Source organism: Quercus suber, unplaced genomic scaffold, assembly GCF_002906115.3.
Source record: "Quercus suber isolate HL8 unplaced genomic scaffold, Cork oak 2.0 scaffold_23, whole genome shotgun sequence".
Lineage (NCBI taxonomy): Eukaryota > Viridiplantae > Streptophyta > Magnoliopsida > Fagales > Fagaceae > Quercus > Quercus suber.
Window position 1 is genome coordinate 788,417 of NW_027069488.1, and position 144,179 is coordinate 932,595.

Consider the following 144,179-nt stretch of genomic DNA (forward strand, 5'->3'; position numbering starts at 1 on the left):
TGTAAAATGGAAAAATTTTTCCACAGACTGATGTGGATGCTCTTACTATTCATTTGCAAGACCATCATGGAAATTTAGACATTGTACAAAGACTAATGCGGAAGGTTTTTGGGATAAAATGTGTAAATTGGAGCACTTTTTGTATTTTAGAAGAGTTTCCACGAGTTGGTGTAGATGCTCTTAGTCAGCCATTAACCAATGTTAATGGCGCCTAAATGTTATGGGTAGTCTTGATAAACCAATAGCCAACGCCCTATAACCCAAACCAATAGCCAATGCCCTATAATCAAACTACCATGTACAAGGATAACTCTAGAATTAGGGAAAATAATCACTAAACCAAAGGAAAGAGATTGGGTGAGATCAAAATCAAATCCCAATCTCAAAGTAATTTGACCTCCAATCACCTTATAAATAACAACGTCACCAAACCTAAAGTGTACAAAAAATTATAAACTATTAAGAGATTTGTTTCCATCATATTTGCTACTAATTTAAGCATCAAAGAATCTCCCTCGCCGGCACTCCAACAAGTCTCTCTATTCTTTTGCAAATGTTTTTCGCAAATCAAGTTGAGCCCTTGATCAAACCATTTCATCATTTGTTGTTTTCGTTGTGTTTTTTTTTTTATAAATAAAAACACACAAAGGCATCCTCCCAAAGCATTCCAACAAATATTTTCTTTGTGCGTTACATCAAGCAATATAGAATTGTCTTATTGGCGTCGTGCTTCTATTGAAGATCAGTTTGGTCCAGAAAAGCCAATAGACTTTTGGCCTTCTACACGTATTGAATTCCTAAAGGTTGCTTTGGGAATTTGGATTTGGATTTTAAATTAATAGATTTGAAATCAAGGGAATCCATTAATTTTTTTGAGTTATTTCAAATTCAAGCATTTTAAAGGTTTAAAATCCTTGGTGAATTTGTCAAATCTAAATCCTTGACCTTTTCAAACTTCTCAGACAAGTTATTTGAATTTTAATCATCCAAATCCAAATCCAAATGCTCAAATCATACCATCCAAATACACCAAAAGTGTATTATTCAGCGACAATAATATTCTCTAGATAAATGCAACGACAAAAAAACCAGATTATATATAATCATTAGAAAAAAAATTTTTGTTTTTCTGATCCATTGTTTTTTGATCAAAGAAACTTGAAATTATGTTATGCCTTTTGTTCTTTTTTTGAATTTCTTCTACCTATCCATGTTACCATGTGTCATGAAGTAGTTCATAGTTTTTTTATCAAAGAAACTTGAAATTATGTTATGTCGTTTGTTCTTTTTTTGAATTTCTTCTACCTATCCACGTTACCATGTATCATGAAGTAGTTCATAAGATCAGACATTTGAGTGCTTCCTTAAATAATTATCAGAACCCATTATTAATATCACTTTATTATTTATCATTTCTTTTTTTGTTGAGAAAATATTATCTATTATTTACAACATGTCATATCAGCAGTGGTGAAATATTTTGTGAAAATTATTGTGAACTTTAAGTTGTTATTGTTCCTTCTCTTAAAATTGTTGCTCAAGGCTTGATAAACTCCGTGGAGTTCAATCCAATCCAATCCCATGCAAATGGGCCAACGCACAAGCATGCACACATGGTCATTGGCATTCATAGACTTCCTGTAGTTCTACAGTCTTATCGAATCCATGAGATCCGTCAGCGGAATGCTAGAAACTTGTCACAGCCAGAGAAGCGAGACTTCGCACCAAGTATGGCTAGTCTTTCATAGCAGCATAAATATTCACATTAAAAAAAAAAAAAAAAAAAAAAAACCCGAAGACAAGAAACCCCTTGAGCATTTTCCTAAATCAACCACTTCAGCAACGTTTCTGTCACATCAGGGCTACCTTTTTTCAATCTTCATTTGATGCGAAACAAGCAAATACAATTTTATTGTTTGAAAAATTGGGCAAGGCACCGACCCATAAATTTTCGTGTTAGACTGACTTCCTAATACTACAGACAACGTACTCATAACAAACAACAAATACAAACTTTTGCATCAAGGAGAGCTTTCTGACAGGTAAATAAAAATTTCGTATGAATTTCAGAGTTGTCCCAAAGATCAACATCCTCAAACAAGCATAAAGTACGTGAGTATGTTGAAGCATAGTAACACAAGCAATAAGCCAATAATTACTCATAAGGCAAGATGGTTGACCAGTATCTATTCTATCACATGTAATTCAAATTATGCTAAACCTGTGAAATAAAAAAATTTCTCACAAGATGGAAATTGGGACCCCAGCCATCCAAGATAGACCCTCTAAAATTTTGCTAATACAGATTGTCCAGAAGCCTAGGTTCAATGATGAACTTGACAGAAAACAGGGCTCTTTCAAACTATAATGAAGCTTTTATAACTTTCTGAAGGAAACTTGTTTATAAATATAGCACTCAAAGGTTACACTACAATACACTTGTACTAGGATACAACACATCACTGGATTGTGATTAACACAAATTAACTAAATCAATTAGGCCTTCAACCTGTCAATTTGTTTGCTCTTCATTTTTCTTTTTTTTTGTTTAAAAAGACCTTCATCCTGTCACTTTGTCAGCTAAATAGATCCCTCTGCCATTCTGCTCCATCTTGAACCATATCTTCCAGTAAAAGCACAGCAATTTTCTGACTGCTTCCACACATGTTCTTTCCTTACCTTCAACCTAAATCATAGGATTGTGATCAGTATCTCATTAAGTTTTGTTCATTTCAGTAGCGTTTTGTATTTTTTAGTTATTTTTTATTCACTGTACTTTATCTAAACTAATATTTCAATGAGCTATAAGAAATTTTTATTTTTTATTTATAAGTCTTGTAGAATTATTTCTTTTATGTCAACCGTAGCATCATAACAAGAAAAGGTCTTCTTAGATATGCACCTACTGCTGGATGGAGACTCAGTAGGTGACTGCAGGCTTCTTGTCACTGTCTGCCCTCACAAGTCATCTGCAGTGACCCCATGTTTCTTTTGAATAAAGGAAAATTTCTAATTTAAATATATATATATATATATATATAAAGAGCATAGTAAAAGGGCTTACTCAACCAAGTACCACAGTGGGGCATGCAAGATAACACAATAGCATTTAAATTCTAAAAGGGGAACAGAATTTTAAAGCAGAGTGCTGAAGACAGAAACTGCGCAAGTTCCCTTTTTTGATTTGTGATAGGTGTGAAAAAATTTACTGCAATCCAGATAGCCCAATTAACATTATAAATGATCATCATCATCAGAATTAAGGCAATCATAATTCCAATATTTCTCATGAAATTAATTTTCAGCCATGTTAATATATTAAGAAATAACACTTGAGAACCTTGTCAACTAAACATTTCCAGTAAAGTCGCTAAAAATTGTAATGATATTAATTATTATGGTGGGTTTTAGAAAAGAAAGGAGTTCCTCTAAAGTATATTAAGCCTATTAAGGATATGCATGAAGAGTTGGAACTAATATGAGAAGATGCAGAGGAATCACAAGTATGTTACGTATCACTATAAGTTTGCATGAAGTTCATGTCTCTTTGCACTGATTACTGATGAGCTCACTAGACCAATTCAAAATGAAGTCCCTTGGGGTGTGTATATATATATATATATATTGTAAATGATACAATTTTAGTGGATGAAATTAAACATAGAGTTAATGTTAAGTTAGAAGTTAGGAGGGATGCTTTAGAATCTAATTGCTTTTGGTGAAGTGGACTAAAACAAAGTACATGAAATGTAAGTTTAGAAAAAGAAGAAACAAATATGAAGAGGTTGTAAAACTCGATGCTTAAGTAATTTCAAAATCTTGAATCAATAATTCATAAGATTGGAGAGATTATATAAGATAGGAGAGATTGAATCAGATGTGAATAATAAGATAGAGAGGGTGGATAAGTGAAGAAGCGCATCATGAGTCTTGTGTGATCATAGAATATCTATTAAGTTAAAGGGAACATTTATAAGATTGCTATAATACCAGCTATGCTCTATAGTACTGAAAGTTGGGCTATTGAAAACCAACATGTTCATAAAATGGGTATAATGAAATGAGAATGTTAAAATAGATAATTGGAAATACAAGAAAAGATGAGATTCAAAATTAAACTTTATCAAATTCAACATTGTCTGACAGATTAAACTATTGAGACAAGTGGTAATCTATTTTATATAACAACAACAAAACAGAAACCTTATGTGTGAGAGAATGAGGTTCTTCCATGTGGCATATTCTTTGATAATTCTTTCATTTAGCCTTCAACCTCATCTTTTAATTAATACCATGTATCAATCTTCTTTGAAAGGAAAATAGGTACTATTCATTTAACATTCCACCTAAGCAAAGGTTTTAATAAATTGATTCATTTAGCCCTCCACCTAAGCAAGGTTTTAACGAATTGATTCATTTAACATTCCATCTAAGCAAAGGTTTTATTGGATTTTTTAATTTTTATTATTTATTTATATTTCAACAATACATAATTTCATCTCCTTCAATCTATTCTAAAACAAGATAGTGTGTAGGGTGAAGTTAAGTCGATATATTCTGAATCAAATTTATTCTCTCATCCCCATAGAACACAACTTTAACACAAACCAAGGTCCCTTTCAACCCTTTCAAAGGGAGTCCCAACCAATAAAATTTGCAGCCTGCACCCTAAGAAAAGGCACGGGCACTCTACATGGAAGCCATATTTGTATCTTTCTGTATAGTTTGGGAGAGGGGCTTAGTAGGCAACCTTACTCCCAAATTTCTACATACAGATTCCAAGACTTGAATTCATGACTCATCAGTTGGGCAGAAGGTACTTAACATTGTGCCAAGTTCCAACAGTATTCAAGACCAATGCTTTTTGAACATTAAAGATGCTTGCACAATAAATTTATTTAGACCCAACCATAGAATATTTCACATACGTATATATATTTACATATGTACATGTCCCATATATTTATATATTAAAAAAAAAAAAAAACATATGTACATGCGGTGTGAGTGAGAAAGCTAACATTCCCCAGCACTTGAAGGTGTTAGCAATGTACCCAAATCAATTGGATAAAAATGGTCTTATTAAACATCAGGTTACTCCTTTTAATTGAGGATACTCATATTGCATCACATATTTTCCTGTCTTTCCTAGAATTACAGCAGCCTCTTTCACTTTGCAAACAAATCATACTAAAATTTGTTGCTAACCATGGGTTTGACCCTAGCCCACTCTGCAAGAATTGCCCCTATGATCATCATCAATCCTTTGTGTTTGCTGTAAATCATACCTACTTAACTTCTCAAAACTCATAAGGTTTCACTTCAAAACTATTTTATAATGCTCTTTCACAAACATCCTCAAAATCCTGGAATTGGAGTATGAACAAGTAACATGTAGAAATCCTTGCATTCAAGGACATAGCTATGATTCAGACAATAAAACTAACAGCATTATGATAATGAATTAAAGAAACTGTTTTGCTTCTTTGATAACTTATTCCTACTTAAGTAAGCAAACCCCAAATAAAAAGAAGAATAAAATAATAAATGATGTACAAGCTATTCAAACTTCAAGCTCAAGTGAATGTGAAAGGAGAAACATACCATTAAAGTGGAGTTGTGCATGGGAAATGAATTCTCGCTATTAGCATTCTAAAGCATATGTAGGGACCTACAAAAAAATAAAATACAACATAAAAACCAAAATACACCAAGAAATTCCACATCAACATCTTGTTTAATCTAGGCCAAACTACAATTTTGGTCTCCATACATTTGTTACAATTTCTATTTCATTCCTATTCATTTAATTTTATTAGTTTTGTCCATCAACTTTCAAAATAAAGGTACCTAATTGAGTCAACTTTTTTGATAATTTGATAGTTGGGGGAGGAGAAATTTGAACCCTAGATGTCTCTTGGTACCTTCAGCTGATTTAGGCTCATGTTTGTACCAATTGATAACCTATTAACATTGATTGAAAACTAGGAAAATGAATTGACTCAAACAAAGAGAGCAAGAAGAACCATTTCAACTCAAGGAAGGAGCCTTCCTCCCCCATGAAAGTTCAATTGGTTCTGTTCTCTCCAAATAGTCCACATGATACACAACAGAATTGCCCCCCAAATAACTGCTATCCGATGCCAACCAATATCCCTATTCCAACAAGCTAGCGATTCCACCACTTGCTTAGGCATCACAATTTCACACGAGATACCAAACAAGCTAAACACAAATGTCCACAAACAATAATGCATAAGAACAGTGAAGAAGCAAGTGATCCACCAATTCCCAACTAATCGTACACATGCAATGCCAGTTAATGACAGATATATTTCTCTTCCTCAGATTATCCAATGTAAGAGAATATTTCCCTTGGTGGCTGTCCAAGTGAAAAAAGCTACTTTAGAAGGAGCTTTCACCTTCCAAATCTCCAAGGGAAAGAAAGACTTCCTCCAGGCGTTAAAACTCATAACATTTGTGTGGACAACAGCTTTAAGGAAAATCCTCATAGTTGATAATCTTATCAGATGTAGGATGATACTGCCGGCCGGGTGTACTATGCACAAAAGTAACAGTGAGAACACATATCACTTCACTTGCCGGGGAGCTATGAGCAAAATATTTGCATTTGAATCTAATTGGGTGATGCCAAAGTTGGTTGGGGAGCTACAACAATGTTGAAAAGGAAGCCAAAGTCTTTCAAAACTAGATTATACAATGTTGTTCCATTGTCTCATTTGGAAGTTATGGAAGTAACAAAGTAGAAGGATGTTTGAGTGGGAAGAGGTGTGTGCTGAGAAAGATAAAATCGCTGTTTATCAGCATTTTGTTTTACTGGTGTCATTATTTGAAAGTAGACCTTGCATTGTTGATGCAGCCATGGAAGATTAATTTGTTACTACTTTGCAAATTTGTATTTCAAGACTTATTATATAGGGCCCACGTGTGAAGCCCAATTGAAGTAAAAGTTGTGTGGTTTTAACAGTCTGGTTATGTGTGTCTTAGGAACTCAGTTTATCATTTGGGTTTTTATTTAATATGTTACGGTCAATTGGGTATTCAGGGGAAAATCTATAATTTCTGCAATTCCTGCATATTAAAAATATTTTGGTATTTTAGGATTGAGAAGTTACAAAGGATTTTCTTTGGAGAGGTCTGTAGGATGAGCATAAAGTTCATTTAGGATGGGATAAGGTGTATTTTCCTGGTTTGGTGATCAGGAAAATCACTACCTTTAATAATGCTATTCTTGGTAAGTGTTTGTGGTGTTATGCAGTTGAGGAGACACAGTTATGGGGCGTGTGATCGGCTTGAAATTTGGGAAGGATTTTTTTAAGTTGTGTAGGGGTTTACATGGGTGTGGTGTATGGTGGGTTATACAGATGGGTTGGGAGAGTTTTAGTAAGTTTATCTACTTTGAGATTGGGTTGCAAAGTAGGGTCTGGTTTTGTTATGACTGCCGGTGTGGGGATGAGCTGTTGAAAGTAAATTTCCCGATTTTATTTGAGATTGCTACTTATAAGGAGGCATTTGTGGCAGATATGTTGGTAAGTCATACTGTGGAGGAAGAGTGGAGTTGGATCTACGGTTTCAATGTGGTTTTAATGATTGGGAGATGGAGTTGGTGGGGGCCTTTTTTCATACCTTGGAGTCACAGAATCCTCCTATTGAGGACGGAGATAGGATGAGGTGGTGTTTGGGGTTGAAGGGGGATTTTGACATGTAGTCTTTTTATGGTGTTTTGAGGGGATCTAACTCTATTACTTTTCCTTGGAAAAGCATTTGGTGTATAAAGGCTCCACGTCAAGTGTCTTTTTTCATTTGGACAGCTGCATGAGGGAAGATTCTCACAGGTGATTATTTAAGGAGACGGGGTTTTGCTTTTGTGGATTGGTGTTGCCTCTATCGATGTAACGGGGAGAGTGTTGACCACCTCCTGTTGCATTGTGGGGAGGTTTCTCGGTTATGGAGTTTTGCCTTTAGATCGTTTGGTGTTACTTGTGTTTTACAAGGTTATTGATATATTGGAAAGTTGGAGAAACTGGTTGGGAAAGGACTCTTCGAATATTTGGAATTTGGTACCTCATGGTGTGATGTGGATTATTTGGAGGGAGCGAAATATTCGCATTTTTGAAGATTTGGTGCTTACCAAGGATAAGCTCCTAGCTTTATTTGCAAGAACCAAGTTTGATTGGTCTCATGCGTGGGGATATATCTCTAAGGAATCCATTCTGCTATGGTTTGTGGAGAAGTATCCGGATGGGTTGGGAGGTTTTTAGCAAAAATGCCCTGTATAAGGTTGGGGTGGGGGATAGAGTGAAATTATGAACAGATAGGTGGTACGGAGATCTTCCTCTCCATTTGGCTTTTCCAGTCTTGTACAACTTTGCTGCAAATAGAGAGGCTTCCGTTGAATCTTCTTTGACTTGTCAAGGAGCAGGGGTTAGGAGAACTTGGGATGTTCACTTCATTCAGGGTCCTAATGATTGGGAGGCAGATGCGGTGGCTGATTTCTTCCGTTTCTTGGCATCCAATTTGCCTACCGTGACAGATGGTGATCGTTTGAGATGGAGGTTGACAAAAAAGGGGGATTTCACTATCCGCTCATTTTATCATGAGTTACATGGCTCCTTTGCTGCTTCTTTTCCTTGGAAAGGTATTTGGAAGGTTAAGGCACCCCGGCGTGTCTCTTCCTTTGTTTGGACAGCCGCTTGGGATAGAATCCTCACGGGAGATATCTTGAGACTTAGGGGCTTCGATTTCGTTGATTGGTGTATTATGTGTCGTTGCTGTAGCAAGACAGTGGATCATTTGTTGTTACATTGTTGAAAGGCTTATCGACTATGGTGTTTTGTCTTTAGGACTTTTGGGATTTCATGGGTCCCCTCATGTACGGTGCAAGATTTTCTTTTTAGTTGGTGGACTTGGTTGGGGAAGCATGCATCTTACATTTGGAACATAGTTCCGCTGTGTTTGATGTGGTGTATTTGGAGGGAACGCAATCGGGCGGACGTTTGAGGATTTGGATAGATCTGAGGACCAACTGCTTGCTCTCTTTTCTGGTTCACTTTTTGATTGGGCTAGGGCTTGGGGACTTACATCTAGTGACTCTATCCCTCTTTTCCTTAGCTCCCTTACTCTTTGTATTTAATGCTTTTATTTGTTTTGCTTTCTCATCTTTCTTGTACTTCTGTTCTGCTGATGCTCCTTTGCATCTAACAATTTTTTAATATACTTTTCTTACCTATCAAAAAAAAAAAAAAAAATTCCCTTCTTGTTCATAATTTTTTTTTTTTTTTTTTGATAAGTAAGAGAGAATTATATTCAAGAAGCTACCTCATGCAAACAACATAAGGCAGAACAGAGAGTACAGAGAGGGAAACAAACAAGAAAAAACAACAAAACAAACAACAGTCAACAGAAAACTAAGTACAAAGAAGGGAATTTAGGAACATAGGGAGAGAATCACTAGAGGTGAGTCCCCAGGCCCTAGACCAATCAAAAAGGGAGCCAGTAAAAAAAGCGAGCAGCTGGTCATCGGATTTGTCCAAGTCCTCAAAAGTGCGCCAGTTTCGTTCCCTCCAAATACACCACATCAGGCACGGAGGAACTAAATTCCAAACACTAGAAGAGTGCTTTCCCAGCCAGTTCCACCAACCAAAAAGCGTATCTGCAACCGAGCATGGCAAAACCCAGTTGATCCCAAAAGATCTGAAAACCCAGGTCCACAGCTGATAAGCTTTGTCGCAATGGAGTAGTAAATGGTTTACCGTTTCCCCATTACAACGACACATAATGCACCAGTCAACAAAATCAAAGCCTCTACCCTGCAAATTATCCCCAGTAAGAATCTTCTCCCAAGCAGCACTCCAAACGAAGAAAGAGACCCGCGGAGGAGCCTTAACCTTCCAAACACCTTTCCAAGGAAAGATTATAGATGAGGGACAACGAAGCTTATTATAGAAAGAGCGAGTGTTAAAATTCCCCTTCTTTGACAACTTCCACCTCATACGGTCTCCGTGCTCAGATTGAGGTAAATTTGAGCCTAAGGTACAGAGGAAATCCTCCACCTCTCCCGACTCCCAATCATTTGGTTCCCTGAGTAAACGAACATTCCAGCTTCTCTGAGCCCCAGTCCCCAACCTTTCAAGAGACGAGGCCACAGAAGCCTCTCTATTATAAGCAATCCCATACACCATCGGGAAGGATAGATGGAGTGGTAACTCCCCACACCACCGATCCGTCCAGAATTTCACTCTATCTCCCATCCCTACCTCAAAGTGAGTGCATTTACAAAACACCTTCCAACCTTTTCGGATGCTTCTCCATAAACCGCACCCGTGGACACCCCTACCCACCTTGGAAGACCAATTCCCCCACTCTTCCCCAAACTTCAAAGCTACAACCCTCCTCCATAGGCGAGTCTCCTCCACCCCAAACCGCCATAACCATTTTCCTAATAAGGCTTTATTGAAAGTCGTAATTTTCCTTACTCCCAAACCCCCATTCGCCTTTGGGGCACACACCTTATCCCACCCTACCAAATGAGCCTTCGAATCCCCCCACAAGAAATCCCTTTGCATCTTCTCAATCTTCTTAGCCACATGAGAAGGGATGGTAAAAAGAGATAAATAATAAGTAGGGAGGCTAGCTAACGTACTCTTAAGCAACGTCAGTCTTCCACCTTTAGACAAGTACAGCTTCTTCCACCCAGCCAACTTCCGCTTAATTTTTTCCAAGATAGGATTCCAAATAGAGGGGGACTTGTGGGAAGACCCCAACGGCATACCTAAATATGTCATAGGCAAAGCCCCAATCCTACAGCCCAGAATCTCTGCCAAAACATGCAAATTATTTACCTCCCCTACTGGAACCATCTCGCTCTTCGAGACATTAACCTTCAAACCTGTCACAGCCTGAAAACAAAGAAGAAGCATTCGAACATGCAGGATCTGGTCCACTTCAGCATCACAAAACAGAATAGTATCATCCGCAAACAAAAGGTGCGAGATACATTCCCCTTCCCCCCGTCTACCTTCAGCCTTAAAGCCCCTGATCAAGCCAGCTCCTTCAACTCTTTTCAACATCCTGCTTAAAACCTCCATTATAACCAAAAACAACATAGGGGATAACGGGTCCCCTTGTCTCAGACCCCTCGTGCTCTTAAAAAAGTCAGCTGGGGTCCCATTAACCAAAATAGAGAACTGGACAGTTGAAATGCAAGTACGAATCCATCTACACCACTTCTCCCCAAAGCCCATTCTCTTCAAAAGATCTAGAAGAGCCTCCCAATTCACGTGATCATAAGCTTTCTCAATGTCAAGCTTACAAATAACCCCCGGATTCTTGCTCTTCACACGACTATCAAGGCACTCATTGGCAATAAGGACTGAGTCAAGAATCTGTCTACCTCCCACAAAACTGTTCTGAGACTCAGAGATAAGTTGGTCTAAAACCAGCTTCAAACGATTTGCCAAAACCTTAGACAAGATCTTGTAAAAGCTCCCCACCAAGCTGATAGGCCTGAAATCTCGAATATCGGAAGCATCATTCTTCTTAGGAATTAATGCTATGAAAGTAGCGTTCAAAGATTTCTCAAACTTACTGTGGAGATAGAACTCCTCAAAAACTGCTAGAATATCTCTTTCCACCACTCTCCAACATTGGTGAAAAAAAGCCATAGAGAAGCCGTCTGGACCTGGGGCTTTATCTCCAGCCAACTCGTTGACAGCTAGAAGAATCTCCTCCTTCTCAAACCTCCTTTCAAGCCAGCCCCTCTCTGACTCGTTTATCTGATCAAACTCCAAACCTTCCGCAAAAGGCCTCCACTCCTCAGTCTCCTGATACAACTTTTTGTAAAATTGAACCACCTGAGCCGCCACCTCGGACTCCTCCTCAAAAATCACCCCATCCACCTCCAAAATACTTAGATGATTAAACCTTCTATGAGAATTAGCCACCTTATGGAAGAATTTGGTGTTATTGTCACCTTCCTTGATCCATAACATTCTTGATTTCTGTCTCCAAGAGATTTCTTCCAACGAGAGAAGTTTCTCTATTTCTGATCTCAACACAACTCTCTCACAAGACTCTGCAGCAGAGAGGCCAGACTCCCCTTCCTTGGCATCTAGCACTTTCAAAGCCTCAAGAAGTTGAGACTTCTTGCGCCCAACATGACCAAACTCCGAGCGATTCCACTGAATGATGTCTTCCTTCAGAGCCTTCAATTTTTTGGCAAACACAAAACTGGGAGTGCCAGAGAAAGAATGCCGATTCCACCAAAAATGAACTCTATCAGTGAACCCATCCGTCTTTAACCACATATTCTCAAACCTAAACGGACTTTTCCCCCTCGCCATTCCCCCTACCTCCACTAGAATAGGGAAATGGTCAGAAACAGGGCGAGGTAATCTCCGTTGGACCACATTCGGATATTGCTCCTCCCAATCATGAGACACCAAAACTCTATCTATTCTAGACATCGAAGGCTGTTCTGAGCCGCTAGACCAGGTATAATTCCCTCCCTCCAGAGGCAAATCGATCAAATTAAGGTCCTCGATAAACTCTGAAAAAAGTTCCATAGCCGGGGTGAGACGGGAGTTACCCGAGCGTTCACTCGGAAAACGGACAATATTAAAGTCCCCAAAACAGCACCATGGGACGTTCCAACATTGCTGAACGCCAACCAACTCGTCCCACATAAGCCCCCTCGCATTGTTGTCAGTTGGACCATAAACCCCAGAGCACGCCCAAATAAAACCATCCCCCACCCCTTTCCACCGAACAGACACAGAAAAAGAACCCACCATGAACTCCAACCTCTCTAAAACCCTCCTATCCCACATCATCAAAACTCCGCCCGCCGTCTGGACAGCATCTAAGGCCACCCAGTCCACATAAGGGCAGCTCCACAAGCTGCCAATCATGCGTCTGTCCAAGCCAGAAAGCTTAGTCTCCTGAAGACAGATTACATCACACCTCCATTCCCGCAATAGATTTTTCACAATCAAACGTTTCCGACAATCATTCAGACCCCTAACATTCCAAGAGAGAATTTTTAAATTCATAATGACAAGAGGAACCCAACTGTAGAATAAATTCAGCCGCCAACACTCTACCTACCATCATAGTTAACCGAAGATTGCAAATTCCTCAGCTCTCTCTTCCCTTTATCCCTTTTAATGGCAGCTTTTCTAGGGGCTGTATCTTTCCTGTCCAACACTTTGGCCTCCTCTGTCTCTCTCTCAATCTTTTGTAATAAGGCAGTGCATAACTTCTCATGGCGACTAAGAGGCAGCCCCACCAATTTACTAAATCCGGGGAGTCTATTCTTCACCCAACTGGAAATATCCGCCATATTCAGACACTCCAAGGCCTCATTGCCACAAAACAAATCAACTGACAGAGGTAACCCAACGGGGGTGATAGACATTAGAGGTAAGCTTTCCTCTCCACCCAAACCCAACTCCGAATGATTCAATTCTCCCCCCACCATAGTACTCACTCCAGGAACATCACAATCTGCCTTCCTGGGAAACAACTCTAAGCTGGGCTGATCAAAATCCAAGGCCTCTATCAGCTTGAGGTTGGCACCGCTGTCCCAGCCCCCTTCAGCCCCAAAAATAACATCCATAGCCACAAGCCCAGCCCTCAACAAGCTCCAAAAGATACCAGAAAGAAAAAGCTCAGCGGATGACCGCGAAAACACTGAATCGGACTTACCCGGTGTCAACATGGGCTCATCGGAGCTGGTTCCGGCGAAGGAGGTGCCGTCGTCCCCCACCGGAAGCTTGTCGCACCGGTCCGACACACCAGAAGCTGGATCGGAGCTCTGAAGAGGAGGCTTGGGATTCGCCTCTGTCATCGGTGCCTGGGTTGAGTTCTCTTCACCAGACAGAGAACTCTCGCCCACTTCAAAGGCACTTGGGCCTGAAAAAACAGAAGGAACACATGTCTTAAGTGTACCGGATGCTAATGGGCTTTTGTCTAGGCCCAGCCCAAGTGTTGCTCCAGCCTTATAAAAGACTCCAGCCTTATAATTTCCACGTGCAACCCATTTTAAAGCCCTTGGTACTTCTGAAATACAATCCCTGTCCCTTGCCCGAGTCTCCATTCTGCACTTCGTATCTCCCCCTTTCCTTCTGTCCCAGAAGACTCGCCTGCTCCCTGTCACATCAACCTCCACTAAAAGGCTTCTTCCTGACCAGTAAGATCTCCTGACAGCACTCTTCTTCCCTTTTAAGAAATCTTTTGAATTCAAACTGAGGAGTGGGTAGCGTAGCCTAGAGTTTTTTGCCCCTACCTCTGTCTCCTCATTAATGCACAGCTCCTTCTTGTCCCCTCCCACCACCTCCACCTTATCTGCCTTGCCCACCGGAGCTACCTTCACCTTGGCACCTTTATGTCTCAGGTTCACCCCTTTCATCTCCTCTCTAAACTGTGCCTTCTTCCCCTTATCTGAGTAACCTATCTGCTTTATTTGCTTTCTAACCTCTATTCCTCCATGAGACCCTTGTACAACTTCAGCAAAGGTTCTAGGATTTTGAGTCTCCAAGTTTAACCTCTGCACCTGGGGAATAAACTTTGAGAGACCATGACCACCCACCGCGTAATGGGAAGGGAACAACAACTTTCTCAGCTCAAGACCAAAGGCCCTCCAACCACTTCTCTCTTTGCCTTCAGGAATTATGATCGACCTCCTAGACCCACCAGCTTTGAGCTCAGTCAATAACAAGAACTGACCCGAGGAATTGAAGCTACTTTGGAGAGTAAATGCAATGTCACCTACTCTGAAAATAAAAAACTGTTTGGAGCTCTTCCCAACCACAAGTTCTTCAATACTATTCATCAACCAAAGTGCTGCAGTCTTGCCTAAGAAGACTGATCTCATAAAGAATCTGCCCCTCTCAAAAATCCTTAGCAGGAAAAAACGACCCCCTTCCTCTAAAACTAATTGAAAGAATTTTGACTCAATAACGAATCTGCGAACTCCCCCCATTTCAATGAAACTTCAATGAAGATGTTAATAGAAAATTATCCCAAATCTTCTTGTTCATAATTTTTTGTTTTCTTTATATTGTACATATTTTATCTGCCTACTTCATTTTTTTTAATGAAGTAGTTTTTTATTAATACAATTTCTGTTATCTATCCCCCCACACCCCCCACAAAACAAAAAAAAAAAAAAACCCTCAATAATCCTGAGTATCTTGGGTTTTATCATCTTAGAGTGCAAGTTACTCCCTGTGTACTTGGGTGTCTTTTTTTTTTATATCAATAAATCTTTATTACTAATAAAAAAAAAATCATCTTCGAGTGCAAGTTAGTTTTTTTTATAAGGTTTCATTTTAGTCTACTAATCAAACTAGGAGTTCCTGATACTGCTAGAAAAAGAAAGGCCTCATATATATTTGTGTTCAATGTACTCAAGAAAAGATGAAGTTTATTACTAATAATACCAAGTGTTTTAAGCATTGAGGCATGTTGGTTTTGTGCGTTCTCTCTTTTTTTATTTTTTGATAAGTAAGAATTGTAGTATTAAAAAAGACTTCTTAATGGAAAAAGGCACAGAGAAGCCAAAAGAAATATAAAATAATTTTTAAAAAAGAAATAATTAGGTACAAAAAGATAGAGATTCTATAAACATAGGAATGATGTAAACCCCTAAGCATGAGACCAATCAAATAAAGTTCCTACGAATGAGGTAAAAAGATGATCCCCCGTGCTCTCCAAGCCGTCATTATGCTCCCTCCAAAAAGTCCACATCAAACACAAGGAAACCAGATTCCAAAATATTCAACGAATGTTCCTCCACCCAAACAATAATTTGATCACTTTCTCTGGAAAAACCTCAAAAGATCCCAAAAGATGCAAAGCTCCACAACTAATGAGCCCCTTTGCAATAAAGTAAGAGGTGATCCACTGCCTCCTCACTACATCGGTACATGCAACACCAACCCACTATAATATAGCCTCTTCTCCAAAGATTATCACAAGTGAGAATTTTCCCCTACTGCCAAGTGCCAACCAAAGAAAAAAAGAAACTCTCTTAAGGGGCCTTCACACCCAAATACTTTAGAAAAGTGAGAGAAGTTGAGCCCCTCAATGCATTATAATAAGAACGAATATCAACCTCCCCATTCTTCTTCAACCTCTACCGCACCCAATCTTCATCCTCTCATTCTTCTTCAACCTCCACCACACCCAATCTTCATCCTCTCTTACGGGAAATATTAGATTCCAAAAAATGGAAAAAGACAGCTACTAAATCTATTTCGAAAACCTCGTATCCCAACTCCTCTCCCCTTCACCCAGTCTCACCAACAAAAAGTCCATCAATGCCTCCCCAATCAGTAGAAATTGCATACAACACCAGGAAAGCTACTCTGAGAGGTTGTTCCCCTCACCAACAATCATGTAAAAAAGGAACCCAACTCCCCACTCCAACCTCTTTTTTTTATATATAGGTAATCAAAGAAATATTATTAATAAAAATAGAAAGTAAAAATACAAATTGTTCATGATAATGAACAACAAGAAAAGGATAAATCAAACAACAAAGAAGAGGGAAATTAGGAAACTAATCTAAGAGAAATCATAAACTCAGAGAGAAAAAAGAACAATCAGTAAAACTAAAACCCCAACAACAAGACCACTCAAATAGACTACACTAACATCCAACCTCAAACCAGATATGCTAACCAAACTGCTCTCAACCCATTCAAATGAGTACACCAAAGACCACAACCATGAGAACCCCTCCCTAACTTCAAAAATCCCCCCCCCCCATCCCCCCCCCCCCACCCCCCGTCCTCCTCACCAGTCCTCTCCAAACTTTGAGGCTTCCACACACCCCATAAACGCGTTGTCTCAACCCCAAACCGCCACAGCCACTTTCCCAATAGGTCTTTTTTAAAGGTAGCAAACTTCCGGACCCCTAACACTCCATTAGCAATAGGAGCACACACTTTATTCCCCTACCAAATGATGTTTAAACTCATCCCCCATACCACCACATAAAAAATCCCGCTGCAACTTTTCAAACCTAATAGGCACACTTTTAGGAAGAGAAAACAAAGATAAATCATAAGTAGGAAGGCTCAAAAGAGTACTCTTCAATAAAGTCAAGTGACCACTTTTAGAAAGATAGGATTTCCTCCACCCTGCTAACCAAATCTCAAACTTCTCCAAGGTAGGATTCTAAATAGCCGTCAACATGTAGGACGCCCCAAGAGGCAAATCAAGATAGGTCATAGGCAAGCATCCTACCTTACAACCAAAAAAAATCCGCCAAGACATTGATATTCTCAACCTCCCCTACAGGAACCACTTCACTTTTGTGCACATTAACCCTGTCACTTTTTTGTGTTCTTTTCTCTCTTTATCTTCTCTTCTTTCTTTTGGTACTGTTCATGGGTATTGTTCACAGTTCAAATATCGTAAAATTCTCTTCTTATTTTTTTTATTTTTTTATTTTTATTTCTCTTACAACCCCAAATCAAGCCATTTTTTTACCTACCAAAACCCTAAAACCTAACATACTTTCTTCTAGCAAAAAGCCATCAAATAACTCATCAAACCATCTTTTAATTCATAATACAACCCTATTACCCTTTCTTCAACGATTCTAAACCATAGGTCCACAAATCCTCCTAAACTTAACCCAAACCCACCACAAGCACACATGTACAAAGTGGGGAATTTTTCCATAAATTGTATATTTTTTGGATTCATTGATTATGTAAGTGGTCAAGAGTTGATAGTTGAGCATACAGCAAGTATACTACAATTGTCCCAACGATCCCTTTGTAATATTATTTCTATCAATATACATAGTTACATATCCCCAAAAATAAAAATAAAAAATAAAAAACTGAAGGAAAATTTCTAAAATTCAATTGGAGATCAGGTAGCACCATTCAGGTTACAAGAACTATATTTATTTATTTTTTGATTAGTAAAATACAAGGTTACAAGAACTATATTTCAAACTAATAATATAAATCTCCTAATCATATTATCTATTTAAAACCAAATTTGATTACTAGGTCCACAAACTTAATGATTGTTAAAATAAATAAATAAATAATATGCAGCATATAAATAAAAATAGTCATAATGGATCTCCACAAATACTAAACAAGCAATCATCTCTCTGATCACATAAAAAAATTGATCACATGCAAAAAACAACAAATCCAATTTTGTTCCCAAAGAATTCCAGGTGCAAAACTGCATTAAATGGAGGTGGAAAATTCTGCTAAATTGGACCTATACCTCAAGCATATTTTCATCAAGAAAACGAGATGTTGCACAATTCATGGCATAAGAACTATCATGTTGAAGGATCCTAAGCTTCCCTTCCTGCATTTAACAGCAAAATTTAAAATAAAAAAAAAAAAATCAGGCTGGTGATATCCAAAAAACAAAAATGTTAAGTACAAAATCCTGTTTACCTTAGTCCCATAGACAAGGCCACCTCCAACTGATGGATGAAAGCAGGCTACATTGACCTCATCCTCAGCACTAGGAAGAACTCTCACAAGTTCCATATCAGAAACTCTGTAAACCTGAGTAATAATAAAAACTTTTTAAATTTTTATTTTTGATTGAAAAGTTATAGTGTTATACATGCACATGAGTCTTGAACTCACAACCTCACCCTCCATCGCATTATTATGGGAAAATGAAGTGCCAGTTCAGCTATAGCTCATAGGCAAATAAAAACTCTAGGATCATAGAGGGATATCTGTGATTTCATGTTTTTTATACACAAGTAATATTCTTGGGGAAAGAAGTTCTACACACATATCCAAGAGTACAAAAAAGATGGATGTGAGTTCATACCTCCAGAATTGTGTAAATGGGTACTGTTGTCTCCCCATCAATGACAACACTCTTAAGAAGTGAACTATGGCGACGACCGTAGGCAAGTAACAAGTGCTCTGACGTGGGTGAGAACTGAGGAATGAAATAATATACATGTTTAATAAGCAAAGCTTCCAGTTAATAAATACATACAATGTATCTTTTAAGTATATAAAATATGTAATTATTCTTTGACTACGTCATTTCAAGTTATATCATTGCCCTTAGATGCAAGACTGCAAGTAGCAAACAAATGTAAAGCCTGCAGGCTTACACTGCTCTCCCTTTTCAGCCAAAAAAAAAAAATCTTCACATTGAACAGCACATGCATAAGAAGTTGCAAAAAACTTCAGGGATATATAATACCTCTGTTTATTCATTTCTTTTTTTTTTTTTCTTTTTTTTTCTTTTTTTGATAAATAAATAAGAATTTTACAGAAAGAGACTACTTCATTTATTAGAAGTGACTGGTTGAATTTTTCCAAATTCCTTTAGTATGAGGTGGTTATGGTACTAGAGTGAGTGAAGTTTTGGGAGGATGTGTGGTGTAGGGGTTGTTCTCTTAAGGAGGCTTTTCCATAATTTTACCTTATTAGTAGGACAAGGGGCTCTTCAGATTTAGATGTTATGCGTTTCTCTGAAGGGAAATAACAGAACCAAGCAAGTATTTGCCAAAATATGATAATGATAATAATAATAATAATAATAATAATTCAATGTTGATATAACTAAGAGTATATAATTGATACCCATTTCATGATACACAACTACTTTTGCAAAATAAGGAAAGCGTATTTCTTACTGTTGGTTGGCTTTATCAAACTCGCATAAATGGACAATGCTTCTTAATAAAAAATGAGTTTCTTTTGTGTATTCTTTTACAATACAACTTTTGAGGGGGAGCGGCCATTAAGACAAAGTCAATTGCTAGAAAATGTGTGATAGATGAGACTAAACGTGAACTTTAGTACACTTTCAACAAAAAGTTTTTAGCATAAAGCTAAATAAGTTGTTCCCAAACAAATACATAATACAGTTTTAGTAAATGAGACTAAACATGAAATTGATGCTAAGTTGGAAAGCTAGAAGTATGCTTTAGAATCTAAAGGTTCTAGGTTAAGTAGGTCTACAACAAAATATATGGAAATAAGTTTAGTACAAGGCAAAACAGATGTATAGGTTTGTAAAACTTGATGGTTAAAAAATCAAAAAGAGTTGGTGTTTTCGATAACTTGGACCCATAATTTATAATGATGGGGAGATCGAAGGATGTAAATTATAGGATAAGAACATAGTGGATGAACCGGAGAAGTGCATTAGTTGCAGAATACTCAATACCTATCACTTTGTAGCATGGATGGGGATAAAGCTCCAGGGCCAGATGGTTCATTATTACTATTTTGTTCTATGGTCAGTAGTGATGCTATGCGTTTCTTCTTTTTGATAAGTACGTTTCTACTTCTTTTCTTCTTCTTTTTTCTTTTGATAAGTGATGTTATGCAATTCTTCTTTAAATTTCATGACAATTGCCTTTTTGGAAAAAGCTTGAACACCACATTTGTGGCTTTAATTCCTAAAAAGGCAGGCGCAAATGAAGTGACAAATTTTAGGCCAACTGGCCTGGTGGGTAGTGTTTATAAAATACTGGCTAAGACCTTAGTCGATCATATTAAGGGATGTTAGGCCAATTATCATAGTATGGGATACGTAGAATGCCTTTATTCAAGGGAAACAGATTCTTGATTCGGTCCTTATAGCCAATGAGTGTTTGGATAGTTGCCTGAAATCTGGAAAACTGAGGGTGTTATGTAAGTTGGATGTGGCTAAGGCATATGATCATGTCAACTAGAGTTTCTATTGTACTTGCTTCAACAATGTGGTTTTGGGGAAAGATGGAAAAAGAGAATAGAATTTTGTATTTCAGCTGTCAAGTTTTTATGTTGGTAAATGACACTCCAACTAGTTTCTTTGAGATTAGCAGGGACGTGTTAGGAAGACCCTCTTTCTCCATAGTTTTTTTTTTTTTTTGGCTAAACCTCTTTCTCCATTGTTGTTTGTGATTGTTATGGAAGCTTTAAGTAGGATGATCACTAGAGCAGTTTCAGAGGGTTATCTAAGTGGTTTTTCTATTGATAGTTTTTGAAGGGAATCAATGGTTATTTCTCATCTCCTTTTTGCAGATGATACTTTGCTCCTTTCTTTTGAGGAAAATTCTACACGCATTCATTATCTTCATTGTATCCTTGTGTGCTTTGAGGCAATTTTGGGCTTGAGAATTAATTGGGCAAATTTGAAATTGTGCTACTAGGAGAGGTTTCAACCATTGAGCATTTGGCAAGTGATTTGGGCTGTCAAATCTCATCCCTTCCAATGAAGTATTTAGGATTACCATTAGGAGCTTCTTTTAAGGCTAAGTATTTGGGACTATTATTAAGCGTATGCAAAGGAGATTAGTTTATTGGAAGAAAATGTATTTGTCAAAGGGGGTCGTCTTACACTTATTTAAGATTATGTTCTCTAGTCTCCCCACTTATTTCTTATCTCTTTCCCATTATCAGTGGGCATAGCAAGTAGATTGGAGAAAATTCATAGGGATTTTTTTTAGGTGGTATGGTAGATGATTTCAAGTTTCATCTAGTCAATTGGAATATTTATTGCACTCCTGCTTACAATGGGGGCTTGGGAAATAAGAAGTTGTTGACCTTATAATCAAGATTTGTTGGGTAAGTGGTTGTGGTGGTATGGGTTTGAAGAAAGGGTGCTTTGGAGACGGGTCATTGAATTGAGGTATGATCCTGGAGGAGAGTTTGGGGTTCGGGATTGTCTAGGGGAGCAAATGGGGTGGGTTTGTGGAAGTATATTAGATGTGGCTGGGATAGGTTCAAATGCTTCATTCCTTTGATATTTAGAGGAGAGGTATCTTGCGTTATTCCTTATCGCACGAAATAGCAAGCTCTAGACACCCACATTAGGGGGGGAAAAAACAAAACCCAACAAACAAACAAAAACAAGAAAGCAACTGACCTGAATTGATGTTAAACAATGGGCAGCGCGTATTGCCCGTGATGCAAGCACCAAACCAAATCTAGATAATAAAAAAATATACATAGAAGATCAGGAAGAAGTAAGAGAAAAATATAAATCAAAATCTGGAAAAGATATGACCAAATTCAAAAGTTTAAGCCTTACGTTGCCTCCTCAAGGGAATATATCCTAAGCTCATAGAGAACTTGATGAGCTGAAATTGGGTGTCGTGTTGGGGATGTTGCAGCCCCTGCCATGTCATGGTGGACCTGGCTTTGCAATCCAGGATCAGCTTCTAGATGAGGCAGCACACATGCAACACATGCCGCTAAAAATCTCCCGCAAGGTGAAAAATGAGCACCCATTTCACTGCAAATGAGTCCTTACATGTAAACATCCATCAAAATCTGGTTTATGATATCATGCAGTCTAATACATTAACATGATAAAAAGAGATTTGGAGCAATAATCTATAAATAAATAAAAATGAAGAGAGTTAAAATAATACCAATATCTCTATTTTCTAAGTAAATGTTGCTCTGCAAAGAACTATAGTTAGATAAGTAGAAGTAACAATAGTACTTCTTCCCATGATAGGTTTTTTAAGGTTAACTGACCAAGTAATAGATAAAAAAGCAATTTAAAAAACGTTGACATAGCAAGAGAAAACTATTATTTAAAATTATAAAAAGGTTATACCTACAAAGCACAGCATGTGGTATCGTTAGTCGACACTTTTCTGCATCAAGAAAGGCACATGGATCTTTTACATCATGAGGCCATATTCTTAACTTCACAGTGCAAGGTAACTCTGCAGCAGCAGCTGCTGCAAGTGAGGTTGCAAGTTCAGATTGAATTCTGGTAACAGCAAGTTGAGGATCGCCTTCATCACGTGGAATGTGATTGAGGATAGCACCTTCAGCAGATCCAGTCGTGGGCACCATGCGGGAACGTGAAGAACGCTGCCGTGAGCTAGATCTTCCAGTGACCCTAGATTGGTTAGCACCAGTTGGCATAACTGAGGAAGCCACAGGATTTTCCATTTCACTAAATGCTGATATATTTTCATGAGCTGAAACATTGACTGAACTCATGGTGCGCTGCCCAGCTTGACTCTGGCCAATTAACCACCCTTGCAAGAATGGTAGCTCCCAATACATTGGGTCACCAAAAGGGAAGAAACGATTATTTCTCTCTTCAGGCTGCGTTTCCATGGTCTCCATGGCATCCATAGCTGACTGAGTGATTGCGTTATCCGTTTCACTCATTAAAGAATCATTTCCTGTATCTTCTGGCATAGGAGATGAGCTATTAGGATCAACAGGAGACAACAGAAGTTCATACTGCCCTGATGGAGTAGAATATGTCAAAAGCCGCACTGAAGCAGAGGGATCCACTCTTGGTTGCACATTACTTGAGCCAACATCCCCATGAGTATTCTGCAAAGATATTCTCCCATCATCTCTAGCTAATGAGGGCCATATCAAAAAGGGGAGAGACATGAGAGGAATTTCATCTGCTAAACAAGGACGACCACTGGAATGAGAATCAGCCAAGAACACAGTGGGTGGAGGATAGCGCAAGTAACCTGGAGAAGTTGCAATTGTCATTGAGGAATCTGATGAGTCAAGGTCATTGACCTGCAAAGCGGCACAATATTAGAACCAACAGGATAGATCATGAAAGGCTAAAAGGCATGGCAATATGATACCACCAAAAATAGTCACCTCAGCAGTTAAAAGAAAAGGGGCTGCATGGGGGTGAAAATGCACAGCCCGAAGTGACCGCCGTGTCTTCAGTACAATGACTGGTGATGATGTCTCCCCTCTCCGGTTGTAATGCCACATGTAAAGCTAAGACAAATTATAATCCAACGAATTAAAGAACAAGTCAACATAAGACATTATGTAAATATTTGAAGGTCAAAGAGTCCTCACCTTGTGACCTGAAGCCACAGCAAGAAGCTCCCCTTGGGCATGGAAGGCAATGGAAGCAATAGGACGATCTGCATGGAGGAAGGAAAGAGCTATCATATCCATCATAAAAATAATAAAATCTGAGAATGATACTTTTCTCCAAATGCTAGATAAGGAAATCCATAGAGGTAATTACAAAAATCACGTGATCCTATACACTCTGCAGTATTTGCATCCCACAAACGAACTTCATGATCCAAACTTCCACTAGCAAGTATTTCAGGATAAAATGGATGAAATCTAACCTGCAAAGTTCCACAAGCACATGAGAAAGGAAGTTGCATAGGAGAAATAGAACATTCATAGAATAAGTGCACGTGATGTTACACACATCATATCTAATAATATGCATGGATTCTCGTAACGGGCATGAAAAGAAGCTCTTTCAGGAAAGCTTTACTTCATACGTAAATCACCATATGACACATTCCATATGGTGCACATCATAGAAACACCTGTTATGGCACTAGTTTAAATTATAATTTTCTTTTTAAAAAGGCCAAATAGATAATCAGAGAAGAAATTTAAAACTTTAGCATGTTTATTCAAAAACCTTATTTACAACATATTCTATCAGCCTAAAAGATCAACAAATGTCAATAAAGCATATAAGATAAACTTACCACCCAAGGGGTCCTCCGGTGACCACTCAAAACCTTTAAGCAGCTCCCAGTTTGGCAATCAATAATCTTCACCGTATGGTCTCCACTGCAGGAACATAAACACAATGCTATTTAAAAATTGAAGCGTCTCTAGAGAAATTTGTGACCCAACCTTGGGCATAAGCTAAAAGGATAGACAGAAAATGGAAACTCACTGAGTAGAAGCAAGCGTCCTCCCATCAGGGCTGAAGGCTGCTGCTATAGTTGACCTTGGAGGAGGCAACAGTGGACAATATTTTGCTGATAAATGCCGCAACGTTTCTGCCTCCACCCTGGAAAAATGTCAAAAGCTCAAAAAAAAGATAAACAAATATACTTATTATACCAATGAATGAATATAACAGATGAGCAATAAAGAACCCAGACAGTACCATGAGACAAGCCCTTGTCTTGCATCTATTGCTGCTTCATGCCTTGACCCAACCGAATCAAGATGCAGTTTTGAACCTTCTCCCCATAATCTTTTTGACGAATTCTTCGTTCGAGGACAAACCTCCCGTCGTGCCAACAGTCGAAAGACATTGCCTCCACTAGCAAAACCATAAAAGCAAAACCAACTTAGTAGAGGCAACACCAAACACATTCAATATTATTATCTATATAAAAACAATAAGCAAAGTAACCCCTTCAATCAAACAGCAAAGCTAAATCCAGCAACATCAAAATAACAAAAATCTATACCTACATACCACATTGTTCATGAATCAAGGAGTTTTAAGCATAAATCTGAACATTACAAGTGATAATAATCAATAAAGTACTAAACGAGATATTTTGTAACCATCGGATTATCAATTTTGGCAATTTCACCAAACCTGAATTAAAAAATTAAAAATATCTAGCATCGGCAACTGAATTGAGGTTAAAATTAATTTAGCAGAAATTGCACGAAATTATATAGAAACACTAATTATAAGGTTGCAGTACAAAAAATTGATCCGAATTTTATGAAAACCACAAATATTGAGTCGAAAGGAGAGTGAATTCCCCGAATCTGATCGAAAAGTCAGATCTTCGGCTAGAGCGGAGGGGGTGTTGATGTATGGAAATCCAAATAGAGAGGAAATTGAAGAATCCATAAGAGAGAAAGCGAGGGCAAAAAAGGGAATAAGATTCACCTGTGCTTGGAATTTGAATTGGAATTGGTGTGAGGAGAGCGTGGACCAGATGTTGACGGGGCGTTAGCGTCGTCTCCGTAGAAGGATGCCCTCATCTTTGTTGCGGAGGAGCTCATGATTAAAGACTTTGCGCCATATTCCCGAGAAAACGAAGCGGGGACGAGGAATTTTCCCGAGAAAGTGAGAGAGGAGGCGATGGATCAGAGAGGTGGGAAAGGGCTGTGTCTGTGTGGAGGGGCAGCATCGGACTTGTGAGATGAAAACGACGGAAAAATATTTGCTAAAATAATATTATTTTATTATTTTTAATTATTATTATTATTTAAATGGTCATTGTCTTGAACACGGTGTGATATACAGCCCTGTTATCGATTAGCTAATATGTAATAGCAATTAACTCGTATGATTTCATCTTTATTACATAGATTGCTTATTACAAAAGAATAATTATTTTTTAAATTAAAGAAAGGTTATTCTTCTTTAAAATAATGTATATAATAAGGCTTTAAATTAATATATTTTTAAAAATATAAAATTTCTTATACATCATTTTTTATAGAGAAATGATATATTTACAATATTTTTACAATAAATCCTAAGTAGCAAGTTGTTACTAGTTGTTATTATTGGGGTAAAAAAGTAATTTTAGTGTTAGTTTCAAATTTGAACCAATAACAACTAACCACGTGTGATTTGTTGTAAAAATGTTATAAAATTATTGTAAATGTAACATCTCTCTTTTTGTTAAGCTTTTCATGTATAATAACAAAACTTATAGATAGTAATAATTTCTTTTTTTTTTGGCTAAGAGAAAAATGAGTAAGGGGCGACTTCAGTTAGTATCTTCCACCTAGATGTAACATAGTGACATCCTATCAATTGGGCCTAAGCCTGCAGGAGCAAGAGATTCAAATGAGCCATAGCTGTACACCCAGCTCCATCGATGACCCTAGTGAGCATGAGTCGACCTCAATAATGCTAGGTGCACAACTATTCCATTACAAATATCTTTTATTTCCAATAATAAAAATTATTATTCCAAATATCTTCTATTCTTAATAATACAATCTTCATTCAGTATACCAAAAGTGTCATAATTGTGTTTTGTAAACATAACCATTTTAAGTGTATTTTATTTAAGTAAGAGTTATAATCTTCTTCTTCTTTTTTTTGCATCAAATTAGAAACCAATTTAAAGTGTCAAAAACTTGAAATTGTATTGACCTAAATTAGGTCAAATGAATTAAAATTATATTTTAAAAACATGATTTTAAATACTGTTCTAAAATACGATTTCAATAAAAAAAATAAAAAATAAAAAGTATTCGATTCCAAAACAATTTCAAAACAATTCCACTATAAATAATCAATATTATAAATATATCATTCTTTCTTTCTTTCTCTTTTTTATTTATTTATAATTCTATCTGTTATTTTGTAAAATTTTGTGGATGATTCCACACTTGCCCAAAAAGCCTCGCTATAGAGTCCGAAATTATCCCTTTTTTTTTTTTTTTTTGTAAGCGAGTCTGAAATTATCATGACCACGCATTTGCACGGGTAGCCATATGTGACTCGTGCCTTTTTTTCTTTTTTTTTTTTTCTTTTACTTTTTAACCCTTTAGTCATAAAATAGAAGGAACAAAAATATGAACCTTGACTTTGAGCAACAATAGAGAAGCAATCAACAAGAATAGTGGTGGTGTTTCTCAAAAAAAAAAAAAAAAAAAATAGTGGTGGTGGTAAAGGGCCATAATGTTTGTTCGCTTTAGGTTAGAGATTCCTGCCCACAGCTTCACGTAGAGTCCAGGGTGGTCATAGAACCACCCTAACTTGAGAAAAAAATTAAAAAAATTAATTATTATATGTAAATTTTAAAAAATTTATGATTTTTTATCCTTAAAAAAATATTTGGGACCACTCTAAATTTTTTTAGACTCAATATAATTACAATTCAGACAAAATTTAACAACAAACTTGGTTATAGATTAAGACTACAAGTCTACAACTCAACTCAATATTTTTTTTTATTAGATGTAAATTTTGGCAAATAGTAAATAACTTCTGATTGACATGAAATTTGATATGTATTTTAAAAACATAAAGAATATATAATTTAACATTTAAATTTTCAAAATATGTAACCATATTAATTTGTTTAATAAGAGTTGTAGTCTTAGGTTACAACTTAGTTTGTAGTCAAACTTTTCCTTAAACTTTGATCCCTTAACAATATATTATGTCCTTACAAATAAAAAGAAAAAGCCCAAGAAAATTTTTATGGAACTAAAATTATGAAAAAAATGTAATTTGCAATATTGATAATGAGACTATCATGCAAAGATTTCAAAATAAGAAAATTCAAAAAAGAAATTGTAAGGCTTTATGTCTTTGTGTGTGTGTGTGTGTGTTTTTTTTTATGGCCAATATATGTTCTATTTTTATTAAATTTTGTATAATTTAAATTTCTTAATGACCATCCTGAAAAATATTCTAAGAGCTACCATCGGAGATTCCTGTGCAGAAGATGGAGAGAAATAGGCAGAGCAGCCAGGTGCGATAGCCAACAAAGGTGGCCGACAAACAGTGATAGAAACTCACATGGAAGTAGAGCAAAACGAGTATCTAGAATCAGTAATTCTGGGAAAAAATTATGAAGATAAACGACAAGATTTCCAGTGCTCAATTACAGTCCATTGAAAAAGCTTTTAACTAATTCATAAACAAGAAGGCCAAAAAGGAGGAAACTGCCATTAAACCAAGTCATAGAAGGCTCGACCCACGTGGAAAAAAACGATCCAGTTAGGTTGTGCAATAGGCACCAAATCCCATTCATAAAGGATTAATCCTTTGGGTGATACTTAGGGATGAGCCTTATAAGATGAATAGGTCAGGTTAGAATGGGCCGCAATGAGACAACTTAAGCTCTTCTAATGAGTCACTACTAGTCAAACAAGGCAGTAAAGGGTTAGACTATCACTTAAACCCCTTATTTAGAGTTACCAAGGTCAATATTATAATTAGCAAATAAGTTTGTGGTGCTAAGAAGGAATAGAGGAGGCAGACTAGCTCTTCTCTAGAAACAATATTTCAAAAAAATCATAATGACATGAGCATCGGCATGGGAACAAAGAATGCATGGTACAGGGTTTTACAGTGCTCGTGAGACACATAGCAAAAAGGACTTATTATGGAACCTATTTCTCACTTTGAATCAAAGTTGCAACTTGCCCTGGTGTTGTGTAGGCAATTTTAACCAATATGCAAAGATTTAAAAAAAAAAAAAAAAAAAAAAGGTATAATCTAAAGATCCAAGCGTTGGGGTAGTCTTTCTGGGACATCTTACATGATTATGGATTTTTTGATATGGAATATAGTGGTATGTGTTAGAGCATTTTAATATTAATTAATTAAAATGAATTTAAATGACAATATAAATGTAAAGATGTGAGAGTTAATATAGAAGATAAAGTGATAGTGAAAATGTTTAATCCCACTTTCAAAAGAAGATAGACTATTTTATTCTTTTAATTTTAGTAATTAATAGGCTAATATGTATTGATTCAGATATTGGATTAGATACGTGCGCAAAAGAGGTAAAGAGAGGAGATGTTCCTTCTATGGCAAGGGAAATATCCAAGTTGAGGCCTAAACCATTTAGGTTTAGATAAATGTGAATATTGGACCAAGTATTCTATGGAGTCCAAAAGGTAGTCACAACAATAAATCCAACATTTAAATCAAATCAAGATTCAAAATCTACGGTCACAATTACACTCTACAAACTCATTTGAGTCATATCAATAGACTCTTGTACAGACTCATATCCCTGATTCAGGGGCATAGCCACATAGGTACCAAATTAGGCCTCGTCAATGGGCCGAGCAGGGCCGTTTTTACTTGGCCCATAGGTCTAATGGGCTGGATTTAACGAGTTGTTAACTAGTCAATGGGTTGGGTCAGGCCAGGCTGAATGGAAAAACCCTAGCCCATGGGCAATGCCCATTTGGGCTTTAGTGGGCTAGGCTAGTGAGGTGGGTTTAATGGGCTACCCATGGGCATTTTTAACTGGTCTTAATGGGCTTATAACAATTTAACTAAAAAAATTATAATTATATATTATTACAAACTATCAAATTGAACAATTAAATCTACTAAAAAAGATTCTATTAAAAAAAAATACTGAGACATACCTCTTAAAAAGGTACTAAAATAAGATTAATTAACTTGTATTGATAAGAATAAATAAGTACATTGAAATTTTCATGAATATATTAGAGTGAAAATAGTTTCATCACTACAAAATGTGTACATCCCAACTAGGTTGGCACCTACGCACTTGTCTATCATTTGCAATTCCCAATCTATTTGTGTTGAAACATCAAATAATTTGATCTAAGAAAAAAATTGAAAAACTTGTTACATAAATTTTATAACTATTTGCCAAGCATTATCTTGAAGTGGTGGATTGTTGGTCATGTGGTGGACTTCTTAGCATCCACTCGGGCTTTTCTAACTTCAGTTGCTCAAATGCCTCTGCTAATTCTACTTCTTGTCGTCTTGTGTCTACTATGTTTCAATCCTTTAAGCACACAAATGCCTCAACAATCTCAAGACTAAGACCACATATCTAGTCAAATACAATTCTACCACCTACAGAAAAATATGCTTCTAATGCTACCGTGGAAACAGGAATTGATAATATATCACGAGCCATAATGGAAAGTATGGGATACTTACTTTGATTTGTTTTCCACCAGCCCAATAAATCAAATGATCCTTCTTCATCAATTTCAAGTAAAGGTTGATTTAAATAACGTTGAAATTCCGATAACCCACTTGATGTTACTGAAGATGCTTGTTCTCTTCTTTTTTTAATCATGTGATAACCATTTTGTTCTTCTTGGTCACCTAGAAAACTAGTAGAGGACAAAGAGCTTCTTGTGTTTTGTGTTTGGGCACCAATTTCAAAATTTTTATTAGCATTTCCATAATAATCAAATAATTGTGTCATTGAATTTTGAAATAATTGTACGGTCTTTTGAATTTTTTCAACTTCATCATTATAAATTATTTCTAAAAAAACATTCAACTCTTCAATCTTAAATCTAGGATCAAGAATAATAGCCATTACAAAAATCAAAGAAATATCTCCCCAACATTTGTCAAATTTTTGTCTCATTAAATCTAACGTTTCATCAAATATTCCAAAAGTTTGCCCATAAAATTTTGAAAATTTTGCACAAATGTTAGTCAATTGAATTATGACTCTACAAGATGTTAGATACTATACACCACAAAATTTTTTTGTTGAATCATCAAAAACCTTTAAAAAGTCTCTTACAAGTTTTGCTAACATCCAATCATGTTCTTCAATTTTTTCTAGAGGATAACGTGAATTTTGAGAAAGATGAGAATAATTTAAATTTAAAACATCTTTATATTTTATTGCTGAATCTAAAAGAAGATAAGCATCATTCCAACTATGAGGCACATCAATATTTATATATATATATATATATATTTGTTTCTTTTCAATCCCATACAACATTTTATATACAATTTATATCTTGCTTGAGAACTATTAATATTACAAAAAATATCTTTTATTTTTTCAACAGATGAGGATAAATTTGATAAACCATCTTGAACAATTATATTTAAAATATGTGCACAACAACACTTTTGAAATAATGTACCATGTAAAGGTAAGCTTAATTTTTCTTTTAAAAACATCTCTGCCGGATCATTATTTGTTGCATTATCAAGTGTTATTTAAAATATTTTATCAGTAATCTCCCAATATTGAAGTTCCTTACTAATAAGATTTGCAATGTTATATCCCGTGTGTGGAGATTCTAACAATTTAAATGATATTATTCTTTTATTTAAATTCCAATTAGAATCAATATAATGAATAGTTAAAGAGAGATTTCTTGATGTCCATAGATCAAAAGTTAAACAAAATCTACCACTATGTGCATGCAAAATACTTTTTAATTTTTCTTTATAAAATTTAAAACTCTTCATAATATCTCTTTTTGCGGTGGACGCAAAAAGTCCTTTATATTGTGGAGTAAAACCACGTTGCACCATTCCTATAAAATCATGTTTTTCAACAAATGTAAATAGGTGTTCAGCTCTAACAAGATATTCTACTAGTTCATTTCATGCATTTGCATTAGTGTAAATAAATGTAGTTAAATTTCTCTCCTTATCTTTTCCTAATTTTTTAAAATCTCTAATATCCATTTGATTTTTTTCGCTTACAACTATTTAACATATGACGTTTTAAATGGTTAGTCCCCACACTTGGGCCACTAGCTAGCTCGTCACCACATTTGCTACATATAGCTTTAATTTCTTTTGTTCCATCTTGTTTTCTCCTCTCTACCTTATCAAAAAATTTTCAAACTTCACTTTTTAATTTTTTATTAGTAAAACTTGGATTTGAGCCGAGTGTAGTATTATTATTAGTTAGTACATTAGATGTAGGGGAAACTGGGTATGTGGGGGAACCAATTGACTCAAAATGTTGCCCTTGCCCATCTAGATCATCTAGTATGATGTGACCATTTCTATGAGTCATTTTAAAATTTTGAAAACTAACAAAAATAATGTATACAAATAATGAGACAACAAGTATATAATAAAAGTTTTGAAAAGATGTTACCCAATCAATCGAATTTTGAGACAAATAGCTTCCACAGTTCCACTCCAATTTGAAGAAGTTGATTTTCAAATGCAATTGGATGCTCAAGCCTCCAACTTGGAGAATTTGATTATTTGATAGTTGTAATTGTATAAATATAACTATTAAAAATATAATACTATTATTTTATAGAGTATATAACTATAAGAGGGCAAAAATAATAAGAGATGAAAAATTGAGAATAGTCTAGGGAGAGCTTGAATTTGAGAGATTTTTTGTGAGTAAAATGAGAGAAATGTGTTAGGTATTTATAGATTGGATACTTAAACAAAAAAAAAAAGGGAACTGACTTTTGTTCAAACAGTAAGCATTCTTAAAGGAAATATTTGAAGAATCAAATATCAATTCTTAAAGGAAAGAATTTCTTCCAACGGTAAGCTTTTTTTTTTTTTTTTTTAAAGGAATTTCTTCTATAATTGTAACTTGTAAGGAAAGAATTGGAATTTATCAAAGGAAATAATGACTTTCTTTCCAGAGGCACAAAGGTCAAAGGGCAACGATCATCTTAGTAACTTAGTTTTAAAAATCAAAACTACTAGACTAATACCAAAAAATATATATTTATTATGTATATTGTATCATAATTACTCCAAGTATTTTAGTGGTTAGGTCTGTGGTCTTAAAGTTTTTATAATGTCTAAAGTTCAATCCCTCACCCCCCCCCCTAACCCCCAAATTATTTTGTTATGAATTCTGGGTAATGAGTCAAGTTAACGGGTTGGGCTAATGGGCTAGGATAACGGGCCAGCCCACCGGGCACCCATGGGTAAAAAAACCAACCCATAGCTTGTCTCATTGGGTTGCTGGGCTGCCCACGAGCTTCAATATTACCAAGCTGGGCTACCCATTAGCCTGGTGGGTTGGTGAGCTACTAGGCCAGCTCATGGGTCATAGACTATTTGATGAGCCTTATACCAAATTTACAAATCAACCATTAAAATCAAAATTAATAACACAATTAGAGCTCAATCTCTTGATCTGATATCTCATATTTCTTAGACTCTCTCTCTAATCTCTTCACTAGTTCACTATGAAATCTTCACTCTTCACTCTTTAAGTTTCGGTCTTCTCACCAATGAACATACCAAACTCACAGTTCTCACTTCGCCACTCTCTACTCCAAAGTCCAAACCCTAGTTTCTCACTACAAGTTCAAACCTAGTTGCTGCCACCACGAACACTCACTCCTCTCTTTGCCGCCACCATCACCCACTCCTCTCCCTAGTGCCAACTAATATGGGTTGAAGAGATCGTCCTTTTTTTCTATCACACTCAGTTTTTACTTCAAACTATTTAAGGTAAATATTCTCCTTTTCTCATCTCTTTTTTTTCTCAGTCTCTCACTGATTTGATTTGTTATGGAAATCTACTGTTAAAATCAAACAAACCCAAAGTTTTATAATTTGAAACCTTAAGTAAAAAAACTTGAAACCTTAACCATTTTACTTTTGTTCTTTGTTCATTTGTTTGATTAATTTTGTTCCTATTTTAATTTTATTTGGTAACTAAAAGTTGTCCAAGTGGGGTTTTCAGTCTTCAAATTTGAAACTCCAACACCCACAGTTTTTTTAAGGTATGATTTTTGTTTTCCTTTGTGTTTTATGTTCAAAGTTAGGATTTCTTTCTTTTCTTTTCTTGTTTAAGTTGATGCATGTTACTTATGTTGTTGTGGTTGTTGTTATTGTTTAATAAATTTTGAGCATCAATGTTTCTGCTTTTATTATGTAATAAAATTTCAAGTGTCATATTGTTTGTATCAAGGTTTTGTTTAGTTTTGTATTTTATGTTTTGTGTTTTGTGTTGTGTTTGTATTTGTGTTTGTGTTTGTGTTTGTGTTTGAGTTTGAGTTTGTGTGTGTGTGTGTGTGTTTTTTTTTTTTTCATATGTAAGATATTGTTTTTCCTTTTTGGTTTGTGTAGTTATTATTTTCTAGTTTGCTAATATTTATATTTGATTTTTGTTGGGTAAAAAATCATTGAGATTTCAAAAAACCATGCATTCATTTTAAACTAGGGGCATTCGACTCTGTCTCATTTAAGTAAGTGTAGATTCCATCAGAGCCAATCAAGATAAGTTTGAATTGGTACTACAAGATGTCATTAGGTGAATTCTAAACTTGTCTCATTTAAAATTTCCACATGATCAAAAAAATTTCCCATGACTGAAATTTTCCATGCCCAAAATCATATGTCCGAAATTCCCATGCCCAAAACCACATGATCAAAAAAATTTCCTATGACAAAAAATTCCCATACCCAAAATCACAGGTCCAAAAAATTCCCATGCCTAAAATCACATGATCAACCAAAAATTTCCCATGACCAAAAATCATGTGCCTAAAAAGAATTTGTCCCACCGAAGAAATCAATGTCCCATAACAAAAAATCTATGCCCCACCAAAATTTTACCACAAACAAAAATTTTCACATGTCCAAACACAACTACCAAACTTTTCCCATAACCGTACACAATCAAAGATTTTTTTTCCTACATGTCCAACATAGCCATCAAAAAAAAAAAAAATCCCAAATGTCCATGTCCATGCACAAATAAATTCCCACATACCCAAAACTAGAACCACAAAATTTTCCATGATTAAACATCATATACCTAACAATTTTTCTTTTCCATAGCCAAAATTTCATGCCCATAAAATTTTCCCACATCCACAAAAAAATTTCTGTAGTCACAAATTTTTTCCATACTCATACCCACAAAGTTTTGCCATAAATTACACATGCCAACAAATCTTCCACATTCATCATGAATAAATTCAACCAAGCCTACACAACAAAATTTTCACAATGCCAATGCCGCCAAAATCCAAGCTTTGATCCATCAACATCACAAATTACCAACATTGCCAAAATTCCATAAATCACCAACCTTGTCCAAGTTACACCATGACCAAAAACAAAACACTTCAAAAATGCTCCAAAGCCAAGATTACAACATGATCAATCATACAATGCCCAAATTCCAACAAGATCACACAACAACACAATGATAATGTCTCAACATCAAATCTTCAGTTTCCAAAATTTTAAGTCACAAAGTTTCAAAATTCCAAAGTTTCAATTCTCAAAACTTCAAACCTGAAATCCCATGTTCCAAATTTCAAGATTTCAAGTTTCAAGCTTTAAAACCTCAAGTCTCAAAATTCCAAAATTTCAATTTTCAAGGTTTTAAAATTCAAAATTTCCAATCTCCAATTCCAAGCTTTCAAGCTTCAAAAATCAAATCTTTTTCAAAAATAAAATCTTTTTCAACGAACCACCAATAATCAATCAAAGTTTTATTGGTAAAGTTCAAATCAAGAAGGGACAAATGAAAATCACACATCTTAAAAGCAATGGGACCACAAAGTACTCATCATTTAAAGTCTAATCCCAAATTTTGACTATTTGCAGACAACAATTTAGATTAAAGTAGAGAAGCTCTTTGATCGACATTTAAATAGTCTAGATTGAAGTAGAAAAACCCTTTGATCGACATTTTAACAGTTCAGATTAAGGTTGAGAAGCCCTTTGGTCGCAGATAGCTTTGATTTCAAGGTTAAGAAGCTCGTTGATTGCATTTTGTTAAGATTGAGGTTGAGAAGCCCCTTGATTGCAAACAGCTCCAATTTCAAGGTTGAGAAGCCCCTTGATTACCTTTCGTCAAGATCAAGGTTAAGAAGCCCCTTGGTTGCAGACAGCTTCGGTTTCAAGGTTGAGAAGCCTCTTGATTACCTTTTGTCAAGATCGAGGTTGAAAAGGCCCTTGGTCGCAGACAACTTTAGTTTCAAGGTTGAAAAGCCTTTTGATTACCTTTCGTCAAGATTGAGGTCGAGAAGCCCCTTAATCGCAGACAGCTTCGGTTTCTAGGTTGAGAAGCCCTTTGATTACCTTTCGTCAAGATTGAGGTCGAAAAGCCCCTTGGTCGCTGACAGCTCCAATTTCAAGGTTGAGAAGCCCCCTTGATTGCCTTTCGTCAAGATTGAGGTTGAGAAGCCCTTTGGTCACAGACAGCTCCAATTTCAAGATCAGGAGTTAAAAGCCTCTTGATCACCTCCTTTCATCAAGAACAGGATTGAAAAGCCTTTTGGTCACATCAATTGTGAAGAATCATTTCCAAAGTTCATTAGCTATCAAGTAGGTCAAGCATTTGCAATTTTCATTTTTATCAAAAGGTAAGGCACTAGTTCTATGTTCCAAGATTTTAGGTTTGAGGGTTAGGAAATATTTGAAAATTCAACCTCAATTAAATTATGGCTGCTAAAATCAATCTTTGTTTTATATTGACATTCGCTTTCCAAGCTCTGTTAATGATGGACATTCTGTAGACACTTGATTTTGTACCCATAATTTAATCAAGGAAGACGATTAGAGTGACCATCCATGTACCCCAAAAATCATGACTGCATTATATGCATTAATTCATTCATTGCATATCATAAAAATGATCTTGAGATTCTAATAGTCACGACGGTATGTCTGGTTTCCAAATCGAATTGTTGGATTGAAAGATATAATGAGTAGGGCTGTCCACGAGCCGGACCGGGTCGGTTTTAGACCCAACCCGCCGACGTCGGGTCGAAAGCGGAGGGACATGAAACCGACCACCGGCGTCACTCGGTTGAGTCGGTTTTGGGTTTGGGTGGTGTTCGAGTCGGTGGAGAGAGTCGCTGGATCTTGTAAAAGTCACAGAAATCTTCAAAAATTTTGCCAGAATCTTCAAAAACCCAGTAGATCTGCACCAAAATTCACCGAAATCAACCTAGATCTCCTCGAATCTTGCCAAATCTCACCAAATATGGCCGAGATCTCGCTTGGATCTCCTCGAATGTCGCCGAATCTCACCAAATCTCACTTGGATCTCCCCGAATATTGTTGGATTTGTATATAATGTCGGTCAGGTCGGGTGGCTCAAGTTTTGGAAAAGAAAATCCGCCACTCGACCTGCCGGCGTCATGTCTTGGGCGCGGAAACCCGTCACCGACCGTTGGAGTGGTCAGTTCGGGCGGGTTGCTCGGGTTTCGAGTTAGGTTGTACACCCCTAATCACGAGATCAAGTTTTCATGGGTTTCATGCATTGTATGAGGTGAAACTGATCACGTGTGATTAATTGAAATTAATTTTGATTGTTTAATGATTAAAATTAATTAAATGAATTTAAGTGATTGGTGGGAGTATTTTTCTTAAAGTGAGATTTGTTTCATGGGATTAAAACAAATAAGCTGATAATATTTAAAGACTGAGAATAATTAGGCTTTTGAGATAATTATATTCAAAATAATTATTTAAAAAGTCATAATTATCACTTTGGAATGAGGTTTATCATGAAAATAACTCTAAAATTCGTCCAAATACAGTCTTACAGTTGGAAAACACTTCAAAAACGTGCTAATCAAGTAACAGGTTTCAGATTCACGTTCCAAGGCACTTTTGGCCTAATAGAACTCAAAATTCGGACGAGGCTATTTCTGGAAAAGTTGTAGAGTATCGAATTTCCCTTCAGCTTAATACTAATTTTGAGTAAAGAGACATAATCAAAATACTGAAACTGATTCTGATATGAAAAATCAGCTTACTCTTATCCAAATCTTTTTTTTTTTTAAGATTTTCCCCATACATTTTTTGCTCATTTTTTAAGTTGATTGGACTTAATTTTTAAGCAAACCTAGCTAATTTACTAAGCAACTAACACCTTTATAAATAGGGGATGCCTCCCAACATTCAAGGAGCCCTCTTGACATTCTTTTATGCTTAAGGAGAGACACCTTTGGACACTCTCAAATTTCTCACTCCCCTTTTCTGGTATTCTCTCTTAAATTAGGGTTTTTAGGTTTCAAAGATAATTGAATAAATTTTTTGAACCCTAAAATACCCTCTCAAGAACAAGAAGTGCTCCATGCAAGAGGTTGTTTTCAATATCCTTTTCTTTTCTTTAAGCTTCTCTTATGGTGATGACATATGTTTGTATTTTTTAGTTTAGTTATTTCAAGTACTCATATAAATAGGGGATGCCTCCCAACATTCAAGGAGCCCTCTTGACATTCTTTTATGCTTAAGGAGAGACACCTTTGGACACTCTCAAATTTCTCACTCCCCTTTTCTGGTATTCTCTCTTAAATTAGGGTTTTTAGGTTTCAAAGATAATTGAATAAATTTTTTGAACCCTAAAATACCCTCTCAAGAACAAGAAGTGCTCCATGCAAGAGGTTGTTTTCAATATCCTTTTCTTTTCTTTAAGCTTCTCTTATGGTGATGACATATGTTTGTATTTTTTAGTTTAGTTATTTCAAGTACTCGTATCATGAATTGTTGATTTATTGTGTCAAAACATGTCCTTAATTCTTCTAGTATTGTTGTGATCTCTTTCTTCTTTTCAAAAAATCTACACGTTGACAATTCTTTTTCTCAAAATAAAAACAGATCTACATCTTCATTAGATGTAGATCTGGATTTTTCTTCAAAATAAATAGATCTGTATCTTTATTAGATGTAGATCTAAATTTTTCTTCAAGATAAAATGGATCTGCATCTTTATTAGATGTAGATCTAAATTTTTCTTTAAACAAAAAAAAAAAAAAGGGATCTGCATCTTCATTAGATGCAAATCTGAATTTTTCTCACATAAAAAATTGGTTTGCATCTTCATTAGATGCAAATCTGAATTTTTTATCTTAAAAAATTGGTTTATATCTTCCTTAGATATAGATCTGGTTTTTTTTAACATAGCAGACTTTGAAATAAAAAGGGATCATGAATAGATGTTTTGTTTGTTCTGTTTAGTGCATGTAGCATGAATTTATTTCATGAATATAGTCCTCTTCTAAAAAAAATATATTTTTCTTATTTTATTTCACATAAAAAGCAAATTGGATTTTTCCTAACTCTCTACAAATCAAATTTGTTTTCTCATTACAAAACAGATCTGATTTTTTTTTTTTTTTTACACATAAACTAATTTTTTTTAGTTCTCAAAAAACAGATCTGATTTTTAAAAAAAACTAAAAGACTTTGTTTTAATTAAATAAACATAGATCTGAATTTTCTCTCCAAAAACCACTTTTGTTTATATAACGAAAACAAGTCTGATTTTTTTATAAGTTGAAATCAAATTTTTTTTATCACAAAAACAGATCCGCATTTTTTTATATATAAAGAAGAGGATACATTCATAAGTAAATTTGTGTGATTTAGTTTATTTTACTTGTGCAACATATCATTCATAGCATGGATAAAAGACATACATAGGTCACAAGAGTCTAGAAGACCAGACTCTGTCTAGGCGTAATGAATGTCCAACACCTTCCCATTTTGTAATTTAGCCTCCCAATTTAAGTCTTTGGATAAGTAGATCTAAGTCTTGTCTTTTATTTTTATTTTGGATATATTGTAACTAGGACAAAAAGCCATGTAATTATTTGGTAGTTTGTAACTAGGACCCAAAGCCATGTAATTTTCAATTTTTCAAATATGTATTTTTTTTTATTCAACCAATGAAAGGAAACAATTCAGTAATGTATTTATATTTACTTTTTCTTATTTTTTGTATAAAAAATAAGTGGCATCTTCACACCATTTATCCAAAAAAATAGGTGCCCTAAAAAGTACCAAAAATCTCTCTTCTTTGAGAGGCCTAATTTTCCCGGCCTCTCACAAGGTGGTGGAAGGACAATTCTAGTAGGTAACAAGTGTTGTCCAAAGTGGCTAAGAATGTGCTGACTGTACCAATTTCTACTGTTGCATTTGAGTCAACATTTAGCACTGGAGGCCGCATTGTTGATCCATTTTGAAGTTCTTTCTCTCATCTCATGGTTCAAAACACTGTATGTGCACAAAATTGGCTTCAAGCCACAATTCCGATTTCTCATCACCAATCAAGGGATGAAGTAGAGGCATTGGAGAAGAAATTTCATGATTTAGGTAATATGTTTAAATTTTGAAATTTATTGTCTATTAATTCTTATTAAATGTCTCATGTATTCAAACAAAACCTCAAGTGCAGCAGCAAGTACCAGCTCAAGTAAGGGTTCTAGCTCAGGCAAACGATCCTTAATTAGTATTGATGATTAATCATTGACTTGGTATGTTACTACTTTTGGCCCCTTACTGTTATAAACTTGCTATCCTTTCTAGTTGGTCTTGTATTTGGTACTTATGTATTATTTGTTAAATATTTTTGTCTATTGTAGGAGGAATCATTTATTTTGTAAAGGAGGTTTTGGGAACATTTTGGAAGCTCTTTTAGATATTGCTTTTCTAACAATACTCAACTCTTACTATTTATAGAAAAGAAATCTTAGTCCATAGGTTTTCTTTTCCATAAGTTATACTTATTAACTATAGAGTATTTGTCATTCAATGTTTTGGAAAAGCTATTTTTGGAAATACCTGTGATATTTCATAATTGTAACTAATTATATTGCTGAGAACATTGTATAGCTAGCAAGCTTATTGCCTTATGGTTTACTGCCTTAAAAACTTGCAGTAATCTAATCGCCTTCTTTGCCTCTATGGCTTACTAAGTATATATCCATTTATATATATATAGATAGAAATATTGCAGTATACTTATTTGTTGCTTAGGCTTGCTGTGGTTGACTTATTTGCTACTAGAAATATTACTTGTTGTGTGGTTGGCAGGTTTAACATAGCTGTTAAGATTAGCTTTTATGCGTCTAGGTTTTCTTGAATATATATGACTTGTTGTATTGAGCTACTGGCTTATTGCCCAGGTGCTTGTATTATGTGGATGTTTAACATATTACAAGTGGTAAAAATAGGCATGTTTGTGTGTTGTTGTGTTTTGCTATTTTGTCCAGGTTATACATTCTATTTTGTTGTGTTTGTTTTTTGGTAATCAATGCGTGACTGTGTGACTATTTAACAGGTCACACGTCACAAGTGGTGAAAATAGGATTTTGTGTGTGCTATTAGTTGTATTGTGCTATTTTGTCCAGGTTTTACAATTTATTTTGTTGTGTTTATTTTTTGTAGTCAATGTGTGGATGCTTAACAGATAATGGGTGGTAAAAATAGGCTTATTTTGTGTGTTGTGTTAAGCTATTTTGTCCAAGATGTTTATGTCCTAGAGGCCCAATAGATTTATAAGTAGTGTAGTTACTTAATATAAGCTTATCTTGAAAGCCCATTAAAAAAAAAAGTAAAAAGGAGGCCCAATATGTTTTATATGGAAAATTCAAAAAATATGACGTCTAAGTGATTGATAAAACTGCTAAACTCCTTAATTCGGGCTAAGAAGGCCGAAAAAAATTAAACTAAAATAAATTTCATTGAAGTCTAGAAAATTGGTGCTATTTATGGCCTAGACCCACCTAACCGACAACTCTGACCCGCCTAACTGATGACTCGAAACACTAGGTCCGACCTGACTATTTAGTCAAATATAGGTCTAAGATCCAACCACTTGACCCAATTAGGTCGAGTTCGGTTCAGGCCCAAACCTAAACTGTCCCAACTCATCGATAGGCCTAATCATAGCTACCAGCACTTAATAGGTAAAGATGTCACACAAGTCCTATTGTCATGTCTCACTTCAAGAAGACTGTTAAAATTAATCAACTATGCTTTTATCTCATTAATTATCAAAGTCAAAATTCCGAAATGGGTGACAAAATTCGAGCTAATAAGCAGGTATAATGTTCTTTACAAAATCCTAGCTAAGTTCATAGCAAATAGGCTACATTTGGTTCTATTAATACCATATTTTTTTCACTATTGGATTTTGATAGAAATTTCAGTCTTAAATTAAGGGATTTTACAGTTAGCCCAAATTTTTTTTTTTTTGGGTTTATTTCGGCCAATATTTATTGGGTTGACCAAATCTTAGTTGAGCTTTAACTAAAATTCGACATTTTGATTAGGGGTGTAAATGTTCGACCCAACCCGCGAACACGACACGAACCCGACACGGGTTTTTTCGGGTTAGGGTTAGGCCTTAATGAGTTTGGGTCATAAACGGGTCAACCCGAAAACGACACGATAAGAAATGTGTCACAAGTGGGTCAACCCGCGTAACCCGCAATAGACATGTTTGACACGCCAATTTATTTGTGTCAATCTGAAATGACCCACTTAACACAACCCATTTAGTTCGTATAACAAATAAATATTTATTTTATTTTAGATTTGTCAAATACCTTTCATATCCAACATATATTTTAAATTTAAAAAGAAAAGTGAGTAATTACAAAAATTTACAAGGGATATAATCAGAAATTGAAACTTTACATACCCTAGAACTACTAATACTTTTTTTTTTTTGGCATAGAACTTGCACAAATGAAATTGGATGAGCTTGTGGAAGATGTTATGAATTTGGATATCAACAAAGAATTTATGGATGATAATCGTGGTCATAGTCAGAATTAGTCTACTATTTGCTCAAATACTTTCAATATTGATACTTAGCATTTGGCGAGTTCCAAGAATATTATATTTTTGTTGAACTATGTTATTTTATTTTTGTTAAACTTTGTTATTTTGAATTTGGGTTGAAGTGTATGCACTTCTATTGGAGTATAAAGAACTTATTTCTAGATGAATGTTATATTTTTGTTGAATTATATTATTTTGAATGTGGGTTGAAGACTTGAAGTGTATGCACTACTTTTTGGGATGTAAAAAAAATTATTTCTAGATGGATGTTATATTTAAATTATGCAGGTTGAAATAGATTGTATTACATTCGTGTCAACCCAACACGACTCGTTTATTAAGCATGTCAAATGGGTTGGGTCAGGTCAACTCGTCTTATTAACAGGTCAGGTTAGGGTTGAAGGATCATGACACAATTATTAAATGGGCCAAGTTAGGGTTGAGCCATTTAGTCGAATGCCCCTATCTTGACACGACACAAACCCAAATTGACACCCCTAATTTTGATGGATTAATTTTGGTCCCATATTAAAGATCATGAAATTCCCTTCAATTTGATTATTCAAATTATCATGAGAATAAGAAAATTATCCATTTATGACCTATTTTATTATTCTCTGGGGAAACATTCATTTATATATATATATATATAATCTACTTTAGTTTCCTTTGAAATGCCATGCTGGAATTTATGGGATGGTTTTGGTTGGATGAATTAAATTTTTTGCACAAAAAAAATATCATTTTATTGATTTGGTATGTATGCCTTAAAGTCTTGTTTGATTTTTCATGGAATGAGTCTCATTATTTTTATTAGGTCCAAGCTAATGAGTGATATTGTGTTATTGTCTCTCAAAATGGCAATTCAACTTATGATATCGTTCCACTTGGATTGAAGTTTTACATTTAGATTTGTCACTTTTTTTAAAAAAAAATTAAGGAAAAAAAAAAAAAACCATAATAAGAATGAATACCACATTTATTGAGTGAACTAAAAATTTACATTTAATATAAAAGGTAAGAGGAAATTCATCGACTTGGGACCTAGATACAAATTAAGAAAGTACATGGCTTTGATTTCTAATTACATTCTAAAAAAACTAAAAAGGACATAATAAAGCCGAATCTATGAACTATTAATCTAATATTAGATGTTAAGTTACGAAGTGGGAAGATGTTAGTCACCTATCCCGTTCGGTGAATTGGTCTTCTAGAATATGGTTGTCATGGATTCCTCATGCAATCAAAGCATCCAAACATGTTGTTATGTGAGAATAGAGAGAGATTTAAATTTTGAAAATGTAATGTTTTATTTTTATGGGGAGAATCGCATACCTTATAAAGTTATACTGGTGACTTTTATATAGAAAATGAGATTGGTTATTTTTATGGAAATCATGTCTCAAAATCGGGCTTTCAATACGCTTGGAATTGCCTCCTTTAGGTGACTGATAGGATGTGCTTAAAGGCGTGTCACGGTGTGCCTTAGGCCACAGATAGAGGGCATGTTCAATTACATTTAATGAAATTAAAGGTTGGCAAACTGTTAAATGTGAGGGGAGACAGAAATTCCTCAACAAGCGTAACTTTTTAGGAGAGTTATTTGGTTTGGTTGAGGTTCTCTTAGGTGTGGAGCTGAACGTAGATGGATGTTTGGTTTACTAATGAGGATGATGAGGCTGGTCAATCTTGACGGGGTTTGAGGTTGAATATCGAAGGTAAGTCTAGTTGTTATACTAGCATTTTGTTTGGTCAATTATTGGCCATAATATCCTGCCTAGGTGAGATCCGCCACATGAAGACAAAGGTAGGAGTTCAATTCGGGATATTTAAAGCAATAAAGGTCAATAAGTCACCTTAATAACATTACTCCTATTTAGACATAACTCTCTTCCATCGTTTAGAATTAGAACACTATGCCCTGGTTGCAAAGATTGATTGATTTTTCTAATACTTTATCCTGTCCTTTAGAAATTATTGAATTAGACTCATTAACAATTCTCCAAAATAGTTTAACCAACAAAAAATTTATTATAATACATCCATGCTCTTACATCCCATCCTCATCCTTTTTAGGGGGAAGAGAAGAGAAAGGAAGGGAAGGGAAGGGAAAAGTATGAGGGAAGAGAAAACAAGTGTTTGGATGTAAAGAAGAAGATAAATGAAAGAAATTGAATGGATTTTTACATGTTTATCCTTTTAATTTATAAAGAAAGAAGGGTACAAATGTAATTTCCCATAAAAAGTTCAAAACTTTTTAAATGTATAAGTGTAATTTTAAGGATTTGAATGACAAGCTAAAAATAAAAAATTGGTAGGACTCATAGAAATATTTTCTCTTCAAATTTCATTTCTCCCTTCTATCATCTTTTAACCAAACAAAGGACAAGAATTCATTTCTCTTTACTTCTCTCCTTTTTCCTTAAACCAAATATACCCCAAAGAAATTTACAAATTTTTACATATGCTCTTTTTTGTTTTCTTTTTTTTTTTTTTCTGTTTTTTTTTTTTAGGAACTTTACATATGCTTCTTTACAATAGAGTTGAGAATTCTAAAACAAGACATGGAATATATGGGTAAAAGAGACAATGCAAATTTTACATATGTTAACTAGAGGTGTGGGTGAAGGCAAAGAAGTAAAGAGAGGAAAAAATAAAAGGAAAAGGAGAGAGAACTCACGCCTGTTGAGTCAGTACAACGGGACCCAGTGATGTTACAAAATTTGAGATTCTTAAGGTGAAAACTCCACTGAGATTTTAAGCCAAGCAGAACTGGGTTTGAGTGATGGCTATTTTGAAGTTTCAATTATGAGAATTGGGAAATAAGTTTACAGTGATGGGATATGAGAATTGAGATACTCACAACCCAAACAGGCCCTTGGTCTTCCATGAGTGCAACCTTGTGAAAGCCTTCTCTTAAATGCCTCTATTAAAAAAAAAAAAAAAAAGACTTCTCTTTCCCAAAATTTGGAATTGAAACCCAAATGGAGTACTTGAGGGCATATTTGCTACTTTCACCGACACAACTAAAATAATTCTCAGACTTCTATAAATGAATTACCTAACTTGACTTAAGTTTAACGGACCCTTCATAGAACTAGGCACGATCATTTTTGCAAAGATTAAATAATTTATAGGTTCTATATCTTTGGATAACTTAATCCCCTTAACTCCTAAGATAACGCATTACAAAAATAATATCCAAGTATTTTCTTTGTAAACTACAAAGTAATAAAGAGAAAATAAGCCTCGGACTTCTATAAATGAATTACCTAACTTGACTTAAGTTTAACTGACCCTTCATAGAACTAGACACGATCATTTTTACAAAGATTAAATAATTTATAAGTTCTACCACCGTGCACCTTTGGTTCGGTAGTCACTTCACAAGTATAAATGATTGTGGGGTGTGGGGGACAATGGCCGGAGTTCAAGTTTGCAAGAGGGAGTTTCATACACATATACACTTAAATTAGGATAGAGTAAAACTTCTATCTTGTATAAAAAAATAAAAAATTTATAGGTTCTATATCTTTGGATAACTTAATCCCCTTACTCCTTAACTCCTAAGATAAGGCATTGCACAAATAATATCCAAGTATTTTCTTTGTAAACTACAAAGTAATAAAGAGAAAAAGATGAATAGACAAAGTAAAATAAAAATATTTTAGATAAGGATAAAGAGCTATCACTAATGAGTCACTTTGAAATTATTTCGGGATATTTAAAACAACACAGTATGACAGTGAGCTTCTTTAATAACATTAATGTTTGTTTAAAGAATAATGTTATTTTTGTTTTTATGCATGATCCTTGTTATGACATGTCATAGATTTGTGTGGCGCATACAGATCTGTTTAGTCAATGTTTAGCGAGAACATTCAATTGAAGGGCACTATTTACTTTCATATTGTTAGATGCATAATGAAAGGAGCTATCCTGATGTGATTAGTTGATGCGTTTTGCATAAAACATAGAACCAATACGTATTGTATTTTGGTTCTACAAAATAAATGATTAACATGTTATTTTCTGACGTCTTTTAAAAGAATCCTTGAGATTAAGAGGATTAACTAATTCAGAATCAGCAGGCACATTAATTTGCTGTCCTCCTGCTCAAAAAAAAAAAAAAAATTGCTGTCCTAAATAATAGTGATCTGATGGTACTAGTGGCATTAAGGATTTTATAATACCAATTGATGCATCATTAATTATAAAAAAGTAATTATAATTTATATTTTTATAAATATTATATAATAAAATTTGTATTATTTTTAACAATTATTTAAACAAATCATATAATTAATTAAATATAATATGTTATGTAACAAGGAATGGTTTATCAATTGCACTTGGTTGGAGAAATTTTCTCACGAATTGGTTTGAAAATAAAATATTCCATTTTTTTGAAATTAAAATTGTTGTATGTTGGTTTGGAGATAAATTATCAATTTCACAATTTGCTAAGGTGGGATCATGAAATTCATCTAAAACAAATCAAATCGTAGAATCCTCCAGAAATATAGCCAAAAATTTGTCGGACGTGTAAACCCCACACTTTACGTGGCAGTAATAACCAGCCTACTCCTACTCAACCCTCAGGCCTCCACGTGTCAACTTAATTACAAAGAGATTAGAGATCTTCATCGTTTTCGTGGTCGTGGACTTCCTAGCCCGCCGACTAGAAAACGAAAAAGATAAACTCACCCTCGTTCCCTTCAATGTCTTAACTCTTAAGCCGAAAGAGCCTCTCACAAGTGACCTGTCCTTTTCCCCACACGTGTCTCCATCTCAAAAGCAAAAAAACGCTAAGAAGCGCGTTTACTGGAACCTTCACGCGCAAGCCCCATCCCACCGTCCATCTTCACGTGCATCCAGTCATCGTAGCCGTCGCCTTCTCAACCGCTCGCACACCGCCACGTAGTCTCAAATACGTGGCGCAAAATTACGTTTCAGCAAATTATTATTTTAATCTTATCCGATCTCAGCCCTATAAATCCTAGAGCGCCTCTCAGATTCAAAATCTCACAACTCCAACAGAAAAAACAGAATCAAATACTTTCCATTTCAAAGTACCAAAAAAAAGAAACACTTTTTATCCCACTTTCTCAGATACAACATGGCGTTGAGCATCACGCACCCGCTCGGAGCTCTCGCCGGAACTCCGATTCCGCTGGAAACAGGTAATATGAACTCAGCCGAGACAACTGCGACGGTGAGCGCAGCGTCGGTGTGGAAATCTCCGGCGTCGAGTCTCCGATGCAAGGTCCAAAAATCAGACGCCGTGGATTTCGCTCCGTCGCCGCCGATGAGCCCGTGCAGATCGCCGGTGCTCGGAGCGACACGAGCCGATCTCTCCGTGGCGTGCAGAGCCTTCGCGACGGAAGTAGAGGCGCCTCCGGCGAGGGGCGTAGAGTACAGTACGGGGGGTGCGCAGGATAAGAAGGGAGAGGGGGTGCCGGTTTACGTGATGATGCCGTTGGACAGCGTGACGATGAACAACGCGGTGAATAGGAGGAAAGCGATGAACGCGAGTTTGCAGGCGCTGAAGAGTGCCGGAGTGGAGGGGATCATGATGGACGTGTGGTGGGGATTGGTGGAGAGAGAGGCGGCTGGATCGTACAATTGGGGTGGGTATGCTGAGTTGCTTGAGATGGCTAAGAAGCACGGACTCAAAGTCCAGGCCGTCATGTCGTTCCATCAATGCGGCGGAAACGTCGGGGACTCTGTCACGTCGCAAAGAAAAGAAGGAGAGGAAAAATTTTTTTTTTTTTTTTTAAAATTATTATTAGCTAATTAAATAAATTTCAAAGTTTTTTTTTTTGTTTGTTTGTTTGTTTGAGGAGCGTGCGGACACGCGCCTTTGAGTTGGGTTTTATTTTATTGAGCTGACGTGTAGTACCCGTTAGCAGCGTCTGCGTTTTGGCATTTTGGTGTTTTTTCTGTGAGAAGAGCGTTTCACGTGGATTATGTTTTTCTAGCGGGTCTCGTGTATGGAGTTCACAGGAACTTTATTAAAAAAAAAAAATTTAAATTGTGTTTTACAGTACTATTTACACAGACCCGTAATATGTGAAAAGTAAAACACTTTTTTTTTTTTTTTTTGAAAAATACTTTTTTGAATTATTTTGGTATTCAAATTATGTTTTAGAAAAGAACATCTAGGAATTGAAATGAATCTGATTATGAATGATTGGTTTTGGTTTTGATATACAGTATTCCTTTGCCCAAGTGGGTTGTGGAAGAGATTAACAAAGACCCTGACCTTGCATACACTGATCAATGGGGGAGGAGGAATTACGAATATCTATCACTTGGGTGTGATACCATTCCAGTTCTTAAGGGACGGACACCTGTGCAGTGTTATGCTGACTTCATGCGTGCCTTCAGAGATAACTTCAACCACTTGCTTGGTGACACCATCGTGGTAATGATTCATCCCTATACTTGTTCGTTCTATGTTTAATTCATTTTGGTTTGCATTAGTTTTGGGTCTATTGTCATCTGTTATTTATTGCTACTACGAGTTTTACTTTAAAAACCGGAATAGTCTATAATTGGTGCAGATCGAAATGGATTGATACATTCAGTGTACTACACCGTCCTCTCACGTAAGAGTAGGTTTCTGAATAGAAGTCACCCGTGAGCCGTAATACCCACACTGGATGTACAAAATGGTCAATTGTCATTTGTTCATTGTGACTATGTTTTTTAATCTCACAATAAAAGCTGGAATGGTCTAATATGCGGATTGTACTACACTGGCCTCACATAAGAGTAGGATCCTGTACAGAAGTCACATGTGATGTGAGACCCGCTATTATGTGAGAGGAGGATGTTATGCAAAATAATAGAGACCTAGATTTAAATTTATTTAATTTCTCTTTGAATTAGAGTATGCTGTTATATGCCATGAATCTAGATTGTAGGCTAACCTGTTTGTAATTTGTTACATTTAGGAAATTCAAGTGGGAATGGGTCCAGCTGGTGAGCTTCGATACCCTTCATATCCAGAGCAGAATGGGATATGGAGGTTCCCAGGAATCGGTGCCTTCCAGTGTTATGACAAGGTATTTATAATCTATGTTCTTTCTTTTAAGCCAGTGATTTAGTGATATCTATTTGTTTGCTAATGTTTATTACATGATGCAGTATATGCTGAGTAGCTTAAAAGCTGCTGCCGAAGTTGCTGGTAAGCCGGAATGGGGCAGCACAGGCCCTACTGATGCTGGCGAATACAACAACTGGCCAGAAGATACCCCATTTTTCAGAAAAGAAGGTGGAGGTTGGAATAGTTCTTATGGTGAATTCTTCCTAGGCTGGTACTCCCAGATGCTCCTAGACCATGGCGACAGAATACTTATGTCAGCCAAGTCCATCTTTGAGAATTCGGGTGTTAAGATTTCGGTCAAGGTTGCAGGCATCCATTGGCACTATGGGACTCGTTCTCATGCCCCTGAACTCACAGCTGGGTATTATAACACTCGATTCCAAGATGGTTACCTTCCTATTGCCCAGATGTTGGCACGCCATGGAGCTATATTCAATTTCACTTGCATTGAGATGAGAGATCATGAGCAACCACAGGATGCCCTTTGTGCACCTGAGAAGCTTGTCAAGCAAGTGGCTTTAGCTACTCAGAAAGCACGAGTCCCACTTGCTGGGGAAAATGCATTGCCTCGTTATGATGATTATGCACATGAGCAGATCTTACAAGCATCATCGTTGAATTTGGATGGTAATTCAGGTGAAAGTGAGATGTGTGCATTCACTTACTTGAGGATGAACCCACAATTATTCCAGGCAGATAACTGGAGACGGTTTGTAGCTTTTGTGAAGAAAATGAAGGATAAGGGTGCTAACAAGTGTAGGGAGCAGGTTGAGCGGGAAGCTGAGCATTTTGTGCATATTACCCAGCCTTTGGTGCAAGAAGCTGCTGTTACGCGCTAAAAAATTTAGGTTTCACCCATGGTTTCGGACTTTGGGGACTAGGGCAGAAGAATTCATACAGTGTAAAATAATGTCTCTACCCTGTTCGTTTTCTATAGCTCTTATTTTTATATGCTGTGGCTATGGAAATGTATAATCCTGTGTGATAAGATGGGGATTCTAGTGTTGGTTGTTTCCAATACCCAAAAACTTATTCATTCCTCTTGACAGGATAATACATGATTATAAATATATTTCTCCAATCTCTGTTGTTTCCGTTTTACTCATTGATGTCAAATAATTTGCTTGCTTCTTGTTTGTTAAATCATTATTATGTTGGAATTGTACATTTCTCAGGGGTTATCATCCATAACTATTATCTTAAAAAATATTAATCATGAAATCAGTGATCTTCATTGTATCGAATCTTGGTTAAAATGTAATCTATCAACTAATGGCAATGCCAAAGTGAAAATTCTGTATCACCTATCCTGCACAAGAATCAGGGATAACTATACTAGTGGCAAATAGTCAGTCAAATAATATGTTTGTCTCCCAGCTTGGAGAAGAACTCTATTGTAGCTGGATTTTGGATGAAATATCTTTCTCAGCGGTGAGAGCTAGAGCATGCAGGGTATGGTGGTGCAATGAGAGCTAGTATCTTTTTATGTTGAGCCGTTCAAGTGTGTCTTGACATATCCCCCAATCCAGGGGGAGAGGGAAAAAAAAAAATCTAGTACGGGTAAAGTCAAGTAATTAATCATCTCGCCTAAACTCAAAAATTGTTTATTTAAGGATATGTTAAAGAAAATTTTCTCAAATATGGTCTCTTGTTATGATGTATCAAATTTGTGAGGCTTGTCGCTGACGATGTAAACTCTGTTGTTCCTAATTTTCTTATTCAAATATCCAGCCAAAAAACCTTTTAAAAAAAAAAAAAATTCTATTTAGGTTTCTTCCTGTAAGATCCAACAAAAAGTTGTACTGAACTTGTAGAGCGCCTCTGTTAAACTGAATATCTAATCAATTCATTTTAGTTTCTTCATAAGTATCACATTACAAGCTTTATGTCCTAGAATTTTAACATCTTCATGTTTCAACATGAAGTTGCTTTTGTTTCTAGGCCATCAGGTTATAAAGATGATATTTTAATAGAATAGCAAATTCATTGCATGGATCACCTTAAAGTTGAAAAGCTTTATAGGTTCATTTTTTACTTCCTTGTTTTAATTTGTTTCCAACCTTTTTCCTTTCTATATATCTGATTTGTCATATAATTTGGCAGTTGAAAACGTAAAATTTTATACATTAAAGAATTTAAGTTGGACTTTTATAAATTAGACCTTCAGTTTGTGAAAAACAATTAATAGACTAGAAAGCCTTATGAAAATTTGAGGTATTCTTTTTTCACAAATGGATTGTCAATTGTCATTGAGGGATATGTGCGTAAAGGTCTCGGATCGACCAGCACTCATCAATCTGATTGGCGCCAAGAATTAATCCTCAAAAATATTACCATTATGCAGGAACCAATATCGGCAACATATATGGCATGCTACAGCCTACATGCATGCATGTATCATTCATAACTAAGTTGGGGAATCATATATGCATGACCATGACGGAGATTTTCCAACGATTAAAATTAAAGTCTCTGCATATAATTGAGTGGTTGAGATTAATTCTTCACTTAATATGTTTTGTCATTTAACATTTTGCTCTACAGTTTAACTCAAAATCATGCACCTTTAAATTAGAAAGGAGGTAGAGTTCAGTTCAAGGTACGTATTTGGCGAGGATACACCTTGTATCTCCATTCTCCAACAGAGTCACAATTAATCAACCAAAAAGATGCTGTGATGTTTTGCCTGTGTCATGTGATAAGTCACATGTATTTTTATTTCTGCCATAACTTTTTTTTTTTTTTTTTGAGAATCTATTTCTGCCACAACTAGTCACATGTATTGAGTTAGAGGCCACCAAAAGATGCATTTTCATAAGCTCCCTTTTAAGTCTGGTTTTTGGTGCACATTCATCAATTTTGAGATGCGATCCCAACTAGTTGTGGAATCACATTCAGACACACGGATGGATTTAATTCTCGTGATTCTTTGTACATATTTTTGGTCAACCCAAAGTTGCTATCAGACTTTGTTGCAGTTGATGACCATCAAATATCAACATATATAGCCACATTGGTCTCTATCTTTCAAATGATCATGTCATGCGGTAAAAGTGTGACTTGCACACAATTTTTTCTTTCCATCACATAGGAATTGCATGTCCATGAGATCAATGGGATATCATAATGCTGGACCAGTCTAATCCTCCATAGATCTAAAAATTTTATAATATATATTGGTATAATTTATTTATTTATTTATTGTTAATCAATTGTAATGTAAAATTACTGATGACAATTGTTAGTTATTATGGGTTAGGTTGGCTACTTCCTGTGTCAACAAGTGTCTAAGAAGATTGTATTCAAATAACTTGGTTATGAATAAGTGGAGTCAAGAAATAGCTTGGAGAGATCAAGTTTCAAAAGACTTGCTTGAGTAATTTTATTCTCACTCAAGCAAACTCAAAATACAAAGTTTGCTCAACCTTTTATTAGGCAATATAATGATTAGGAGTATCCACAAATTGGGTTTGGTCGGATTGCCCACCAACTTGCTCGCAACTTGTGGAACATGAGTTCCACAGTAAAATTTCTAGTTAAATGAGAGTAAACATGAATGCCGATTAAACAAGAGAAAATTATTAGACCCAATTTCTTTTAGACTTGTTGATGATTAAAAATTAGACTAATGAAGAGGTTGTGCTAATGCCCTTTCAAGTGTTCACATGGGAAACAAAGGTACATTAATCTCAGACATGTGGTGTCTCCATGAACTTACTAATGAGTATAGCTAAACTATACTCATGCCTTCCAAACCATAGAGCTCAACAAACCCAATGAAAGTACATGAGTTTGGTTTATGATTTAGAAATTTGAAGAGACGCATATTTGGTATGACATAGATGTTGGATTTTCTTGAGAAACCAAGCAAATTTAGTTATTGTCCACCCAATATATATTTTTGTAACGTTAATTATTGTTGCACACACTGAAATACATATTATCGTACACACTTAGCTGAGATCGAGTTTTCAAAACACAATTTCATTTTTGTGTCTTGTACATACGGTCTACAACTATCACAACTCTTTACATCAATTAAAGCTATTGGTTGTGAGGCCCACCCCATAGAGAGAGTATTGACCGTGAAGTGTGAAGTATGAACCCTACTAGTGTAGTAAAGAGTAAAAACTTAATAAGCTCATTTTGAGGTGAGGAAAATATGGGTTCCAAAGTCCAATCTGATCTGTGAAGTCTGTGTAGCCCATTTGATTTGAAAAGTGACCCATTTGCATGACAAGAAGTAGAGTAAAACACCAACTTGTAATCGTATAGACAATTAATTGGGCTCTTCGCCTTAGGCCTTGCACATGTTTGGTCCAATTTTTATGTTATGTAAGATTTGTATTTATTGATAAAATGAGAGGTGACACGTGGCTAATAAAAAGCCTTTGACCTTCGACATTTCAATTATTTTTCTTCTTAAACTATAATCATAACTTTTGTCTCAATTCTAATGTAGCAAATGGGTGAGTGATTGTCTATCATTTTTACATGTACTTACTAATTTGTCTCTACCACTACCATATTAAAATTATGGTAAAAATTATAGCACACAAGTTGTCCCCACTTTTGTGTCATAATTGCTTCCAACTAGTAGTGGTTTTTATTCCTCTTCGGTATTAGTGGTTCAACACTTGGTGATCCAAAGTCCTTTTTCAGAGGCCTCTATCTAGTTGACAATTTCAGCCACCCAATGCCTATTTCAAAGCAGAAATACAAGCCTGCTCCTTACATCAACAAACACGTACTTATGTATAGCATAATTCTTGACTTCCACGTGTCACTTCTCTATGGACCCTAACTGCTATAAATACTTCAGAAAACAAGGCAGAATAACATTGAGATCAAGAAATTGAAAAAGCTGAAAACTTGGTTATATAACATTTTCTGAGCAAAGATGGCCAGTGCAAAGCAAAATTACAAATCAGGTCAAGCCCATGGACAGGGCCAGGTAGGAAAATTTTCCAATGGTGATTAAGTTATATTCTTTTAATTAGCCTTTTTTTTTTTTTTTTATGGGACTTTTATAATTTAACCATGTCAGCACTTAGCACCATATTTGTAAGAGCATTAGTATTAGGAGTTGTAAAACTCCCAATATGCAATTTTATACCATCAAACCACAAAATCAAAAGCATTACTTGGGATGTTATTTTTTAAAAAATTTGCAACCAAGCTACAGCAATATTTTGCAACCAAGCAGTAGCAAGATGGTATTTTTTTTTTTAAATAGTTTTTTTATTGTCTCTCACATATTTTATATTATTTCTAATTCTTCTAATCTCTCTCTCTCTCTCTCATTATTGTCTCTTGCCTCTTTTTAAATAGTTTTTTTTTTATTGTCTCTCACCTCTTTTGGGATATATTATTTTATTGTGTAGATATATTATTTTAATATAGGAAAATAAAAACTAGGACGTTGGGTATTAGGTATATTGTAAAGTGAGATGATATAATAAATAAAGTAGTTTTTTAAATGGTAAAATATAATATTTTTTGCAATCCTGAATGCTAATGCTCGAAGATATTGATTATTGACCGTTCATTTTGAGTAATGATTATTACATGTGTATATAGTATACATGCTATTTGTAATACAACAAGGCAAATGATAAAATAATGTGGGTCATATTTAATAATAAAAAAATTGGATAAATGGGAGAAATTGTATAAAGTTGACCTAAAACTTATAAAGTTAACAAGACGACATAAAGCTAAGTGGTTGACAAAATTTTGATATAAAGTGGTAAATTCTGACATAAAGTGGTGTGTTAATGGGCACTTTACGGTGCCCATTAACACAAGCCATATAACAATAACTAACCATTTATTTTTGTGTTTGGGCAGGCCAAGACTGAAGAGTGGGTTCAATCCACAAAGGACACAGCCAATGCAGCCAAAGACAGGACAGCTAATGCAACTCAATCTACTAAAGACAAGACAACCAGTGCAGCTCAATCAGCTCAAGAGTCTGCCCAATATGGAAAGGATCAAAGTGCCGGTTTCCTCCAGCAGGTTCTCCCTCATTTTATTTTATTTTTCAAGGGATGTTACCAAATTCAATAGTCTCTAGAGTCTAGACAATTAAAAATCCTCTAATATATCTTCTTATAATAAAGTAATCAAAGTTTAAAATTGAAAAAAAAAAAAAAAAAAAAACTCAAACGCATGATTGCTTCAATTAATTGAGTATAAAGTGGATCATCAAAAGCACGATAGAGTTTAGAAAATTTACATTCATTTGGAGTTTTATTGATAACATTTGCACTTCATAAACATATATGGGTTGGTTTGGGTTTTACCCGTTTTAGGTCTTGTAGAGTATCTAAGTTAAAAATACAAAAACCCACACATATATGTTTACACTCAACTATGGACTTTTTTTGCATCACATGCTATATTAGAATGAGAGATTTATAAGTTATTATACTTCTAGCTTAGCTTATAGAAGAAAAATACATTTAAATGTTTATGCCTTGGATTTTAGGAGGATATTCGCGGTGCAACATTGTTAATTTGTTCTTGTAACAGACCGGAGAACAGGTGAAGAACATGGCTCAGAACACTGTAGACAGTGTGAAGAACACGATTGGAATGGCTTAAAGTAATGCTAAGAAATGAAGGAAAACACTTATGTGTCTTTCATATTACGATGCTACAATAATGGATTTAGGTTTTTTTTTTTTTTGTTTGTTTTTTCACCTAGGTTTTTGCTCTTCCTAACTAACAGGGACAAGCAACATCGCCGTTGAAGTGAGATTTCTTTTAAGAAAACCCCTCTCGGTTGTAATAAAGACATTTTGCTTTTCATTATTTTGATTTTTCCCTTTTCATTATAATATGAGATGTAATAAAAGGCTTAACAATAATACATATGTAAAGTTGATTTCTTTCACCTTCTTCAATATCTTTATGCATCTTCTCAATATATGCGCGCATGTGTGTAGAATTTCTCATTTTTTTGTTAATGTTTCTAAAGGATGTATAGCCAATTTGCCATACAGAACCAATTTAAGTGGTATATTCAATGTTTTTATCTTCTTCTTTGTTTAGAGAACTTATTTTCATTAATTTATTATGTTTAAAAAATAATATTGGCTAAAAGAAGGTTGTATTTAGAAAGTAATGGTATGTTTAGTATGGTGTAATAACTCTTGTAATGTAATAAGTTTTTTGGTAAATCAGAGACTATATTAATTTAAAGCAATAAAGTTTGGGCAGAGCTTCTTAGGGTACATGCTAATGGCATCAAAGTATAAAAGCATTACAATGTCCGAAGGCGAACAAACAAAGCTAGTAAAATCTTCTTGTTGATGTGCCATTCTTAGCCAATATGTTTGCACACTAATTAGCTACCTAGTAACAGTAATTAACCTTCACCTTTGGAATTGATCCCAAAAGGTACCTGCAGTTTGACATAAGGAGAGTGTAAGCAGTGTTTATATAGGAATTGCATGTCCATGATATCAATGGGATATCATAATGCTGGACCAGTCTAATCCTCCATAGATCTAAAAATTTTATAATATATATTGGTATAATTTATTTGTTTATTGTTAATCAATTGTAATGTAAAATTACTGATGACAATTGTTAGTTATTATGGGTTAGGTTGGCTAATTCCTATGTTAGCAAGTGTTTAAGAAGATTGTATTCAAATAAGTTGGTTATGAATAAGTTGAGTCAAGAAATAGCTTGGAGAGATCAAGTTTCAAAAGACTTGCTTGGGTAATTTTATTCTCACTTGAGCAAACATTAAAATACAAAGTTTGCTTGACCTTTTCTTAAGCAATATTATGATTAGGAGTGTTCACAAATTGGGTTTGGTCGGATTTCCCACCAACCTGCTCGCAATTGGTGGAACATGAGTTCAACAGTAAAATTTCTATGAAAGTAAACATGAATGCATGCTAATTAAACAAAAGAAATTTATGAGACCCAATTTCTTTTTGACTTGTTGATGATTAAGAATTAGACTAATGAAGAGGTTGTGCTCATACCCTTTCAAGTGTTCACATGGGGAACAAAGGCATGTTAATCTCATACACGTGGTGTCTCCGTGAACTTACTAATGAGTATAGCTAAACTATACTCATGCCTTCCAAACCATAGAGCTCAACTAACCCTATTAAAGTACATGAGTTTGGTTTATGATTTTGAAATTTGAAGAGACAAGCTATTTTGGTTTGACATAGATGTTGGATTTTCTTGCAAAACCAAGCAAATTTAGTTATTGTCCACCTCATATCATATTTTTGTAACGTTAATTATTGTTGCACACATTGAGTTACACACTGTCATACACATTTAGTTGAAATTGTGTTTTCAAAACCCAATTTCATCTGTGTCCTGTACACACGGCCTACAACTATCACTACTCTTTACATCAATTAAAACTATTGGTTGTGAGGCCCACCCTATAGAGATAGAGTATTGACCATGAAGTATGAAGAATGAAGTATGAACCCTACTATTGTAGTAAAGAGTAAAAACTTAATAAGCTCATTTTGAGGTGAGGAAAATATGGGTTGCAAAGTCCGATTTGATCCGTGAAGTCTATGTAGCCCATATGATTTGAAAAGTAACCCATTTGCATGACAAGAAGTAGAGTAAAACACCAACTCATAATCGTATAGACAATTAATTGGGCTCTTCGCCTTAGGCCTTGCACATGTTTGGTCCAATTTTTATGTTATGTGAGATTTGTATTTATTGACAAAATGAGAGGTGCCACGTGGCTAAAAAAAAGCCTTTGACCTTCGACATTTCAATTATTTTTCTTCTCAAACTAGAATCATAACTTTTGTCTCAATTCTAATGTAGCAAATGGGTGAGTGATTGTCTATCATTTTTACATGTACTTTCTAATTTTTCTCTACTACTATCACATCAAAATTGTGGCAAAAATTATGACACAAAAGTTGTCTCCACAAGTTTTTTTTATCTATCTTTTTCCTCCCTCCGTTCTAATTAATACCATTGCTTCCAATTAGTCATGGTTTTTATTCCTTTTCAGGAGCATCCATAGCAGTGGAGCTAAAAATTTAGTTATTTGACACCACAAAAAGTTACTTTATTTATTTTACCTACTCACTTTACAAAACATCCAGTAGTAGTGGATCTATTTTAGTTTTCAATACAATAAAATAATATAAACATTACAATAAAATAATATATCCACTACAATAAACAACAATTACAACCACCGCAACCACTATCGCTGCCATTATTGTCGCCCCCATCGCTGCCACCATCGACTCTTCCACTGCCGCTGCTGCTGCTGCCGCTACATAATAGCATTTTTTTTTTTTTACAAAAACAATTTCTCAATCATCATGATAGCAAATAATCATCTAGTTTAACAATAATATTTTGTTTTAATCCCAAATTATATATATACAAATTTATCTTCTTCTTTTTTTGAGAAACAAACACACACAAAAGAAAGGGAAAAGAGTAATAACACAAACTCATACCACAACTCCTCCACTCAAAAGCCATGATGATTGAGTTGAGTATATTAAAAAAGAAAAAAACAAAAGAGTCTAAAACGCCACCATTTAAAAAATAAAGAAAGCTAGGCACAAGTTCATTAAATGGTTTAAAAATAAAAGTTTAAAACCACACAATATTATTAAAGTATAGACAAAAATACAAAACTCACCCTTTAAATTTCACAATTTTTCATTTCAGTTTTCTAAGTTTGCATTTTGTCATTTTAGTCCTTTAAGTTTCAATTTTTCTCAATTTAGTATTCCGTTAACATTCCATCCATTCTTGCCGTTAACATGTTAATTTAAAATTTATTTCTTAATTAAAAAAAAAAAAAAACACATAAATTGTAATAGCAAACTACTTGTCCCTCTATTCTGAATAACACGATCAAATGGAAACCCCACCCACCCCCAGCCTAACCCATCGATAGCTGAGACTAAAGAAAGATAAGGAAAGATCTGGGTTATTTCTCATATATACAGTACTAAAGCATCTCTAGTAAGAATTGATGATGGGCTGCAAACGCTAATCGTAAACCAAAATCCTTCTCTACCGATGTACTTCAAATTCTGAAAATAACATGTATATATATATATATATTTCAATGTCGTCATGAATGATAGTTTTGCAAACCTTTATGGGTTATGATGCTTTTCACCGCATCAATTATATCTGTAGTACATATGAGCTAGAAATGGATTGACGATTTTTACCAAGAACTGACGATTTTCTTCCCAACGCTCAAGTAGTGGTCCTTAATTGTAGTTGTGATATGGATTCCTTATTCTTTTTCTTTTTTTCAATTAATGAAAGCCTCGTTTCGGAATTTTAATCTCAGCTATTGATGGGTTAGGCAAGGGGTGGGTGGGGTTCTATTAGATCATGTTCTTCAGATGGGGAGGGACGAGTAGTTTGTTATTATAATTTATGGGTTTTTTTATTATTATTTAATTAACGTTTTTTTAATTAAGGAATAAATAATAAAATAAATATTAAACTAAGGCCCAAACTACGTCGTTTTGGGCAAGTTAACGTTAGGGGGCATGTTAACGTTAGGAATGGATGAAATGTTAACAGATGACTGAATTGAGAAAGATTGAAATTTAAAGGACTGAAATGACAAAATGCAAACTTAGAGAATTGAAATAAAAAGTAGTGAAACTTAGAGGTTAAGTTTTGCATTTTAACCTAAATTATATTAATTATAATATAATATAAATCCTAGCATTGTCTTCTTCTTCAAAATCAAGTTGCAAACGTTTCTACTGAAAAGAAAAAAAATAAAGAAAGCCAGGCAACAAAGACCACAGATCGGAGTTGCTGGTTTGGGCAGCCGATGTTAGCCCAGTGCATTGTGCAGATTAGCTCCCAAAGCTGTTCTTTTTGTTCATGACTCTCAACTAGCCCACGTTTCTTCATCTTTGTTGGGAAAAATTGAGAAAGATAACAAAAATTGAGACTAATAGATGAATTTGGTGGTAAAGGGGCATCTGATGAGAAGAGAAAATAGCGAAAAAATTAAAAAAAAAAGAAAAAAAAAAAAAAGAAGAAGCCAGAGAGAGAGAAAGAGAAAGAAAGAAAAGAGAAAATGATTTTTAATGAAAAAAGAGAGAAAAGTTTAATAAAATACTATTATTTTTTTTAGCTTTTTGGTATAGAGTATAGTCATAAACAGCTGTGTACAATAGCAAAAAGTTAAAATTTTTTTATCTATAATACCACTATTGCAACACGTATATTTGTATTTTAGTGAATAGTTATTTAACTTTATTGCTGGTAATGCTGGTTCAACACTTGGTGATCCAAAGTCCTTTTTCAAGGCCGTACAGTACAATTTCAGCCACCCAATGCCTATTTCAAAGCAGAAATACAAGCCTGCTCCTTACATCAACAAACACGTATGTATAGCATAATTCCTAACTTCCATGTGTCACTTCTCTATGGACCTCTAACTGCTATAAATACTTCAGAAAACAAGGCAGAATAACATTGAGATCAAGAAATTGAAAAAGTTGAAAATTTGGTTATATAACATTTTTTGAGCAAAGATGGCCAGCGCAAAGCAAAATTACAAATCAGGTGAAGCCCATGGACAGGGCCAGGTAGGAAAATTTTCCAATGGGGATTAAGTTATATTCTTTTATTTAACCATGTTTTTTTTTTTTTTATGGGACTTTTATAATTTAACCATGTCAGCACTTAGCACCATATTTGTAAGAGCATTAGTTTTAGGAGTTGTAAAACTCCCAATATGCAATTTTATACCATCAAACCACAAAATCAAAAGCATTACTTGGGATGTAATTTTTAAAAATTTTTGCAACCAAGCTACAACAATATTTTGCAACCAAGCAGTAGCAAATGATATATATTTTTTAAAATAGTTTTTTTATTTCTCTCACATATTTTATATTATTTCTAATTCTTCTAATTTCTCTCTCTCTCTCTCTCTCTCTCTCTCTCTCATTATTGTCTCTCACCACTTTTTAAATAGTTTTTTTTTTTTTTTTGTCTCTCACCTCTTTTGGGTTATATTATTTTATTGTGTAGATATATTATTTTAATATAGGAAACTAAAAACTAAGATTTAGATATTGGGTATATTATAAAGTGGAATGATATAATAAATAAAGTAGCGTTTTAAATGGTAAAATAGAATATTTTTTGCAATCCTGAATGCTATTACTCAAAGATATTGATTATTGACCGTTCATTTTGAGTAATAATTATTACATGTGTATATAGTATACATGTTATTTGTAATACAACAAGGCAAATGTTAAAATAATGTGGGTCATATTTAATAAAAAAATTGCATAAATGGGAGAAATGGTATAAAGTTGACCCTAAAGCTCATAAAGTTAACAAAATACTAACATAAAGCTAAGTGGTTGACAAAATTCTGATATAAAGTGGTAAATTCTGACATAAAGTAGTGTGTTAACGGGCACTTTAAGATGCCCATTACACAACCCATATACCAATAACTAACCATTTATTTTTGTGTTTGGGCAGGTCAAGATGAAGAGTGGGTTCAATCCACAAAGGACACAGCCAATGCAGCCAAAGACAAGACACTAGTGCAGCTCAATCTGCTAAAGACAAACAACCAGTGCAGCTCAATCAGCTCAGGAGTCTGCCCAACATGGAAAGGATCAAAGTGTTGGCTTCCTCCAACAGGTTCTCCCTCATTTTATTTTATTTTTCAAGGATGTTACCAAATTCAATAGTTTTTAGACAAATAAAAATCTTCTAATATATCTTCTTATAATAAAGTAATCAAAGTTAAAAAATGAAAAAAAAAAAAAAAAAAACCTCAAACGCATGATTGCTTCAATTAATTGGTATAAAGTGGATCATCAAACTTTTGCACTAAACATATATGGGTTGGTTTGGGTTTTACCCATTTTAGGTCTTGTAGGGTATTTGAGTTATTTCCTAACAAAGAAAAAAAAAAAAAAACCCACACACATATGTTTACACTCAACTATGGACTTTTTTGCATCATATGCTATATCAGAATGAGAGATTTATAATTTATTAGACTTCTAGTTTAGCTTATATATAGAAAAAAAATACATTTAAATGTTTATGCCTTGGATTTTAGGAGGATATTCACGGTGCAACATTATTAATTTGTTCCTGTAACAGACAGGAGAACAGGTGAAGAACATGGCTCAAAATGCTGTAGACAATGTGAAGAACACGATTGGAATGGATGAAAATAATGCTAAGAAATGAAAGAAAACACTTATTTGTCTCTCATATTATGATGTGCATTAATGGATTTAGGCAGTTTTTTGTTGGTTTTTTCACCTAGGTTTTGCTCTTCCTGACTAACAGGGACAAGCACATGTAGTTGAAGTGAGATTTCTTTTAAGAAAACTCCTCTCAGTTGTAATAAAGACATTTGCTTTTCATTATTTAGATTTTTCCCTTTTCATTATAATATGAGATGTAATAAAGGCTTAACAATAATACATATGTAAAGCTGATTTGTTTCACCTTCTTCAATATCTTTATGCATCTTCTCAATATATATATATATATATCTTTATGTAGAATTCCCATTTTTTGTAATGTTTCTAAGGATGTATAGCCAATTTGCCATACAGAACCAATTTAAGTGGTATATTTTTGTTAGGTTTTAGATCTTGTAAACTAGATTGTTTAACCTAATTAATTAATCAAGTGAATACTTAAGTTTATTATTCAGATCTAGGTTAAAATAATAAATCATATCATGTAAAGCAGTGGAAAATAAAGAACACAACAATATGATTACCCAGGAAAACCAAATTGGTAAAAAACTTAGGAAAGATTTAACCTAGCTATCTCAAGGTAAAAAACAAATCCACTATTGAGAATAGAAGTTTACAATAAGACCTAGACCACTAACATCCTATTGCTACCACATATAGAACTTACTGAACGATCATGTGCAAACTCCGAATCCACAAACTCGTTCTCTATTTGGCTTCAAATGGTCAAGTTATGAGTTTTTATGTTTGTTGATTTTTTGCTGATATGAGACTTTCGATCGATCGAGTACCAATCGAATGAAACAGATTGTAGCTCTTTTTTTTTTTTTTTTTTTCATCCTGAACTTAGTTTTTTGTCTTGGACTTGAAAGTACACCATTCTTGATCAACGAGACTTATTTTTTGTCATGGTTTGCCAACATTACAAACTCAAAACCTAACAATTTCAATGTTTTTATATTCTTCTTTGTTTAGAGAACTTATTTTCATTAATTTATTATGTTAAAAAATAATTTTGGATAAAAGAAGGTCGTATTTAGAAAGTAATTGTATGTTTGGTATGGTGTAATAACTCTTGTAATGTAATAAGTTTTTTGGTAAACCAGAGACTATATTAATTTAAAGCAATAAAGTTTGGGCAGAGCTTCTTACGATACATGCTAATGGCATCAAAGTATAAAAGCATTACAATATCTGAAGGCGGACAAACAAAGCTAGTAAAATCTTCTTGTCGATATGCCCCATTCTTAGCTAATATGTCTACACACTAATTAGCTTCCTAGTAACAGTAATTAACCTTCACCTTTGGAATTGATCTCAAAAGGTACCTGTTGTTTGACATAAGAAGAGTGTGAGCATAGTATTAGAAGGAGATTTATAAATATATATATATATATATTTAGGTATAAAAAGAAATTATTTCTCTTCACCCCCTTCTGACATGTTTCTTAAAATGAAATAAAAAGCGAGAGTGCCAACTTAAAAAGTAAACAAATATCTCTATTTCTCATCCAAGAATGCAAAAATATAGCTCTATTTCTCATACAGGAAAGCAAAGATATCTATCTCGATTCTAATAAAAATAAGACAAAAAAGAGGAGAAAATCCAAAATAAATCTTAAAGATTTTCCCTTGTGACAGGTTAAATTTAGACTTTTTAATATTATCATTTTAAGCCCTAAACTTTATAAATTAGGACAATCTCCTCCATCTATATTTATTGAAAACTACTAATGGAGTAACCTATTTGATGGGAGAAAATTTTATATTATCCTTTATTACACCTAAATAGTACCATGTTATCTTGGATGGTTTGTCATTTTCTACATATTAAAGAGGGTAAAACACAATACAGAAACAAGACTGAGTATGGATGAGAGAGAGAGAGAGAGATGATATGGTAGAGTGGACAAAATAGTTTCGTTTGGATATGATAGGTGCTAAAAAATGTTCTAATCATGTTGGACGTCTCTTTTAGTGGTTTGTAATAGAAATAAAGAAAGATTAAATTATCATGACTTATAAAGTATAAATTAAAAACGACCAAAAATTAAAAAGAATATAATTTGTCACAAGGAGGATAGGAGGACAACTATGAATTTTTTTTTTGAACTTAAAAAAATAAAGAAAGATATGAATAGCACAAAAACAAAACATCTTGACAAAAAATATTGTTTTCTACCCTAAAATTTGCATGAATTTTTTTTTTATCCTTAAACTATTCAAAATGGTACATATTTTATTTTTCCATCCATTCTCATTTATTTTATCCTATCTATCTAAATAGGTGTCACTAATTTAAGTATTAGAGAGTTCGACGTGGACTATTACATTTGCTAAAAGAGAAATAATATGTCTACAATATTTTTACAATATTTTTACAACAAATCCTAAGTGGCAGGTTGTTACTGGTTATTATTGTTGGGGTAAAAAAGTAATCTTAGTGTTAGTTTCAAATTTGAACCAATAACAACTAACCACCTGTGATTTGTTGTAAAATTGTTATAGACATAACATCTTTCTTGTTAAAAAAACCAAAAAGAAATAATACATATGAGATGAGCAAGTAACACAAAACTATTGGTCACAAGTAAATATAAAAGTTTATTATTATTATTATTATTATTATTTTTTAAATTTAAGGAAGAAAAAAGAGATTTTTCAAGATCTTTTTAAAATTCAAAGAAAAAATTGTGACATTTTGGAAAACAATATTGATAAAAGTTAATAAATGCTTTAAGAACATTGATTTAAGAAATTTTTTATGAGAAAAGAAAAAAATTATTAATTTTTTGACAAACTTTCATATTTTGTATAAAAATTTTTTTAAAATAATTTATTAATAATTACCACTCATTAATAAAACCCAAGAATATTTTAGCTTGAAATATCTGTTATTCTTTTTTTTTTTTTTTTTAAAAAACGAATTCCCAACCTCATAAACTGTCAACACCAACGAATGATCTCAAAGTATCTAGGACGACCGGTGGCCACGTGGCTCTTCGGCTCTACACTCTACTTCATTCTCAGAGCTTCCATTCTCACTTACGTGAACGTGCGAATAAGCCCATTTCCACATAAACAAACCCCCCCGCCCTTTATTTTACAAAATTACACAAACTGCCACTACCACACACTACCACTTCAAGAACCAAAACAATCACAACCTCACTCTCACCCATTTCTCTCTCACTCTCTCATGGCCACGGCCACGCACCTCCAATCCCATCATTGCGTCTCCGCCAAGTTCCCTTATCTCCGAAACCCTACCCTCACTCCTCGATTCTCGTCTCTTTTTCCCAGGAAAGTTAGGGTTCTCACTTTCCGGGAAAATTTCAGAGGCCGAGACCGAGTGTACTACTCCGTTTGTTGCTTCCGTAAAAAAAATTCCGAAATCGAAACAATTTCGGTTGACGAGAACGAGAATGAGCGGCCTCCGTTTGATCTTAATCTTGCCGTCGTTCTTGCCGGTTTCGCATTCGAAGCCTACACTAGCCCCCCTGTAAATGTTTTTTTCTTTTCAAATTGTTTAAGAATTCATATATATATATATATATATTGTCTGAAACAAATAGAAATACGAAGAATAACTAACAAGAGTAAAGAATTACGAGATTGAAAATTTGAGTATTGGATATTGAATTTTGTTTTTTGAAAATTTCTTGTTTTAATTTTTCTTAATTTGCTTAAAGAGATGCGAGATTGAAAAAATGACTATTGGATTTTGAATTTTGAAAATAATGTTTCAGTGCTAGGCGATCAGTAGAAAATTAAGTACATAAGCATATTAAACGCTACACTAAAAATTCAACTTAACTAGGCCTTGCACTTTAATTGTATCTGAGTTATATAAAATTGCGCAAAATTTTATTTATTTTTTTAAATTGGAATACATATAAAATAATGCAAGAGAAAAAAAAAAGTTAAAAATTTACTTATTATTGGCTTTCTTGGGAAATTAGACAGTAGAGAATTACTTAAAGAAGTGTTTGGTTTTGATCAATTCTGGTGCGATCTTATGTGTTGATTTTAATTTTTGTTCAGGAAAATGTTGGAAGGTGTGAAGTTGACGCTGCAGGTTGTAAGGCAGTGTATCTTTCGGAGTATGTGTTAATTTTCTCTATTAATAGTTAAAGGCTTAGTGTATCTGTTGTTATTATTAAAAGTATGTAACCGCAAGGGGTTGGCATAGTGGTTTCTAAGGCCTCATGATATCCATGAGATTTTGGGTTTGAAACCTCTTGCCAGCATCATGCGGCCATCTCATGAGATTCCTCCTTGTAATTTCTGAATTTATTGAAGATATAAACTTGATAGTTTTGCCGTTGGAGGGAGGGAGGTTTACATGGTCTAGTGGCATTGTACAGCCATCCATGTCTAGGATCAATAGGGCTTTAGTGTCTTAGGACTGGGAGCAACACTTTTTGGATGTGTTCCAACGGATTCTTCCAAGACTCGTTTCAGATCATTTCCCAATTCTTTTGGAGATAGGGGGTATGGGGAGGGGGAAAAACCCCTTCCGGTTTGAGAATATGTGGCTAAAAACGGACGAGTTTGTTGATAGAGTAGATTCATGGTGGAATTGCCATTCTTTTTCGGGTACTCCTAGTTATGTTTTTTGCTAAAAAATTGAAAGTTTTGAAAGAAGACATTATTCAGTGGAATCGCCAAGAGTTTGGCAATGTTGGGCGTAGGAAGAGAGATTTATTGGGGGCTCTAGAGTTACTAGACGCTAAGGAAGGGGTTCTTGGACTCACTGAGATGGAGAGAAATGAGAAGATTGAAGTGAAAAAGTAGAGCATCTTCTTTCTCTAGAGGAGATTTCTTGGAAACAAAAATCAAGGATGCAATGCATTAAGGAGGGAGATAATAATACGAAGTTCTTCCACAAGATGGCCAATTCTCATAGAAGGTATAATCATCTGAGTTTCTTGGAAGTGGATGAGGTGATTTATGAGGAAGAAGCAGAAGTGGCCGCTTAGGTAGTTCAATTTTATAAAACTCTATATCAAGAGTCTGAGGAGTGGAGACCTTTTGTGGAAGGATTGGAGTTTGATCGAATAGGGGAGTTGGAGAGGGGCTGGTTGGAGAGGAGTTTTGAGAAGGATGAGATTCTATCAGTGGTCAGAGATATGGAAGGGGATAAAGTTTCAGGTCTAGATGGCTTTTCTATGGCCTTTTTTCATCATTGCTGGAGAGTAGTAGAAAGAGATGTTTTAGCGGTCTTTGAAGAGTTCTTTCAACATTGCAAGTTTGAGAAATCTCTTAATGCTACCTTTATAGTTTTGATTCCTAAGAAGAATGATGCTTCCAACATTCGTGATTTCAGGCCTATCAGTTTGGTGGGGAGTTTGTATAAAATCTTGGCCAAGGTTCTGGCAAATAGATTGAAAGTGGTGTTTGATCAACTGATATCTGAATCTCAGAATAGTTTCGTGGGAGGTAGGCAGATCCTTGATTCAGTTCTCATTGCCAATGAGTGTGTTGATAGCAGATTGAAGAGTAAGATTCCGGGAGTGATTTGTAAGTTAGATATTGAGAAAGCTTACGACAATGTGAATTGGGAGGCTCTTCTGAAGTTGTTGAAGAAAATGGGCTTTGGGGAGAAATGGTGTAGTTGGATTCGAACCTGTATCTCTATAGTGCAGTTTTTTGTGTTGGTCAACGGGTCTCCAGTTGACTTCTTTGGTAGCTTTAGAGGTTTGAGACAAGGGGATCCATTGTCTCCCTTACTATTTTTAGTTATGATGGAGGTGTTTAGTAGGATGGTGAAGAGAATGGAGGGGGTAGGTTTACTTTGTGGCTTTAGGGCGGATGGTAGGAGGGGTAGAGCGGAATGTGTGTCACATTTGCTTTTTGCGGATGACACTATCTTGTTTTGTGATGCATAGGTGGAGCAAGTCCTTCATGTTTGACTGCTGCTACTTTGTTTTCAGGCTGTGACTGGTCTGAAAGTTAACGTAGCTAAAAGTGAAATGGTGCCTATAGGGGAGGTAAATAATGTGTATGTTTTGGCAGAGATTTTGGGTTGTAGGGTTGGGGTCTTGCCAATGACTTACATTGGTATGCCGTTGGGGGCATCCCATAAGTCCCCCTCTATTTGGAACCTTATTTTGGAAAAAATTGAACGGAAGCTAGCAAAGTGAAAGAAATTGTATTTATCAAAAGGTGGTAGGCTGACATTGCTTAAAAGCACACTATCTAGCCTCTCCAATTATTTTTTTATCTCTTTTCACCATCCCTATATATGTGGCTAACAAAATTGAGAAGCTGCAAAGGGATTTCTTGTGGGGAGATCCTAAGACTCATTTATTGGGTTGGGATAAGGTGTGCATGCCTAAGGCCAAAGGAGGCTTGGGTATTAGGAAATTGACCACTTTCAATAAAGCTTTACTAGGAAAGTGGCTTTGGCGTTTCAGGGTCGAGGAGAATAGGCTTTGGAGGAGGGTGGTAGCTTTGAAATTTGGGGAAGATTGGGGGGGGGGGGGGAGGGGGGGGGGGGACCTCTAAGTTGGGAAGGGGTGGCAATGGTTGTGGTTTGTGGAGAAGTATTCGGAATGGCTGGAAGGATTTTAACAAAAATGTCCAGTATAAGGTTGGAGTGGGGGATGGAGTGAAATTATGGAAAGATAGGTGGTGTGGAGATCTTCCTCTCAATTTGGCTTTTCCAGTCTTGTACAATTTTGTTGCAAACAGAGAGGCTTCTGTATAGTCTTCTTTGATATGTCAAGGGGCAGGGGATAGGAGAATATGGGATGTTCACTTCAATCGAGGTCCTAATGAATGGGAGGCAGATGTGGTGGAGGAGTTCCTATGTCTCTTGGCATCCAATTAACCTTCAGGGACTGAAGGTGATCGTTTGAAATGGAAGTTGACAAAAAACGGGGATTTTACTATCCGTTCTTTTTACCATAAGTTACATGGTTCTTCTTTTGTTGTTTTTCCTTGGAAAGACATTTGGAAGGTTAAGGCACCCCGATGTGTCTCTTTCTTTGTGTGGACAGTTGCATGGGATAGGATCCTCACGGGAGATAACTTGCGGCTCAGGGGTTTTGACTTTGTCGACTAGTGCATTATGTGTCGTTACTGTGGTGAGACAGTGGATCATTTGTTGTTACATTGTGGAAAGGCTCATCGGCTGTGGTGCTTTGTCTTTAGGATTTTTGTGATTTCATGGGTTCCTTCTCGCATGGTGTCAATTTTCTATTTAGTTGGTAGAATTGGTTGGGTAAGCATTTCTCTTACATCTGGAACTTAGTTCCGTTGTGTTTGACGTGGTGTATTTGGAGGGAACGCAATCGGCGGACGTTTGAGGATTTGGATAGATCCGAGGACCAAATGCTTGCTTTCTTTTCTGGTTCCCTTTTTGATTGGGCTAGAGCTTGGGGACTCACATCTAGTGACTCTCTTCCTCTTTTCCTTAGCTCTCTTTCTTTGTAATTTATGTTTTATTTGTTTTTGCTTTCTTTTCTTTTTTGTACTTCTGATTTGCTGATGCTATTTTGCATCTAGCAGTTTTCTTGAATATATTTCTTCTTGCCTATCAAAAAAAAAAAAAAAAAAACCTGGTGCGTGTGGGACGGAGGGATCGCATACATGCGAGGGAATAGTTAGATACTCAAAGGCTGGACACCCTCATTTGTAAAAAAAAAAGGGTATGTTATTTATATTATGGAGGTGTGTCACTAGTGTGAAATATGGAGAAGCATAGGGGAGGAAGGGTGGACAACATAGATAGTTAGAGGGTTGCATGGGGTTGGTTTATGGAAGAGCATTAAAGGGATTGAGAAAGTAAAAGGAGGTTATTCAATATCCATAGCCATTGTGGGTTTCATTACTTTCTTCCATTCCATCTCATAAGAAATTAGGACGTATTTTCTGAACAAATCAAAATTCTAGTGAGCAATGGTTTGCAGATCCTTTGTTGGCACAATCTATGGTGTGGTGGGTCTTCCATAAAGGACTTGTTCCTTGATCATTTTACTTTGTAGACAATAACGCTTTGGTTGCTTCTTATTTAGGCAATTCAATAGACATGGGAATGCGATCTTGGAATCTTTGTTTTACTTGTACTTTCCATGCTTGGGAATGGGAATCATTATATTCTCACTTTTGTTCCGTGGGGTATAGATTAAATGCTTTGGAAATTAACATGATCTAGATATTTGAAGGTTTGGTCATTTTATTATGTGTTGAAATGGTCTAGAACAGTGAAGTTCCTTTGGGACAGTATTTGGGGTATCAAGGTGGCTTGGAAAGTAGCTTTTTTACGTGGATAGTACCTTTGGGAAGGATGTAACTGATTCTGTATGTGAAAATGCAGTGGGGTAGTTGACTGTCTTATATTTCATTGCTTAGTGGCAAGATATATTTGGTTATTTGTGTTTTCTTTAGTTAGTGTGTCTTGGATGATGCCAAAGAATGTGATTTAGATGGTTGAATGCTGGAAAGGAAGATTTGGTTGAGATGAGAGCATATGAATATCAATTTGGAATGTTGTTCCGTTGTGCATCTTATGGACAATATGCAGAGAGAGGGATGGTAAGATGTTTGAAGGTGTTGAATTTCCCCTGCATGTCATAAAGCAATTTTATTTTTAGATCCTTGTATGGTTGGATGTCTGCCCTAGGCTGTCCCCTTTCCATGTTTTTAGAACTTTTAGTTTTTTTTTGGTTGGTTAGTTACACCTCACATAGTAGGTTTTGAACTCACGATCTCACCCTCCATTTATTCTTGTGGGAATAGGAAGTGCCATTTGAGCCAAACTTTTTTACATTTTTTATGAGTCCATTTGAGCTGAAGTTATGGGATAGAATTTTTAGATGGTAATTTTTTTAGGAGTAGCTTGATACACTTCCTTTGTATTTTTCTACTCATATCAATAGTATATCCTTATTATAAAAAAGCTTGATTAATTGACCATAAACAGTTGTTCTTTACTTTTGTTGAGGTATGTTTATAAATTTTTGTCCATGTAGTAATTCGGGTTTAGTCATGAGCAAATATAAAATGGGCCATTTATGACTCATAGAAATTTGACTTTTATACATGCAGATCATTTGTACGTGAGATATATGATGGCCAATTGTTCATAAAGTTAAAAAAGGGTTTGGATTTACCTGCCATGGATCCTTGGGTGGGTTATCTTCTCTAATCTTTCTTGTATAGAGGGATAACTGTAAATTGTTACTCCCATGAGGCACGAGTACTGCTACTCATTTTTATCACCTACGTTTAATTCCATTTGTGCTTCAAGTTAGTTAAATATCACAGTAGTTGTATTTTCCTTTTGTTTTCTGTTTTAGTGTTACTGTTTCAACCTTTTGTGTGCTTTCCAGGGAACAAGTGATCCGTATGTGGTCATGCAGTTGGATGGACATGTTGTCAAAAGCAAGGTTAAATGGGGGTAAGTTATTTTAATTTCGTAGAGATTCTTGGAAACTTAGTAATTGTAAAAAATTCTTTATGGATCATGGCGGTGCCTTGCTTAAAAACTTTGGAAATGTTGATGAAGGAAGCAGGGACACAGATTTTTATTTATTTTTGATTGGTAAATAAAAACTTTATTGAAAAAAAAATAGTGGTACAGCAAAAATAGCTACCCTGGTACACAGGGAGGGTACAAAGGGAAACAAAGTGCCATACAAAACTACATAAATCTAGAAAATCCAGCAAAGAGGATATGGGAAGACCACTCAAAGCAGTTATCCACTCAAACAAAGATAAATTGAAAATGTGCTTCAACTCAGTGATAGACTGCTCCCCTTCAAAAGTTTGGTTGTTCCACTCCCTCCATATAGTCCACATAATACAATGCGGAATAGCACCCCAAATAGAAGCAATTGTATGACGCCAGACACCTCCATACCAACAAGCTAGTAACTCACCCACCCGTTTAGGCATAACCCAAGATACACCCAAAAAGCTGAACACAAATGACCACAAGTTATAGGCATACGAGCAATGAAGGAGTAGGTGATCCACCGATTCCCCATCACTCTTATACACAGATGATCTTAAGGATGAGGGATTTGATGGTGGGCAATAGGGGGAATGGAGAAGAGGAGATATCGAAGATTGAAGATGAGTGAGGGAGATGAAGGTGTGCTAGGGATTGTGAAGATTTGTTCATTTTACAAGTTTATTGTTGACAAACTCTCCAAATTTGTGTCACTTATATCGGTGTTTGGTTAGGCCATGTGAGCTGGTGCTTGAGATTCAATTAAAATATTTTCTGTTTGTCATCTGGTGTTGTTTTATCCAAGTCTTTGGAGGTGTGACTGCGTATGTGAGGTTTGAGACCACAGTGATGCATGAGGCACAAGGAGATTTTTATTTTAATTTAGTATTATTTACTTTTGCAGGACAATTGTATTTTTATTTTTTAGGTCCTATTAGTAAAATAGGTTATCTGTATTTTAATTTTTGGAAGCAAACTATGCCAATCAAAATTAGGATTTAGTTTTCCTATATAAGCAAACTATTGTACTCCTTTTGTAGATGATTTTGATGAATAAAAAGTTTATTTATTTATTATTTTTATTTTTAGTTTTTGCCGACTCCAGTCAATCCTAGGTGTTGACTCCTAGTGGTCTTCCTCACTTGGTGTTGACTCCTTGGTTCCTATCCTTTATTTTCTTGTTGTTTAATTTTTAATTGGATTGTTGTGTCAATTTTGGTATCAGAGTAAATCTTGGTCCATTTGAAGCATCATCACAATCAATCTAGAACCAGAAGAAGAAAAAAAAAATTTAACGAACAAAAAAAAAAGGCCAATATGTTTTCCATGAATTCCAAGCCCAAAAACAATTAAAAATAGAATGGTCTCAGCCTTCATCAAAGCCCAAAAAAACCCAAGTTGCCATCATCAATCTGCCGTGAATCCACCCACCACAAACCATCAATCAAAGCCAAAACTTCCCAAACACCCCAAAGTCCATCAAAACAACTAGAAGACATTGCAAAACACAAACCCTTGCCTCCATGTCCGCCATTGGAAATCCACTAAGAAGCCGTCTCAAGCGTTGCCGCCAATCCATCTGCGACACCAAGCCTCCACCGATTCGATCTTAGAGGTTACCCGATGGTCCCATCTAAGTTCCCTCCCCTAACCCACCTTCCTTCAACTTATCCTAGTTGATCGAAGACCTGTTCCATTCAAGACCATTGGCCCAACTTGAACCGGCATGTAGTGAACTGGTGTTTTGAGGATTCTGAAAGGATAGTAATCGATTTAAAACTTTTATTTTTTTAGAACGCTATTAGATTGAATGTCTATCGTAGAAAGCCATTCTATTTTTTCGATTTTTGATTTGATGGATGATTGTGATTTGTGTTCTTGATTGTATTGATCTCCAGCTGTATACGTCATGTACACTTGGGTGACTCTTTTTTAATGTTTGAATAAATTTTTTATTATTTATATAAAAAAGCCCATTATCCAAAATCTTAACTGACCTAATTACAATGCACACATGCCACACACACACACACACATATATTAAAAAATGGAAGCCCATACGGGCCAGACCCCAATCCATGAAGCACAACATGCACTTTCAGCAACAAATTAAGCAGTCTAGGCTCTTGAATTTTCCTCTTCTAGTGAACAGTGGTAACCTCATAGATACTTTATTTTGATGGTCGTAAAGACCTAAGACGTCTATGGGATTTCGTCAATTGGTTAAATGAGATGGAGCAATTCTTTTTGTGAATAAGTTTTGCAGATAGCAAGAAGGTCAGGTTTGCAAAATTGAAGTTAATAGGTGGAGTAAAAATTTTCTTGGAGAACCTTGAACGTCTCTGCTTCATAAAGCATAAACCTGCGATTACTGGTTGGGAAGACATGAAAGAGAAACTGCGAGATGTATATTTAGCACAATACTTTCATCCTAAATATTTTTCTGTCAGTATGGTAATTTTCAAGGTTGAAGCAGTAGTTGTGAGGCAATGGAAAAGCCAACCAACTGCACACCTTAAAGAAAATAGGATGACTGTCATACAATTTCTTTTCCTCAGCCCACTTTTGAACAATCTACCTTTTACAGGGGAGATTCAGGGTGCCTCTACAGTCCCTTTCCCTTGGAAAGGCATTTGTTCAGTTAAGGTTCCCAAGAGGGTTCATTCTTTTGATGGACAACAGCACTGGGAAAGATTCTTACTTTGGACAATCTCACTAAGACGGGTATGTCATTGGTGAGTTGATGTTGTATGTGTCGAAGTAATGGGGAATTGGTGGATCACCTTTTAATTCATTGCGATGTTGCTTATGCTTTGTGGGGAGTTGCATTTTAGATTTTTCGGATTCAGTGGGTTATGCTGGGGAATGTTTCTTCTTTGTTATTTAGCTAGAGAAATTGGTTTGGTAAACATGGCTTGAATATTTGGAATATGGTGCTGGCTTGTTTGACGTGGCTTGTATGGAAGGAGTGGTATAGACGTACTTTTGAAGACATGAAGAACTCCTTGGACTAGCTGAAAACTTTGTTTTCTAATACTATTTTTAATTGGTCCTGTTTTTGGGGGTTTTACACAACGTTTTTCTATTTTAGAGTTTCAAGTTTTTCTTAGATTTTCCCTTTGAGACTTCAGTACTTTTTGACACTTTGTGTTCATCATCGTGAACGTAGAGTATATTTGATTTTCAATAAAATTACATTACTTATTTATCAAAAAAAAAAAAATAGTGTTATTTACTTTTGCAGGACAATTGTATTTTTATTTTTTAGGTCCTAGTAGTTTATTAGACTGTTAGTATTTTAATATTTGGAAGCAAGGTTATTTTTGTAATAAGAAAATTATGTTTTCCTACCCCAATTAGAATTATGATTTAGTTTTTCTATATAAGCAAACTATTCTTATTTTGGAGATTATTTAGAGATGATTTTGATAAAGGAAAAGTTTCTTTTGATTTTTGGCTTAGTACTGACTCTAGCCAATAGTAGGTGTTGACTCCTAGTGGTTTTTCTCGCTTGGTGTTGACTCCAAGCAAGCCTAGATGCTGACTACAAGCAAGCCTAAGTGCAAACTCCTAGGTTCCTATTCTTTATTTTCCTGTTATTTAATTTTATTTTGGTTTGCCCAGCGTCATGAAGTGGATGTGGGCTTGTTATCCTTGGGCCTGTGAGGCCGAAGTGTTGTAGTCTTGAACTTTATTGTTTATTCCTAGTTAACAATAATGTTAGCTTGGAAGCCAAAAGAATTAAATAATTAATCTTGCAAATATATGATCCCATTGTTTTGATATTAGTTTTAGATATTTTTATTTACTTTTTAACCTAAAATTAACATAAAATATATGTAAACTAATTAATTAATTAACATAAAATATATGTGAATAAAGTAGATTTATAATAGAATTCAAATAAGTAATTTACATAACTACCATAATTCATGGATGTAGAAAAGTTGGAAGTTTATGTTGGTTTTTTATTTTATGTACAATTACCTGATTATAGGACAAAAGAGCCGACATGGAATGAGGAATTTACCTTTAATATCAAGCAGCCTCCAACCAAACTTCTCCAGGTTTATATGCATTCTTTCTAATTTATAAATTTTATTTTCCAATATAAAGAGCGCCGTACATATTTGAAGTTGCACCATTTCATTCTTCTTTTTTCTTATATTTTCCATTTCTTTTTTAGCTGTTGTCTTGAAGAACAAAAAAGGAGAGTATTAGAGGAATGAATCATATGTTGATACAATATAAGAACTGACAGTGCTCCTTTCTTTTAAGCTGTTGTCTGAAATAGCAAGATAGAATTATTGAAATGAATTGTACATTAACAAAATCTTCAAAGAAGATTGGCTTACTCATTTTTTGGCTGTTGTCTTAAAAATGGATAGTTGTTCAAGTCAAAAAACGATGACTAAATAATGGAAATGAATCATATAGGAAGTAACTCTGCAAATACAGTCCTTACAAAAAGAGACATTGTAACATACTAACATCACAGTTATGAAATAATAGATTGTTTCAGCATTTCTTAATATGTGTAGCCTAATAATAGAACTTTTTAATACAATTCCTGTTTGTGCTTAATGAAAATATCCTATTTGTACCATCATCTTTAATTTGAGGTGATCAAGTCTTCTATTTGATGCTGTTAAATTGTGTTGTTTAAAATCATGTATAACTTCAGAGGGATGCAAGGAATGTCTTTTGGAATTGATAAAGAGCTAATATTGTTTTAGTGGTACCATTGCATTGAATTGGTTGCAAGTGGAACGTAGGCACTTTAGGTGTGTGTTGACCATGCACTCTCACGTAATGTAATGTCTTATGCATGATAGAGGTGGTGTGGTGATTGACCTTAAGCTAATGGTTATCCAAAGGTTCAATGAATGAATGAAGCTATGATTGTAGCACAGGTAGCTAGGGGAATGTAGGATTGATAGCATCTATTGCAAAATGGGGAAACCAAATCAAGTGTGAATCGATTATATGGCCTTGTAAGAAGAAATGTTTTGTTCTCGTCTAGAAGAGTCTAGAATGTCCTAGTGGTGAGGTGTCACTGATGAGGTGTGTTCATCACTAGTTGTCATTATCAAGAATAATCTCTATTCCTTGGAACCAACTCTCGAACATATATGGAATATAGTGGGTGAGGACTAAATCAGATTTTCAGCTCCTCCTTTAATTCTCTTCTAAATACTCCTCTAACATGGTATTAGAGTAGGACTACCGTTTTCTACTATCTTAGTTTTTTCCCCCTTCTTTTTCCATGATCTGTTTATCATTTTTTTATCAGGCTGTTTTGTTGATTGGCTCAGGTTGAGTTTCTAGAGGTTTAAAAAATGCTGGAGTGTGTATGAAAACACCAGAGTGTAGGTGTCTTCAACATTGTTGTTGCCATAGTATGTGTATATTGTTCACAAAAAATGAATAAAGCTTAAATAGGGTAACCATTCCTGAAAATTGTAGACTACTAATCCATAAACATATCTCCAGTCACCTTTTGAGTGTAGACTTATAATGCCTGTTAATACATCTTGATCTCCTATGTTACATAATATCAAGAATGGAGACTGTAATAATGGGGTGTGTGTAACTTACCAATCAAAAAAGAAAACTGGAATTGCAAAGTATGAGAGGCAGAAGGCTATATAATTAGAATTTTGGGGAGACAGCAATGGTATAAATTTTGATGCAGTTAATCTTATTAGGTAGCTGTCTCCTACACATTAATTGGGTGAAGAGAATCTCTATCTTGTCCCCCCTCACTCCCGCCCTCCCACCCCCCCCCCCCCCCTCCAAAAAAAAAGCCTGTTAGTAGCTGTATCTAATTAATAAAAATTCTGCAATTCTACATCTTGTAATTCTTGTTATTGTAGTACTAATGATTATCACCTTATAAATACGTTAATCGCATGCACAGAAACAATATCAATGTGTTTTATGAATAGTGAATTATAGTTTAGACTTTGATGTGGTGAAAGAGTTATTTGTATAGTTGCTTAACAACTTTACCTCTCGTTTCTAACTTCTGGTGTTAAACTTTAGGTAGCAGCTTGGGATGCAAACCTTGTAACCCCACATAAGCGCATGGGTAACGCAGGCATTAGTCTGGATTGTCTCTGTGATGGTGAGAATCTAAAACAAATTGCATGGTGTTTGATGTTAGAATTAGTATAATAGCATGTTGTCCAACTGTCTTAACTAATTTAGATTGGGTTTGTGCATCCAAATATTTAGTGAATGTATTGTGTTCCTTTGCCCTGGGAACTTGGACCGTCAATAGATTTAATATATATCTATAATTTCTTTTTTCCTTTTTTGTTAGGGTTAAAATTTTGCAGGAACTAAACTACTTGATTTCTCTAATGACAAGCTTACCAATGTTTAGCAGATTACTCGGATGCAGGGCTGCAATTTTTTTTTCAATACAATCTAATAACAAACATGTCATTTGCTAGGAAATTTGCATGAAGTAATGGTGGATTTGGAAGGAATTGGTGGTGGTGGAAAAGTACAGCTAGAGGTAAGTTTCCATGGTACACAAGAAAATCAGCTGTAGGTGAAAATAACTGCTGAAAATGTTCTTATAAACCAAAAATGTTCAATAGTCCTGATAATTTGGTTTGCTCCTGATTTAACCTGCATCAAGCTTGTTCACATCTTACAAGTTGTTTCAGTCATTGGATGATTGGAACTGGTAGAGGTGTTGTGGTGTGAGGTAGGTACAGTACCTGTAGCTTGCTTGGGTTTACCTTTGGGGTCATTGATTTAGGGACAAAGTGTGTGGAATGCTACTATTGTAAAGGTGGAGAAGAGATTAGCATGTTGGAAAATATTGAATTATTCAAAAGGTGGGAGACTAATGCTGATTTGAAGCACTTTGTCCAGCATCCCTACTTATTTTGTCTCTTAATATTCCCGTTTTAGTAGTGTTGGAATAATAGTTAAATAATTAAATTCACCAATCTTAAGTAGATTCTCAACAACGTAAGCTTTTGGGACAGGTAGTAATTTATTATGATATTAGAGAAGGTGGTCCTAAATCGAACCTTGTCTCCACTCAACCTCCCATTTAAAAAGTTAAAAATTCCATGTGTTGGGCCTCACTTATTAAGGGGAATTCAGGGCCAACATGTGAGGAGGAGTGTTGGAATAATGGTTAATTGATTAAATGCATCATTCCCAATAGCTTAATCTTCTAGGGAATGGAGTCTTCAGTAAGAGGTGAGAGGACAGTATGGTATGAGTTTATGAAAGAGTAATTGGAGCAATGGGAAATATTTTCTTGGTTCTTTGTTTCAAAACAGGATGTTGGTAGGGTTCAGTTTTGGCATGATATTGGGTGTTGTGATGCTGCATTGAAGAATAAATTTCTGGACTAATTCTTAATCTCTATGAATAAGATGGTTTAGTTCCATTGTAATTAGGAATGTTTGGTGAAAATGTTCATTATTGGAATTTTAGATATGTGAGATCCTAGCAAAATTAGGAATTAGAGGCTGTTGATACTTTTTATTCATTTATTTATTGTAATCTAATCTCTCATCAAGTGATGGTGAAAATATAATATCTTGGAGGCCTTATAAAAAAAAAATGTTGGAGACCTTTTAAGAAAGGAAACTTGAGGGTTGTTCATTCTATGATGGTCTTAGAGGACTTTTAGTGGTCAAATTTCCTTGGGGGAATATCTGGGGTGCAAAATTACCTAGGGAAGTCACATTTTTTGGATTGGCAATTGCTTGAGAGCAAGATTTTAACAATTGATAATATGAGAAAATGGAGAAAATAATTGAGGATAGATGTTGCATTGATATGATTTGTGGCGAAATGGTAGATCAACTCCTCTTATATGTTGTCACGGCAAGAGAATTGTAGATTTTCCATTTGATTTGATTGTATTTGTTTCAAGAACAGTGAGTTTTCCATCGCAAACACATTGTACTTTTCCTATCAATAAAACTCTTATTACCATATAATAAAAAAAGAAAAAAAGAAAAGAAAAAAAGAACTGTAGTCTTTAGCTTTGTCTTTTATTGAGGTCTTTAGGTGATGCCTTGGATTCTGCTCGAACTGTTTTGCAGTTGAAAAGGAGATTTAGTTGTCATGACTTAGGAGGCTATTCCTATTTTTATTACCTTGGCAATTTGGAGGGAGGGAAATAACTGTACTTTTCATGACATAGAGCTGAAAGGAAATAGCTGAATGGAAAATTGCTTAAAGCTATTTTCTACGTTCATTGTTTGATTGGCTATGTACTTTGGGCAATATACATTTGATATTTCTTGGATTTCATTGCTATTTGATTCTTAAATTGAGAGAGGATATAGTAAACAAATCCCCTGTATCTATTCTTTTACTTTCTTATATAAATTTTATTACTTATTCAAAAAAAAAAAAGTTGTGGATCCTCTAAGAACAAACTTATGGAGTACTTTTTTTTTAATTATAAAATTGGGTCTTGTTCCTATCACGTTCTTTCTTTTATCTCTGTTTTTGAATTATAAAATTCACAAGTGTCTCATTATGTGGAGATTGGAATCCATGCAGCTTCTTCTTAGATTTTTAGAGGGGAAAAGAGTAAAGTTTCTATAGTTTGGGTGTATTTTTTCTCCTTTATCCGTATAGGTAGAAAATTACTGTGAGTTTCAAGAGCAATGTGATTAGATTTTGGAACTTCTTTTCAAGCTCTAAAATCTCACTTTTTTTAGGTACCATAACTTCAAGCTGGTATGAAGATCTAATTCATTGATGTTACTCTTAAGGCTTCATGTGCTGTTTTTTTATTTGTAATCCTGCAGGCTTTATTTATCAACATGAACTAGTATTTTCTTTAATAAGTCTATGGCTAATTCTTTCTAGTGGTGAGGTTTCAGGTTAAGTACAAAAGTTTTGATGAAATTGAAGAAGACAAAAAATGGTGGAGGGTCCCCTTTGTTATGGAATTTCTTCGGAAAAATGGTTTTGAGTCTGCTCTGAAAATGGTTGTGGGCACAGAGTCTGTGCAAGCGCGTCAGTTTGTAAAGTGTGCTTTTGGGCAGCTAAAGGCATTCAATGATGCAAATCTTTGGAAGGGTCAGTTTCCAAATGATGACAAGTATGATACGGACATGCCTTCACCAATGGATGAAGACCTGGAAGCCTCTTCTAGTGACACAGGCTGCGACAAAGAGAGAGAAATAGAGGATTTTCATGTCGATAATGGTGGTATGGAGAATGGGCTTCCCTTTGAACCATTAGAACCAGTTGGTAACTCGGAGCAATCAGATAAAATTTTCTGGAAGAATTTGACTGATGTCATCAGTCAAAATGTTGTTCAGAAACTTGGGCTCTCTGTTCCTGAGCAATTAAAGTGGGATGGATTTGACTTATTAAATAGAATTGGCTCACAGTCACAAAAAATTGCAGAGGCAGGTTATGTTGAATCAGGGCTTGCAACTCCAGAAAGTTTGGATGGTGAAATTGATAAAATGAGTGGCTCGGGCATTAGCTCAAATAAGTCTTCAATGCCAGATATTAAAAAAATAACACAGGATATAATGGGGCAAACTGATTCTGTTTTAGGAGCATTAATGCTTCTGAATGCAACATTTTCTCAACAAAAGGATGGAAATTTTGTAGGAAAGGATGAAACAAAAGAACAGGCTTCTACCAAACTGGAAGATGATAATGTTTTAGGATATTCCCCAAGTGAGAAACTTGTCAGCTCAGAGAATGGCTTAGCATTGGATAAAAAGAGAGCTGAGGAGATGAAAGCACTGTTCTCAACTGCAGAAAGTGCCATTGAAGCCTGGGCGATGCTTGCCTCTTCACTGGGTCATTCTACTTTTATTAAATCTGAATTTGAGAAAATATGTTTCTTAGATAATGCATCCACTGACACACAGGTGAGCTTTTATTCCTCAGCCAGGAAATCATTTTCCTTGTTATATTTCTCTGAGTTCAATGGAATGGAATGGAATGTGTTTCTTAACCATATAAGTGGAGAAATGTCATAATTTGATTTTGGGAATTTTATTCTGTAAATCACTAAATTATGGGGTGCTGCAGGTTGCAATTTGGCGCGATATAGCAAGGAGAAGATTAGTTGTTGCTTTTAGAGGAACGGAACAAGTAGGTTATATCTCGTTGTTCTCAGTGCAGTTGGGTTATTTGGCTTCAGTTCAAATTGTTGATACATTTATCTTTTCAGACACAATGGAAGGACTTGATAACTGATCTAATGCTAGTTCCTGCTGGGTAATATAATATCTATCCAAGCTACGAATTTTTTAGTGATTTTTAAATTTTTAATCCTTTTAAGACCTTCTGCCATTAAGTCTAGTTTAGCTGCATTTGTCAAAAACAGCACACTTACTGATTTGGTGGATGTGGATTTCAATGGAGAGATTGCCCATGTGCAGCTAGATTGCAGTATTGATTTGTCATTTGCTGAATAATGCTTTGTTATATTTAGATCAAAAAACATTTTAATTTCATAAATGACCTTCCAGCTAATCAGAAAGCAAGGAAGTAATTTTATTATGGCTTTTGCAACCTGTTATCTAATACACTCCTAAATTTTGGGCAGCAGTTCATTGTGATCATTCTTACTAGAATTATCTGTTTGGTGTCACATCACATTTAAGATTTTAAAAAAAAAAATTAGATGCTTTTATTTTCTAATATGTCCTGGATAATAATACTTGTAAAAAAAAAAGTTGTGGATAATGTTAACCTAGCCCTGGGGATTCTTATTGCTTTATGTAACATCTTCATAATTTTGAGGTGGTTCCATTAAGTGTTACACATTATATTTTCGTTCTAGTTCTGATTCTTATATATATCATATACAGGCTTAATCCTGAAAGGATAGGTGGAGATTTCAAGCAAGAAGTTCAAGTATGTAAATGAAATGGTAGATTGAATTGTGTTTAAGAGTATTCATGAGATGTGTGAAGTGTTAAACAGTATTTGTTTAATGTAGTATCAGTAATGGTGCAGTAATTATTTCAGGTTCACAGTGGTTTTCTAAGTGCATATGATTCTGTCAGGACAAGGATTATCTCTCTCATCAAACTTGCAATTGGTTATATGTAAGTTGTTCATTTGTTCAACTTTATTCTAAGCGTGGAGCTAACATCTTAATGTTGCATGAGAAATATGTTTGATTTTGTTAGTTGACAAAATAGAAGTGAAATTTTGTTTTTTTTGACAGAGATGATCTTGCTGAGCCACCATTCAAATGGCATGTGTATGTGACTGGTCATAGTTTAGGTGGTGCATTGGCTACCCTTCTTGCTCTTGAGCTTTCCTCTAGTCAGTTATCTATGTGGGTTCTTTATCTTTCTACTTATGAAGTCATTCTTTTTCATTCTTCAGTACATTACTTTAAATATGCATGTGCGTGTCTTTACATGCAAAATTTTGGGTAGGAAAGATTTACTATACAATGCTTTTGGAGAGTTTTGATGTTTCCTTGAGGTCAATCCAACCTTCACATGTTAGCCCTGTTTTTTTAAATTTTTATTCTTTTTATTAGTATTATTATTATTTAAAAAAAAAAACCAATTGTGAAGCATCTAGTTTCTATATCTTCTTAGTTTTAGAGGTTTAGTTGGTTGGGATGATGAGAAGAATTTAAGAATATAATGACGGTAACCTGCCAGAGCTTGACATAATTTGTCCTATAATCTTGTGCACACTTGTGTAAATTGCACATATACCTATAGTGCATGTCTATGTAACAACATAGGATACATGGCATCACTATTCAACATAAAATGGTGGGCACTAATCATTTACAATATTATAGAAGGCAGAAAGGATGACATGATACATGGATGTGGAGGGGAAAAGTATTTTTTTGAGTATAACAATGATAATTTTTGGCTTCTATCTATATTGAAAACCAGTGTTTGCATGTGTGTATTTATAGTTATCTTTGCATAATTTTTTGTAAGTTGATGTTTTATTTTCTAGGAATTTAAATTCAGAATGAGGACAGTAATGTTTGTGACTCATTGTTTATACTATGAGTTATTTTTGCAAAGGAAGATGATAATGAGGAGCAAAAAATGGCATGGTGTGTTGGTGGGTTGGACAGTGTGCAAGATGTGTTAAACTAGCAAGATATTTGGAATGTTTTGCAATCATGCCAGCATGCTAAGGCTGTTGTATTCAGGAAGGAAGGGCTCAAACAGGACACCTTACAACCAGCACCCTGTTTGAGCTCTTTCCTTGCTTGATTTCAATGACCTTAGCACTCTGGTATGCTTGTTAAACATCTAAATATTTTGCTAATTTAACATGTCTTGCAAACTTTCCATGGTCCACCAATATATTACTCCTACTGTTATTTGTTGCAAGTGGAACAGTATGGGGCTATTTGGAATATTGAGCAACATTGTGATGTGATTGGTCGGTTTTAAACTTCAGGGGGGAACATTTCAACTTGGGTGATATTAGGGTGGTTATTTGTAATTTACCTGAAGATTTTAATGGAAAGTGGAACACACTTCATGATTCTTTTCCTCATGATTTACAAAATTTGGAAGCATGACTTACAAGTTGTCATGGATTGTAAAGCTTATCACGAATTCTTGCAAGTGACATGTGGGAGCATAGTGTCATCATAGCTTAAAATATGTAGGAAAATGCACAGAAGCTTACTAGAGATAGGGGAAATAAAGATCTATGTCTATGTTTTCAAGAAATTTAGTTTGCCTTCTAGGAAGTTGATAATATTAAGTTCTTCAAAATATGGTGGTTATCTGTGGACTTGTCCCAATAAATGCCATTGGTGGTATATTAGAAAATTGGATCTGTTGACTTTTCAGGTTTTTCTGAAATAATATTTAGTAACTATAGAAATCTAATTAGATTTATTTTATGATATAGTTGTGGATGTTTGGGGTTCACTGGGTGTTACTTGAGTGAGTTGTGGTTGTATCATTTGGGTGGAAGGTTAGTGTTGGACTTGTTGGTGCTCATGGTAACTTTTTTCTTGGAAGATACCTGTTGTCAATAAAATTATTATTTTCTACAAACAAAAATGTTGATAGAACTTACTACACCCTAGTAACCTTAGAAATTTGATTCATTTTACTTTTTCTTTTATAATGTGTTTAAGACCATTGGCGTGGAGCTTATCATAAAAACATCTTCTTTTGTGTGTACCAGGCATGGGGCAATCTCGGTGACTATGTATAACTTTGGATCTCCTAGAGTTGGTAACAAAAAATTTGCAGAATATTATAATGAGGTAATAAAAAACTGTACTTATTATCCTTATTATCTACCTAGCAAAAAAAAAAAAAAAAAAAAATCTGTACTTATTATCTTCAATTGTTACTCATAATTCTTTCTTATTTGATAGAATTTTGCATATTAGCTAGGGCGGAAATGAAAGAAAAGCAAGCCTGATTTCAAGGCTGTAATAATCAGCAAAGAAACCCAAATTTCAGTTCTAAGGGATGACCTTAATATAATTTCAAAATAAATTCAATAACATGTCTGCTGCTGCAAAAGTCAACAATTTAGCTATATGAGAAACTTACAAAACCTTAATATAAGTAATCTAAACCTTCAAACAGGTTTAATCCCTGCCCCGTGTCTTAACAACTTCTAATAGGATAGAATGATGGAAAAGAATACATGTGGTTGACCTTGACTAGTTTGTTGAGGTTCCATGAAGTCAGATATTGTTTCTTAGAGAGAGGCCCGACTACCTCAGATTAGTCAGATATTGTTTCTTCTTTATCTTTTTCTTTTTGATCAGTATGGGAGGGATATGTAGTTTTTTCATTGAATCGAAGCTTTTTCAGTTGGTGGTGGAGCAAGGAGGAAATTTCTTTGCGTTACGTATTTTTGAATGGGGCAAATACTTCATGAAATCTGTGTTTATGGGCAAAACCGCGGCATTATGGTTGATGAAAAATATAGAACACACGGTGGTTGGGGTAAATCCCAAACAATTTTTCACGCTTAGGGAAGGCGATACTGCTTACACCTTGCAATGGGGATCAAACTCTTTTGGTCAGTTCCTGTTAGTGTTTGAACTCAAAGTTGGCGGGCTCCGGAGGTCTGTCATAATCCCTGAAGGAAAAGAAAAACATGGTTGGAAGGATTTTGGACTAGAATTGAGGAAGATGTTAGAACCCAATCAATATGCTTTTGGTGATTCAGGCCATGCAAAGTTTATCCCTCAGGCATAGAAGCACAACTCAGTGCTTCACCCATCACGGTCTTTTGTCGAGATAGTGAAGGGTCCAGTGCAGGCAAAAGGTGGCATTCAATCGTTCCACAATTCCAAGGATTTGGGCAAGAATATTATAGATGAGGCGATGGTGGAGAAACAGCAGAATAGGACAAAGGAAACGACGGCAGTGTCTTCGAAACAATCTCGGAATCAGGTGATGGATGGTTCGGTGAGTCAGCCTGGTACAACAGCTGTGAGGGGAGGGGAGAGAGAGGAGCATTAATTTGGGTATTAATTCAGGAGAGAAATTACCGGTGCAATATAAAAAAAGATCTCCATTAAGGTTCAGTTTGAATTCAAATAAAACTGAAATTGGAAAGGGGAGTGATTTGAGGGATTCATGTTGGATTGGGAAAGGATTAATTGTGGAGGTGGCTGAAAATGGGAAGCGACGGGTTTCTTGGGATAAATCCAAAGGTGGAAAGAGTTCTTTTAAATGGGTAATACGGGCTTCCACAGAACATAAGGAGAAGATGGATATCGGTTTGGACCCAAAACAGTTAGAAGCCCATTGTGTTCGTAATTCAAACCCGATGACCACAAGCCCAGGAATCTCAGAGGCTGGGGAATGCTCCAACACTTATTCAGGCCCATTCTCTTCCACATCTATTTCTGACGGGTCTGGAGAGAATACCACGGTCCTTCCAAATTGTTTAGTGACGATGTTGAGGAGCGAGATTGAAGGGAGCCTCTCGGTTTCTCAGTCGCAAGTGGCTTCGCCGGTAGGGGCTCTCCAGACCGATGCAGATGGAGGTTTGGTTTCTCATCCATGGAGTGCTTCGCTGGTAGGAGTGTCGGGATGCACTGAGTATTTTCAGGTGATGGTTTTCAGGTTTAGCTCTGACCGGAACAGGATTTTGGGCTCCAATATGTTGTCAGGTGGGTTGGTTTCTGAAGATACAAGGTCGGTCACTCTCGAATTTGTGCCGAGATTGATTGGACTATCTTTTCCCGATCTTTTTTTGGAGTTTTTGCGAGCTGGTTCAGTGGGTTTTGGAGCATCAGGTTAGGAGGTTAACTCCTTTTCTAGCAAGGAATTCTTGAGCCTTTCTAGGGAGGACATGCTTGTGGAGGATGTAGCTGATATTCTTGTGGGTTTTGGTGAAATAGAATTGTCAGACTGTTTACCTTTGCAGATTATTGCTCCGAGTGAGTCGACAATTTCGGCAGAGTTGGAGGAGGTCACTGAGGTATTGAGTATTGAGGCGAAGTTAGATAATTCTGGGTGGGTGAAACACAGAATTCTCGGTTTCAGTAAATTGGTTAGGTTGTCAATGACTTGACATGAGAAGTTGTGCATTGCTCTCTTACAAAGGCTAGAAGCTGAGATGGAGGCAGCTAATGTGTTACGCAGGAAAGTAATGGGTAGCCAAAAAGTGGCTAAGTCCAAAAACAAGGGACGTAGAGAGCTGCGAAACTTGATCTCTTCGGTAAATTATGATGGGAGATAGAGGGTGGATCTTGTGCTGGTGTCAGTAGATGGGGATATTTTTGTGTTTATGAAGATAAAAATGATTTCGTGGAATGTTGAGAGGTTTAAATGATCCTTGGAAATGACTTGTGGTGAAGAATTTGTTGCGGGAGTGGAAGTGTGATGTTGTTTGTTTACAAGAGACGAAAATTGCTAGCATGGATAGACAGCTGGTTTGTAGTTTGTGGAGCTGTCCATACATGGATTGGGTTGTTTTGGAGGCTGATCGGACTACTGGTGGTATTTTGATTATGTGGGATAAGAAGGTTTTGGATAAGGTGGAGGTTATGGTTGGTACTTTCTCAATATTGGTAAAGTGGCAAGGGGTGGGGGACGGTTTTATATGGGCTTGCTTAGGGGTTTATGGCTCAAATGAGAATAACGAAAGGGGTCATATATGGGATGAGTTGGTGGGTATCCAGCAGTATTGGAGGGTACCATGGTGTTGCTTTGGGAATTTTAATATTGTTCGCTTTCCTAGTAAGCGTAGGGGTGAGACACGTTTGACCCTAGCTATGGAAAAATTCTCTGAATTTATTGAGGATCTGAACTTGATTGATTTGCTTTTGGAAGGAGGTAGCTATACATGGTCAAATGGTACTGATCAATCAGCGATGTCTAGGATTGATAGAGCTTTGGTTACTCCAGATTGGGAGGAACATTTTCCAGATGTTATTCAGAGGATTTTACCCCGTCCTATCTCAGATCACAGTCCAATTCTCTTGGAGGCAGGGGGAATGTTAAGGGGGAAAAGTCCGTTCAGATTTGAAAATATGTGGTTGAAGACGGAGAGGTTTGTGGATAGAGTTCAATCTTGGTGGAATTGGCATTCTTTTGTAGGTACACCTAGTTTCGTGCTTGCCAAAAAATTAAAGGCTATGAAAGAGGACATTGTGCAATGCAATCGCCGAGAGTTTGGTAATGTAGAGCGTCAAAAGAAACAATTATTGGAGTTAAAAAAATTAGACGCTAAGGAAGGGGAGTTTGGTCTCACTGATGGGGAGAAATGTCATAGGGCAAATTTGAGATCCTAGGTGGAGCATATTCTTTCCTTGGAAGAAATTTCCTGGAGACAAAAATCTAGGATGTTATGCCACAAAATGGCTAACTCTCATAGAAGGTATAATCATCTGAGGACTTTGAAAGTGGATGGGGTGGTTTTTGAGGAGGAACCCGAGGTAGTTAATCAGGTAGTACAGTTTTATAAAAATTTGTACAAGGAGTCTGAGGGGTGGAGACCTTTTGTGGAGGGTTTGGAATTTGATTGTATTGGGGATATGGAGAGGGTTTGGCTTGAAAGGAAGTTTGAGAGGGAGGAGATATTTCAAGTCGTAAGTGACTTTGAAGGGGACAAAGCTTCAGGTCCAGATGGGTTTACTATGACGTTTTATCATCATTGTTGGAAAGTAATGGAGAAAGACGTTGTAGCGGTCTTTGAAGAGTTTTTTCAACATTTTAAGTTTGAAAAATCCCTTAATGCTACCTTCATTGCCTTAATTCTTAAGAAGAATGACGCCTCTAATATTAGAGATTTCTAGCCTATCAGCTTGGTGGGGAGTGTGTATAAAATTTTGGCTAAGGTTTTGGCAAATCGTTTGAGAGTGGTTTTAGATCAGTTGATCTCTGAGACTCAGAGTAGCTTTGTGGGTGGTAGACAAATCCTTGACTCGGTTCTTATTGCAAATGAGTTTGTGGATAGCCAAGGGAAGAGTAGGGTTCCTGGAGTTATATGAAAACTTAATATTGAGAAAGCCTATGATCATGTGAATTGGGAGGCTTTGCTGGATTTGTTGAATAGAATGGGCTTTGGAGTTAAGTGGTGTAAGTGGATCCGTACTTGTTTTTCCATAGTTTCGTTCTCTGTTTTGATTAATGGGTCTCCAAATGATTTTTTTGGTAGTTCAAGGGGTTTAAGACAAGGGGATCCGCTTCCTATGCTGTTTTTGATTATGATGGAGGTGTTCAATAGGATGTTGAGAAGAGTGGAGGGAGCTGGCCTAATCCGTGGTTTTAATGTTGAGGGTTGGAGGTGTGATGGGGAATGTGTCTCACATTTATTGTTTGGAGACGATACTATCCTTTTTGTGATGCAGATGTGGAGCAAATTCTTCATATTCGGTTGTTGTTACTTAGTTTCCAGGCGGTAACAGGTTTGAAGGTCAATGTGCACAAAAGTGAAATGGTTCCAATAGGGGAGGTTGATGATGTGCATGCCTTGGCTGAAATTTTGGGCTGCAGAGTTGGAACATTGCCTATGTCTTATCTTGGCATGTCGTTGGGGGCTTCGTATAACTACCCTTCAATTTGGAATCCTATTTTGGAAAAAATTGAGTAGAAATTAGTCGGGTGGAAGAAGTTGTATTTATCTAAGGGGGGTCGATTGATGTTTCTCAAGAGTATGTTACCTAGTCTTCCTACCTATTTTCTATCGCTATTCACCATTCTTACTTATGTGGCTAATAAAATTGAGAAGTTGCAAATGGACTTTCTGTGGGGTGATAGCAAGACTCATCTGGTAGGATGGGATGAAGTTTGTGCACCTATATAGCCAACGGTGGCTTGGGATAAGGAAACTTACTACTTTCAGTAAGGCTTTATTGGGGAAATGGTTGTGGCAGTTTGGGAAGGAAGAGAATTAGTTATGGAGGAGGGTGGTAACTTCAAAATATGGGGAGGAATGGGGAGGATGGACCTCAAAGCTAGGTAGGGGAGTTCATGGGTGTGGATTGTGGAGAGATACTTGCATGGGATGGGAGGATTTTAGCAAAAATTGCAGTTTGTTGCTAGGTTGGGGAATAGAGTGAGATTTTGGCAGGATAGGTGGAATGGGGATCAATCTTTCCAATTGGCTTTCCCAAGGCTATATGGTTTGGCCATTGATAAGGAGATATTTGTAAAAGCTTCTTTGTCAAGACAGGGGGCGGAGGATAGAAGAATTTGGGATGTTCGCTTTATTCGAGAATTTAATGATTGGGAGATGGATGAAGGGTTGCATTTTCTTCGTATATTGGGACCTAATACTCCTCCAATGGATGTTGGAGACCGGATGAGATGGAGTTAAAGCCTAATGGGGACTTTGACATTCGGTCGTATTATAACAAATTGCGGGATTCTCCCCAATTGTCTTTCTTTGGAAAGGTATATGGAAAGTTAAGGCCCCTAGGCAGTTTCTTTTTTGTTTGGTGTGTAGCTTGGAATAAGATCCTAACGGGTGATTACTTGAGATTGAAGAGATTGGATTTTGTGGACTGGTGCATTATGTGCCTACATTGTGGAGAGACGGTAGACCACTTATTTTTTTATTGTGAGATGACTTATCGGTTATGGAGCTTTGTCTTCATAAATTTTGGTTTGTCTTGGGTTATACTAGATCGATCCCAGATTTGCTTTTTGGCTGGTAGAATTGGTTGGGGAAGCATTCGTCTTAGATGTGGAACTTAGTTCTGTTGTGCATCTATGGTGTATTTGGAGGAGGGAATCGGCGAACTTTTGAGGATTTGGATAGTTCTGGTGATTAGATGTTTGCTTATTTTAGTGGGACTCTTTTTGATTAGTCTCGGGCATGGGGACTCACGTGTAGTGATTTTCTCCCTTCTTTTCTTAGCTCTCTTTCTCTTTTGTAATTAATTGTTGATTGATTTTCTTTTATGCTTTTTTCTTTGTTTTCTTCTTTTTGTATTTCTGGGTTTGCTCTATGTTATTCATGCATAGAGTAGCCGTTCGTATATTTAACATTCTTACTTATAAAAAAAAAAAAAAAAAGAACTTGCATACCTTTCTAATTTCTTTGGTATTTTTGTTGAGTTTGGCAGGATGGGGCTAGCCCCCTACTTCCATAGGTCCTTGGTTTGACCTCCTAATGAGAATTGAGGTCCTTACGCAGGCTTCTCATCTCCAAGACTTGCTTGCTCTATATGGAGTGCGCCTACTAGGATGTATTTGCTTTACTCATACCTAATTACTTGCTACTAAACCCGAAGCGCCTCTGCTTGCCGGAGGCAGAAAATCTTAATAAAGGGTTTGATTACTAGGCTTGGTTTGAATCTTTGAAGGGATTGGGGGGACCCCCACCTAGACAACTGGGAAAAGCCTCCTTTATTAGTAATTAGGTATGTGGGAGGTTAAGTTAGGGTCAAGGTTCTTGGGAATTTTCCCATTTTCCTAGAGCTCTTTTTTTTAAAAAAAAAATTATGCAGATAGTAAAGAACTTGAGGAAAACAAGATTAAATAAAAAATATTCAAGAATTATGGTCTAGTTTTAATGCAAGGCTTTCTTGGCATCTTTTGTAATCTACTTTAGTTATTATTGAGTTTTAATATTAAGTTTCTTTAGGTTAGAAATTTGTTATTTTGTGTTTGAGTCCTTTCCCATTTGGTTTAGAAGTTCTTAAGTAGTTTTAAAATTTTATTTTTTTAAAATGTTATTAGTAATTGTAGTCTTTCAAGAAATAGCTTATTTCTAGTTCTAGTCCTTCTAGGAAAGAATTTATTATGTCCTTGATAAAGGCTTTTTTGAAGTCAATATGATTGATAGTGAGATTGATTTGAGTAAAACTCCATCGGTTTATTTGAAGCTTTGAGGGTGTGATTTCCTTCTCCTTCCAAAGTGTAATTGCTGAGGAAAACCTAGGTCTGATTGCCTAGTGTTCATCCTTCTTTATTCTCACTCCATTAAACTATAAAAATATTCATAACCCAACTTTTATTCACCTAAACCTACTCAAACCCTTAAACATCACTATATTCAAGAACCCCTCAAGATCTTATCAAGAAATCTAATTTAGTGTTGAACTCCTAAGATCCTACATCAAAATTGATACTAGAGCCCATTCAGGCTTCTGTCCTGCGTCATTTTCTCTTCCTCTTTTCACTTATGCTGCTGATCTTATCTTATGTAACATACTATTAAAAATATTGGTTGATCTTTATCATGTCTATTTCTCATTTCATTCTCTTCTCACATTTTTAACCCTTCTTCCATTTCCTTCTTGCCTTATCATTCCCTTTTACTTCACAGTTTTTCTAGGGTTTCAAGAATCTGACTATTGGAGTTATGTCCAGATCTCAGGTTCGAAATCTTAGTATTTTCTTGCACATTGCTGCGACTTATTATGTTCTGGACAAAGGAGTCATTCATTTACATTATCAGAAGCTGTCTGGATCCAGAACCCTTAAGTTCTGGTTAATGATACGATGGGCAAACTTAACCACTGAGTTGACTAGTAAAATGGCTTAAGAGACTCACTTACACATGATTTTACTGTTAATTCTTCATGCATCTGCTTCTCTTATATCATGTCCTGATTGCATGTTTGGGAAAGCTTACACAACCTTCGATACTTACATTGCAGAAAGTTAAAGATAGCTGGCGAGTTGTAAACCACAGAGATATTATACCAACCGTCCCTCGCCTGATGGGTTATTGCCATGTAGCTCAACCTATTTATCTGGCAGCTGGAGATCTAAGAGATGCCTTGGTGCGTAGTTTGTTTGGTCATGTCCTGGTCCTTTTTTTCCCTTCTCAAAATTTAATATATATACTTTTTTATAAGTAAGAAATTTTTTATTGAGAAAGGACTACTATATACAAAAAGAGTGAAGTAGGCAATAAAAATATATACAAATAATGAAGAAAAAGAAATTATGTACAAGAGAAAAGAGAATCTATAAACAAACGGAATGGAATCACTAGAAGTGAATCCCCAAGCTCATAACATATAGATCATATGACAAGCTCTATAATTTGTTATCTTCATAAATATTTTTTGGCATGCACTGTATATATTTAACTTTATTCTTATGGATGGAATGGATTAAATGGTGCCCTCACTAGATTGTGACTTGCAAGGTTGAAACATTGATTTGATTCCAGAGGAGCATTAGCAACATTATATGTAACCGTCATTTTGAGAATATAACTTAAATGGCCTTGTATATGGATGTTGTGGATTTGGCATTTCCTGCTTGCTTTTCTTTCTAATGACCTCATCCATACATTAGAGACATTAATTATGAAGAAATTAAGGAACCATAAAGAATCAATATCTTTACATTACATTTTTTTCCATATGGTTAGAGCTTAGAACACCTTCAGAGAGCTGCCATGTTGCTAGATTGGAAAATTTTAACTTCAGTAAATTTGTTTAGCTTACTTATCCTGCTAACAGCTCTAGTGTTGTTTCAGGTTCTTTATGTTTTTGCCTCTTTGAAATTAAAAAATTCATTTTCTACCCCTGTTATAGCTTATTGGGTTATTCTGTTTTCAGTGGTAAAGCATTTCTTTACTCATTTAGCACCATTATGATTGATTATATAATTTTTGATTTATTTAATTAAGCCCCCTCTCCCTTTTTTTTTTTCTCTCCAATGAGTATATAGTTAACTTTCAAGCCCAAACCATGACCACTTAAAGCTATTTTCTCGAGAAAAACATAAAAAATCAAAAGCATATCCCGATTTTATGTGGTCAGCAACTGTAATTCTTTTAGTATAGTAAATGCACTTTTTACCAACTTGTGTACTTGGCAGTATCAATGCTGAAAATTAGTTTCGCATTATATAAAAATTAGTTTCATAGCTGAATGATAAGTTAATTAGTCTAGTACATGCTATCCCAGGAAAATATGGAGCTTTCAGGAGATGGTTACCGAGGTGATGTGCTTGGGGAGTCCACACCAGATGTTCTTGTCATTGAATTTGTACGTTTCTACTTATTCATTTTCTTCTTTCTTTGTAATTATCATGTTTGAATGCCTATTCTTTTTATATCTATTAATATATTAAATTTGGTATATAGGGTATGTGCACATTAAAGTTTTGAATTTGCAATACATATATACTAACATATCATGATATTTGCCTATATATTTGTAAACACTAATGTAAAATTTATAAATTACTGACAGTATTATCAATACAGAAAAGAAAGAGAAAAAAAGAAAAAAACAGTATCATTAATGTATCAACTTGCATCACCATGATATATTTATTGACATCACCATGACATCCATTAGCTGCAGCTAGGGGAAAAAATGGTTCACAAACAGAGTATATTGGTCAGTTCAACTGGCTAAACCGTGAATTGTTCTCATTTCTAGTCTGGTTTAACCTCTATAAACTACTCTTGACAGTTGAATCGGACTCAATCTGATTGACTGGTTTAACCAGATTGAGTCAGCTAATGAACTGCGATATCCAGTGAAATTTTATCAATTCAGTAAATTTTTAAAAAAGAATAAAATTCACATTTTAAACCTTTTCTCCCTGAAATACTCCATAAATCTTGTATTTTTTGAATCTAAATGTAAGGTTTAAATTATTTAATACATAGTTAATTAGTGTGTAAATTGTACTATATTATCTTATTGTGTTATATATTTAATTATTATTTTTTGTGATAAAATTGGTTGAGCCAGTGTTTGAACCGGTGAATCAGCCAAACATGGAAAGTACAGGAGCACTAAAAAATGAAAAATGAAAAAGCGAAAAGTAGAAAACTACTAATACCTAATTTTAATTTAAAAAATGATATCACAAAAGGTAAGGAAGGACTATTGCCCAAAGACAACATTAAGTTACAATGCAGTTTTATAATTCTTGTTATGTGTATGTATTTGTGTTTGGGGCAAAAATGAAATATCAATGTAATTAACATATTAACCTTATATAAATAATATGCATGTATGTGAGCTGTATTGGAAGTGTGTTCCACAATTAATTAACCAAGGAAGATGATGCGGTGGAATTCGATTGCATAGACACTAGGTGACAATATTCTTCCTCAGGAATGGAGACTATTTGGAACAATCACTAGGGTTTTTTGCTTAGGAGGAGATTAGTAAGGTGTGTAGGGTTCATAAAGCCATTTATGGCCTTAGGCAATCTCCCTGGACTTCATATGACAATTTCAGTAAAGCAGTAGTCGAATTTGGGCTACATTGTGTCAATTTGAATACTCTGCTCTCTCTTTTACCTCTTAGAAAGGGAAGATCTTGTTAATAGTTATGTTGATGATGTAATTATTACTGGGGATGACATTAAGAAGGAAATTGATGAATAGGAATTCCTTCAAAACTCGTTCTAGGAATTCCTTCAAAACTCATTTCAAATGAAGGATCTAGGAATTATTTATTTATTTATTTATTTATTTATTTCTTGGGTATTTTAGGTAACTTGATTTAAAGAAGGAATTAGTTTGCTGCAAAGAAAATGTTTTGGAAGAATCAAACTTGTTAAGCTCTAAACCGGTAGACACTCTTATGGATCCTATTGTCAAACTATTTGTGGATTGTCTAGTTCTGGGGGATAACATCACCTGGATGCCAAGTTGAACCATCTTATCATTATTTTTCTAGATATAACTTTTGCAGTTACTTCTGAGTTAGTATATGAAGGCATCTATTGGAGAGATAACACCTTTGGGAGTCTCCTTGAATAGTTAATATAATAAATGGGGACACCACCTAACCTAAAAGACTTAAGCCTATGAGTTTGGTCCCAACTATGTTATATTAACCACTCCCTCTTGTCATTCTTATCCAATGTGGGACTTCACTCACATTGGTCACTTATGAGTTGAAGCTTTTACATGTTTAGATGAGGCATGATCACCTTCAGATAGAAGATGTACTACTGGGTATTGTAATTTTCTAGGGGTAAACTTGATCACTTGGGAAAATAAGAAACAAGGTTGGGAAAATAAGAAACAAGGTGTTGTATCCCAATCTAGTACAAAGGCCGAGTATAGGGCCATATGTCAAGTGAACTTGTGTGGATTATACACCTTCCTAACAAATTAAGGTTTGATGTGTAGTTGGCGATGACTATGTATTGAGACAACCAAGCAATTGTTCATATTGCTTCTAATCCTGTGTTTCATGAGTGGACTAAGCATATAGAGTGGAATTGTAATCTTTTTCAAGAATGAGTACAAAGTGGTGTGAGCCCTCACAGTACATCCCCAATGTACTCGGGTTGGCTATGGACTTTGTGGATAAGGGTGATAGAAACAAAATATGGTAGCATTTTTTTGGGGGGGGGGGGGGGGGGGATAAAAATAAAAAATTAAAATAAAAACTGCAAGAAAACTCTCCCTTCAAGTACCCAATAATAAGTCTTTTAATACAAAGATCAAATTGTCATATTCATTAATTAGGCATCAATTTTAGACACTCTTTGCAGTTGATTAATGTGACCCAAACCTGAGTCACATTAGCATTAAACTTTTGAATCACTATTTCTGATTCCGCAAGTCAAAATGTAGAAACTAGAAACACATCTTTTTTGATAAAATATATATATATATTTTTATTCACAAGAGGAGAGCGTTCAATTACACAATGTGTGCATTATTTAACCACTCCTTAAAAGTTAGGATATGATATTCAAAAGATTTATAAACTCCAGATATGAGGATTTATTCCCCACCCCCCCCAAAAAAAAAAAAATCCAGATATGAGGATGAAAGGACACTACCCAAGGTAGTCCTCAAATTGTATACAGATCATAGACAAAATTTGTTTATTAACATGATTATAGCACTCGATTAGAAGCAAAGTTTGTTTAATGATAGGGTAGCAATCACACCACTTTCTTTTTCTTTTTTGATAGTAACAATTTTTTTTTTTTTTGATAAGTAATAACTTCATTGAAAAATAAGAGAAAATACAGAGGGAAAAAAGCACATCGGCTGTGTGCTAGAAGCAACAGGGGAAAAAAACTAAGTAACAATGAAAGTACAAAAATCAAGCATATCAAGTAAATAGATAAAAGTAAAACACCCATAGCATTTACCCAATCAAACAAAGTCTAAAAAAAGAGAAGCTTCAACTCATGAATCGATCTTTCATTCCCGTCAAAAGTACGTATATTCCTTCCTCCAAATGACTCACATAAGACAATGAGGGATCATTCTCCAAAGCACCGATCTGAGTCTGTTGAACTTGTTTGAACATGCCAAAAGTTCCACGACACTACACAGCATGACCCAATGAACCCCAAATAGTGAACACACCATATTCCACAACTCTTGAGATACTGGACAGCGTAGGAGTAAATGGTCAGTAGTCTCCCCATTCCTCTTGCACATACAACACCAATTCACCACCACCACTTTTCGCCTCCTTAAATTATCAATGGTTAAAATTTTCCCCAATGCCGCTGTCCAAATAAAGAAACTAACCTTTGGAGCACTTCCACAACAGTTTCCATGGAAAAGAATCTGGATTTGGAGGTTATAAGGCCCTATAATAAGAATGAACATCAATAACACCCCTAGTAGAGAGTTTCCAACAAATTTTATCCACCCCATTCCTTCTAAATAAGGTCCATAAATGATACGACTGACTTCAGCTCCCAAACTTGAACCGGTCAAGTAAATCGGATATTCCAATGGTAGTTTGCCTCCGAGGACAACAACTCAGCCACTGAAGCATCCTTGTTACTAGCAATATTGTAAAGGTCTAGGAAGATATTTTTCAAGGGAAGCCCCTCACACCATGGATTACACCAAAACTTAAAACAAGAACCATCCCCCACCTTAAAGATGATAAAGGATAAAAGTCATCCCACCCCTTTCTGATGTAATTCCTAAACCAACCCTGTAAGGCCCCTGCACGCTACAAGACAACCCCCCCCCCCCCCAAAAACATGCTACCATATTTTGTTTCTATCAGCCTTCTCCACAAGGCAGTCCTTTTCATAGCATATCTCCACAACCATTTTACATTCAGTAATTTATCCCGTTCACAACAGTGAGTTAGAGCCCATTTGGATAAGCGTTTGCACCACGCAAACGCACATTTTTGAATCAAAACGCAAAATTCCTATCATTTGGCATTGCCATTTTTTAGCGATTGCGTTTTCAAAAATGTCAAATTTGGCGTTTTGGAAATGAAATACAGTCGAACCTTTCCGAAACTGCAATTTTAAAAACTCATCACAATCCAAATTTGAAACTGCTACTTCTCATTGTTCTCTATGCAAGTTGCAAAACAACATCACAGCAAAGCTCCAATGGTGGCTAAGACACACTGGGTAAAGGCTTCTAAACTTGGTGTACCCAAATCGCATATAGCAATATATGTTGGAAGTAGAAAGAAGACGCNAGATGTACCATTTTGATTTCTGAACTCAATTCTGATTGGGAAACCTTTTGTACAGATGAAGGGTGAGAAAGAACTTATTGAAAAGATTTTACAGACTGAAATAAATATATTCCGTTCGATTAGAGATGGGAGTGCTCTTATGCAGCATATGGAAGATTTTTATTACATCTCATTGCTAGAGGTATGTTCATTTATATGAATAATCATAGGTTTTATATGTACTTCTTTTTATAGTTATCTTCACGGTTGCAAAGGCAATTAAAGCAAAGCTGATCAGTGCTGTTGGGAAATTGTTGATTCATTAGATTAATAGATCATATTTCTTCAAGTTGTTTGTGCCTTCTCTAGTTTTTAGTTTATGCATCATTGTTTGTTACCGAGTTTTAAATGGCTTGAATTTCTTTTTCTTTTTCTCCTTCAGTATGTAAGATCGAATTACCAACCAGTTGGGAGTTCGCGATCCAATCAACAAGATAGCTTATCAATTAGCTAAGAAGGTTGTGATAACTCAAGGCTGGCAGCAAAGTTGTACATGTACCTTCCATCAGTTTGAATGTATAATTTAGATGTTATCAGGCAATTTGTGCCTGAAATAGAAAGTCAATCCAATAAGAGTTATATTGAATCAGTTAGTGTCTATTATACACATTTGCAGTACACACACTGCCCAAAAACTGATCGTGACTCGTGACTTCACTTGGTTTTGGAACGTGTGTGCACTGTGTGTATTAAATTATGTACTCTAGACATTTCCCCTAAATAATACCAATACATCGGGTTGGTCTTACTTTAAATGATCGTGTCTTTCTCGAAGTAGACATTTGTGGGCACAACAGAAGAAAGTAGATTCAAATCCAAAATGGTTGCTTTTAAAAGAGTAAAAATCTCAACCATAGTCATCTTGGCTGGATCTAGGCACAGATGAACAATTTTTTTTTTTGGATGCCTTGAGGAACAGGTCACAAGATGATTCATATTGGCTGTACTGCCTACAGATGAGCATTTAAAAGTCCCTTTATAAGAGGAGAAGTGTTATATCCACAATATTTTCACAACACTTTCATAACAAATCATAAGTGATAAGTTATTATTTGTTTTAATTTGAACCTATTACTAAAATTACTTTTTAGCGCACCAGTAACCGCCGATAACAATTTGCCACTTAAAATTTGTTATGAAAGTGTTGTGAAAATGTTATAGATATAGCATTTCTCTCACAAGAGTTGGATCACTTAATGTTGCAGTAAAATTCTTGCAAGCTGTCATCCCAAAGTCGTTTAGAAATTCAGCAGTAAGCTGTCTGAGAATGTTGAAGATGATCTAAGTTTGGAATATATGGAATGTGACTTTCTCATGAGAGTAACTGATGTATAGCATGGTGATTCTCACTGGCCGTGTTTGTAACTTACTGATAATAGGTTTTGCTTACACTACAAGATGATTAAAACCGAACAATACATGATTAAAATCAAATGGTAGAAGATGTAACTAAACCAAATTACAATCGGTACTTGAATACAAGCATGAAGCAACACTGCCAGACTCATTTATCCAAAAAAAGGGGAGGAAAAGAAAAGTTCTTTCTCTGATTCTTAAAAAAAAACAATTTTGAACCTCTTCCAAACTCACTCTCTCATTTAGAGATTCTCTTCCAAAAGCTTTTATTCGGCCGTCTGCAATTTGTCACCTTGGTGTCTGTTTAATTTTTGGTGCATGGTGTCCAGGTGACCCTGTGCCTTTTGTTATAATTATTCTGCTTAGTGATTGACTTGCCTTTCCCAGCAATTCGGAGAGAGTCAGTTGCATTTTTGGTTTCAATATTCCACCATCCTAGTTGAAAACCACCTTTATTTATCTCCTTTCCATCCTCAGCAGCAACACGTTGGATATCCACTCCCACTGAATTCAAATTTGAAAACCCAGCCTTTGAATCCGCCACAATAAATTCTCCCGATATTGCTGTATCCGTTTCCTCCAAATTAGCCGACAATTTTTGAAATTGATTGGTGAGACCCGATATTTCCGTGTTTTCCATCACTGGAACATTAGAGCCAGCCGCTGCCACCACAATCCCTGCTGCATCTGCATCCCCCTTACTGCTGCCGGAGCCACCACGTCAACCCCATCTCCATTAGTAATCAGCTGTTTCATCTCTTTGTTCTCCTCAATTTCGTCATAATAGCCTCGGACCTCCACGAAAGTTTTCCTTGAAGGATTGAATTGAGGTGCACAAATCCACGGGCCAAATTGCTGTTTGTCTACAGTCAATGTTCCTTTGCTTTTGATCCAAAGCTCACAATCTTTATTCTCATGGGAAACAAGACCACACCAATGACAGATACTGCGTAATCTTTCATACTTCAAAGGTACCCACCAAACACTGCCTTCACTCAGTATGATTTTTCTACATCTGCACAACGGTTGTGAGATGTCAATGACCACTCTTACTCTCATGAAACTTCCCCCCTCCATCTTTGTCTTGTCTTCCAATTTAACCACTGTACCTAGAGTTTCTCCAATTCTCTCTGCTACCTCATAGTTCATATAACGCACTGGCAAGTTATGAATCTGAACCCAGAATGTTGCTGTGTTGAACTTCAGATTATTGAGTGGTATATCATCATCATAGCGCTGAAACAGGACCAAATGGTTGTCGAAGCTCCATGGTTCACACATTACCACATTCTCTGCATCATTCTCGGAGTCAAATACAAAAAGCAGTTTATGCTCTCCTGCTTTTCTTATCCGAAAACCCTTTCGTGTTCTCCATAGTGGCCTGAAAGCTCTTGACACATTTTCAATATTCAGCACTCTTCTACTCAAGAATTTGGCTGCCAAGATATATTCTCGTTCTGTTTTCTGTTTGCCTAAATGATCAATATCTTTTTCTTCTCTCTCAGATAACGTAAGTTTATTCCATTCTCGATTGATATCTTCCATCTCTTACACACTCAACTGTTTCCCTAACCCCTTGAAAAAAAAAAAAAAAAAAAAAACCACCAAGCCCTACAAATAGTCTTGCTTGCTACTGGAGGGAACAAGATTTCCTTCTCGTAGAGGAGACAATGTAATTCTACTGCCCAGAAGGTTGGAAGCCTCCAGCCTTCTCACGTAGAGAAACCCTCCTAGCACTTTGAGCTTGTTGAGAGAGAGACAGAATAATATGTATATATATTACCAAAAAGTATTTCATGGTACAGGAGAGAGCCCAACAATATGAGTGTAGGGCAAATATAATAATATATGGGCCTATGCTCAGTGGGCTAACATTGCTCTGAGACCCAAGGTGGCGTAACTGGAGTTTAGAAATATCACGGTCAAATATTTTGGTCAATGGTCAACGGGTTAAACCCAAGTTGGATTTGTTGATGTGGTTAAAGTGATGACATGGCTTGGTGATGTGTGGCACTAACATGGCTTGATGACGTGGCATGCTAATATGGCACTGAATGTCTAATATGCTGATGTGGCAAATGGAAAGGCCGTCATATGGTGAAGTGGTGAAGTGCGTGTAGCTACCGTGTGTCTAGTGCGTGATGGTGCATGGAAGTGGTGTGAGATCTTGCCAATGCGTGGGTTTGAAAGCCTAAAAGTTTTAGTATTGTGTGTGGTGTGAGCAACAACAAATTGGACTGTTTATGATTGGGTTTTTCTCGTGATTGTTTGATTTATCAAATCGTGAGTGTGATTTGTTAAGTTGATGAACAAAAGGACTGAATTTGAGAGTTCCAATAGTTATGGGTTTGACAGCGATGCTTGCTTCTGATGGTCTATTGTTTAGGCATTATTGAGAGCATCCACAACAATGGAGCTAAAAATATAGCTATTTGGCATCACAAAAAGTTACTTTATCTATTTTACCTACTCACATGTTGCAACAGTGGATCTATTTTAGTTTTTAACACAATAAAATAATATAAATATTACAATAAAATAATATATCCACACAAACTTCCCAGATTTTCTTAGAGTTTCTTGGTAGCCAAACATAGCAACCCACACCTAACACAGCACAAACATCCACCATCACCACCACCACCACCACCAGCAGTCCACAGCAGAAGGGAAAAAAAAAAACCCAAATCCTCAATCTAGACTAAACAAAATCACCAACCGGAGACAAACCCAGCACAAATCGGAGACAAACCCATGCGTTGATGCTGCCCACGCTGTCAACATCCTTGCCGATGCTTTGGTTTCCAATTACGCTACATCTCTCTATCGGCTTTGATCTCATTGCTCTACCCGTGGGTTTGAGGCGGATGGCGGATCGGTGGCATGGGTTTGAGGCGGATGGCGGCGTGGGTCTGAGGCTGATCGGTGGCTTGGGACGGCTAGTGGGTTAGTGACATTGAGCTTCGGTGGTGGGGACGTTGACGATGAGTCGAGCTAGCGGCAGTAAACAGAGTGAGCTTGAGAGACCAGAGTTGAGAGAGTGAGCTTAAAAGAGATGAGCTTCAGATGAGATGAGAGTGAATGAGAGAGAGAGGCACAGTGTGATAAAAGAATGAAAAAAGAAGAAGCAAGTTATATTATTTTAATCCCCAGCTGGAATAAAAAATTATTATTTTTTTAGCTCTCAGCTATAGTGCACATCTATAGCTCCACTGCTGGATGGTGGTTTTTTTTTTTTTTTTTTTTTGGTGGAGCTAAAATAGCTATATAGCTATTTAGCTCCACTGCTGCAAGTGCTTTGATACCATATTAAGGAGAGAGAGAGAGAGAGAGAGAGAGAGAGAGAGAGAGAGAGTAATAAGTATATATTATTGTGTATGTCATTGTACAAGAGAGAACCTTTATATGATACACTATGCGTGAAGTACAAGTTGTATATATGAGTGTTGTGCATTGCAAGTACAAAAGTACAATGGAACTAAGCCCAACGGGCTAGTCTAACATATATACTAATAGATCTTTAATTCTTGCGGATGGTTTTAGGTCAATAAATGTCATGTATGGTTTTTGTTTTTTTTTTTGTTTTTGTTTTTTGTTTTTTGTTTTTTGTTTTTGTTTTTTTTTTTTTTGTAGATCATATTCTATGATATAAATTCTAGCCCATCAATATTTAGTATTTACACAAAGGTCAATCTTTGTTTTACTTAAAAAAAAAGAAAAAAAAAAAGAAGGTAAATCTTTGATTCTCTATCTTTATACAAAGGTCAATATTAGATTTACTCAAGAAAAGAAAAAAAAAAAAAAACAACCCAAAAGGTAAATCTTTGATTCCTAGTAGAATTCCACAAAGATATTATAAAAAAGTTTGGTGACTAACAATATTTAAGATTTAGATTCTCTAAAGTTTCTAGAATATACTATAATATAGAGTTACATATATATATATATATATATATTAGCTTTAAACTAGTATGGAGTAATTTTCGTGGTGATTTATAAAACTATATGTGTGTATTATTTAAACAAGTAATATGACTCATTAAAAAATTCATGTGACCAAAACTAGGACAAAATTTGGTTGTAACCAATGGCTACAACTTCAATATCTTTTTATTAGATATGGATATTAACAAATCTACCATTGGATTACATTTTTTTTTTCTTATAACCTTTATGCTTGCAAAATTTTTAAAAATAAAAAAACCATTAGCTATTTCATCAATCAAATATTTAAATTTCAAGTTTTTGTAGTCTAAAATTTTGCATAAAAATAAGTTTATGAATTGAATAGTAAATAACATTCGATTGACACGAGATTGACATGAAATTTGATATGTATATTAAAAACATAAAATACAAGTAATCTAACAGTTAGATCTTCAAAATATGTAGCATTTATTTTATAAAGAAGGATTCATTTAGAATTTTATTTGTCAATTGATGATGTGACAACATCTTAATCATTCTCTATATATAAAAAAAAAAAAAATCTTAACCATTTATTTTAATACAATGGTGGGGATTTAGAGAGTGCCCTAGGTTAGGTAACCAATCACATGAACATACGAAGAACTTAAGTAGTTGAAAATAGAAACACGATCAACTACTAACATGATGGTCCAATTATATATACAAATATACGTCTTAGCTAAACTCGAATGTAATAATAAAGATCAACTTTCAAAGATTATCCATGATGAATATATAAGAAATTATGGAGAAATATGTTGATATATAATTCAATGGAAAGATCATGAACTCTGTTTACATATTAGTCCTTTGTTACTATTATTTATGTGTGGCTGTGAAATGATCCACTGGGACCGAAGGGCTTGAAGATTGGGCCTTATGGACTAGCTTGTGGATCCCTGGCCATATAGTCTGAAATGGGGTAAGTGAATCCAATACAAAAGGATTACGCGAAGGAAGTCTGATATTAATGCCCCCTTAATTGACTGAGGAAGGTGTTATAGAGCAAACAACCACAAAAGAATGGGTAACTCTCTCTCTCTCTCTCTCCTATTCTTTTGTTCTCCCCCATTTAATAGGGTTCTTCCCTTCTTTTATAGCAATCTGCGCTTAATCCTGGTCCTTTAGCTGTAGAGTAGTGGTCGTCCATCAGATACTTGTCCCATCCTCCCCCTTGGTGGAAGTGATAGGTAGGTTACAGGCTGTCTAGACACTATTCATGTATCACTTCCTTCATTAGTGCGATTTTCTTGGTTGGTGCAGGGTATTTAATGTGAAGGTGATAGACGCTTCCCTAACATGCCTCCTTTTTTTTTTTTTTTTTAGGTCTTCCCGTGGCTATCAACTTCAGCCTATGTCCCTTGGTATGGTGGTAGCTCATCTCACCTTCCTCAGAGTGTAAGGGGATCTCCTTTGGTCGGCCTAATACTTCGCTTGTTAGGCCTACGTGGTCCTCGGGCCTATCCTAATAGAGGTTTCATTTTTAGCCCATCCTTCACAATAGCACCCAAAATCTTATTTCCTATCTTCTTGGGAATGTGTGGTTTTGGTGACATTGAAGGATCATACATGCCATTAGTGCTCCCATGTGCCAACTTGTCCTTTCAATTGCCTGCGCCCGTCCCTTGACATTTCGGATTCCTAACACTGCATTAAATGCTATCGGTGGCTGTTAGCTACCCATGTCCAATGGTGAGATGAGGATCTCATGGTCCTTATATCACCTCGATTCAGGGGGGGGGGGGAGGGGGGATTACCGCTCCTTTCCCCCTATATAAGAGGGTAAGAGAGCTCATTTTTAACACCTAGCACATCCTTCTGAATCACGAAGAGTCTTTTCGAAGAGCAACATTGTCTTTCCCTCTCTGTAAGTGTATTTACTTTCCTCCTCGGCTGAGTAGGTTCTGTGTCTAGAGCTTCCTTGTCTTCTCCCTTTTTATTTCCTAGCATGTGTAGGTTTGCTAGCTTAGTGGGCATTGAAGAAAAAAAGGGAGGCCTTTAAGGGCAAATATGGCATCTTGGCTGGGGTCACCATAGAGCACTGTGAGATAGGTGCACACTACACCAGAAGACCAACAGGCATTGTAGCCATCCCCATGATAGCCTTCATCAAAGGAGGGATGAGGATACCTATAGATAGGGGTGATGCGGATACCTATAGATAGGGGTGATGCGTGACTTCCTCCTATTTTTTAGAATAAGTCTTTCCCAATGTTCCATCAACCTCTTTAAGATAGTTAATAATGTAACCCGTATAAATGAAAAAAAAATGAATGTGGACCTAACCCACCACGATATCAATTGGATTTATAGTTGTCATGATAGCAAGGTCACTAGCTACTATCTACGAACGAGGGACACGTGAGTTAGACTTATCTCTTGTCTTCCTGAGAACTACAAAGGTCTCGAAAATGATTTTTTGATCATCTCGGGGGATTGGCACGAAGGGCTCCAATGCCTTATCTGAGATAAGGAGCCAGGTAGGGAGGGTAGTCCTAGAAACTTCTATTTTTCTTAAGTCTAATGAAGGGGGCATCCAGCCCGCTATCCTATTTTGATTTTGATGTCACCCCCCTCCCCTTTCCTTTTTCTTTGTTTCTATGAATTCATCTAAATGAGACTTCGGTCAAACCTGTTTGATTTGTTTCTTTTACTCATGCTCTATTTCTTACTGGTAGACAAGAGGGCAACTGCCTCCAATGAGAACCTACTGAATGCTCGTGATTTGAACATGATACTTTAGTCAGAAATTTTTGTTCATAGTGACGGTTAAATTTGGGCTGCCCACGTGATCCTCGACTTCACGCCCATTTACAACCTTTTTCTGGGCCTAAAGCACGTTATTAAGGCCAGGGACCCTTTGCTCACTGGGATCAATGTAATGGTTGAAGTCTTTATCGCTCCTCCTTCCTTCGGCACCCTTTAAACAAAGCCTTATGCCCACCAGCTCGTTGATACCTTTCACTCAAAAGATAAATCACCCAGGGGTGAGGAGGAGTTTGATTAGGTCAAGGATGAGGAAGATGCATCACATTCTGAGGCAGAAGAAGGGGTGTTGGTCCGAGAGAACTGTGTCTAAGGACTTAGACTTAGATTTTGAAGCTGTCAACCTTCCTGACCTCACCGTAGTAAGCAGCTCTGCCATCTTGAAAGAGGGTTCTTCAACCATTGCTAGTGCCATCCAAGAAGAATTTGATGTACCTAAGGGGATGGTAATCAAGAAAAACAAACCTTTGGACCTTAAGGCCATGCTTCAGGCCTCCAGAGGAGATAGACCATTTGGGGCAGACGTGCCCACCAAGCCTCCTACTCCTCGTCCCTCTTCCTAAGCGCAATTGGTTTCCTCCAAAGGACATATGGAAAAGAAGAGAAAGAGGAGGAAGAAAAATGAAAGAGAGGTGAAGAGGGGGAACTCAAGGAAATCTCCCAACTTGAAACCGCTAGCAAAGGTCGAGGCTCGCGTAGCCTAAAAGACCTGGGGCTGAATCCACTTCCAAGGAGGTGGTGGCTTCAGAGCTTGCTCGAGGGAGTCGGTCAGGGCCTTCTTAATGGAGTCCCAAGCTCCTACTAGACGAGGCCCTCTGACTTTGGACACCTCCATCTTGAACTGACAGAAAGGGAGGGCAACTCGAGCATCTAACAGCCTAGGGTTGTCCTTGCTTTTGCTAGAAGACATGGCGGAGTGGAGGAGCTATGGGAAGTACAAGATCTTCCTCACCATGAAGAGGAACTTGGCCATGGTAAGTGTCCTCCGTTTGTTGATGCATCATTCGGTTTATCGTGCTTGACCCAGTTTCTTTGGTTTTTCCCCTTGCTTCCTTCTTTAGTAGGCCTTCCAAGCATCTTATGTAAATCACGTGGGCCATGCACTGGCCCAAGCCTGGTAAGAAATGAATCGAAAGAACGGATCCCTTAAGGCTTAAGACCGGGTCGAAAAGAAGGCCCAAGAGACCCTTAAGAGACATACCGAGTCTAAGAGGGGCAAGAAGAATGCTGAAGTGGCCCTGGTCAGTTTTGAGAGGCAGGCCCTAAAGCAAACAAGGAGCTTGGCTGAGGCTGAAGACCAACTAAAGACAGTTAAAAAGGTGTTCAGCTTTCTTGAGGACTCTCTAGTTAGCAAGGAGAAAGAGTGGGAGGAGGCCGAGTAGGCGGCATACGAGCTAGGGAAGGATGAAGCTTTCAAAAAGTTGCAGGCCCAATTTCGAGGGCTCTGCTAGGAGTACTACATGCAAGTTTAGGGCTGGGCTCTTGATGTTGTTGAGGTGAAGCCTTCCTCTACTCTAAAGGATCCCTTGAGCATGGTCTTGCCCCCCGAAATAATAAGGAAGACATGGATTGAAGTATTTATCCTACAAGAAAATGCCAATGAGGCAAAGGCTAGCATCCAAGCTAAGGGGCATGCCGAGCCAGCCAAGGCACATTCTAATCACCCTAAAGAGCCAAGCTAGACTTAAAGTAGGGCCTTGCTTCCGTTTTCCCCCATTTTTCTCCTTTTTTTTAAATTTTTTTTTTTTATATTTTAAACTTTTGGGTCACTTGCCCTTGTAGCAGGGCCTGACTATGAAATAGAACAATTTTTGTTTTCTGGCACCACATTTTTGCTTGTATGTCAATTTTATTCGAGTGTTATAATTCAATATAAACCTTATCTGGGATGTGCATAGGCTCTATCATTAGTTTGTTTCTTTTCAAATTTACCCACGTAGCATATTGAGATTTTATTTCTATTTACCTAGGACGCAATGGGTCGGACCTATTTACCTTGGTTTGAGGCCTCTACTGTACCTCCAACTGACTTTTTGTTAGTAATCAGCCAACCTAGTTGCAACTACTTCCCTTCTCTCTTTGGTCAGATCCAAAGCCTTGGATAACAATTGTTCGTTTCTCGAACCGCCCAAAAGGCTGGTTCTTTGGGAAGCTAGACTTCAATGGGATAACTGTCTTGGACCCATATGTCATAGAAAATGGGGTTTCCCCCATTGACCTCCTTGGGTTGGTTCGGTATGCCCATAGAACATTGGGTTGTTCATCTATCCATCTCCCTTTGGCTTTGTCCAACTTCTTCTTTAAACCATCTACTATAACCTTGTTGGTTGCTTCGGCCTGACTGTTGCTCTAGGGATAAGCAAGTGTGGAGTACCTATTCCTTTTTCCCAACTCATTGTTGTGTCCGAAGGCTTTACTATCAAACTGAAGGTCATTGTTCAAGATGAGGGTGTAAAGGATACTAAAACTTGTGACTATATTTCTTCACACAAAGTGCTTGATGTCTTGATCCTGGATGTTAGAGAGGGGCTCCGCTTCCACCCATTTTGTGACATAGTCAGTTCCCATAATGAGAAACTTTCAGTTCCTCGTGGCCTTTGAAAATGGCCCAACAATGTCTAGCCTCCATTGAACAAAAGGCCACAGGCTATTTAGGTGGTTAAGGACTCCCCTTGGTTGATGTATGTTCGAGGCATATCTTTGGCATTGATCACACTTCCTGACGTAGTCTTGGGCCTCTTTTTGCATGCTAGGCCACTAGTATCCCTAGGTTAGGGCTTTATGGGCCAGGGACCTTCCACCAGTACGATTACTGCAGATTCCCTCATGAAGCTCTTCCAGGAGAGGCTCCCCTACCTCGGGGTGTACACACAGTAAGTATGGCCCTGAGTATAAACGTTTATACAACTTGAGCTCCCCAGATAGTCGGTATCTCGAGGCATTCCTTCAGATTTTTTTAGCATTCGTTTTGTTAGTAGGAAGGGTGCCACTTTTGATAAAGGATACAGTGGGGGTCCATCCAACTAGGCTAGATGTGTATGCTGCAAACCCCGACAGGCATCCTGCGTTCATGAATGGGGATGGTAAGAGTCTCAACTAGGATAATCTGGGGCAGGCTCCTTGCTACCAAGGTAGCTAGGGTGGCAAAAGAATCAGCATGTAGGAATGGCAACGAGCTAGGTTCAGGCTGGGTTTTTTTATGCCCAAACCCGCCTCACAGGCCCATACCCGGCCCGTTTAATAACGAGTTTTTTTTATGCCCGCCCAGACCTGCCCAGTCGGGCCCTGTTTAGCCATACCAGATTTGGGCCTAATCCACGGCCCAATCCAAAAAAAAAAAAAAAAAAAAAAATGAAGCCTATACTGTGGCCAGAACAGAGAAAAAAAAAATTCATTTTTGCCCTGATTCAAGCCCTATAACTTCTAGATTCAAGCCCATATAACGTGGCCCAAATGCCAAATCAATCCAAATAATAGGACCATTGCAAACCTATTAATCATAAATCAATAAATCACTTGTTAATTATAAATCTATAAATCAATAAATCATAGCTAATATCATAAATCAATAAATCACCTATTAATTATAAATCTATAAATCAATAAATCATAGCTAAGATCATAAATCAATAAATCACCTAGCTAAGATCACCATTTAATCATAAATCAATAAATCATAGTTAAGATCACATGCTAAACATAAAAATAAAATAAATCGAACAAGTCCAAGAAATAAGTCCAACAAGTCCAAGAAATAAGTATCACAAGTCCAACAAGTCCAAGAAATTAAAAAGCTACAAAATAAATCCCACAAGTTTATGATAATTACAAACCAACAAGTTAATCCAAGAAGTCTAAAAAATTAAAAAGCTACTAAATTAATACAACAAGTCTAATTCTCCACAGCTATGACACAACTCCCATCCTCTTCATTAGTCTCCCCATCATCAAGAATTGATTAAAGTGTACAATCTTCTAGCATAATTGAAGAGCCTACAACAACGATGAATTAAAAAATGGAATAAACTTCATCAAACTATAACTAGCAAATATAAAAATACAATTTTGATTTCATTTTATAAATAAAAATTATACAATTGCTAAGAGAACCAATTTTCAGCTTGTTCAGTGTTAGTGACTTCTTCCTCACTTTTCTAAAATTGGTAAAATTTAAGAAGATATAATCAGCTTCAGTTTCAAATCAATGTCTAAGGGAACTAAAACGTGGTTCAGCACACTTCTAGCTCATATATATACTTCTTCACCTGATACAAAAGAAATTATTCTAGGAAAAATTTCTGTTTATATTAATCAACATGAAAGAATAATGAAAACATTAGTGCAGCTCACTTGCATTATATCATGTAATAGAGATGGTTCAATTTCCAATTTCTCACCAAAAATAGATAAGGAACTAAACATAAAAGGCATGTATAATGTGTATGTAATAGAGATAGTTCAGTTATGAAACAAGAAGCTTAGGACAAACAAAATCTACTTGGTGCAACTCCATCAGTTCCTGAAGACAGTTACTTAGCAGTACTGTTTTTATGTAGGCTTTACTTGTAGGAAACACTTAACAGTCATAAATTATTGACAAATAAGGCCAAAAATATTATGAAACATTGCACTATACCTAAAATTTTGTCAAACAAGATTTGTTCTTGATGGTAATCTAATCAATTAAAAACCAATATAATTATATTAACATACATCATTCAAACTTTCAATATAGCTGCTCTAGACTCTACCATCACAAAAATTCCATCATTTCTGCATCTTCACACCTCATCATATGATTTCAAAGAAATAGATTACAATTTTCCCACATACCCTTTTTATGTTAACACATCACTCCTATAATATTAGATTAATTTCTCACGGCTACCGACAAACTCTAAAATGAAACATGTCATTTTATGGATTTAATATCAAGAAAATCAAGTTCATGCTTTTACCCATAAATTCCACTTTTGATACCAAAATTTAAAACCCTAATAATATTTATATCACACAAATACAACATAATTTCAGATTTCCCTTTCAAAATAAAAACTACAATACAAAAATCCTAAATAATTTTCAAGATGAAATAATAAATAAAAAATTAAAATCCTAAATAATACACATTTGATAATAAGAAAAACACAAACACGATTGGAAAACCAAGTAATTTTAGCAAATAAGATATTATTTTTTCTGCTTTTTAACCACAAACACAACTACATAAGTTCACAACTCAAAATCCTAAATATTTTTGCAATAAGAGAGAAATGAAACCAAAAAAAAAAAAAAAAAAAGAGTAAAAAGATAAAGGATAAAGGGAAATAACCAAGTCAAGGCATGAAAGGGGGAGGAGCAATGTGTGATGTTGACGGCAAGGAGGAGTTGGGCTGACTCGGCGGCTGAGAGTGAGAGTGAGAATGCGGCTATGTGAGTGTGAAGAGTAAGGGAGAGGCAGATAGAGAAGTGAGATTAGGGTTTGAGAGAAAATAAGATATTTATACTAGGAACTTCGGGTTTTAAAAAAAAATTATATATTAATATATATATATATATATACAGGTCGGGTTCGGGTTGGGTATGCCTAATACCCGGACCTGACTCAAACCCACTTTGAGTTTTTTAATGAAAACCTAGACCCGACATTAAATGGGCCGGGTAAAACCTGACATATTAGGGTTAGGTCGGGTACATTTTGCCATCCCTGCCAGCATGTCTATTTTGCCCACGGGAGATTTGATTGATCGTGAAATAGTAAAAAAGGGCGTGCAACTACCTTGCCTTGCCCAAGTACCACAACATTCTCTAGTTCTTGGCCTTAAATTCTCCCTAGACTTGGCTTGTCACTAACCTTGAATTGTAAAAAACATCCACCGATTTGCATCCCAACCTCCGCACAGCGTCTAGGCCCGCCAATGGTGCCTTGTACTCGGCCTCATTATTGGTCCCTAGAAAGCCTAATCTTAGGGATTTATCTACGATGAGCTTCTTTGGTGATATCATAACTACACCCACTCTGGAACCCCTTTGATTGGAAGCCCCGTCAACGTACAACTTCCAAGAGTTAGGTAGAGGGATTGCGATGCTAAAAATTATAAATTCTTGATGGAGAGCCTCTTCGGCTCTGCCTCTTTCTTCACCCTCAGTAAACTCTGCCAAGAGGTCTGCAAGTACTTGTCCCTTGATTGTTATCTAAGGGAGATACTTGATGTCAAATGACCCTAGGATGGTCCCTCATTTTTCCATTCTCCCCGTAAAGTCTGACTTTCGAAGCAAGGCTTGAAGGGGCAGCTAGGTTAGAACTATCACTGTGTGAGCTTGGAAATAGTGGGAAAGCTTCTTTGTAGCATGGATGATGGCCAGGATGGCCTTTTCCAAGGGCAGGTATTGCACCTTAGCTTCCAGGAGAGATTCACTTACATAATAGACCGGTCGTTGGATGCCTTCGGCCATACGAATTAGGACCAGGCTCACCATATGGCCAGAGACTTCTTTGTATACATACAAGACCTCTTCCTTCTTTGACTGAGACAATATAGGTGGGTTGGCTAGGTAGGCTTTGAGCTCCTCAAAGGCCTTATTACATTCCTCGGTTTAGGAGAAATCCTTCCATTTGTGTAGTAGCTGAAAGAACGGCCTGCATCGGTTCGCTTACCTTAAAATGAAACGATTCAGGGTAGTTGTCATCCAGGTCAAATGCTGCACCTCTTTAGGATTCCTGGGGGGAGGGAGGTCTTGAGTGGCCTTAATCTATTCAGGGTTTGCCTCTATCCTTCAGTGGGTGATCATGTATCCCAAGAATTTCCCGGATCCCACCCCGAAGGCACACTTTCAAGCGTTTAACCACAATTTAAATTTCCTCAGAATGGCGAAGACCTCACTCAAAACAGTCAGATGATCAGTTACCCTCTTACTCTTAACCACCATATCGTTTATGTATGCCTCCACATTTTGACCCAACTAGGTTTCAAACATTCAGAACACCATTCTCTGATAGGTGGACCTTGTGTTCTTCAACCCAAATGACATTACTCAGTAATGATAGTTGCACATAGGAGTGATGAAAGTCATTTTCTCTTAGTTGGTCAACGGCAAAGGTATTTGGCGGTAGACTTGGATTGTGACCAAGAAACTTATCCAAGGGTGCCTGAAGGTGGCGTCCACCAATTGATCAATCTTTGGTACTAGGAAGGAGTACTTCAAGCATGCCCTATTTAGGTCAGTGAAATCTACGCACACCCTTCACTTGCCCGTCATTTTCTTCATAACCATTATGTTGGCTAGCCATTCTAGGTAAAAAACCTTCTTAATGGCTCTAGCCTTTTTGAACTTGTCAAAATCTTCCTTCATGGCCTCGTTATGGGGGTCCAAGGATTTCTGTGGTCTCTGCCTTTTCAAGATAGCTGATGGGTCGATGTTCAGGTGGAGGTAGACAAAGTCAGGGTCTACTCTTGGTGCCTTGTATGCACTTCAAGCAAACACATCCACATTTTTTTCTCAAAAAGTTGACGAGCCCTGCCTTTTCCTTAGTTGGGAGATTGGTCCTGAATTGGAAGAATTTCTCCTCATCGAATTCAACAGTTACCTTTTCCATACTCTTGTACTAGTGGCTTGGCTCCGGCGCCTCTTGAATTCCTGCCATAGTTCCCAGATCCTGTGATTGCTATAAAGGCTTGTTAGGAGGTGTTCCCTTAAGCAGCATGGTCTCATGCCTAATTGTTGCTACTAAGCATTGTCTAGCCATAGTTTCGCATCCTCGCAGTTCAGCAGCTATTCCTTTGGAATGGTACTTTATTTTCAAGTGGAGGGTAGATATGACTGCCCCCATGGAGTGTAGCCAGGGCCTTGCTAGGATCGCAGTGTAAGGGAGTAGGCGTCTACAACTATGAAATCTACCTACACTACCTGATTACTTGTCTGGACGAGAAACTTGATCATCCCTTTGGGGATCACCATCTTCCTGTCGAATCCAATGAGAAGGGTATCATAGTCAGAAAGGTCTTTAGGGGCCAGCCCCAACCCCTTGTACAGGTCATGGTGCATTATCTCGTCTCCACTTCCCTAATCTACCATCACCCATTTCACCTAGTAGCCTTCAATCTGCAAGGTCACTATGAGGGCATCATTGTGGGACTGAGTGGTCCTGACTTTGTCTTGGTCGGAGAAACCCATTACCATCTCCCCCCTTTTTCTTCTCTTGTCGGGCTAGGGTTCCTCCTTGGTGGGGTTTCTTGGCATAATGGTTAGAACTCTCGTCAAGGGTTCTCTTAACCCCTTGCCCGTTGGTGTGACAAGAAGCACATCGATTATCCCTAGGGGTGGTCGAGGTGTAGCCTCGCTCTGGGGGGCCCAGGTGGGTTGGCTGCTTTGCCCACTCGACGGGTGTAGAAATCGCTTCCGCTTTCCGGTCTTGACCAACTGGCCTAAGAAGTCCTGTAGAGTTTTGCACTTTTCAGTTGTATGCCCTTGGTCCTTGTGGTAGTGGCAGTAGAGATTTTGGTTTCTTTTAGTGGGGTCCCCCTCATCCTATTGTGCCATTTGAAATAGAGCTCGCTTTTTATCTTTTCTAACACCTTGTATACTAGCTCCTTAAATATCGAGTTCACTCCCACCGCCTGTCGAGGAGCTTAGTCAAAGAATTCCCTTTTTGGTCCCTATGGTGCATATCGGTTTAGCTAAGGTTCCTTGAGCTCTTGCGCCTTTACCTTGTATTTGGTCATCCTCAACCTATTTATGCTCTTCAATTCTATCCATCAGGCGGTGCATGCCCCAAGTTGGGTTCATGGTAAGGGATTTCCTTAGATTGAAGTCCATGGGTAGTGTTAATTTGAAGGTGTTAGTAGCCACGCTACCACAGTCTTCTCCTATCTTATTTTAAAGCTCCCAATACTAGTCAGTTTATGCCCTCAAAGATTCTCCCTTCTTCATTTCCATGGATAGCAAGGAGTCGTTGGGTGGGGGGACTCTATAGCAGATGATGAACCTGGCTCTAAAGGCTCTAGTTAGCTCTTCGAACATCCTGATGGAACCTTCTTCCAGATCGTTGAACCACCTCATGGTCGTTGGACCGAGGCTGGAGGGGTACATTTTACATATCAAGGCCTTATTTTGAGAACGTATTGCCATTCTTTGATTAAAATGGCCAACATGTTCCATTGGATTAGTTTTTCCATTGTATGTAATGAACGTGGGCTGGGTAAAGCGACAGGGGAGCTCAGCGTCCTGTATGTAGTTGGAGAAGGGGGAGCGAGACATTTGCTGTAGGGCCTTCCTTATGGCATCAGGCCCCATGTTTCTAGGTGGCATCCCATTTCACGGTGGTCATTGCCTCCCTTCCCCTAGCGAATTTGACATCTGGCGGGGGCTCCTTCTTGGGCTCCTGGTTCTCTTCTTTTGACAACTTTGCTCCACCTCCGATCTAGAGTTGGGGGAAAGGCTTCTTCTCCTTTCCCTCAAGTTCACAACTTCTTGAACTTGCCTCCGGAGGAGCTGGACTTGCTCCCTAAGACCATTTACCACATGGTCCTTGTAGACACCGTATTTTGTATCCTTTATAACTAAGACCCCTGTTCCCAAATGATGTTGGAATTCTAAAGCCCAAGGTTGGTTTAGGGCCCAATTGATTGAAATTGACTTGAGGAAAGTATTTTTGGAAAATATAACTTTTTTATGAATTAAATAAGCTATTTTTTGGAAAATAAAGGCCACGGAAACCTTAGGGCATGCGTACGTATCATCTGGGAGCCGTTTAAACCCCATTTTCGAACTATAAAAAGCTATACATGGTACATTTTCAAAACACATAGAAAATCCTAAGGGAAAACAGAAGATGCACTAGAAATAGTGAATCAAAGAGGGAGTTTTTTACAAAACATCCTTAAGTCAATATTTTCTGATTGAGGCCTTTTCTGGCCTTGATCTTTGAGTTCAAGTTTACTAATCACTTCTTTTATTTGATTATGAATGGATTGACTGAGGGGAACAGTAAAAATCAAGTTAAGAAGTTTTGTGTTTTAAGGTATAAGTTCTAGTCCCCTTTCCTTTCCTTTTCTTTGTTTTAATACTCTTTTCTTTGTTCTACTTGTTTGTTTATTTTATAACATGTCTACTTAGCATAGGTTTTCTTTGCTTTACCATTTTATGCATGTTGGGTTGTTAGTTTAAGTTTATGTTTTGCTGTATTCTATGTTTTCTGGATTAGGGTTTTAGAGTGTGTATGCGTACGCATGCTTCCTGCATGCACATGTATACAATAGGGCTGCACACACAGCCCTATATATATGCATGCATACTCATGCCTAGAAACCCTAATTTGACCATTTTCTACTTCTGTTTCTTTATTTCTCTTATGTAACATGCCTTTGCTTTGTTCTATCTTATGTTTATGGGTCTCTGCCTCCATGTTTTGTTTGGTGTTTGTCCTTTATATGTTAGATTATGGCATCTTTCCAATTATTGCTTTGATATGCCATAAGCATGCATATGATATGACCATGCATTGATGCATATGTGCTATGGTGCAGTAAGGTAAGTGAGGTAAGTTATGCATTCATATGAACATGCATTTGCTTGAGATATGATCTTGATCTTACTTTGATGAGCATGAATGATATTTGCAAATGCTTTGCCTTGGATATGATAACATGTTTGTTTGATTTTAATATGCCTATGTTTCTACCTTAGATATGATATATGTTTGTTTGTTTGCTGCGTTGGATATGATGTCATGAGATGCATGATAGATGTATGTTAGAGTTTGGGATGAAAATGCCATGTTGATTGCTAGATGTATGCTAGTGTGTGTGTGTGAGAGAGAGAGAGTCTAGAATGATGAATATTGAATATGCCTTTAATGAGATTAAGATGTAAGACACAATGAGTGGCAGCTGACCAATGGGTCGTGTAGGGTTGAGTGCCTAACATCTTCCCATTACCATACCTAAACTCCAAAAACATGCTCTGGTAGTAGATCAAACCTTCCACAAAGGGTGCTATATTTATGGTTCTTAGATCTAATCTAAGTGGTGACTCTATTTCTTTTCTCCATCCCAGTCTACTGGGTCAAGGCGTACTCTCCCCAAAATGACTCGATGCGCCCACAATCCTGAGGATCTGGCCTTGAAGGTGCTGGGCTCCCCTGGCTTCTCCTATTAAACTGGGCTAGTGTACTCTGACTACTTTTTATGGATGGGGTCCTATCTCTTACTTCTCTTCTAGGCTCCTAATTCACCTAGTCTAGCTTTTGCCTAGATCCCACCAACTTTATACCTTTACTTTGCTCCACTGTTCTGGATTCGTCTTTAGAGGTCATCTTCTTATGATCTTGACTATGTTTTTTTGGAATCCAAAGCAGTCTTTCCCATATATGGCGCCAATTGTGTGGGCGCAAAATGATCCACTAGGGCCCAAGGGCTTAAAGATTAGGCCTTATGGACAAGCTCACAACAAATAATTGTTTAAAGATGGGAAAGGTAGACCAACTTACGAATTCTTGGCCATATAGTCTGAAATGGGGTAAATGAATCTAACACATAAGGATTACGAAAAGGAAGTCTGATATTAATGCCCTTTTGGTTGATCAAGGAAGGTGTTACAAAGCAAACAACCACACAAGTATGGGTAATTCTCTCTCTCTCTCTCTCTCTCCTCCTATTCTTTTGTTCTCCCCTATCTAATAGGGTTATCCCATTCTTTTATAGCAGTTTGCACTCAATCTTGGCTCTCGAGTTGTAGGGTGGTGGTCGTCCATCATATACTTGTCCCATCCTCCCCTTTAGTGGAAGTGTCAAGTAGGTTACAGGCTATCTAGGCACTATTCAAGCATTACTTCCATCATTAATGCGACTGTCCTGATTGGTGTAGGGCATTTAATACAGAGGTGACAAACGCTTCCCCAACACACCTTGCACTTTTTTTTGTTAAGGTCTTCTCGTGGCTTTCAACTTCGGCCTATGTCTCTTGGTATGGTGGTAGCTCATCTCACCTTTGTCGCAATGCAAGGGTATCTCCCTTGTTTGGCCTAATACTTCGCCTGTTAGGCCTATCCGGTCCTCGGGCCTATCTTGAGAGCGATTTTGTTCTTGGCCCACCCCCTACAATTTATATATATATATATAACCTATGTCGTCTGCTCCTAACGATAGCTTTTTATTATCAGATCAATGCACTAATCGGCTTTTGGTGTATGCAGGAATTGAACCCGAGATCTTTTATTTAACCATCAGATATTTTACCAGTTAAGCGGGGATTGAATGCTAGATTTCTTATTTAACCATTAGAGATTTTACCAGTTGAGCTAATTAGAACCTATAAAGGATAATATATATATATATATATATATATCATTAATAAAAATGAAAGGATTCTTAACTCAAGAGGGGTTGTAAATGGGTTGGAAATCCAAAGCAGTCTTTCCCATATATGGCGCCAATTGTGTGGGCGCAAAATGATCCACTAGGGCCCAAGGGCTTAAAGATTAGGCCTTATGGACAAGCTCACAACAAATAATTGTTTAAAGATGGGAAAGGTAGACCAACTTACGAATTCTTGGCCATATAGTCTGAAATGGGGTAAATGAATCTAACACATAAGGATTACGAAAAGGAAGTCTGATATTAATGCCCTTTTGGTTGATCAAGGAAGGTGTTACAAATCTCTCTCTCTCTCTATCTCTGTGTCTCTCTCTCTCTCTCTCTCTCTCTCTCCTCCTATTCTTTTGTTCTCCCCTATCTAATAGGGTTATCCCATTCTTTTATAGCAGTTTGCACTCAATCTTGGCTCTCGAGTTGTAGGGTGGTGGTCGTCCATCATATACTTGTCCCATCCTCCCCTTTAGTGGAAGTGTCAAGTAGGTTACAGGCTATCTAGGCACTATTCAAGCATTACTTCCATCATTAATGCGATTGTCCTGATTGGTGTAGGGCATTTAATACAGAGGTGACAAACGCTTCCCCAACACACCTTGCACTTTTTTTTGTTAGGGTCTTCTCGTGGCTTTCAACTTTGGCCTATGTCTCTTGGTATGGTGGTAGCTCATCTCACCTTTGTCGCAATGCAAGGGTATTTCCCTTGTTTGGCCTAATACTTCGCCTGTTAGGCCTATGCGGTCCTCGGGCCTATCTTGATAGCGATTTTGTTCTTGGCCCACCCCCTACAATTTATATATATATATATATATAACTTATGTCGTCTGCTCCTAATGATAGCTTTTTATTATCAGATCAATGCACTAATTGGCTTTTGGTGTATGCGGGGATTGAACCCGAGATCTTTTATTTAACCATCAGATATTTTACCAGTTGAGCGGGGATTGAATGCTAGATTTTTTATTTAACCATTAGAGATTTTACCAGTTGAGCTAATTAGAACCTATAAAGGATAATATATATATATATATATATATATCATTAATAAAAATGAAATGATTCTTAACTTAAGAGGGGTTGTAAATGGGTTGGGTAGGGTCGGCCCGACCCATTTTTACTTGGCCTATGGGAAAAATTAGTTGGGCATAGTGAACTGGTTAATAAGTTAATAGGCTGGGTTGGGCTGGGTCAAAAGAGAAAACCCCATCTCATGGGCAATGTCTATTTTGTCTTTAGCGGGTTGGACTACTGGGTTGGGCCTAATGGGCTACCATGAGCTTGTGTTAGCATCTTATTTTATTATTTTTTATAAGGAAAGAATCTTTTTTTTTTTAATTTAATTTTTTTAATGGAAAAATCAATCTTTTTTCAAGGTAAGAATTAAAGAATTTAAAACTTATTCCAAATTATTTTATGATGTTGACACCTCATTTTGCAACTTGCATTTAACCTCACATGGAGGGTAAAATGCTAATTTCACCTTGCAAATAGGCATCTTAATTGTGACCACTATATCCTTCATTTCATTTTATCAAAATGATCTTGATGTTGTAACAATCAGATTGACTAGTCATAAGCCTTAATTGGACCATCAGATTGAAAGTTATCATCAAATTAAGTTTTAATGGTCCAAATGTACTATCACAAATTGAGTCCGACTATATGTGATTATGAACAATTGATTCCAATTGGTTATAATTATAATCAATTTGAGATTAATGATGTCTCATAATTTGATTGGCTAGGACTACATCTTATGGTAAGGTTACACGCATTTGATTAATTAAATAGTCAAATATTAATTATTCAATGAGTAATTTGTGTAATTATATTTTTAATTAGAGTAAATTTGGAACTAATTAAGTCTAAAATGGGAGTGATTGGAGCCTATTAATGTTAATTGAAGACTAATTTGGGGCCTATTAATGCTAATTGTGCTGAAATTATTTTTCAATAAATGATCTTTGCTTACCATTTCGTTGATATCTCTTAGAATATTTTGAATTTATGAGTGATGTTAATTTTTCCAAAAACTAGACATATGTGGCTTTAATTTGAGTACAAGAACTAGACAATTTCGATTAGAATTGAGTAAGATATGATTTTTTGAATTTGTCTCTACGGGCTGTTACAATAATTATGGAAAAACCGAATTTTGCTTGCTCATCACTCCCACCAATCTTGCTAAAGTCTGAAATGAGGTCTAGGTTCATGATTCTTTTTGATCCTTTATCAACCCTCATTAAATGACCTTTCACTCATAATTTTTTTTACTACTATTATATAAACCCCCCCTCTCCTCTATTCAAGGGCATACAGAGAAACACCTTCTCTTCTCCTCTCTTGAGTACTAGTGAAGTTGAGTAGTTTTGTCATATCTTGGTCTTCCTAAGACTCAAGTTATTGAGTGAAACTTACTCTTCCTCTCCTAGTTCTTATTTTCTACTTCACCCTTAGGACTTCCACCAAGAGCCTCCCCCTTCACTGTGTGGATCTTGCATGCAAATATAATCTCTATCCCTAACTCGTTTTTCATGTTGCTATAATGTTAATTTAAGATTAGAGCATGCTAATGTTTATTTAAAGTCCTTGAATATGTTTGAATGTTCTTAAATGTTTATATGTGTTCTTCATATGTTCTTGGTTGTTCACCACATGTATCTGCATAACACTAGATTTGATCTTAAATCCATATAAAAAATATGAAAAACATGTTTGTTTCATAATTCTTTCAAATCCTTGAATCTAGAATATCACCATTCACACACATTCACTAGAATTTATTAATTTTAATCAAAATGCAATGCTTGATAAATTGAATTAGAGTTTATCACATGCACACATATTGAATTCAACATGCAAATTGATTGATAACATATTGGATGATATGATATGAATGTCCACATCAAAAATATGAAAAACACGTTTGTTTCATAATTCTTTCAAATCCTTGAATCTAAGATATCACCATCCACACACATGCACTAGAATTTATTAATTTTAATCAAAATGCAATGCTTGATAAATTGAATTAGGATTTATCACATGCACATATATTGAATTCAACATGCAAATTGATTGATAACATATTAGATGATATAATATGAATGTTGGCCACCATAGTCTAGAAGACTGGTTTCACCAGGCAAAATGGGTGTCTAACACTTCCCATCTTGTAACATAGCCTCTGAGCTTAGATCAAGGATTGATAAATCAATGCTTATTCATGTAATTTTCTATTTCTAGATTATAACTAGGAAACAAAACCATGTACTTTATCTTAGATTGTATCTAGGACCGAAGCCATGTAATTTCTTATGATTAATGTAAATTCATTTGTAAATCAATAAAATAATGAATTTTTCAATTTTGGTTTTTCTTATTTATTCTAATAATTAAATAAGAGGTAACTCCATTGTAAAACCCTTAATCTGAAAGGGAAAATATAATTAGTCGAATCTTCATTTTAAGAGGCAATAACATGGCTCTACCCATTTTTGTGGGTTTAACCGAACACCAAAAAACAGGCCGGGGGCGTGGTCTCTCACACATGGTCAAATCTACTTAAGTTTTTTTTATTAAAGTTTTAAATGGTTTTCATTTTTATTTTTATTTTTATCTTTTAATAAAAAAAATTTAAATAATTAATTGAAAGTTGCTAGACTACTAGAAAAATATATATTTAGTAAACTAAGTTTAATACAATCACTTTAAATATCTTAGTGGTTAGGGGAGTTTTCTTAAGAAATTCTTCTATAATGTCTCAAAATCAATTCCGCATTCTCCTTCAATACATTTTTGTTATGAATTCTAAGTTATCAGGCTGGGTAACGGGTTGGCCAATGGGCTAGGCTATTGGACTAACATATTAGGCACTCATGGGCATAAAAACTAGCCCATGGCCTAACTCACTAGGCTAGTGGGCTATCCATGAGCCTTAATAACAACGGGTTAAGCTGCCCATTAGCTCGGTGAGCCATTGGGCTACTGGATCAGGGCGTGGACAATGGGCTATTTGGTGGCCTTATGGTTTCTTCTAAAAGGGGGGAAAAATCGGTATCTCTAGTTTTATAAAAACATTAAAAAAATAAATAAAGAAGATTTTTATATAAAAATATTTACTTATATATTTCTAGGATGTCTTCTAAATATTATTTGGTTCAATGAGCTATTATTATGGTATAATAGTAATTAGAGGACAAATAAAGTGCATTAATAATTTATAAATTTTTCTATTTTTATGAAATGCATTAAATACACTTTGAATTAATGAACTATTTAGGTTATAAAAGTAATTTTTGGAAACAAAGATGTATTATATTAGTCTTTATCCGTCACCTCATGAAATATACTTTTTCTAAAAAATTATTTATTTGTTTGAAATCATTGATAGTTTTATAAAAAATATATAAAAAAAGGTCTGAAGTGCATAAATCATAATTTGTGTGAGGAGAGTAGTTAGGTCTTTCTTCTTCACATAAAACGACAAAAAATGTATGACAAACCTACCTAAGAATCATAGCTAATCTCCCATATAAATGTTCTTTTTAAAATGCTCCTGGTGCGATAATTACTTAACAAGTATAAGTGCTTGTAAGGTATGGGAGGCAAGAACCGGAGTTTAAGTTTCTAAAAATGACCTTCACACACATATGTACTTAAATTAGATTAGAGTGAAATTTCTATTTTGTATGTGTGTATATATATATATATATATATAAAAAAATTATAGTCTCTCAATAATTTTTTTTTTTGAAAATATATTCATTAGTTTATAATAAAAAAGATAATTACACGTTATCCCTTTTATTTATTTTTTAAATAAATAAACTCATTGCTCCCAATAATTAACCCAAAAAAGTGAAAAACAAACCACTATTTAAATTAACACCTCCCCCATCCACAAATTGATTGGGGTTTTGGGGGAAGGGTTCGAGTTGTGGGAGAGAGAGAACGACAAAGTCCAAAGGCAGAGAGAGAAAAAACGAGAGAGAGATCGCCGCTCCACCGTCGCTCACAGTGCCAAGCCGTGCCTTCCGCTCCATCGCCACTCTTCCTCATCCCCATGGGTCAGTGATCGGCTTCTGTCTTCTTCTTTTTCTTCCTTTTTGTTGTTCTGATATGATCAGTTTTAAAATCATGTTTTGAGTTTGTATTTTGATTGTGATTGAGTTTAAAGCAAAACGTTTTTTGGGTTTACGAGGATTTTGGGTTTAGAGAGGCTATTGGAAAGACAGAAACCCAAATGAACACTCCTCCACATAAACATAATCGAATGAATGAATCACCAATGTCTCAGCCTAAATTCCCATCAGAGTCTCTCCCTGACCATATTATCCACGAAATCCTCACTTGGCTGCCAGTGAAATCCTTAATCCGATTTAAATGCGTTTCCAAATCTTGGAACTCTACCATCACCAGCCGCATTTTCATCAACACGCACCTCGACCGAGCAATATCACTATTCAATTATAACAGTAACAATCATAATGGTTATCTTTTATACACCCCAGTACCCATGGGTCCTCCCAATTGCAGAAAATTATTGTGTACTGGTGTTCGCAATAGTGATGGCACATTGACCCAAATTTCTAGCATTGAAATACCCTTTTATCATTCTCGGATAGTGGGCTTCTGTAATGGCTTGTTCTGCTTTGCTAGTTATGAGTGGAAATGTAAAGATTTAATATATTTGTGGAACCCGAGCATTAGGAAATTTAAGATGCTCGGTGTTACTAGCATCTCTTACACTCATATTGCTCTTGGACTTGGATATCATTCTGAAAACAATGACTTCAAGATTTTGAGAATTGGAGAAAAATTGGAGCCGGCTGAGGCCAAAGTTTATACATTGAGTACGGATTCATGGAGAAGGGTTGTCATATCGGTGGAGGGACGTAATGGATCTATTGATGGTATTGATGATTCACCCTGTGTATTTTTTAATGGAGCTCTGCACTGTATAGCATATAATGCTCACAAATTCATTTTGACATTTGATGTCAATGATGAAAAATTTCGAGAGATAATGCTGCCACAGAATTACTTAGATGAACTTGATGGATATTTAGATGGATTTTCTCAAAGTCTTACAATGTTTAAGGGATCATTGGCATTGATTGTTTTCGGTAAGGCTCGAGTTGGTAATAGTAATAAGTGTCACATATGGGTGATGAAGGAGTATGGTGTCGTTAAGTCTTGGACTCAAAAGAGTGTAGCTGTGGGTTGGGTTGACAGCTTCTATGGCTGCACTGACAATGGTGAACTTCTCATTGAGAAGCACAATGGGCTCCTTCTTTCATTTGATCCTGAGAGTTTGAAAGAGAATAGTCTTGGATTTCAATTTCCTACATGGGTAGGTTTCACAAGTAATTTTATGGAGAGTTTGGTTTTACTCAAATAGGAAGATTAGTAGGTTGGAGTTTCTAATGAGGTGCCTATCTCTATGAAATTCACATTGTCGTATCACAGTTGTATCATATGAAGCAGTTAGGAGGTGCTTGCGCTATGTAATTTGTGGTTAAATGAAGCTGTTATTGTGTTCAGTGACTTCAGTCTTCTTACCTTTTATTGTAGACATAAAAGTATTGCTTTGATGTAGGAGAGTAAATTATACTGAATAGAAAAAGCATGCCTTTTGAGGATTATGGTTATTATTTATCAACTACATTGTGGGGAGGGGGTTAGAAATGTTGTGCATATTCTAGAACATGGCAATATCATGATTCATGATGAAACATCAACTTAATAAATTACTGGGTTTGGAATCAATAACTATAAATTGTTGATACTTGCTTGGTATATTACGAAGTTGATACACTTATCAAAAAAAAAAAAAAAAATATATATATATATATATTACGAAGTTGATACGAGTATTCCTGCTTATTTCTAGTCATGCAAAATCGAAAAACCAAAATAATTTCCATTAAAAAAAAACCAAAATAATATTTACAGTTGTAACTTTATCGAAGGAAAACCACAATTCCCACAAACATCAGACTCAGCCATTACTTCCTTGGAGCAGACCCCAGTGTCTAATTTAAGCCAGCATTAAATAAATGCAAGTATTCTAGCTGAAGTTAAGCCAGAAGTTGGTTAGGACAAGAAATAGAATCACCAGAGCATCGTTGTAGCTGCCTGTGCAAATATGAATACACAAAAAATAATCACAGGTAAAGAATACAATGTTGACTTCTCAGTTCTCAGTTCTCACTCTTCCTTTTTTTTTTTTTTTTTTTTTTTTTTTGAAACTGACCTCTCACCCTTCCAATTATATAAAAATTATAAAAGTAGACCTCTATATTCCTGCTGTCAAATCCCATTTCGAATAATTCAAGCAGAAACTCCATTTGGATCAAGAACAGCACCAGATTCAGAAAAACTCAAGCACTGAGATATTATATTCCTTAACCCAATCTGGCATACATTCTGACTAGCCATTGCTACAACTCAATTTAAATCTAAAAGACTATGGCAGAAGGTTTTAAAGTTACGGATTAATTGATACTCTTTGGGACAAGGCATATGACAATGATTGTGTAGTTAATTTAGTAATAGTTATGGAGAGCTATACCTTACAAATTAGCCTATTAAATAGTTTTGACTTCAATCGTGGCTCTAGAAAATGGGATCCTTTTGGCTAAGGAAATGGTGCTTACACAGGTCATTTTTGAATCTGATGCTCTTACAATGGTTCAAGAAATTCTGTCAAAAGAATTAAATGGCAGCCTAGGCCACTTATATCAGGGCATTGAGGACCTCCTTAAGTCTTTTAGGTGTTGAAGTTATGTCACCTGAGAAGAGAGCACAATAGGTGGCCCATGAGCTTGCTCATCATGCTAGATATAGTGCTGCAAGTCAGGTGTGGAAGGGATGTTCTCCCCCGATGGTCCGACACGTAATCCAAATGGAATGTACTTAGTCTGTTGGCTGTTCTTGTCCTATTCTGGTGCTGTTCTCTTTGCTTTTGTGGTTTCGGTGTCAAAAAAAAGGAAAAAAAAAAAAGAAGAAGAAGAAGTTCAATATGAGCAATACCCCAGGGATTGAATATGGTGTTCCTGAAAGCTTTTGCCTAGCTTTTAGTTCCTTGCTATGGTCTGTCTACATGCATATACATGGAAATGGTTGTAATTTGTCAAGGGGAACAGAAAAGGAAAGGAACTGTGACTTTTAGATTTATTTATTTGTTTTTTGTTTTTTTTTTTAATTTTTTTAATTTTTGTCTACTATGTTCCTCTCTGGCTCACCAGAATTTTCATCTTTTTTTTTTTCCTCTCCAAATTAAGAACCTTAGGTGTAAGGAAAAAAATATACGAAGAAATTCCTCAACTTCATTTCCAAATCCATATTACTTTTTCAATGGTTTCATGTGATACAATCCTTTATGGTTGCATCAAACAAACCCATCCAACTTTAAAATCATTATTAAAATCAAATGGCTTCACCAGTATCTTCTGATTTTAGAGATGCAACAGGAAGTGCTCCTAAATTTCTGTTAGGACAGAAAATTGAAACTGCAAGGGCTAAGGGTTCGCATCAAGCTCTCTCTCTCTCTCTCTCTCTCACACACACACACACACACACACACACACAAGAATCAAACAGTGACAATACGGCATCGTTTTTTATTTTTAAAATTTTTTTTTCTAAAAATGCAAGTGGCAAGACTGTAACCAATAGGGCCATACGGCATTTAAAAAAAAAAAAAAATATATATATATATATATATATATATATATAATATATATATATTTAAATGCAAGTGGGAAGACACTAGAGTTACTAGACAAGACCACTCACACTTAGTGATGAGACTATTCGGCTATTCCTGGATGCACGTTTTTTGACTGAGAAAGGTAGCCTCACTCACACACGTTAACTTATTTTTTAATTTTTTTTTTTTTTTTTTTTTTGATGAGAACATTAGGCCTGTTCATGGTCATGGATAAGAATTCAATTTTTTTTTTTGGACTTGTTCATGGATGAGAACGTTAGGCTTAGGTGGCCGCTTCTCTTCAACTCTCCTTAGAACGGTATGATATTTACACACACACATATATATGTGTATATATATATATATATATCTATAAAACATGCCCGGGTCGGTTTGGCCTTTGTTGGTGTGCACATCTTGGCGCCAATGGCTGCACCGGTCCAACGTCTGTACTGAAGATCTACCGCCAACCACCGTGCTGGAAACCTTCAGCAGAGCCTTGAGTGGGGCGGGGCGGTGCGGTTAGACTGGTTCTGTCGGTGCTGGTATATCCATGAACAAGCCTACACAAGATTAATACAGGGACCTGAAATACTTTGATATGTGTCCTCCAGAAGGTCTTGGGCCAACAGAGATAGAAGCAATGTTTACACAACTTTGGGTAGTAATAAATACAATAACACCGGCCTGATACATATCATAATAAGAACAATTAGCCCCGTTAAATTATGCTCACTAGCTACTATGGCCACTAATATGTATCCGTTGGTAAAATTAATTATCAAATCTCTATCACATTCCGGTAAGATGAAATTGGACTTATTGTGTCTTCTGGTTAAAGTAATTTATGGGCTTCTTGAAATCCACTGGGAAAAATATTCAATTCAAGAATCAAAATCACACCACTAAAGTCTTCTCTTGAACTGATAAATACCAGCACTTGACCATAGAAAATGGTACATATAATGAACTCTCTAGCAGAAAGTGATCCAATGATGTGCTAAAAATCTGGGCAAAAACATTTGGAAAAAGTTCCCCTATCCTAGCTGAAGCCTACGCAATTCTATGGGGTGTCCAGCTAGCTCGAGAGGAAGGTTGGAACCGTATTATCCTTGAGGGAGACGCCAAAAGCTGTTTTAATCTGCTAACTTCTGAAAAAATCTCCCCAGCATGGACCATTAGCAATGTTATCAATAATGTGTAATGTCTTAAGCATTTATTTTCAGTTTGTCGCCTTTGTTAGGTCAAAAGGGATTGCAATGCTGCTGCCCATGCAGCTGCAAAGCTTTCCCCTAATTCTCTTGAGTTTTTCTATTTGAATAAGGACGATTTGCCTAGAGCTTTAGCCTCTATCTGTAAGGCAGAGTGCCCATCCTTTTCTGTTTTTGAATGAAATCGCAGCTTATCAAAGACAAACTCATAGGGGAATTACCGGGTGCATATGCTAAAGCCTTCGACCTGACTGACCAATTGGAGGAGGATATGGAGGCAGAAGAAGAGTTCGTGGATAACAGCGATCTTGTTGGTCTAGGAAGGGTGGCGATTAAGTTATCCAGCGAGACTAAGAAGCACATCAGGGGGGCTTGGTCGAAAGCCATTATCATTAAGTTGGTTGGAAGAATAGTAGGTTTTAGCTTTTTGCAAAGCAAGTTACTTCAGCTGTGGAGACCGACAGGCAGAATGGACTGCGTAAACCTTACCTGTGGTTTCTTTCTCGTAAGATTTTACTCCAAGGAGGACCTTGATAACGTGATTTAGAAGGGCCCCTGGTTCATCGGAGACCACTTCCTATCCTCGAGACCTTGGGAGCCTTTTTTCAAGCCATCTACGGCCAATGTATCCCTTATTGCGGTATGGATTTAACTTAGTGAGCTTCCTTTCAAGCTTTATGAAATTGAGATTCTAAAACAAATTGGGGACTCCATTGGGAAGGTTTTCAGAATTGATTCTCAAACGGCTATGGAGGCTAGAGGCAAGTACGCTAGACTGTGTATCCAGATCGATATTAACAAACCATTAATCAATTCCATCCTCATTGACCGATTTGGGCAAGGGTTGACATATGAAGGCATCCATAGGCTGTGTTTTTCTTGTGGTAGAGTCGGACATAAAGTTGAAAGTTGCCCATTCACTATTTGAAAGGACACGGAACCACCACCCACGGCGGAGGAAGGCCAGCAAGAACAACAGGGACAACCAGAGGGCATGCACGAAATGCATGACAATAGTCGTACAACGGCCAGCAAGGTCACACATAGCGTGAGTGAGGCAGAGCATGAAGAAGGACAGTACGGTCCTTGGATGGTAGTGCACCAAAAAAAAAAAAAAAGGCATAAAGGTCCAAGGCAAGGTCAGACGAATGAGGGTCTAGGTGCATCAACCTGGAATTCTTCATCCCACTTCATTCCTAAAAGCACAGATGGGATTAACGTGTTCGTTGGTGGTCCTTCACTACGCCAGAATGAGTCACGTGGAGGGTTTTTACACAAAGCAGGGGTACAGGCCAGATTCGAGGGATTGGGCCAAGACCAAGGTTTTGGGTTTGGAGAGAAATTGCTTTCAAGCCCACACAAGGAAGCCTCATTGTTAGGTAAGCTTAGGCATCTTGACTACTCCAAAGCCCACCGGTCCAATTCAAGACCATCAACCCTATTGAGTAAAATCATCCCACACTCGGTGGAAGGCAAGAAAGCTTTTGCTAGGAAATTGAGTCACTCTCCTGTCAACACCAGCTCCGCTAGTCCTAAACTGAAAGGAGCTCTTACACACCTCTCATTTACCTCACCAAAGCTCGCTCACTCTGCCCCCAATGAAATCAACCAAGCCGCTGACACAACCTTTGAATTCACAGCTTTGCCTAATGCCGAGATGTTTGATCCCAAACACGTGGTGGCTACCTCCAACGGACGAGCCAGCGCCGGAGGAGGTAAGGAAGGTAATATGCCCAGTCATATGCGAGATGAACTTCAACCCACCCTCATTTGCTCGGATTCTGGAGATGGGGGTTATGGTATAAAGTGTGACACTGTTTACAGGGAAGGGACGTGTATCCAGTATAGTGAAGAAGACCGGATGGAGTCCGAGGATGGAAGCGGAGCTATTTCCGCTGTATGATGAGTGTTACCACATACCACTAACTCGTTATGAATATTATTACTTGGAATTGTAAAGGAGCCTTGAAGCCTACCTTTCAAGGTCATATTCACGATCTTGTGCATAACCATGACCCGGTGATCATGATAGTCATGGAAACCAAATTGGGTGGCAGTAGGGCAAAGGAGATTACTAACCGCTACCGTTTGATAGAGTTGTACATATAGATACTATTGGGTATGCCAGAGGGCTTTGGCTACTTTGGAACTCTAACAGGGTGGAAGTGGAAGCTCTAGCAAAGACTGAGTAAGAGATTCATGCCGAAGTTAAGGTACGCTCCTCAAATCTTACTTGGCTACTCTCTGCTATCTATGCTAGTCCTAGGAGTAAAGAGAGATGTATATTATGGGAAAATCTAACCAAGGTTGCAGAATTACAAAGAATGCCATGGATCATGGTGTGGGATTTTAACGAGCCCTTAGTTGATGAAGACAAATTTGGAGGCAGACGAGTTAGTATTAGTCATTCTCTTGCTTTCAAAGAATGTCTTGACAGATGTAGTATGGTCGATTTGGGGTTCTTTGGACCTAGGTATACTTGGACAAATAAAAGGGATATCAACAATCTCATATTGGAAAGGATTGATAGAGTTTTTATGAACCCGGAGTGGTGCGCTCTTTATCTGGACGCTAAGGTTACCCACTTGCCCAAATGCCATTCGGATTATTGTCCAATCCTTCTAGAAGCCTGTCCGGTCAGAGTAGTGCACCTCACTAGGTCGTTCAGATTTCAAGAGTTTTGGCTGTCAGATATATCCTTTCCCAATGTTGTCTCTAAGGCTTGGGGCAGAAGCTGAAACTTATCGGAAGAAACTAAGCTTACTTTAGATGCAATGATTATCCACGAGGAAATTAAGGAAGCGCTCTGGTCATGCAGCCCTATAAAGCTTCGGGCCTTAACGAGCTTTATACGGGGTTTTTTCAAAGGTTTTGGCTACTTGTGGGGGATTCAATGAGGGAGGAAGTTGAAAAAGTTTTTCTTACAAGGAATGTTCTAAAATACCTTAATAAGACCCATATTGTTCTCATTCCTAAAATCCAAGGGCCGAAACCTATCGGGAATTATAAACCTATTAGTCTATGTAACTCTGTTTACAAGATCATTTCCAAGATCATTGTCGCCAGTCTCAGGCCTCATTTGGACTCACTTATCTCTCCATACCAAGCTGCCTTTGTGCCAGGAAGGAGAGGGGCAGACAATGCCATCATTGTGTAAGAGTTAGTGCACACCATAGGCAAAATGAAAGGAAGTAGAGGTGCCATGGCTATCAAGGTTGAGTTGGAGAAGGCATATGACAGGATTGAATGGAGCTTTATTAAGGAGATGCTAATTAAATTCAATGTCCCCCAGAAGTTTACCGAGCTCATCATGAGTTGTGTGACTTCAGTTTCGACATCTGTCCTTTTTAATGGGGGCTGCCTTGAATCTTTTTCCCCCTCAAAAGGCGTTAGACAAGGGGACCCCTTTCCCGCTTACCTCTTTATCATTTGCATGGAGTATTTAGGGTATTTAATTGAAAAGAAGTGTACTGCCAGATTGTGGAATCCTATTAAAGCCTCAAGGAGCGGCCTAACTTCCTTACATTTGTTTTTTGCAGATGATTTGGTCCTATTTGCCAATGCTAATATGGAAAATTGCAATGCTATTCATGACCTGCTCCAGGATTTTTGTGCTAAATCAGGGAAGAAAGTTAGTGCCTCTAAAACCCATGTCTTCTTCTCCTCTAATGTAGATTTTAACCTCAAGGATAACCTGACAAACTTACGTGGTTTTGATTCAACAACCAACCTAGGCAAGTACTTGGGTTTTCCCCTTAAGCATTCTGGCACTCGGAAGCATGATTTTGACTTCGTCCTAGACCGAGTGAAGAAAAAACTCATTGGTTGGAAGGCGAATCTGCTATCAATGGCGGGCATAATGGTACTTGTTCAGGCCTCCTCTTCTGCCATCCCTAGCTATGTTATGCAAAATGCCCTCCTTCCTAGAAAAATTCTTCATGGTATTGATTGTGTTAATAGGAACTTCCTTTGAAGGTCCAACGACCACGTCAGTAAAATGCATTGAGTTAATTGGGATGTTGTTACCAAACGTAAGGATGCAAGAGGTTTGGGTCTTCAATCAGCCAAATGCAGAAACATGGCCCTCCTTGCGGAGATCAATTGGAGATTCCATTCGAAAAAGAGCTCTATGTGGGCCAAATTTCTTAAGTTTAAATATTGTACTCAGCAGAGAATTACTTCTTGGAATTCAGCTAGGCTTCCAAGCTCATCCACTTGGAAAGGATTGAAGAAAGGAGAAGATATATTCAGACAAGGAATCAGGTGGATCCCAGGGCATAATAGCCAATTGAGCTTTTGGAATGACTGCTGGTTAGACCCCGAGCCCATTAGGTCCATGATTCAAGGGCCTCTCACCCAAGAAGCCTCAAATCTCACCATCATTGATGCTACAGGTCCTTTTGGTTGGAATTGGGTAGCCATCCCCTTTGATTTTCCTCCTGAGATCAAAGAGGTAATTCAAGCAGTGCCTACTCCTCTTGTTGCTAGGAATGAGGATAGAATGGCTTGGAAACATTCGGCCAAGGGTGGGTTTGACATGAAGAGTGCATATCTTCTAGCCTTGAACCCTGGGAGGACAGAGTTATTCTTGAGAACATGGATTTAGAGACTTCACACGCTGCCTAGAATTCAGATGTTCATATGGAGATGCATGCACAATAGTATTGGGATGAAGGAGTGTCTAGCTAGAAGAGGTATCCCTATTGATAATACTTGCCCTCTTTTTCATTCAAAGGCAAAAACAATTACACATGCCTTGCGTGATTGTCACACTATTCATCCTATCTAGCATCAACTTGGAGTGCAAAGAACTAACAATGCGTTCTTTGACCAAGATTTGAGGAGCTGGTTGAAGTCTAATGTCATTTCGAAGTCCACTCATAATCCTAAAGGCATTCCCTGGAACGTCGTCTTCCCAATTACCATTTGTTCCATTTGGAAGCAACATAACCAGGCTGTGTTCAATAACAAGAGTCTTAACCCTTCATTAGTTAAGTAGATAACCATGCAAGCTACAGAACTCATTCACTGCGTTTACCACCCGACCAATTGCAAAAGGATGTCTATGAAGCAGGTTAGATGGGAAGTGCCTGAAAGGGGAAAGTTGAAACTTAGGCTGCATTTGTTTCGGTGGTAAAGGAAATCAGGAAAACGTTTTTCAGAAAATGAGGGTGTTTGGGTGTTCCGAAAAATTAGGTCAAACGGAAAATCATTTCCGTTGACCGTAAAATATGCCTTCTGACCCTGTAAAACCATTTTCGTTTGTATTTTACCTTCAAATCAATTCTGCCCCAGGAAAACAAAAAAGAGAGAGAAACATGAGCTCCGATCGCACACCACCATGAGCTCTAACGAGATTGCACCCTAGCACCGGGGAGATCACACACCACCATGAGCTCCGATCCACATCCAAGCTACCCAGAGAAACATAACCTAATCCCTATTTCGGCAAACCCACACCCACCTTACCTGATCCACACCCACGCGATCTCACGCCGCCTGAAGCACCACTGAGATCACACTGGCGCATCGGCGAGATTGCACCCATGACCTACCCATGCTTGATCTCTCTCTTTCTCGATCTACCTCTCCCTTTCCTCACTTGTCGATCACTCTCTCTTCCTCCTTCAAACCATTTCCATTTGTATTTTGTTCTGATTTTTGTTTAGTTTTGTTTGATTTTTGTTTGTTTTTAGTTTATATATTGAAATTTTCTATTATGAAATTTGTTTGGTAGCTGAGAAAATAGATGAAAAAAATTTGAAAAACTAGAATTTTCAGAACACAAGCAAACACTAGAAAATATTTTTCAAAGCATTTTTGGAAATGCAACCAAACACTTGAAAATATTTTTCTTTCCCGAAAATAGCATTTCTGAAAAATATTTATTTTCTAGAAAATATTTTACATGAACCAAACACAGCCTTAACACGGATGGTGCTACTAGCAAAGCGTTGGGTGTGGCAGGGGGAGGTGGATTGATTAGAGACAATCAAGGAAATTGGGTTGTGGGCTTTTCTAGAAGGATAGGAGTCACGAATAGTTTTATGGCAGGGGCTCTTCGTGATGGGCTTATGTTGTGCAACCAAATGAACCTGAGTGATGTGATTGTTGAACTTGACGTTAAGGCGTTGGTTGATGCCTTTAAAAAACCCATCCTATGCTAATACAGTGATTTCACCCCTGTTTGAAGATTGCAAGCAGCTGGCTAGTCAGATTCCTCGTCTCTGCATCAGGCACATCTATCGTGAAGCTAACAAGTGCGCAGATAAATTAGCTAATATAGGTCTGAACCAATCTCTGGAATTTGTTATTCATTCATGTCCGCCTATGGACCTGCTTGGGTGTTTTAAGGCAAACTGATGGAAACCAAAATCAATTGGTTGAGAACTTGAACTGGACTTGCATTAAGATTAAGAATTAAAGCTGGAATTATAGAGAAACTGGAGAAACAAAGTTTCTGTCCAGGTCTAAAACTAAGTTAAATTCGCATTAAAAAACTAATTGTACTCTTACATAGCTAGCCTATTTATAATCTTTAACTATTATGAAATAAAGTAGCCAATAGTTACATAAGTCAAAGTTGTAATTAAAGAGGATACATGGCAGATATTAGAAGTCAAAATAAGGGGCTGCTGGCAGTCCTAAGAGGTCAAAAGGTTGGCTGGCTGGTTGTCGGGAGAATGTGCAGAATAGCTGTGCAAAGCCTTTGTATATAGTTAGTTAGGCAACGTTTGAAACTATAAGGGAAACTAGACATCTCGAGTTTTAGAAACTCGAGATCCATATGCATAAATCTCGAGTTTTAGAAACTCGAGTTCCATGCAAAAAAAAAATTTAGTTTTATTGCCCCTATAGTGGCGTTTTTAAGTCCTATAGTGACGTTTTAAAGCCCTATAGCGGCGTTTTCCTGCAAAATTTTTTCATAAGTGTTCAATACCAGGTTCAGGGAGCCCTATAGTGGCGTTTTTAAGTCCTATAGTGACGTTTTTCTGCTAAATTTTTTTATAACTCCATTTTTAAGGCCTATAGTGACGTTTTTAAGTCCCTATAGCGGCGTTTTTTGGAACTCGAGTCTTTAAAACTCGATTTTTACTTGAATTTTTTTCCGCCTCGGAGCTATCCGCTTACAAAGCGAGACTTAAAAACTCGAGTTTTATTATGGAACTCGAGTTTTAGACACTCGAGACGTTACTTTTCAACATTGTTTTGAAACATGACAAGTATCTAAATTTTTTTATATTTATTGTTAAATGGAAATAAAATTCCTGGTTGCCAGTCCTAAGGATAGAGGGTGGCTGCATCATACTCCCCTTCATAAAGGAAACTTGCCTTCAAGTTTCAGTTGGAAAATAAGGCTTCAAATGCTTCATATTGAAGGCACTAGAAATGTTTAAGTGAGGGGGTAGTTGGACTGTGTAGGCATTGTCATTGATTTTAGTCAATACTTTGCATGGACCTACTTTCCTTGCTCCCAACTTGGAATAGGAGCCATGAGGAGACCTTTCTTCAGTCAAAATCACCTATACCAGGTCCCCTTCCTTGAAAATTATTCTCCTTCGGTGAATATCAGCAGTAGCTTTGTATTTTGCATTGGAATGTTCAATTCTCTCCTTGACTTGTGCATGGACAGATTGCATAAAATCTGTCATTTCTGTTGCTCTTACATTCTCCTTCTTAGAAAGTGGCAAGGGTGCCAAATCTAAGACACTCAAAGGTTTATTCCCATACACAACTTCAAAAGGAGATGTGTTAATAGTCCGATTAAGAGAAGAGTTGTAAGCAAATTCAGCCAAGAGAAGGATACTTTCCCAATTCCTAGAATTTTCTCCAATTAAGCATCTCAAGAGATTTCCAAGACTTCGGTTGACAACTTCAGTTTGACCATCCGTTTGATGGTGGAAAGAAGTGCTAAAGCTTAATTCAGTTCCTATCTTGCGCCATAGAGTTCGCCAAAAATGAGCAAGAAATTTAGCATCCTTGTCGGAAACAATAGATAGGGGAACACCGTAAAGCTTGTAGACTTCTTTGAAAATAAAGCAGCCACATTGGAAGCATCTGAAGTTTTTTTGCATGGGATGAAGTGAGCCATCTTGGAGAAACGATCCACTACCACCATGATTGAATCACTCTTTTGTTGTGTAGGCGAAAGGCCAAGAACAAAATCCATACTAATATATTCCCATGGTTTATTAGGCACTGGAAGGGGTAAATACAGACCTGCATTAGTGGTTGTACCCTTTTCTTTTTGACAAACTTGGCACCTTTGAATATGCCGCTCAACATCTTTAGTCATTCCCGGCCAAAAGTAGTCTTGTTTAAGGAATTCTAGTGTCTTTGATTTGCCAAAATGCCCCAAATTATGTTGTTCAACAATCATCAACTCCCTTAGAGAACATTTAGGTACACATAGTTTCAGCCCTTTGAAAAGAAATCCATCCTTCAACCAAAAGTTAGATTTGGTAGCTTGTTGTCCCTGTTGCAATTGTTGGTATAGATCACCAAAATGTGGGTCATCTTGGTAACTCTCCTTGAAAACTTCAAAACCAGAAACCTTAGCTTGCATTTCCACTAAGAAATTAGTCCGCCTACTCAACCCATCAGCCACTTTGTTGAGAATTCTCGACTGATGTTTCAATGAGAAAGTGAATTGCTGCAAAAAGCTTACCTACTTAGCATGCCTCTTGTTCACATTAGATTGGCTATTGAGATATTTCAAAGCCTCATGATCAGTGTGTAGAATAAACTCCTTGTAGGCCAAATAGTAACTCCAATGCTTGATGGCTTGAACAATAGCATAGAATTCCTTGTCATAGGTAGAATACCTAAGTTTTGCTTGGTAGCAAGACCATGGAAAATCCTCACCTCATGCACACTAGAAGGTGTAGGCCAATCAACAATTGCCTTAACCTTGTTTTCATCCATGAACACTCCTTTGGAAGACACAACATACCCCAAGAACACCAGTTGATCCATCCCAAACCTACACTTTTTCATGTTACCATAAAACTTTTCTCTCCTCAAAATGTCAAGCACAAGCTGTAAATGCACCAAGTGATCCTCCAAACAATGGCTATACACCAAAACATCATCAAAATACACCACAACACAAATCCCCAAAAGTGGTTGCAACATTTGTGTCATCACCCTCATGAAAGTACTAGGTGCATTTGTCAAACCAAATGGCATAACAAGCCATTCAAATAATCCATGATGTGTCTTGAAGGTCATCTTCCATTCATCTCCTGGACGAATTCTAATTTGATGATACCCACTTCGCAAATCAATCTTGGAAAACACCTTTGCACCCGCCAAGCAATGTAGCATGTCATCCAATCTAGGAATTGGAAAACGATACTTGATTGTGATCTTGTTGATAGCTCTACTATCCACATACATCCTCCAAGAGCCATCCTTCTTAGGAGTCAAGAGAGCGGGTACTGCACAAGGGCTAATACTAGCCCGAATGTAGCCTTTATCAAGAAGCTCTTGAACTTGTTTTTGCAACTCTTCCTTCTCCTTTGGAGCCATATGATATGCTGCCTTGTTTGGAAGGGGTGCACTTGGTACCAAATCAATGGCATGTTGAATGTCTTGCAAAGGAGGTAAGTCAGGAGGTAACTCATGGGGAAAAACATCACCATATTGCTGTAATAACTCAGTGACAGCACTAGGAACATCAGTTCCAGCCATTGTGTTAATTGGAATTAATGCCAAAATGTAGCCACTATCTTGACTTTCTTGAATGAAGCTTTTAGAAGCGAGTAAAGAGGTTGTAGAGGATTTAAAAGTCACCTTTTCCTTTCATTGGCAGCAAAGTAAATTGCTAATTGTCTTTGCTTAAGGTATAGGTGTTCTTCTTCCCATCATGCATCGTTTGGCGATCATATTGCCAAGGTCTTCCAAGAAGGATATGGCACGCATCCATTGGTACTACATCACACCAATCTTCATCAAAATATTTCTTTCAGATAGAAAATGGCACCAAGCAACGCTTCATTACTTTCACCTCATTACCCTTCTTGAACCAAGAAAGTTTGTAGGGATGTGGATGATCTTGAGTGGCAAGCCTCAACTTATCAACCACCTCCTGAGAGACCACATTTTCACAACTTCCCCCATCGATGATCATACTACAAACTCTTCCTCCAATGCTGCAAGTTGTATAAAAAATATTGGTTTTCAACCAATCTTCTTCAGAATTGAATTTAGGAGCAAGAAGAGTCTTTCTCATCACAAGTGTCAAGCCCTCTTCTTCTTCAAAATCACCACCAACCTCATTTGGGTTGATCAAAGATGGGTTCTCCATCTTCATGTTGAAGCTCTTTTACTTCCTCCAACATAAGAGCCTTCTTCCTACAATCCGAAGATCGATGCCCCGGTTCTCCACACTTGAAACATTTGAAAGTACCCACTTGTTGCTGTCTACCCCTGCCAACAGTGGCTATTTGAGAGTGTTTTGGGGTTGTAATAGCAGATTTAGAACCTGCTGGCTGCTGTTTAACCCCAGAAGTTTCTCCTCTCCCATTTGTGCTTGAATTCCCAGCCTTATAATGGCTAGAAATCCCCTGCCCAGACTTGGAACCCCACTGTCCAGACCTTAAAGCTAGCCTAGTTTGTTGCTTCTCTACTAGTAATGCCCGGTTGTAGGCTTTCGACACGTTCCACAATGATTGAAGACTAAGGACATCTTGGATGGATGGCTTCAATCCACTCAAATACCTTGCAACCATTTGTTCTTCACTTTCATTCAAATCTACCCTTACTACAAGCTGGTGAAACGCCTCCGTATACTCCTCTACACTTCCCTCTTGCTTAAGGTTGTGTAAGTCTTTGTAGAGTGATTGGGTGTAGTTGAAAGGAAGAAATTGCTCACGGAGCTTTTTCTTCATCTTCTCCCAACTCTTGATCTTGACTTTACCACTTCTTTGGCGAGAAATTTGCAATTGTTCCCACCCACCAAGCGGAAGCTCTCACTTTAAGGTGAATAGCGACTAGCTTCACTTTCTTTTCATCTATAACTTCATAATAATCAAACACCCTTTCAACGGTATTAAGCCAATCTACAAAGTCTTCTGGTTTGAGACTCCCTTGAAATTCTGGAATTTCAACCTTGAAGTTGTAGTCAAGCCTTGGCTCATTTCTTTCCACATAAGGCCTACCCCTTGGAGGAGCTCCAAAAGGGTTCTCAAAATGAGAATGAGAGTCATCGGACTCATCGATAGTCTCATGAGGAGGTTGCATACACTGCACCACCTCCGTAAGTGCCGCAACTTGTCTCCTTAATTCAGCAATCACGTCTTCTCTCTCTATGTTTTGATTCCGTCCAACATTCCTTCCCATTGGAGGGTTGGCTTCAACTCCTTCCCCAACATCCATTTGATTCCCCCTTATTCCACCTCTCCTTCCTCTCCTTCTTTGAGCCATTAGAAGCTTCACAATCTTTGAAAAAAATTGTAAATAGAAGTAACAGCACAGGTGATAAAATCTGTGATATTTGCAATAGCCACAGATTTGATTGGCACAAGGAACCTGGATCTAAATTCTAGGAACTTGAATGGAGGGAGAAAAAAAAGAAATACAAGTAAATCTAGGGCTCAAATGATCAAAGTGGTAGGGAAAAAGAGGACCAGATTTGTGCTTTGATACCAAATGATGGAAACCAAAATCAATTGGTTAAGAACTTGAACTAGACTTGCATTAAAATTAAGAATTAAAGCTGGAATTACAGAGAAACTGGAGAAACAAAGTTTCTGTCTAGGTCTGAAACTAAGTTAAATTCACATCAAAAAATTGATTGTACTCTTACATAGCTAGCCTATTTATAATCTTTAACTATTAGGAAATAAAGTAGCCAATAGTTACATAAGTCAAGGCTGTAATTAAAGAGGATACATGACAGATATTAGAAGTCAAAATAAGGGGCTGCTGGCAGTCCTAAGAGGTCAGAAGGTTGGCTGGCTGGTTGTCAGTCCTAAGGATAGAGGGTGGTGGCAGATATGAGAGTCAAAATAAGGGGCTGCTGTCAGTCCTAAGAGGTTAGAAGGTTGGCTGGCTGGTTGTCAATCCTAAGGATAGAGGGTGGCTGCATCACAAACTACCAAGAGTTGTATTCGAATAGGCTGTGCCATGATACGCTTGTTTCCATTTAGTTTTTGTGTTTTAATGATACTCCAGTTTACCAAAAAAAAAATAAAAAATGCCAGTTGATGGCAAGATTGCATACAATATGGTACAATCATCAGCAGAAAGTGATCCAATGCCAGTTGATGGCAAGATGATGGCAAGATTGCATACAATATAGTACCATCCTCCGATATAATATTTTTTTTTTGTACTTTTAAATGGATTTCAAGGAAATTGAAAGTTCCTGTGAAAAGAAATGACCAAGCTAAACGCAGAAATGGCTTTGAATATCAAATTAAAGGCATAGTAGAAAAGTTCTAAAAATCAGTACCTCAGCCGATAAGTATAAATTTTCAACAGATTTCATTTCTTTCTTTATCTCATTCATTGGAATCTTTTCAATCTGCTTCCTGATAAATATGCACCGTTCACCCCGAGAGAAAACACTTTAATTTTATACCCAAAAAAAAAAAAAATTAATTGGGGTTTCTTTCAGCTACTTGAAAGATGGCATGGACTTGCACCCAAAAACTTGCAAGATGAAATCCTAATTAAAGTGACAATCCCCTCAACTGATCCTGAAGCAAGTACTTGGTATATTACATGTAATGATTCAAATATTCTTCAGAAACTGAATTAGAAGAGCATTAAGTTTGTGTATGTGTATCTATACACATACACAAAAAATTAGTATCTTTCATAATGAATTCTTAAAATTAAATGTTTCATAGAATTAAATTAATCTTTCATCATCTTCCAAAGTGAAATCCTTACAATTTTCATTTTCAATATAAGTTACCAAATTGCCGTTGTGAGTAAAAAATTTTCAATTGAATTAATGAAGTGTTCAAAAATATAAATGATCCAAAACTTTAAAAAATACAAGAACACATTTTACCATAAAAAATGAATTTGAAAAACAATACGTTCTCTATAACTATTAGATAAATTGGACAATTTTTTTAAGAACATTATTGGACCAACTCAAATAGTTGGGGGTGGGGGGGGGGGGAGAGTCCCATTTTTGAGGGCTAATTATTAAAATATTAAATACTTCTATATAGTAAAAAAATAAAATCAAAAATTTGGCCCCCCACCCTAACATGTAGCTCTGCCCCTGTATATATATATATATATATTGAGAAAAAGAGCATTAACTATTTAAATGAACTTAAAGAATTTTATAAAGATCTCTTTTAGTTGATTGCACTTTATTATTATACCAAGACACCAATTAGTTTTATTTAAAACTTCAAAAATTTAAATTAAAATAAACCAATTTCCTTTTCCACAAATAAGAGGTTTTTAATAGAAACTAATTGGCTGTTATTAAAATTTTTTTAAAAAAAAATTGGCCAAAAATAGACTTTTTCCCTTTATATAATAATGATAATATATAATACCATGATAAAACACAACAATAAAAGAATTTTAATCCACTATAAACAATCAAAGGGAATTAGATTTTTCTCATAAATTTTTTTTTATAAAAATGGGCAAATTAAATCAAGATAAAAAGATAAAAGTTTGTCCACTACACATATCGCCAAGGATAATCCGACACTATATCGGATTCAAGTTCAAATCCGAAGTCGTCTAGGACTTTTTTCAACTCCAAACCGACTTGAAGTCAATTTTCACATACCCTAACGAATACTTGTTTCCTTTCCTTTAAGTCGGCAACGAATATTATATATCATATGGGGTTTTAAGTCCTCGACGATAAGTTTCTCAAGTTTCAGTCTCTCTCTAAAAAACACAAGAAAAACAAAGAGGCATTTTGATCATGGCTGAAAGCAGTAAAAGAAGAAGATTTTCTACGACCAAAGGGAAACCAAAGTACTCATCCTCTTCATGGTCAGACCTCCCTACCGAACTCTTGGAACTTATCCTCAAAAAGCTTTCCTTCGTTGAGGTTATTCCCTTCAAAGCTGTTTGTTCTTCTTGGAGATCCGCAGCTGCACAATTGCAATCACAATATCATTCCATTCAAATTACTCCATGGCTCATGCTTCCCAATGACCAAGAAGATGACTACACATCTCGCTGCTTCCTTAATCTCGCAGAAAACAAGGTTTACAAGTTCGAGAATGCATTTGAGGGACTTGGTAATGACCCTTGGTGTGTGGGCTCTTCTCACGGTTGGTTGGTGATTTTGGACAATGTGAAGAAACAGTCTCAATCTCACACTATTACTCTAGGAATCAAAACAGAAAGAAAAACAGAGATGAAGAAA

General features: G+C 36.4%; 6 protein-coding genes and 1 long non-coding RNA gene across 13 annotated transcripts; 5 read left to right on the forward strand and 2 right to left on the reverse strand.

The window, feature by feature from the left end:
* Positions 1–2,353: 2,353 nt before the first annotated feature.
* Positions 2,354–25,914, reverse strand: LOC112017487 (uncharacterized). Of its 5 annotated transcripts, XR_010625690.1 has the most exons (16): positions 25,651–25,914; positions 24,904–25,062; positions 24,688–24,804; positions 24,494–24,578; positions 24,007–24,115; positions 23,832–23,899; positions 23,622–23,747; positions 22,594–23,534; positions 22,060–22,263; positions 21,895–21,955; positions 18,850–18,963; positions 18,459–18,572; positions 18,280–18,366; positions 5,605–5,671; positions 2,903–2,969; positions 2,640–2,686 (listed from the first exon to the last, which is right to left on the reverse strand). XR_010625690.1 is itself a non-coding variant. In XM_065765214.1 (15 exons), exons 1-14 carry the CDS (start codon positions 25,764–25,766, stop codon positions 2,946–2,948), a joined length of 2,325 nt encoding a protein of 774 aa, XP_065621286.1. In that variant the 5' UTR covers positions 25,767–25,914; the 3' UTR covers positions 2,532–2,686; positions 2,907–2,945. The 5 variants fall into 5 exon arrangements, 4 of the variants coding, with proteins under 4 accessions (XP_065621272.1, XP_065621286.1, XP_065621283.1 ...); XM_065765214.1 differs by lacking the exon at positions 5,605–5,671 and having other exon boundaries at positions 2,532–2,686; positions 2,907–2,969; XM_065765211.1 differs by lacking the exon at positions 5,605–5,671 and having other exon boundaries at positions 2,532–2,686.
* A 21,846-nt stretch (positions 25,915–47,760) lies between these two features.
* Positions 47,761–50,962, forward strand: LOC112017453 (beta-amylase 1, chloroplastic). Its single transcript, XM_024049903.2, has 4 exons — positions 47,761–48,483; positions 48,967–49,177; positions 49,710–49,820; positions 49,903–50,962. Exons 1-4 carry the CDS (start codon positions 47,870–47,872, stop codon positions 50,698–50,700), a joined length of 1,734 nt encoding a protein of 577 aa, XP_023905671.2. The 5' UTR covers positions 47,761–47,869; the 3' UTR covers positions 50,701–50,962.
* A 3,725-nt stretch (positions 50,963–54,687) lies between these two features.
* On the forward strand, positions 54,688–63,375 carry LOC112017469 (late embryogenesis abundant protein 1). Its single transcript, XM_065765821.1, has 5 exons — positions 54,688–54,815; positions 55,712–55,879; positions 56,352–56,407; positions 62,461–62,539; positions 63,011–63,375. The coding sequence occupies exons 1-5, from the start codon at positions 54,762–54,764 to the stop codon at positions 63,098–63,100; spliced, it is 447 nt and encodes a 148-aa protein (XP_065621893.1). The 5' UTR covers positions 54,688–54,761; the 3' UTR covers positions 63,101–63,375.
* A 2,768-nt stretch (positions 63,376–66,143) lies between these two features.
* LOC112017480 (uncharacterized) lies at positions 66,144–100,186 on the forward strand. 3 transcript variants are annotated; one of them, XM_024049930.2, is made up of 18 exons: positions 66,150–66,622; positions 67,165–67,223; positions 72,175–72,256; positions 72,459–72,526; positions 76,578–76,647; positions 78,626–78,707; positions 79,039–79,103; positions 81,454–82,464; positions 82,628–82,690; positions 82,770–82,816; positions 83,413–83,458; positions 83,573–83,652; positions 83,775–83,888; positions 85,739–85,820; positions 93,639–93,764; positions 94,905–94,985; positions 99,448–99,573; positions 99,814–100,186. In XM_024049930.2, exons 1-18 carry the CDS (start codon positions 66,320–66,322, stop codon positions 99,883–99,885), a joined length of 2,577 nt encoding a protein of 858 aa, XP_023905698.2. In that variant the 5' UTR covers positions 66,150–66,319; the 3' UTR covers positions 99,886–100,186. The 3 variants fall into 3 exon arrangements, with proteins under 3 accessions (XP_065621293.1, XP_023905698.2, XP_065621294.1); XM_065765221.1 differs by lacking the exon at positions 93,639–93,764 and having other exon boundaries at positions 66,144–66,622; XM_065765222.1 differs by lacking the exon at positions 67,165–67,223 and having other exon boundaries at positions 66,420–66,622.
* Positions 100,187–101,426: 1,240 nt separating this feature from the next.
* Positions 101,427–102,332, reverse strand: LOC112017470 (uncharacterized). The gene has a single exon (XM_024049921.2). It carries the CDS (start codon positions 102,330–102,332, stop codon positions 101,427–101,429), a length of 906 nt encoding a protein of 301 aa, XP_023905689.2.
* Positions 102,333–124,747: 22,415 nt separating this feature from the next.
* LOC136064060 (uncharacterized) lies at positions 124,748–128,071 on the forward strand. Its single transcript, XR_010625711.1, has 2 exons — positions 124,748–124,959; positions 127,556–128,071. It is a non-coding gene; the product is annotated as an uncharacterized LOC136064060 (long non-coding RNA).
* Positions 124,959–126,543, forward strand: LOC112017457 (F-box/kelch-repeat protein At3g23880-like). Its single transcript, XM_024049907.2, has one exon. It carries the CDS (start codon positions 125,136–125,138, stop codon positions 126,291–126,293), a length of 1,158 nt encoding a protein of 385 aa, XP_023905675.2. The 5' UTR covers positions 124,959–125,135; the 3' UTR covers positions 126,294–126,543.
* Positions 128,072–144,179: the final 16,108 nt, after the last annotated feature.

What these genes read in the sequence shown, in the direction of transcription:
- LOC112017487 (XM_065765200.1), bottom strand. Translation starts at nt 25,766, where the DNA reads ATGAGCTCCTCCGCAACAAAGATGAGGGCATCCTTCTACGGAGACGAC. An exon ending in TATTCCCTTGAGGAGGCAAC is followed by an intron (nt 21,956 to 22,059) that starts GTAAGGCTTAAA and finishes TTTATTATCTAG; the next exon opens with ATTTGGTTTGGTGCTTGCAT. An exon ending in CCATTTACACAATTCTGGAG is followed by an intron (nt 18,573 to 18,849) that starts GTATGAACTCAC and finishes ATTATTACTCAG; the next exon opens with GTTTACAGAGTTTCTGATAT.
- LOC112017453 (XM_024049903.2), top strand. Translation starts at nt 47,870, where the DNA reads ATGGCGTTGAGCATCACGCACCCGCTCGGAGCTCTCGCCGGAACTCCG. An exon ending in AACGTCGGGGACTCTGTCAC is followed by an intron (nt 48,484 to 48,966) that starts GTCGCAAAGAAA and finishes TTTGATATACAG; the next exon opens with TATTCCTTTGCCCAAGTGGG. An exon ending in CCTTCCAGTGTTATGACAAG is followed by an intron (nt 49,821 to 49,902) that starts GTATTTATAATC and finishes TACATGATGCAG; the next exon opens with TATATGCTGAGTAGCTTAAA.
- LOC112017469 (XM_065765821.1), top strand. Translation starts at nt 54,762, where the DNA reads ATGGCCAGTGCAAAGCAAAATTACAAATCAGGTCAAGCCCATGGACAG. An exon ending in AAGCCCATGGACAGGGCCAG is followed by an intron (nt 54,816 to 55,711) that starts GTAGGAAAATTT and finishes GTGTTTGGGCAG; the next exon opens with GCCAAGACTGAAGAGTGGGT. An exon ending in GTGCCGGTTTCCTCCAGCAG is followed by an intron (nt 55,880 to 56,351) that starts GTTCTCCCTCAT and finishes CTTGGATTTTAG; the next exon opens with GAGGATATTCGCGGTGCAAC.
- LOC112017480 (XM_024049930.2), top strand. Translation starts at nt 66,320, where the DNA reads ATGGCCACGGCCACGCACCTCCAATCCCATCATTGCGTCTCCGCCAAG. An exon ending in AAACTTGCAATTGGTTATAT is followed by an intron (nt 83,653 to 83,774) that starts GTAAGTTGTTCA and finishes TTTTTTTGACAG; the next exon opens with AGATGATCTTGCTGAGCCAC. An exon ending in ATTACATCTCATTGCTAGAG is followed by an intron (nt 99,574 to 99,813) that starts GTATGTTCATTT and finishes TTTCTCCTTCAG; the next exon opens with TATGTAAGATCGAATTACCA.
- LOC112017470 (XM_024049921.2), bottom strand. Translation starts at nt 102,332, where the DNA reads ATGGAAGATATCAATCGAGAATGGAATAAACTTACGTTATCTGAGAGA.
- LOC112017457 (XM_024049907.2), top strand. Translation starts at nt 125,136, where the DNA reads ATGAACACTCCTCCACATAAACATAATCGAATGAATGAATCACCAATG.